Source organism: Vombatus ursinus, unplaced genomic scaffold (genome assembly GCF_900497805.2).
Source record: "Vombatus ursinus unplaced genomic scaffold, bare-nosed wombat genome assembly UNPS02011613.1, whole genome shotgun sequence".
In the NCBI taxonomy this organism is placed as follows: Eukaryota; Metazoa; Chordata; class Mammalia; order Diprotodontia; family Vombatidae; genus Vombatus; species Vombatus ursinus.
The window spans coordinates 2,207,425-2,351,603 of NW_020951391.1; the positions used below are offsets into that span (position 1 = coordinate 2,207,425).

At 41.3% G+C, this 144,179-nt stretch overlaps 3 protein-coding genes across 3 annotated transcripts; 1 reads left to right on the top strand and 2 right to left on the bottom strand.

Annotated features, from left to right (window-relative positions):
* The first annotated feature begins 7,050 nt into the window (after positions 1 to 7,050).
* GNAT2 (G protein subunit alpha transducin 2) lies at positions 7,051 to 18,520 on the top strand. Its single transcript, XM_027856762.1, has 8 exons — positions 7,051 to 7,168; positions 8,952 to 8,994; positions 9,300 to 9,441; positions 10,673 to 10,830; positions 14,272 to 14,400; positions 14,608 to 14,737; positions 17,687 to 17,840; positions 18,158 to 18,520. Exons 1-8 carry the CDS (start codon positions 7,051 to 7,053, stop codon positions 18,346 to 18,348), a joined length of 1,065 nt encoding a protein of 354 aa, XP_027712563.1. The 3' UTR covers positions 18,349 to 18,520.
* Positions 18,521 to 29,490: 10,970 nt separating this feature from the next.
* On the bottom strand, positions 29,491 to 82,624 carry GNAI3 (G protein subunit alpha i3). Its single transcript, XM_027856725.1, has 9 exons — positions 82,449 to 82,624; positions 48,703 to 48,745; positions 48,437 to 48,578; positions 41,858 to 42,015; positions 40,976 to 41,104; positions 36,821 to 36,950; positions 35,458 to 35,611; positions 30,839 to 31,044; positions 29,491 to 30,740 (listed from the first exon to the last, which is right to left on the bottom strand). The coding sequence occupies exons 1-8, from the start codon at positions 82,564 to 82,566 to the stop codon at positions 30,854 to 30,856; spliced, it is 1,065 nt and encodes a 354-aa protein (XP_027712526.1). The 5' UTR covers positions 82,567 to 82,624; the 3' UTR covers positions 29,491 to 30,740; positions 30,839 to 30,853.
* A 6,397-nt stretch (positions 82,625 to 89,021) lies between these two features.
* Positions 89,022 to 89,858, bottom strand: GPR61 (G protein-coupled receptor 61). Its single transcript, XM_027856717.1, has one exon. It carries the CDS (start codon positions 89,856 to 89,858, stop codon positions 89,022 to 89,024), a length of 837 nt encoding a protein of 278 aa, XP_027712518.1.
* Between the last annotated feature and the right edge of the window lie 54,321 nt (positions 89,859 to 144,179).

Genomic DNA, 144,179 nt, shown 5'->3' on the forward strand with positions numbered 1-144,179 from the left:
GTAATGCTTTCATGCTTAAAACAATCTCCTCACGATAATATTGGGAATTAGGATAATAATCATATCCTCATTTTACTTATGAAGAAGCAGTGGCTCAAAGAAATTAAGGACTTTGCCCATGGTCACATAGCTAGCATCAGAATCAGAATTCAAGTCTGTCTCCTGAATCTCATTCCAAATGCTCTTGCCATACACTACCCAGCTCATTCTGCATGTTAGTGTTTCCAACATTTTTGGGATGTATATTGCTCTTTTGGGTCTACTTGGTATATATGTACTGTTTTTCCTCAAAACGATATAAGCTCCTTGACCGAAGGAACTGATTTGTTTTTGTATTGATAATTCCAGTGCTCAGCACAGTGCATGACAGGTAGTGGGCATCTAAATTCTTGTTGAATTGAATTGAATGCTCCATTATCTATTCTTGCTTCCACCGTCTGTATATCTATTAAAACTCTAAGGAAATGAATAAATTGCCTGTGCACCTACCTCATTTGTGTTTAGATAATCAGTATCTGAGTTGGATCACAAAGAATCATGGAGTTCACAGATAACTCAGAAGATGATCTGCCCTCTATAGCATCCTTAACAAGTGGTCATCTATCTTGATGAAAGGATATGGAATTTATCGCCTCAAATGAAGGTCTCTAGTTTATTGTAGCATTCATGCACTGCACCTTTGCATGCAGTTGCTTGAGACCATTGTTATTATTACTGTTCCTAGGACTTCCTGGCTATTGTTTCTTCTGTATTACTGGCAATCTCCACTGATAATTTTCTTTTGTCACACCCACACCTCTCTGTGGTATTCTGTTTAGCAGATGTATGTGGGAAGTGTTGTATTATCTCGAAGGCCATAAAAGGCCATCAAAGGTTTTCCAGCAGAAAAGTGACAAATCCGTCAATTATGGAAGATTATTTTGGTTTAAAGCCCTCTTGATTAGATCCACAAGGAGGCCCCAGGCAAATATATTCTTCCCTGACCTCATCAGAAGCACAGCATCCCTTCGAGAGTCCATCATTACTAAAAAGTTACAACTTGATTGAATAGTACTCAAATGGATCTGTGATCACATCATTTTGGGAGTTCCTTCCTATGATGCAGATCACAACCCACCCTATGTGACTCTTGTCTACATTCTCCCAAAAGTTCACCAGGGAGATTTACATTCAGTGTGCTAGAGGCCTTCCTTACTTTCTCCCAACAATTCTTAAGCATCCCAGTGAAGCTGTCATCCCTGTTCTTCTCATGTAACAACTGATCTTTTCTTCTGTCATACAATTCCGTGATGGCATTCTTTACTCCTGTTCTTCTTTGGAGTTGTATCTTGCAGTGTGCACCCACATCCATCTCACTCTCCCACTCATACTCCTTCCATCTTCTGGCCCTCCTCACTGAAACCTGGCTCCCTCCTGATAACATAGCCTACCTGGCCTCCCTTTCCAGGACTGGCTGCACTTTCACTCATCTCCCCCTTCTCCTACTCACTAGTGGAGGTGAGAGAGTTGGAATACCCTTTCCAGCCTCTCCCTCTACCATCATGGCTCAGCAACCTTTCCTTTTTGAGGTTCACTCAATCATCTTGACTTTGTCTTGCCTCTGGACTCTAATGACTGAAGAAGAAAATGGGACTGATGACTGTACAACTCTGCTTCACTTAAATCCAATTCAAAGGCAAGTCAAGACACCACTCTTGTGATGTCATTGGTCCTCTGAGAACAAGTCCCTTCCCATTCTAGTCCATCCGTGGCTTAACTGCCGAAGTCACCTTCCAAAAGAGAGGTCTGACTAGGTTATATCCCTATTCAAGAAGCTCCAGTTGCTCCCTATCATCTCTAAGATCAAATATAAAATCCTCCGTTGTTTAAAGTCCTTCATAAAATGTCACCCCCGACTACCTTGCCAGTCTTCTTACACCTGACCTGCCACTCCCCTTAACCTGAGATACAATAACATTGGCCTCCTTACTGCTCTTCGGATAAGATGCTCTAACTCATAACTGTAAGGGTCTTCACTGGCTGTGCCTCACACCTAGAATTCTCTCCCTCCTCATCTCTCCTCCTGACTTCCCTGACTTCCTTCAAGTCCCAGCTAAAACCCCACCTTATCCAAGAAGTTTCTCCTGGTCCTCTGTAATTTAATGCCTTCCCTCTGTTGATTATCTACCTGATTATTTATCCTGTGTATAGCTATCTGTGTATAGTTGTTTTCATATTGTCTCCTGAATTAGACCATCAGCTCCTCGAAAGCAGGGACTGTCTTTTGCCTTTCTTTGTATTTCCAGTGCTCAGCACAGTGCCTGGCACGTAGCAAGTGCTTAATAATGACTGAATGACCCATCACAGACTTCTCTGTTGCTCTTTGTGTGAAACTCATCTCAATTCCTTTGGAGGCAGGTAGTGTTCAAGTCTTACTGCCACACAGCAACACTGGTAAATTATTAGAATTTGAAAGATGAGCTTTTACTTTCTTTCTTTCTTTTTTTTTTTAGGGGCTTTTAGGGGCTTTTTCATGGGAAGCTTTGCAATTTCCTGAAAGTAAACCAACTCTCTCCTCTCCCTTTTCAATTCTGGGCTCAGCTCATCGTCCATCTGTCCTAGGTATACAAACTAGTGTTGAAGTTCTATCGGGTACTCTTCAAATCATCTGTTGAAATTGCAAAAATATGCATTCTTCATCTGCTTTGTCTTTTCTGTGCAGATGGACAGGCCAAACTCCTTTGAATGGTTACAGATTTCTTCCAGGGTGTTTACCCTTGATCAAATAAGCACAATTTTATCCATGAACAGGAGCCTCTGAAGCACTTCACCATCCACAAGGAATCTCTCCTCAACCTGGATTCTGCACTGGATCTCCTCCATTACAATGCAAACAAACAGCTTTATGCTTCACTTGATGTTTATTATCAGTAAAAAAAAAAAATCAAAATAACCATTCCTGCTTTTTCAGTTTCCAGGGAATCCTGTATGATCTTGGTGTATGAATGACAAGCCACACCTTGCTGTCAAAGAGCCCAGAAGATGGCATTTCAATCTAATTAAAATAATAATTTGAGGCAGGGGTGTTGTAGTGGGAGAGAGAGCTGGCTACCAGGAGAACCTGGGATCAAGTCTTTCCTTTAACACAGACTGGCTGTGTGATTCTGAGTAAGTCACTTAACCTCTCGATGCCTCAGAAACTTCTCTGAGACCATAATTTAGAGATAAGGTGCTGATCTTCATTGGCAGAGAGAGTTTTGTTACCTGGAAATTCTTGATACCAGTGAAATTACAGGGTGTAGTCTCTATCCCTAAAATAATATGCCAATCAAATATAACATTGCCATGAGAGTCTAACCCAGTTTGAACAAGAAGGATCTTGGTTTAGATGAGGGAGGAGAAGCAAAGGACATTCTTTTCTTTCTTTCTTTTTTTTTGTTTTAGGCAATTGGGGTTAAGTAATTTGGCCAGGGTCACACAGCTAGTAAGTGTCAAGTGTTTGGTCTGAAGCTTGATTTGAACTCAGGTCCTCCTGACTTCAGGGCTGGTGCTCTATCCACTGTGCCACCTACATTCTTGATTAGGGTCTGAGACGTCTCAAGTATCCCCTACACCCTCAAACTTCATGGTAGTTTGTTTCCTTGACTCCACTCAGGGAAACCTGTGTACTATCCCTTCCTTGATCCAACTCAGTGTAAGGAAATGCTGTATTGGTTAAGCTTTTCCCGCTTCTCACCTCCAACGTACCTACCACCCATACAATTCTCTTTTTTTCTCCAGCCAAAATGGCATCACATTTAAGACATATACCCCCTTTACTGCCAAGTCTCTCCAGCACCAACTCTCCCCTACACACACATTCATACACACACACACACACACACACACAGTCATAGCACACATCTTAAGATGAGGCAGCTAGATAGCATAGTGAATCAACCTCTGGATTTGGCATTAGGGTAGACCCAGAATTGAATTCTGCCTCAGACACTGCGCAAATCATTTGACCTCTCCCAGCCTCACAGTCTCCATATCTGAAAAGTGAGAATAATAACAGCATCTACTTCATCAGGTTGTTGTTAAGACGAAATGAGATAATATATATAAAGTGCTTTATAAACCTTAAGTATATGTAAAGCATTTTATAAAACTGTAAATATGTTAGTTATGACTGTGATCTTGATATGAATTTCATTCTCTTGATGTGTATAGAAATTGATAAATGGATTTATCAGTTTGTTTCCTTCCTTTAATCTACTGATCCCCTGTAGCCATCATCCTCTTACTCTCTCTTCCCTTTCATGGGTAAACTCCTTGGAAAAGCCATCTACTATCGATGTCTCCACTTCTTTTCCCCCTATTCTTCTAAACTTTCATCACTCTGGCTTCTCATCTCATCATTCAACTAAAACTGCTCTCTCCCAAGTTACTAATGATCTCACAATTGCCAAACTTAATGACCTTTGTTCAGTCCCCCTTGATCTCTCTGTACCCTTTGACATGGTCCATCACTCTCCTATCCTTAATGCTCTCTAGGTTTCCATGACACTGCTCTCACCTAGTTCTCCTACCTATCTGACTGTTCTTTCTCAGTCTCCTTTGGTGAATCTTCATCCAGGTCATACCCACTAACCATGGGTATCCCCCAAGGATCTGTCCAGAGCCTTCTTCTCCCTTTATTCTATCTCACTTGGTGATCACATCAGCTCCTATGGATTCAATTACCATCTCCATGCAGATAATTATCTGATCTATTTATCTGATCCTAACCTCTCTCTTTTGCATTTCAAACTCAAAAAGATGTCCTAGAGAAGTCTTAAACTAAGCATGTCCAAAACAGAACTCATTATCTTTTCCTACCTCCCCTCCCAGCCAAAAAAACTCCACCCCTTCTTTAAAACTCCTAATTATTGTCAAGGGTACCACCATCCTCCCCATCACCCAGGCTCACAACTTTCCTTCTGCAGGAGATTTTCCTGGTCTTCGTCATTGCTTCCCCAAATGCTTCCTCCAATTTATCCTGTTTATATCTTGCGGGTATATAGCTGTTTGCATGTGGTCTCCTCTATTAGAGTGTGAGCTCCTTGAGAGGAGGGACTGTTTCTGCCTTTCTTTGTATCCTCAGCACTCAGCAGATGGCTCTTAATAAATAAATGCTCATTGACTTGATTTGATTGGACTTCATGTGAAGACCTGGATGCTTACTCTAAGCCTCCAGGATCTTCTATAATCACCATCCTTCACCCTCTGGGTCTACTACTTTAGTTACTTTATTGAGGCTTCCAGCCAGCCAAGCCTCCTCCCTTGACCTGGAGGATTGGATTTGGAGTCTGGGAAACCTGGTTTTGAATCCAGTGCAGTTATTTACTCAATGAACTTGACCACTACAAGCCTGTTTCCTCATGTACCAAATGGATTAGATGATCTCTGGGGTCAATTCCAAGAGTTCTAAATATTTGCTCCTACGGAAAAGCAACCTCTCCTTTCCCTCCCTTCTGACTATCAACTCCTTTGTCAGCTTGACTCTTCTCTGCAGATGCTGGATCCAACAGGGAGAGCGTCTGTGTAACTGTTAAGAAAGATAATTGGTTGGGGGCAATTTCCCAGGCCTCACCCAGTGCCTAGAATATCTCCTTGCCTCAGCTTTCTGAACTCTGCCTCAGGTCATTCCTCCCTCGGAAACCCTCCCACCTTCCCACCCTCCCACCCATCCACGCATCCACCCATTCACCCACCACGGCCCTATTGCCTATCCATCATTACCTGCTCCTCCCCAACCTGATAAGGCTTACTTCCTCCAAGAAGTTATAGTCACAAATCTCACCCTCTGGCATATACCAGTATACTTGTTAATAATATACCGGTTTCCTGTGTGTTTATTACATCTCCCATGTTAGTCCCAGAACATAAAAACTTCTCCTGAGTTCAAATCTGGCCTCAGACCACACGCTTGACACTTACTAGTTGAGTGACCCTGGGCAAGTCACTTAACCCCAATTGCCTTAACCAAAAAAAAAAACCAGGCTCCCAAACAGATATTGCTAAAAGCTAGGTTCGACCATGTCACCCTCCCTGCTCAACAAAGTTCAGTGGCTTTAGGATCATTTAAAGTCCTTTACAATCTGGCTTCAGGCTGGTTTCCTATTACCCTCTCTTTTTTTTCTTTTCTTTGTTTTTGGTGAGGCAATGGAGGTAAGTGACTTGCCCAAGGTCACACAACTAGCAAGTGTTGAGTGTCCGACACCAGATTTGAACTCAGGTCTTCCTGACTACAGGGCTGGAGCTCTATCCACTGTGCCACCCAGTTGCTCGTCCTATTACTCCCTATCATGGGCTATATAGTTTAGCTCAACTGGTCTATTTCTTGTTCCCACTATACTGACATTCCATCTCCTGCCTCCTATGCCTTAGCAGAGGTTCTTTCCCATCCCTAGAATGTTCTCCCTTCCCCACCTCTCCCTCTTGGAAGTCCTAGTTGGCTTCAAGGCTCAGCTCAGGTATTGCTACCTTTAAGGGCCTTTTCTGATTCTTCCAGGAAGGAAGTTCTGGGTTCAAGTCCTACTTCTGAAAGATATTCATGGGCAAGACACAACTGAGTGGCCTCGGGTATCTTTCTAATACTTGAAGTCAAAGAAGAGATGTTCATCTGCATTGGTAGAAGGAGTTTTAATATAGGGAGTTCCCCACACTGATATAATTAAAAGTCCAGACCAAGAAAATCCCCCTAAATCTTCCACATTCTACCTTCCCCTCCCTGCTGGTCCCTCTCCCCAGCCTTCTAGTCTTTGCCATTTGTCATCTCAAGCTTCTTAATTGGCTTTCCCTATCACATGGGTGGACATAAAGCTTCCAATCCCTGGGATAAGAAAAGAGGCTCCTAGGAGGGAAACAGAGAAGAAATTCCCTATCCAGAGCCTGCAGTCTGCCCTCTCACCTAGACCCAGCTCTACCTCCAGCGTTCCAGAGTGGGGTTGAGAACTATCCTTCTATCCTCTACTTACTTCTCTTTCCCACCCCACTTGAGGAAACCCCAAAGGAGAACATTGTTGGAGAGCAAGGAGGTGGCTGAAGATGGGGAGCGGTGCCAGTGCCGAGGACAAAGAACTGGCCAAGAGGTCCAAGGAGCTGGAGAAGAAGCTTCAGGAGGATGCGGACAAAGAGGCAAAGACTGTCAAGCTATTATTATTGGGTGAGGTACCAGTGGTTGGCAGGGAGGGAATGGGGAAGGGGATCATATCTTTGGCTGGCATCATTCATCCCTCCCTTCTCTGCTACTTAGCCTTCATGCCTCAGCTCTCCTGACTCTACCTCCATGGGCCCCTTCTTCCATTGATGAGTTCTCCTTGGAACCTCCATTTTTGAGAAGGGTCAGAGATCTTATTTTCTGGACTTAGCCATCATGCCCCTTTTCCCTGACCCAGATTTTCAGCATCCCTTTTATGTTTTGTGTTCCCCTACTAAAACATAAGTTCCTGGAGAGCAGAGATTTTTCTTTTTGCCTGAATTCACATCCCCAGCATTTAGTGCAGTGCCTGACACATAGCAGATACTTAATACATGCTTGTTGATGGACTGACTGCTATCCCAAGATTGTTAATTGATTCTTGCCTATTCCTGGAGAGAGGAGTTCTCTCATTCTCTCACTCTCAGGCTCTTGGCAGACAGGGATGAGAGTGGAAGAATTGGAAAACATACGAGGCCACTTGCTTAAATTCAGCACTCTTATTGGATAGAGCAGGTATCCAGCATTGAAAACTCTGACTGTGGCACCTCCCTTTTTTGGAGGAGGGATAGTTCAGGTAAAGGGACTAGACCAAAATAATCTGAATTAGAAAGGGATTCAGAATCATCTATTCCAAGCCCAATGGATGAACAGCATTTCCAACAAGTGGCCATTCAGCCTTTGCTCAAATCCTTCCAGAGATGGGAAACTTACTAACTAATCAGAAAGTTCATCCTCAGTGCTCCAAATAATGCCATGTTGAAACCAAGGATTTCAAGGTCCCAAAACCAATCTTTATCTGGCATTGATCTTGCCAAGTTGCTACAACAGAAGAAAAAAACTGGGGAGCAACAGAAATAAGAGCTCTTGGGTGGGCCCAGAAAATTGGAGTAATGGTAAGGATAGTCTTCACCTATGGTAGCCTTCACATAAAGGGGGGATTGAGGGTGCTCACCACTTGATGAATTTCCTAAGTAGGCTTGTTGTCTGAGCTACAGAAAGTCTCCCAATCTGTCTGACCACAATTACACCTGGAGTAGCTTAGCTAAGGATGGGGATAGTGGGCACAGGAGGCTGAGTCAAACTACAATGTGTTGAATCCAGGTGGAAAGCTCAGATAGGCCACAGGAACCTCAGGGTTAATTGGCTCCAGACATCACCCCTCACCCAGCCGGTGGAAAGGAGATGTTCGAGTCACTAAATGATCTTTTCTTAAGCCCAAGCAGCTTTCGGTCAGTTCAGAATAAGCTGCTTAGAGGAAAGAGGTATAATGTGGTGATGAAGGGGAGGAACAATGCAGTGAAGAAAACAGAGAATTGGAAGCAGGTGGAGGAGTAAGAAGATGGAGGCTACCTCTGAGTCTGCATCACAGAGGCCAGATTAAGGAAAAGAGCTGGAGAGAGCTCAGTGAAGAGTCATGGGTACAGAGACATGGGGACGAAAAGGGGAGCCCTGATCTACAGCCAACCATCTGAGTCAGAAAAGGAAAGCAGAGAAAGGAAGTGTAGGACATAACTTTCTCCAAACCCATCCTACCAATCTAGGTCTATGGGAGTCAAGCACAAGGAAGAAAGGGAAGAAGGAGGCAGGCATCTGGTAGGAAAAGTCCCTTCCTCCTCCTTGGGTCTGAACCCAAGGACAGCAGGGATTTTTTTTTCCAAGGGGGAGACAAAATTTTCATACAGATCCCTCTCTATGGACTGAAAAATTTACAGGGTAGGGCTCAAGGCAAACTGTTCTCTCCTTCCAGGCGCTGGGGAATCAGGAAAGAGTACCATCGTCAAACAGATGAAGTGAGTAGGAATCTAGACTTGGGAGAAGTAAGGGCATCAGGGCAGTGGGGAAGGGGGGAGAAGGGCCCAAGACATCCATGATGCAGCAGAGGGATAGTCTATCCCATTCTTCCAGACCTATAGAGGTTAACCCCAAATGGCCCCATGTGGGCCAGAGAGGGTACCAGGTATAGGTTTCCAGTCACTTGGTGTTAAGGAGTCCCTCTCTTTCTTACCCCATGTGGAAAAGCAAAAAATAGATTGAATTAGGAACTCTTTGGCTTCCCAGGCCCCCCTGAGGATTATGGTTTTGCTCTCTCTTCTAGAATCATACACCAGGATGGCTACACACCAGAGGAGTGTTTGGAGTTCAAAACCATTATCTATGGCAATGTGCTGCAGTCCATTCTGGCCATCATCCGTGCCATGTCCACCCTCAGCATTGACTATGCAGAATCATCCCACGTGGTATGTGTCCATCCAGGGTGCTGGGCATGAGTCCTACTAATGGGAAGGGGGTAAGGTGGGAAACAGGATCACTCATAAGGAAACCTCAGGATGAAGTCATCCAGGTGTGAAGGAAGCTGGCTTTGGAGTCAGAGAATCTGGGTTCAAATCTTCTCTATTACCTGTCTGTCCTTGGACAAGCCTTGGACAGACCTCAGTTTCCTCATCTACCTCATCGAAATGTTGAACCAGATGGCCTCTGAGTCCCTTCTGGCTCAAAAATCTATGATCTTATGATCTTAAGTAAAGAAAGAAAATAAAACAAAAAAAGCAACCATTTTCTTTGCATCTTGCTGAAATCCACAAAACAAGAGCCAGAAAGAACCTTAGGCCTAAATGTCTTATTTTACAGATGAAGAAACAGAGGCCCAGTGAAATGAAAAGACTTGCCTTAAGCCACACAATGGCAAATCACAAACTGGAACCTACATCTCATGACTCACAGGCCACTGCTTTGTTTTTCTTTGTGAGTCCCCACCCACCCATTACACCACACTCCCTTCTCTTGCAGTCTAAGCCCAGTATGTCTTGTTCGGTCACAGAGAAGAGCGGGTAGTCGGTCCCTTCCCTAATAACCCTTTACAAACCTAGAGGTGGTTATGAAACGTCTCCTCAGTCCTTTATGCTCTAGACAATGTATGTCTATCAATCATAATTCTTATGTATTCAAAATCTTATCTTAGTGACTCTTTTAAGATGTCCTGACCAGGAACTCAACAGGAGCTAAATCCAGGTTTCCAGAATGAAATTCTTTTGAGTTCGGGTACAATGAGAAGTTATACCCTTGTACCCTTAGCCCTTCTAGAAGGAATAAAGCCTTTAGATCCTGGTTGGCTATTACAGGGATCCCATTTTTCCCTCTCTTGGCTACCATCTTTAGACCCATCAAGGAGGGAAGCAGCACCAGGGAGTGGGCAGGAAGCTTCTACTAGCTATCAAACATATAGCTTGCAGGATCTGTTGCCACCTTCTGACTTGAGAGAGGTCATTTTAGAAGCGTCACTGAGAAAGCATTCTGAATACAAGCCCCAGCTAGAACTTAAACAGAGACTACATTGGCATTACCAACATAGACCCTTGACCTGGAAGAACTATTTCCATCTCAGAGGTTGGGAAAACTTCAAAGTCAGCAGCACCATCCTTCTGGAAGGTCCTCCTCATTAAGCACTTTCCCTGGTTCTCTCACTGGTAGGGTGATGGACAACAGCTTAACAACATGGCTGATTCTATGGAGGAAGGAACCATGTCTCCTGAACTGGTGGCCATCATTAAAAGACTATGGAAAGATGGAGGTGTGCAGGCCTGCTTTGAACGTGCTTCGGAGTACCAACTCAATGACTCTGCCTCTTAGTAAGTCTCTGATGCCAGGTCAGAACTTACCCTGGAAGGTGCCAATCACAGGACTTCACCCTTGCATCACCAATTCAACATGAATTTAGTCTTATTTTGGGTCGAAAAAATGTAGTCTAAATTTAATATTAATATGAGCCCATAGAATAATGTTACGGTCAAAAAAAGCTAATAGGCTCTTCGGCTAAATTGGGGGGCATAGCTTCCAGGAATAAGGAGGCAAAAGACCCTTTGTATTCTGCCTTGGTCAGGCCTCATTTGGACTATTATGTTTAGTTCTGGGTGCTAAGATTTAAAAAGACCCCGTGTCCTGAAGAGAGCAAATACGATGGCGAAGGGACTTGTATTCATGTCACATAAGAATTGGTCAAGGAACTGGAGAGATGGCTAAAGCCTGGAGAAGATTTGGGGTAGATATAAGCATGGTCTTCAAATATCTGAAAGACTGTCATGTGGAAGAAGGATTAGGCATGCCCTGTTTGACCAGGCCACAGTGGGTGGAAGTTGCTAAGAAGCGAATTTGGGCTGGCTATCAGGAAACACTTGGACACAATCAGAGTTGTCCCAACATGGAATGGATGGCCTTGGGAGACAGGAGGGTCCTCCTCCTTGGAAGGCTGTAAACAGAGGCTAGATGTCAACTTGTCTAGTGTGTTATAGTGGGGACTCCTTTCAGGTACGGATTAGACCACAAGGCTGTTAGAGTTCCTTCCAACTTCAAAGTGCTGTGATTCAGAAATTCTACAATGGCACATCAGGGTAGGAGTAAGAACAGAAACCCAAAGCTAAGGTCACAGAGTCATACATTCAGAGCCGGAAGGAGTCTTCAGGGTCGACGGGTCCGACCCTCCTTGCTCTATAAATGAGGAAACTGAAGCCCAGAAAGTTTAGTGTAACTTTCCCAAGGTCACAGCAGCAGAGACAGGCACTGACCCTAAATCTTCTAACTCTAGAGCTGATACTCTGTCCCAATAAAAGCTTCCGTCTGGCCCACGCCACCTTTTTTCTGCTCTCCCAGGCTCTACGTGTTAGGGAAGCAGAGTGGGCCCAGAAGTCAGAAGGCCTGGGTTCAAATTCCCTTTCTGTCGTTTACTACCTGTGTGGTATTGGACAAGGTATTTGACCTTCCTGACCTCCGTATGTTTATCCGTAAAATGGGGGAGTCGTACTAGATGGCTTCTGAGGTCCCTCCCAACTCTAAGTCTAGGTTCATGTTCTTCTACCATGCCCACACTTGGGAAGCATGTAATGGAGAGTGCCCCGCAATGGCTTGTGCAACAGTTTGCCGCATAGCACCGATTGGTGCTAAATACCAATTTATTGGTATTGGTTCCCAAGAGCCAGGAGATCTGGGGTTCAAGTTTCTGTTGTTGTTCAGTCATGTCCAACTCTGTGACCCCATTTGGGATTTTCTTGGCAAAATACTAGTCTGCCATTTCCTTCTCCTGCTCATTTTACAGATGAGGAAACTGAGGCAAACAGGGTGAAGTGACTTGCCCAGGATCATACGGCTAGTAAGTATCTGAGGCTGGTTTTGAATTCGGGTCTTCCTGACTGCAGGCTCTTCACTTTATTCACTGAGTCATCCAGCTGCCTTATTCTGCTAATTACTATTCCTACTCTACTAATTACTATTGGTGTGACCACAGACAATTCTCAATTCCCCAGTCTCAATTTCCTCTTTTGCAATTACTTGTAAATCAATTAGGGGGAAGAGAGGTACAGAAGGAGACATTCAGCAATGTCAACAAAGCAGCACATAGAAAGTAAAATATAATGACACCAAATAAATGTAGGACACGATGGAATCAGTTATGGTGTCAAAATCTACTTTTTGACTCTCTTGTAATGCCTTTCTTCCACCCATCTCCTCACTGCTGCCTGTTGAAATCCCATCTCCCAAGGCCCAACTCAGGTGTCACTCATTTGAAGATTTCCCTGAGTTAGAAGGGATCTCTCTCTCCTTGAATTTCTCATAGCACTTTGTTTGAACTTCGTGAACTCAGATTAGACAGATAAATAAAGCATTTATTATGCCCTTGCCAAGCAAGGGCAGCTAGGTGGTGCAGTGGATAGGATATTGGGCCTGGAGACAGGAAGACTCATCTTCCTGAGTTTAAATCTGACCTCAGACATTTATCAACTGTGTGAACCTGGGCAAGTCACTTAATCCTGTTTGCCTCAGTTTCTTTATCTGTAAAATGAACTGGAGAAGGAAATGGGAAACCACTCCAGTATCTTTGCCAAGACTACACAGTTGGACACACCTGAAACCACTGAACAACGTAAGCTAAGCATGGTGCTGTGTTGGGATAAAAATACAAGACAGTCCCTGCCTTCAGAGAGCTTACATTCTAATGGGGCATAACTCATAAACAGCAGCTGGAAGGGAATGGGGAGCAGAGGTCTGAATCCAGGCAAAATAAGGCAAAAGCTCACCAATCAGAGCCCAGCTGGGGTAGTTCCAGAGTTGGAGTCCAAGGTTCCATGGGGGAGGTAGAGATGAGGAACTGGAGAAGACCTGGTTTGGAGATGGCCAGGAGTATACATGTCCTTTCTTCCCTTTTAGAGCATAAGCTCCTTGAAGGCAAAGTTTGTGTCTTATTTTTGTATTTGTATCTTCAGTGCCTAGCACAGTGTCTTACACATAATAGATACTTAATAAACATTTGTTGAACTGAACTCCCTTCTCAGTGCCATCTCGTAGTCCTTTGTCCTGTTTCAAATGCCTAGAAAACCACGGAAAGAAGAAAAGTTCCAAGCCTAGCCAACCCTACTGAAATGAGGTCAGCCTTGATTTTAAGAGGCCAACGGCTAAGAGCAAAGGAGGTCCTGCCCCTCAGTTCAGCCCTTAACCTCCACCTGCTTGGGTGGAGGGAATAGCATGGAAAAGAAGAATGTCTGAAGGACTCCTTAACCTGGTATTCAGGGCTCTCCACGATTTGGGCCCAGCCTATGTGTAAGTAGTGGGTGTTAGGCCAGAGGAATAAAACTGTGGTTGCACAATAAAGAGGTCTTTCAGGGGCTCTCCAGTACAAGGTTTGTGGAAGAGAGGATATATCACAGGAGACAGAACTGGAAGGCACTTAGGGACATCTACAGCAATTCCCTCCTTTTGTAGACAAGAAAATTGAGGCTCAGGGAGCTCGAGCCATGACTTGTCTAGCATCACAGGATTAGAACCCAGGTGTTTCAAATGCTTTTTTCTATAGTACCATGCTTCTCCTTCTGTTAGTTCTGACCCTGGACAAGTTACCACCTCTCAGGCCCTTGGAAGAGGCACTGTTAAAACTGGAAATTAGGTCTGCTCTACTGCACGGGGGTGGGGGGGAGGGCTGAAATGAAAAAATGAAAGCATTTTGGAAATAAAAACTCTAGAAACGAAAGCAGCTCTTCTTGATCACTGGGTGACATTGGCACCAATTATGATCTCTTGTCTAGCTATCTCAATCAGCTGGATCGAATAACCGCTCCTGACTACCTTCCCAATGAGCAGGATGTTCTACGGTCTCGGGTCAAAACTACAGGCATCATTGAGACCAAGTTTTCTGTCAAAGACCTGAACTTCAGGTGGGTGTGCATTTCCCTACCCCCTTAGGCACACAAACTAGTTCCACACATAGGCGGGTCCACTGCCCCCTCTGGCAGCCCTAGTCCCTGACGTGGTGGAGGGCTGCCATGCTCTTCTCTAGGGGTGGCCGTATCTCCATGATGACCACGTGGGGTTTCAGGTCACAGGCAAGCAGCGTCTATGAGATAAGTGGCTTCTTTCCGCAGGATGTTTGACGTGGGAGGGCAGAGGTCAGAACGCAAGAAATGGATTCACTGTTTTGAAGGTGTTACCTGCATCATTTTCTGTGGAGCCCTAAGTGCCTATGACATGGTACTGGTGGAAGATGATGAAGTGGTGAGTATAATTTGTGCCAAGAGGCTCTAGGGCAGCCAGTTCAACTAACCCCTTGGTGACTTTTGCTTTAAGCTCTCATTCCATAATTTTCCAACTTGTGTGATTTCAACCAGTGTTCATTTTCAGAATCGCATTCTTCGGCATATTCACAAAAACAGACAGATACCCTGCTCTTGCTACTTAGACTCTAGTATCGTGCCCCTGGGCTTTAGAATTTGAGAAAGACAGTCATCTCTTTTTTAGCTCATTTTGTACCACAGGAATATAAAGGCTATAATCTCAGAGTGTTCAAGGACTGAGAACGTCACCAGGTCACTAGCAGAACCTTTCTTTTCTGCTTTTGTGTATGGGGGCAGGCAAGGGAGTTGGGGGAGGATGAAGGAATAAGGCAGAGAAGATAAAAATGATAACCAGAAAAAAAGGAAGTAAAGCTTGCATCTTTGTTCAACCTTACTAGCAGAGGTTACATAGTCCCACTTGAAGTCCAATAGAACTACCCAGGGTGAACAGAGCTAAAGGGGCTAGGAGGATATAAGCTCTTTGTTTTTATCTTTGTAGCCTCAGTATCTAACACACAGTAGGTTCTCAATAACTGTGTGTTGGATTTAATTAAATGCTTCCTGGATAGCAAACAAAATGGTAGAGTGACTTCTCAGGGTTAATTCCTATTGAACTTTAGGAATTCTGCTCAATAGGAGTGGAAGAAGGTGTCACAGTCAGGCCAGGCCCTTGCACTGAGCAATTTCAAATTCAAAAACACTGAGAAGTGTTGATTTCCCATAAGTGTATGCTCCAGAAACAGAAGAGCCATCTCCTAAACCCATTCCTTCTCTTTGTTCTCCATGGCCTCAGCCTACAAATCAGTCATCCATGAAACAGCATCTTTATTTTGAATTTATCAGTTCTAGTCCAAGATTCTCATGGGCTTTGAAGCAGTGTTAGACATCGTCTGGCTGCAGTAGATGAGCACTGACCCACTACGTACACCAAAAGCATGTGAAACTATAACTAATACAGCCTTGGACACAAGATGGTTTGTAATAGGCTGAGGTGACAATGTATATACGCATGGAACTCAGATCACAGGATCATTCTATTTAGAACCAGAAGTGAAGGGGTTCCATCTCCCACCTCATGAATCTGCCTCTCAGAAGCCCTGTCTTCATCACCCTCTCCCTTCCTCTTTTTCGGTGCATTCACCCTCTTCAGATTATCTCGTATTACACTTACGTATACAATGTATTCCGTTAGGAGAGTGTAAGTTCCTTGAGGGCAGGAACTCTTGTCTTTCTATCTTTATTGCCTAGCCCAGTGCCTGGCCCATGGTAGGTATTTAATTCTTGTTAAATCGAATTCCATATTATTTAAATCAATTTGAGCATGGAAGAGGGTTTTGGCCCTAGTGCTGAGCTAAGGTGGGTAAAGTCAACAGTGGCCTCTACCCTGAAAGACCTGCCAAGGAGTCCCATGCTCCAAAGGTAAACATACAAACACCTCTATGGGAAGTGTATCCTTTTTTTTTGTAGCATAGGGAGGGAAAGAGTTGCTTCTGGATTGCCACAGGATAAATCCACTGCCTCCTCCATTGCTGTAGTATTAGAGGTCTCCAAAGTCATCTTCTGCTATTGAGGTTTGGGAGAATTTGCCTAGAATCTGACAAATATCCAAGACCCCAGCAAGGCACCCACTAACTGGAGCCAAGTCTCAACCCCACCTATATCTGGGTTTAGTGTGTATACACTGTCACCTAAGCACAGTGCCTGGCACACAGTAAGCACTTAATAAATACTTTTTGACTTGTTGACCCAATTAACATTCAATACTTAGGGGTGGGGTTGGGATCTGAGCCCACAGCTGTGCCCACAACCCCTGCTCTAAACAATGCACAGAGGAAGGAGGGAAAGCAGAAATAGTAACACAATCATGTTTATCAGCATCTTTTCTCCTCCCCAACCATCAAATTGAGCTGGGTTCCCAGGGAGAGAAATTCCTTAACCACTCAGCAACCTGTAATACCACTGTTGACTGCTGAGCTGACCTCCTCCCTACAGCTGAAGCAACAGCATCTGTGCTTTCCCCAATAATAATCCCTGTAGGAGACAGAGATGGAGCTACTGATAACACAGCAAGGGAACACCTCCCCCCACCCCACCCCCATTTATACGAAACATTTTTTTGTTGTTCAAAACAGCTGGTTAAAGTCCAGCCTGTTCTGTAAATCCACAATTATATAGTAACTGAAACTCGGCAACAAGTTTATATGTAGCTAGATGAGATAAGAATGTCCTTGTTCCCCTCCCATTTGGAGAATTCAAGATCAAAGGATTATAGATTTTGATCTGGGAAGGTCCTCAGGGGCTATTTAATTGAACTAGGTTATTTTACTGACAAAGAAACTGAGTACCAGAGAGGATAAGTAATGTGTCCAAAGTCGCAGAGCCAGGATTCAAACCCAGATGACTCCAAATCTTTCTACCTTATCATATGCTGCCTCTCTGAAGGGAGACGCGGTAGATATCTTCAAGTAGCTGAAGGGTTATCATGATTATCATGAGGGATTAGATTTATTCTGCTTGGTCCCAAAGGCAAGAAGAGAAACCGGTGGAAGCTGAAGGCAGCCAGATTTCAGTGGTAGAGCTATCCCCCAGTGGAATGGGTTGCCTAAGGAGATGGGTTCCTTCTCACCCCAGGCTTTTTAAGCAAAGGCAGAGAGATGACCAGGTGTTGGCAATGCCGCTGGGAGTTCCTGCTCAGTTACAGGTTGGCCTAGATGGGACTGCTAAAGTTTCTCTCCATTTTGAGATTGTGAGCCTTTAAAGAAAGACAAGATCTCAGTTTCAGCTGCTTCTCTGCATGTTTTGTTCTTTCTCTAAGGGGGGGGGGGGGGGGGTGGCCAGGGACCAGGTGTGAAAGGTGCTTCTCTTCTTCTCTGACTTTTTCTTCCACCAGAACCGCATGCATGAGTCTCTGCACCTGTTCAACAGCATATGTAACCACAAGTTTTTTGCTGCCACGTCCATCGTTCTCTTTCTCAACAAGAAGGACCTCTTTGAGGAGAAGATCAAGAAGGTTCACCTCAGCATTTGCTTTCCTGAGTATGATGGTACATATCAAAGGCAGTAGCAGTGATGCTGAGAACCCTTGGCTAGCAGTGGGGGGGGGGGGGGGGGCTTCTGGGGGTTTCTTATGCAAAAGGCTAAGATTCCCAACTTGGGGCACAAAGAACTTGGATGAAAGTGAGAGGCACAAAGGTGCTAATCAGTTGCTTCTGAAAGAGGTGCAGATGTTAGATGTTCTCACTATTTTTTGCAGATGGGATTATCTGTCCAACTATTATGTGACCAAAGAGGCAGATAAACCATATTGTGCAAGCCCTAATTCATCCCTTCCCTGTTTCCCCCCCCTCCCCCGGAAAACCAGGTAACAACTCATATGAGGATGCAGGAAATTACATAAAGAACCAGTTCCTTGACCTAAACATGCGAAAAGACGTCAAAGAAATCTACAGTCACATGACTTGTGCAACAGACACACAGAATGTCAAATTTGTGTTTGATGCGGTTACAGATATCATCATCAAAGAAAACCTCAAGGATTGTGGGCTTTTCTAGTTCTCATCAATCAGCAGGTACACATCGGAAAAAAACAGACTGGGCTGGACTACTGTTTGGGAAATTTGGATAATTTGAAGCGATGGGTTGGGGAATCAGAAATCACAGGCCACTGTATGATGGGTGTATTGCTTGCCTTCTCAGTGGGTGGGGGAGGGCCTGGAGGGAGGAACAGAATTTGGAACTCAAAAAAAATTAATTTTTTTAAAAAGATTAAAGGCTAAGCTTTAACATGTTTACAAAAAAAGAAGAGAAATGATAGGCCAGTCAGTACTCAGGGACAAGTACAGTGCAGCCATTCTCCATCAGAGGTGGAGCGTGCCTAATTGCTTCCTCCACAGCATTCTGTGGCAACATCTTGGCATTATCTGCTGAGGGCGAGGGTTATTAGAAACTAACGGACTTTCGGGGCTTCCTCTAAGTTTTCTCTTATGATTTCACAGTGGAAGAACACAGACAAATGGTGCCATTTTTAAAATTCACCACTCAGTTTTGCGGGACGAGGCATTCCAAAAAACATCCTCCAATCAAAACAGCCTACACAATGCCCACCACTCTGCATGTTTTCACATACTACATTCTTTGGAGACCAAGCCCTCAGTCAAGTTTTGCAAATCTATTAGCTTTCAAGGCATCCACTAAGAAATTATGTGATTTTTTTTTTTTAAGTCACACTTGGGAAAGTGTGATGTGAAGCTGTGGTTCCCATTTTTTTTTTTTTAATAAAACACTAAGGCAAGCACACCAACTAGTCCAAAAGTTACATTCATTCTAAATGGGCTGAGGAAATGGAAATGACTACATCAGCAGCCAAGAACCTTGGCATTTTCTATACTTTTTGGGGGGCAAGGAAGAGTGGGTTCAGACATGTAAGAAGGAAGCTTTGGGTATGTGAATTCTTTCCAGTACACAGCAACAACTTACAGTCAGTTATCTGGAACAATGAGAGGATGATTTGCTCATGGTTGCAGAATCAGAATGTTAAGAGGTGGGACCAGAATCCAGATCCTCTATCCACTACATAACACTGGTTTTTTAGGTACATAATGGTTGTTTAAATATTGTTGTTGAATATTGTAGTGAAAACAATGAAAGGAGACTCATCCAAAGAGCCATATAGCAAGCAAAAGGTTAGATAGTACCCTAGGAAAGGTCTAGAACCACAAAGATCAAAGCTACCCATAGACGATACCCTTTACCTCTCACACACGTCTCGTATATTCAGTGGCTTTGAACTCTTGACCATTATTTTTCCAGTTATGCAAAATACATGAGCATTCGAGAGAAGCTGATTTTGGTTTCAGCAGAAATGAAACCAGAGAATTATATGTGTTAGAGCTAAAAGGGACCTTAGAGCTCATCTAAGTGCAACCTTCCTTATTTTACAAATGAGAAAAACTAGGCAAAGAATCTAAGTAGCTTGCCCATTGCTGGCAAATGACAGAGCTGATACTCAAACCCGGGTCTTTTTGTCACTCTGTAGAACAATGGATAGTTTCTGGGGTTTCCCACTCTACATTCCCAGCTCTCTTCAGAACTTGAGAAGAAAGTGTACCTTTATGTTCTAGCTTTTCATATACCAATCACGAAAAACTTTCATTTCAACTACTGCATGTTCCTAGAGAACAAAAAGGCAGAAAGTGCTGATTTAGGCAACAGAAATCTCTGTAATAATGCCCACATAATGTTGATTGCAAACAAGTCATATCCCCAGTCAGGTCAAGGAAACTGCTCCCTTGAACTCCATGGGGGGGATGGAGGAGGAGAAGAAACCTTGGAAATAACACGACAGGAGGTGTTTAAGTACCATCCAGATTTAGCAACTGCAAATACCAGTAAGGAATGTTCTTGGCAGCCAAGATTTAGGATATAAAGGAAAGCGTTGATTAAGATGAAAACCTGCCCCTCGCCAGAAACACACATTCACACTTTGTCTGCTACTACCAATACGGATACTATGGAGTCATATGAGCCTAAGATTCACTGAAAAATAAATTTATAGTTGTTAAAATTTTTGTATATTTAATGGTCTTTTCCTTTTTCCATTTCCCAAAAAAGATATTTGTGAGCAGAATCACCACAGAATTAAGTGAAAAAAATGCTCAGACTTTTTTACAACCTTTGAGACACCCATACTTGTACAGACCTCCAACCCAAACTCACTCAAAGTAAGCTCTTAGTTTTCCCAATTTCCATGAAATTCTAGCTTATTTTTTGATTACTGTGACTTTTAAACACACACACATGCACACTTTCACATACACGCTGGAAGTTTAACACAGCTGTTCTGAGACCCTTCCTGATCAAATCTCAAAAAGGAGTATGCAATTTAAAGTATAAAAATATTTAGGTTTCTTTGTGTCCTTAACAACTCGTATCACTACTGATGTGGCAGCAGGCTGGGGTAGTAGAAAACAGTCAAATTTGGAAAAAAGACCAGAGTTCAAATCCAAGTTCTGCCATTAACCACCTATATGACCCTGGACAGGTCACTTACCTTTCTCATACCTATTTTCTCATCAAAAAATGAGAGGATTGAACTGGATGACCTCTGAGGTCCCTTCCACTTCAATCTATGCTCCATTCATATTACATCATGACACTCTCTTAAGTGCAAGAATCATAACTAAGCTAACCTTTAGAGTACCAAGCACAGAGACGTTTAATGCTTTTGAGAACAATAAACTATATGTAAGCAAAACTGAAGCTTAAATCTTTATACCAAAGTGTCTCAAAATATCAGAAATACTACTCTGTGGTTTTCTGGTTAAGAGAGCAGGAAATGAAAATCAAGAATCTTAAACAACAGACAAGAAACTCTTGACCTGTAATAATCCTTACTCTTGACGTGAAATCCACCAAAACCCCGGAATCAGTTTTCCTTACTAGATACTGTGGACAGAATAGACACGACTGAGAACACTGGGGGTGTGCTGCAGTTCAAAGTGTGCTAATCGTGGTGGATGAAGTACTAACAGGGCAAGGATGAGCTCCTGCCTTACCTTTCCTGCTCTACTTGCCTCACTGCCAGAGCTGATCACAGCATTGCTTCAGTGTTGGACCTTGAATCTCCAGCATGTCTAAATCTGCATTCTTGTAGTCCAGCCTGGTTGAGAGGGCAAAGAGGTTTTCTGGGTAGACAAATAAACAGGAGGCCGGGGAGAGAGATTTACTGGCCCCTTAAGCCAATTGAAGATAAGCAAGAATTGGATTTAAATCTAAAACAACTTTCTCTGTCCCACTTAAGTCAAAAAAGTAGAATAACAATGCACAAGCAGAATTCCATTTTAGTCTTCTACTTGTGGTATGATAAGAGGAGAAAAAAGGCCCTACAACTTGACATATTTTAATTATTTGGACTGATCAGAAACAGATTAACTCTTGGACTAAGGAGAGGTCTCAGGAGCTTGGTGGAGTAGTGGATAGAGTGCTAGAGTTGGAGTCAGGAAGACCTAAATTCAAATCCTGCTTCAGAGAGTTACTTGCTATATGACTCTGGGCAAGTCACTTACCCTCTATCTGCCTTGGTTTACTGACCTGTAAACAAGAGGTCTGAACTCGAAGGTCCTCTAAGGCCTCTTCAAGACCTAAGTCTGTGATCCTGATTCTAAGACTCCGTAACTATGAAAGGCTGAAAAGGTCAGAGGGCGGCATGGAGATCTCCCCAGTACTCAAGGTGATCAAGTATTTGGCCCTAATAAAGGATGAACAAGAGAACTGAAGATCACTGGGATGAGAAACTAAAATGTACCTGCCAAACCAACGAGACTCCTTCCAGTTTAGGAGCCTTCTAAATTACAGAAATGACCTGCCCCAAGCATTGGGGTGAGCTGTATCTAAGAAATACATGTCAGATGTAAGAAACAGCACAGATGCCACTTAAATTCAAATTCAGCACTGGCATTGGCTAGCTATATGACCGTGGGCAAGTCATAACTTCTCTAACCCTGTCTTTCTGTAAAATGGGGACAATAAGAAATGTCCTATCTATCACAGGACAATCACAAGATTGTTATGAGCTTCAAGTGATAGTGTATGGAAAGTATTACATAATTGAGTTATTTTTATCCCTTTTGCTGATCCCACTAGTTTTCAGAAAGACAAAAAAAAAGTAAACATCAGGATTTGCAAAGTCCTTTATAACCAGTTCCCCTCCCTCATCCATACCATCCCCTTCTACTGAAGACAAAAATAAAGGAACGGCAGACAGAACATGGAAGCAACATTGCCAGAGGACAGCAACCCCCCTTTATCTTCTCAGTGATTCTGCGGATTTTCTTTGATCTTTTCAGTTTATCATGATATTGGCTTTTACTCTCATATAGCTTCTACTGAATAGCACATTAATCCAAAAAAAAAAATTAGTAACACTGAGTTTTTTTAAGTTTCTTGTTTATTTTTCTTTTTAAGTAGTATTATTCTAAAATAAAAATAATAGCTAACATTTGCATAGTGCTTACTTACTACGTGCCAGGCACTGTGCTAAGCTTTACAATTACTGTTTCATTTGATATTCACAATGACCCTGGGAGGTAGGTGGTATTATCATGCCACTTTATAGATGAGGAAATTGAGGTAAACAGGAGTTAAGTGACTTGGGCCAGGGTCACACAGCTAATAAGCCTCTGGGCCAATATGTTAACTCAAGTCTAGGTGGTACAGCGGAAAGAGCACTGGGCCTGAAGTCAGGGAAGCTCCCAGTTCACATCCAGCCTCAGACAATTACTAGCTGTGTGACCCTGGGCAAGTCATTTAACCCGTTTGTCTCAGTTCCTCACCTGTAAAATAGGGACACACTGGAGAAGGAAACAGCAAACCATTCCAGTATCTTTGCTAAGAAGACCCCAAATGGGGTCACAAAGAGATGGACAAGACTGAAAAACAACTTCCTAATTCCAGGTTCCGCACCGTATCCACTCCACCACCTACCTGCTCTAAGTATGGAAGAATGCTGCATTTTAGAAAGAAAAAAGCAGGCACTTTTCACTAACTGGTTCCACATTAATTTTTTTGGTGGGAGAAAAGCATCAAGCATATATCTCTACAAACCGGAAGCAGGAGCTTATTTGTTAGTGAATTCTGAGGGAATTAGTTGCCTTATAAAGTTCTTTTTGATGCCCTCCTAGCTACCCTTTAGTTACTGGCATATTTCATTGGCCTCTAGTGATCTCCTTTAATAACTCTTACACAGCCAGTGTAAGGACAGAGAGAATTAATTGCTCTCCAAGAGAAAACAGATTGGGAATAAACTTGAAAAGGATAAAAGTCTGAGCAAACTACATTTTAGAAAGAAAACGTAGGTGTCTGAATTTTGTTTTATGTGACTGTACAGGATTCTACTCCACAAGCATCTGTCAAGCGCCTATGTACTGTTACGTGCTTATGGATATAGTAACAAAACTGAAAATAGCTCATCATCTCAAGGAGCTTCCAGTCTATATGCTAAGTCACAAATATGCCTATACTATGATGCCTTACATGCAATGAATGTCCAAAAACATTTATTGATTCAAGAGTTGATAGACCTGGGCTAGGCAATCATAACTCATTCATGGAAATAAGCAATCCCATTGTATTCTGTGCTGGTCATACTATATCAGTCAAAGCAGTTCTGGAGGCCACAATTTTAAGAGACATCAACAAGCTATAAGGGCAAATTAGGACAACCAAGATGGTCAACAGACTCAAAACCACGTCACCTGAGGAGCTGGGCATATCTAGTTTGGGGAAGAGATCGTAGGGAATGTGATTGGTGCGTTCAGTTTATTCAGTGTGGCTCGAGGGGGCAGAACTAGAACCAATGGGTCAAAATTGCTGAGAAGCATATTTTGACAACAAACAAGAATGGATACACTAACACAACTAGAGTAACTTCCAAAGAACTCTACTTGTTCAAAAATAGGATGAGCTGCCTCAAGAGGCAGTAGGTTACCCATAAAAGGAAACAGAGGTTTTTAAATAGATGCTGACCACTCACAGGGGATGCTGTAGAAGGGGATTCTTGTTCTGGTATGGACTGGATTAAATGACCTTTGAGATCCTTTTTAAGTCTAAGTAATTTTTAATTATTAAATAGTTAACCCTCTTGTGTCCAGGAATGCTTGAACCAGGCTGGCCCCACTCCTGTAAGAAGTACTATCCCTACTTATTCTGAAGCCTGCTAACCTTTGGCTGAAGACAAATTTATCAGGTAAATAAACTGAAATAAACAAGAAAACACAAAGTCCCTGTTGTTGGACTATATTGGAATCTAGTGTGGATTAAGGTCCTAGTAACAGGGCAGTGGGGGAGGTACAGTCTGGGGAGAGGACAGGGAGGGAAAGTCTATCCCTGGAAGGCCATGGCACTCCCTTCTGTCACATACATAAACACACTCTCTGTGGACAAATTTACTCCACCATGTATCCGGCCGGGGGGTCAAGTCAGCCAGTAAACTCTTAATCTAACAGACTTTGTGCTTTGTGAAGGGTTCCGGCCTTTTGCCATCCCATGCTGGGGGCTTCGCTTTACCTACCATTGGCAGGTATAGGGGAGAGGACTTCCAGTGGGTTGTCCTTACTGGCCAATAGGGATGGTTAAAGGAAGAGGAGGGTGGGGAAGGGTGTCAGATCTGTCACCCTGGACCCCATGGCCAAGCTAGTCTAGTTGGCAGGAATAATTAAAACAGCTCTCCTGTTCACATCCAAATTCCTAGAAAAAGCTGTCTGGACTTCATGTGTTTACTTCCTCTTCTCCAATTCACTTCCCATTCCCTAGCAATCTGGCTTCCGACCTCACTACTTAATTGAAACTGCTCCTTCCTAGCTAGATGATAATAATAACTAGCATTTATATATCACTTTAAGTTTAAAAGCACTTTACATACATTTCATTTGATCCTCACCACCACCCTGGGAGGTAGGTGCTATTATCATACCCATTCTACAGCTGAGCAGAGGCAAACAGCAGCTATGAAGCTCACTCAAGATCACACCACTAGTGTCTAATCTGAACTCGGGTCTTCCTGCCTCCACGTCCAGTGCTCTATCCACTGCACCACCTAGCTGCCAATGGTTTTTCAAACTGCTCTGATCGCTTTTTTTCTCATTTACCTTTCTTGACCTATTTACAGGGTGTTTTGATACTGTTCACCAATCTCACCTTTCTACCATCTTTTCCCTTGGCTTTCCTATGAAATTGCTCTCACTTGGTTCCCCTGACTGACCACTTTTCCTCATTCTTCTTTGTCGGCTCAGTCTATGTCCTTCCTTATTAGCTATGACCTTTTTTCTTCTTCTGAGGTCATCCCACACCACCAATTGTCTGCTGGACATCTCCAACTGGATGTCTCATAGGGATCTCAAACTCCACATTTAAATAGAATTCATTATCTCTCCCCCCAAACCCAACCCTCCAAACTTCCCTATTTCTCCCTCTTCCTCATTGACCCCTCCCACAAATATCAAATCCTCTAAGTTTTACCAGCACAGTATCTCTCACCATCTGTACCCTTCTTTCCACTCACCACAGCCACCACCCTATTATTTCATGCCCTCATTGCCTTTTTTTTTTTTTGGCAGTTGGGGTTAAGTGACTTGCCCAGGGTCACACAGCTAAGTGTCAAGTGTTTGGTCTGAGGCCACATTTGAACTCAGGTCCATCTGACTTCAGGGCCAGTGCTCTATCCACTGCGCCACCTAACTGACCCCTCACTGCCTCTTGCCTGGACTTCTGCAACCAACAGATTCCAGGCTTTTCTTTCTCTAAGCTCTCCTCTACACAATCATCCTAAAGCACAAGTCACACCATGTCACACCTCTACTTAAGAAGTGTTAGGATAAAATAAAAACTCCTTTGTCTGGCCTTTAAAGCCCTCCACAATCTGTCTCTAGACTACCTTTCCATCATTAAACTGTTAATTCTCTTCTCTAAGTTTCTGGGAAGGCTTGAACCAGTCTGCCTCAATCTCTAATACCATCCACCCAGAAGTAAATCCCTGCTTATTCTGAAGCCTGCTAAACCTTTTATCAAGGAGATAGGCATGCTGAAATAAAACAAGAAAACATTTCTTATGACTTTCCTTTATATACTTCATATTCCAGTCAATCTGGCTTATTTGTCCTTTGAACTTGATCTGACACTCCCTCATCTGTCTTGACACCCTTGTCCTCTGCATTTGGAACGTAACTTCTTTCTCATCTTCTCCTCTCAGGATGATTGTCTTCCTTCACAGCTCAGCTCATGTGCTATCTCCTTTGGGAAGCCTCTCCTCATTTCCCTGTCAGGACATTTTCCTCCTATGCATGTATTTTAACTGTCTACACCAGCAGAACCAAAGTTCCTTGTGGGCAGGGACTGCTTTTCATTCTCCTACACAGCAGGTACAGAATATTATCGCTAGATTGGATTCGAAGCTAACTGATGATCTGCAGAGGGTCTCATGCCTGTATCCTAAGGTATCTGTCCATGGTCAGTCCTTCTTCACCAACATCAACCCTCCACTTCTGCCTCTTGCTCCAGGTGCAAAAATTTCTAGTTATAGTTCTGCCCAAAGCTTTTGTTTTGACAGTGTGGGGAGTGGGAGATGGGATCAAAAATGCTGTGGACGTCTGCCAACGACAAAATTATTGAAGTTGTTCCTGTAACGGCATATAGAAAAAGTTCCTGATTTAATGAACACTCATTTTCCTAACTTCTATGGTTAACTTATTAGGCACTTGAACCTAACTGCTCTAATACCAAGATCATCCTTGCTAAATCTTCAGATTCTCTCCGGAAACCTAGGTAGCCTACTTTATTTTAGGATATCACTTCCATTATGAGTTATCCCTCTGAAATTCATCCATTTTAGTAGGCAGGAAATTCCTTCCACATATTCTGGCTAGGACCTGAAGAAAGCACTTTTAATCCTAATCACTTAAAATTACTTCTCTTTACCCTGAAGGAGTATGTGCAAAAAGCCTTCCTACAAAAGGCACACCCCCAGAATATCAAAGAGCCACAATCAAATGAAAATACAAAAAAAACAGGTATTTTTGGTTACCGGTCATTTTAGCGATGTACATTACGATTACAAGTAGAATAACTGAAGGTATTCTGTTAGTTCCTATGTTTTACAATACGGTAAGGGAAACTCTCTTCTTTCATTTTGGCTAAACTCCTCAAGGCCGCCTACAGATGATGTCTCCACTTACTCTCCTCTCACTCTCTTCCTACCTCTCTGCAGTCTGGCTTCCCGATAATTCCATTCAAGCGGCCCTCTCCAGAGTCAGCAGCGACCTCTTAGTTGCCAAACCGGGCGGCCTTTTCCCAGTCCTCAGGTCTTGACAGTTCCGCAGTCTTCAGCACTGTCAATCCCTTACCTCCAGTTGCTGATCTTCATCCAGTTCATGCTGCTAAGGTGGGTGTCCCCTTGAGGTTGCCCAAGGCCTCTTCTCTTCTCCCTCTCTACTGTTTCACTTGATGATCGCATCAGCTCTCGTGGATTCAATTATCATCTCTATGCAAATGATTCTTGGGTCTACCTACCCAGTTCCCCTAACCTCCAGCCTCACATCTCAAACTGGATATACCATAGACATTTTAAACTCAACGTGTTTGATCAAAACTTCCTTCATCATCTTTTCCCTCAAGCCCTTTCCTCCCAACTTCCTTATTACCATCAAGGGGACCACCATCTTCCCAGTCCCTCACACTAGAAACCTTGGTGTCATCTTGGAATCCACCCTCTCTCACCCTCCACATCCAATCTTCTGCCAAGGCCTATTGATTCTACCTTTGCCGTATCTCTCATATACACCCTCTTTTCTCCTCTGTCACTGCCACTATGTTGGTGCAGGCCCCTCATCACCTCGCATCTGGAGTATTGTGATGATTACTTTCTGAATGCTCTCCCTGCTTCCAGTCTCTCTCCACTCTAGTCCACCCCCCAACTCAACCATCAAAGTAATCTTCCTAAAGCACAGGTCTGACCATATGTCTCCCCCCACCCCCAATAAGCTCTACTGGCTCCATTAGCACCTCCAGGATCAAATATAAAATCCTCCGTTTGGCTCATGGTCTTTCGCCACTTAACAGCTTCCTACCTTTCTTAGTTCTGTTTGCTTCCACATTCTCCAGGATCCCGTGACACTAGCATCCACCTCCTAACTCCAGTGCCTCTTCCCTGGCCATCCTTGAGGCCTAGAATTCTCTCCACCTCCTGGATTCCCTGGCTTTCTGTCTCAGCTGAAACCCCACCTTTTATAAGATGTCTTCTTGATCTCCCTAGTATCAGTGCCTTTCACCAGAGAGCATCCCCAATTTCTTTTACGTGTATTTTGTTTGTGTGTTGTCTCTCATTAGACTGTGAGCTCCCAAAGTTTAGTACACAGCCTGTTGGCTTGATAGGTCCAGCACTGACAAGGGCCTATTTACTGAGGAGACCAGTCACCTGCTGTAGCTACAAATCTTATTTTTAAGAGACCATTACTAAATAATATCATTTGATACCAACCATAGTTAAATTTTTCAACCTGAAAAATATAAGGCTACATAACCAAGTGCTAAAGTGCCAAGAATATGCTGTTGTAGGTTTTTATCTCCAAAGCACTGTTATATGACCACCATCCCCTTTTACTACAGGAAAGCTATGTGGCTAATGGATACAAAGGAATCTGACCCTAAAAGGCACTGCTGTTTTAACTACTGATTTGCAATCAGTCATAACCATGGAGACCAGTTTTCTTTTTCTTCTAGAGTATTTAATAACAACTGCCACATAAGTAATACAGAAGAACCTGTCGTTAGGCAGTGGAAAGAGTGCTAGATTTGGAGTCAGAAGACCTGGGTTCAAATCCAGCTTCTGTCACTTACTACCTGTATGACTTTGGGCAAGTCACTCAGACTCTCTGGGCCTCTGCCAGTTTGGCTGAACTCTATCAATTCTAGTCTTTTTCACCTATAACTCTGTTACCCTGTGATAATAAAACATAGTAGTGATTCGGCATACAGCCAGAATGTGAATCTGAAAAATGGCACATGATTATCATTTGTATCATTATGGCATGAGCTCAGTAGTTGGAAAGGGGGGTTCCTCCTGTACCTAAATTAAGCCCCTCTCAGACATTGGCCAAGTCAGAGCTGGCAAGGACAAAATAAACAGAAAGAGATATTCCCAGGAAGGACGTGTGTACATCAGGAGCAAAGTTGGACTCTTTACTCACCATTTTAATACTGCTGACAACTATAACAGATGAAAATCTATATAGACTGACAAAATAGAGGTGGGGATGGAGGGGAATCCCAAATTGCAAGTTTTGGCAAAAGAAGATACTGACTCAAGTTTACTAGAGTTAACATTACTACAATAAAAACAATGGCAAACAGGGATTTGGCACCAATTGACAAAGCAAAGGCATGCATTGTTAACACAGACTGAATGTCTCTCAACAGAAAAAAGGCCATGGTAGATGGAAAACAAGGTGCACCTTTTACAAAACTCCCCCACTGACTTAAGACAAACACACAAGAATCAAAGTGGTCAATTTAGTAGATGTGTAGCAACAGAGTCTTTCATCCAGTTTGGAATTTAGCAATTTGTCTCTCTAATGGGCAGCTGTCCAGGGTGTGTCTATGCCCAAGAAGCTGGTTTTTGCATACTACAACAGTCTCAATATGAAAAGTAGTAATTTGGTAATCAGCATAAACCAGGTCAACCCTCAACCACAAGCTTAAAAAAAAAAAAAAGAACTATAATCCTACTGCAGAAATCTTCAATATCATTTCCTTTTAGAAATTATTGTGGTCCTTGGAAATAGGATGGAAACACAAGCTTCATTCAAAAAAGCCATCGTAGTCACAAGAACTCAAAACAACCTTCAGTTGTGGTCATATCAAATTCTGACCATCCCAAGAGTTAAAAACAAAGAGTTCCTACTAAGAGGAATACTTTCAAAATGATCTGGTCATATCATGTGCATAGTTAAGTGTTTGGTTTTTTTTTTTCGTTATTACTATTTTTCTTAATAAAGTTTCTTTTGCAAACAAGGAAATAAAATTTAGTAAAGTTATACTTTTTAGATGGAAAAACTTTAAAAACGGACTAGTGGTGGTATGTTAAAAGAAAAAGAAACAAGAATAAGCTACATATTGAAGTTGTGGAATGCAGCACCTCAAATTTACACCAGCTGTACGTGCCTGAGATTGTGAAACCCTCATGCTGTGATGATTAAGTCACACTTTAGAGCTGCTCCATTTCCAATGTCCAACTTTAAAATGTTATGTCAATTAAGAGATCCCTATTACAGAAGACTGTGCTAGAGAATGTGAAGATTCTGCATGTTGCTGTCATTCCCCTGGTCCCGTTCATGCTTGCACAGCTGCCCCATGGGGCAGCAAAAGAAGTCTGGTTCTTACAGTCCACACCATAATCCCTGGGGAAAAAGAATATTTTTTAGACAGTGAAGGTTTATCAGAGCAGGCCAAAATATTATTCTAGTATGGATATGAAGAACATACACTCGAGTTTTACCTTTATGAATTCCACTTAATAAAGCCCACATTCCTTTAAGTTGTTTTTAATGATGACATCTGTAACAGCATCAAAAACAAACTGCACATTTTTGGTGTCGGTGGCACAGGTGAAGTGGGTATAGATCTCCTTGGTGTCTTTTCTTCGGTTTAGATCTTCAAACTGACACTGAATGTATGCAGCTGCCTCCTCGTATGTGTTAGAACCTGAAAAAGTAGGAGATACTTGATAAGCTCAACTAAATAAAACAAAACTTCTAAATATTATTACCATATATTTGTAATACAGGACACATTACCAAGATGGTAGTCAAGTATCTTTCTTTTTGTGAAAGTACTATGTGAACCTGAATAAAACGTCTACATCATTAAGTTTTTTGCAGCTATCTATTAAATTCCGTTTATTCAACACTCTGTTAGACGTCAATGATTTTCTCACTGATCTTTTTTTTTTAATTTGTCATACTGTGATAGTGGAATACTGAAAATCATGTATCACTATTTTCTATATGTTCTTAAACTACTGCAACCTATTCCTTTACAAATTTATCTGATATTATTTGGTATGTGTTTATTTAAAATTGGTCAGCTCATTTTGAAAAAACCTTCAAATACATTATGATTTCCTTTTTTCTCTTTCTTGTACATTTTTTTTTTGCATTAAATTAAATGTTTCACGTAGACAATATTGTTGGGATTCAGATTTTTTTTATTCTATTCCGTAATCCTCTTCTTTTTATTGAGGAATTAAATTCATTTACATTTAGAGTTAGAACTGTTAGTTTAAATCCTCTACTATTCTTTTAAAAAAAAAAACCACTTTATGGATACTCAATTTTTAACGTTAAGTATCATTCTTCTTTAAATTATTTGTTTTGTCAGAATGAAAAATAAAAATCCCTTCTTTCATTTCTACCAGTAAATCAAATTTGGTAAGACTTTTTGAGGCTATTTTAATCTACTTCATGGATCACCATAACCAAAGAACTGATCACCTACTGGCCAATCTCCTAGAGACGTGTGTCTCTGTATTTGGCTGAACCAGACAACAGTCAGTAGATACAATCTATTTCCAAGATTAAACAAAAATTCTCATATTCTATGTTAAACTCTGCAAGTCTCTTTAACATCTGGATGCCTATTCCTTAGTCAAAAATAGGAGTTTCCCCTTGAAACAGTTGTTACCTGATATTAGCTACCCCCCCATCTTTTCCCCCTTTTGTTTATCTGGAATGTCTCAGTCTATATTTTTTAATCAATAGGTCTGATGAAATTAAAAAAAAAAACAAATGAAGAATTCTACTAGAATAGTAACACACTAGAATAGACATGAAGACTTTAAACTACTAACACTTACTACAACCCTACACAGTCTCTATAAAGTGAGGAAAAACCCTTGGGTAGCAACCAAAAAGGAGCGAAAAAAAGAGGGAGCGGGTGGAACTGCTTCAGACTTAGGGGGAAAAAAAAAGAAACCAGGAGATTAGAAGATGGTATTTCTTGAGTACCAATTTACCCACAATCAGAAAAAGTCAGTGCTGTGAACTTTAGGCTCATACTAATTTCTTTTCTTAGTATTCAGAACAAGTGAATCAAAACTGGTTTACAAGTCATGCACTCTACCCCCACCTTCAAAGGTCACTTTAGTTTTAAGGGCAGTTAGTATTGCAGCCTTATATTAATTGGGGAGAAGTCTGATAATTCCTTATTTCAGCCACACTTCCAAGTCCTACACGTAATGCCTCTGTTGTATGTTCACTACTTGTGGAGCCATGACTACAGCCTGAAAGTCAATGAAGATCAACCTAAGTATCGAAATGATATTTGACTATAATACTTATCACAAATGGCGTGACAAAACAGATAAATAATTTTATAAATGGGATCTCTATCAAAGTTAGAGAAGTAAGCCACAATGTGGAAAGGAAGGTGCAGTACTCTTAAGAGGTTTATGAAAGCTGAATTCAAGTTCTCTTTAAGACAGAAAAAGTTTAAAGAAATGGAGAAGTTTTCATCAGAACAAGGGTTTCAAGAATAGAAGGAAAAAACCCTGCTAAGCATTAACTAGGGAAGAGATTTTTCAAGGTATGAAAAGAGCTTGATAATGATTGGAGGGAGGCAGTTGAGCACACTGTGCCTGACAGAGGTGCTGGCAGGGGCCAAAGAGTCAGAACAGGGAGTATCCACATACAAGATGCAAGCAATATTTAATAGACGCTAAAGTCCATAGACAAGAATTTGGATTTAATACTATAGGTGACTTCTTTGACATATTTGTAGGAGAGAAGTGACATGGTCAGAGTGGTGTCTGAAGAAAATGATTTTGGCAGCAGTGTTTTGGATGCCTGGAGCTAGAAGGAGCCAGGCTTTGATCTGGGATAAGACTAAAGTTGCTTTTTAAAAGAATATGAACTAAAGCATCTAAGAGAGTTTCCTGAAGTTTCTGATCATTCGTACTGATGGATATCCAAAATTATATAAACTCTATGATCAGTTCTGAGCTAGTTTTGTCTGACATGCTGTGTTTGGCCTGACACGCATATGGGAGCTTGTTCAAAATACAACTAATGCAGAGTTCAGTAAATTTTTTATTACCTAAAATGTTAAGAAAGCATTAGATGTATATTCTGAAATAACAACAACAGAAACTCTTGAAGAGAAAATGGGAGATTTTTTGGCAAGAGTAACTGAACTATGTGATGACAAATATCTTCATATCCCTCATCTTAATCTTACCATGTTTTCTGGAGAGCAGATATGTTGAAAAAGGTGGGCCAGTTCAAAAATCTAGATCTAATGGAAGAAAGGGATTGTAGCCAGCTGGAAAATGACCCCACCATTTGACCAAACTTTTCCTCTCCACAATCACCATAAAATTTTAATCTAATAATCCAATATGGTCTCACCTCAGAATTTCCTCATTGTTTCTGATACAGCTGACCACTACCTCCTCTTGGACACCCTTCCCTTCCCTTCCATGACCTTTATTTCTCTTGGTCTTTCTCCTATCCTTCCTATCCTCTCCTCCTATCTGATCATTCCTTCTCAGTCTTCTTTATGGGATTATTGCTCACACCTTTCTCCTAAATTTCAAGGCTCTGTCCTGGGTTCCCTTCTTTACACTCTCTACATCCTTTGTATCCATCCTGTCTTTGTATGCAACTGTCTGTTGCATATCTTTTCCAGGATGTCCTGCAGGCATCTTAAACTTATTTAGATCTAAAATGGAACTCATCATCTTTTTCCACTAACCGTTCTCCTTCTTCAAACTTTTCTATTTCTACTGAGGTCACCACCACCTCCCCAGGCTTCTAACCTTGGAATCAGGCTTGATCTTTTTCTCTCCAACCCTCACAGCCAATTATTTGACAAACCTGTAAGACCTGCAGCATCCATCCCCTTTTTCCTATTCAGCTGTACTCACACCTCTCACCTAGACTGCTGACATAGACTCTCAACTAATCTTCCTGTTGCAGTCTCTCTCCTCTATAATATGTCTTCCACATTGCTGTCAAAAACAATTTTTTCCTAAGTTATAGATCTTACCCTGACATCAGGTCCCCACTGCTTGAAGGAAAAAAACAATTCTTTGCCCTAGCATTTAAGGCCTTCACAATCTTGTAGCTACCTACCACTCGTCTTACTTCAGTCTTCTTCTACGTCAACTCTAGATTCCAGTCAAACTGAAATACTAGTCATTCCCCAAATTCAATACTCCATTTTCTACCTCAGTATATTCCACACATGCCATCCCCACACCTGAAATGCATTCCCTTCTTATGTTTACTTCTCAGAACCTCAGGTGCAACCTCTTCCACAAAGTTTTTTCTGAAATCCCAGTTGTTAATATTTTCTCCTCCCTCCATTTTCGTTTTTACCCTATGCTTGTTTATATATATTATATATCCTGGCCCCAGGGTATGTAGGCTGCTTGAGAACAAGGAATGTTTCATTTCTGTCTTTGTATTCTCAGTGTCTAACACAAAACTTTGAACATAGCATATTTTTAACAAATGTTCAATTGAATTGAATTACTGAAGAGACCATTTACCAACTGGAATATATGAACATACAGAGTTATTTGTATACAGGAAACAATCAAATAAGGTAACATTTATAAAGCACTCTGAAAACCATAAAGCACTAAATGTTAACTATTATCAGTAGTAGTAAAAATTCCCAATCAGGATTATATTTACATTTATCAAATAAAAATGTCTGAAGTAAAGTCTACTTAGTTTATTAGCATCAGTATGCTTCTTATTAAGTGATAATGAATTTTAATTTTATAAGTGTGTATCTTACATCTGTGACAGGTAATCTATATCCATACTTAAACTGTGTCTATAAAATCAATGGCCATTCACCTCAAGATGGCAAATTCGCTGAAAGTAAAGATTATGTAAAAATTAAACCAGTAAACTCTACCATGCCTAGAATAACACCTTAAGGGGTACTTAATAAGTGCTTGGTGCTTTTAATCACACCAAGCGCTGCCCCCTAGACCAGGGGACTTTATATGAAAGGCACATATATAGTTCACAATGAGATGTGGTTCATATGATCAGAAATGCCCACCTAAAACTACTATTCTGAAGGAAGTCTTTTACTGATCTTTACCTGTATACTCTGGGTAACAGATAGTTAGTGGGCTCCTTCTTATCTTTTCCTCAAAAAGGTCTTTCTTGTTAAGAAAGAGAATGATCGATGTGTCTGTAAACCATTTGTTGTTACAAATGCTGTCAAACAGTTTCATGCTTTCATGCATTCGGTTCTGGAAAATTAAACACAGGATAACATATCACTAGCAAAACAGGCAAAAAGTTGATCACTTAGCAACTTAAAAATAGTATCAAGTTTTAAGAACACAGACTATCAGAGAATAAAATTCAAAGGAACTCAAGTCAAGTAACAAGTTACACAAAAGATCATTCCCCCAGTACAGAAATTATTCTGCACTTTTGCAATGAAAATAGGATTTAATCCTGTCTACATGCTGAATGCTATTAAATATCTCATTAAATATTACATCTAGACATAGGCAAAACTAATCAACTTTGGACTAGATAACTTGTAAGATTGCTTCTAACTGTAAATTATGGTTCATATTTAAAACAATCTCACTAAGCAAGAAAGAAAGTGTTGGAATATGTTATTGGCAGTAGTGAACAATAGTGCTTTCTGAGCAGTTAACACTATGAACTCTATGAGGATAAGAAGCAGGAGGCCCAGGCACAAAATTACCAATGATGAAAGGGAAGAAATTAAGAAGCAAAGCCCACAGAAGTACAAAAAAAGAACAGTAAGAGAGCCTAAACAGATATCAAGACCTTGCTGATCAGAGTATGCTGTAGATGGAAGAGAAACATAAAGAAAACATGGGTATCATTCACTCAATGGTAATTCAGGGAAAGGTTAAAGAAACTCTGGTGGTCACTGCCAAAATAACTACAATTAGAAGAATTTACAGTACTATACATACAGACTATTTACCTGTTAATAATTAATAAAGGCCTGTAATTGGTAGGGCACAGCCAATTAAAGCTAAAGAGAAAGCCTGATTCCATCTGTTACATCTGTATGTAGAACGTGTAGTGCAGAATGGTAATGTGAAAAGGATGCTTCAAAGGGCAGTATCAACATCACACTCAAGGGACAGATGTAAATAAAGCATCATTATCTACATTTGTTCAAAGAGATCCTTGCATAGCACTGAAGCTCAGATGGAGCAGATTATTGAATGTGTCCATTCACAAGGAGAGGAAGCAGTAAATGTATAATCATACAGCCTGGTCTCCTGCTCTTGGAAGTTTAACATAAGGGCATTAGTTTTCAGTTCAGTGAGAAATTTATACACATGAAATAACAAAGGTTCTACATAAGAGAAGACTTTTTAAAATATTATTTTCCTCCTCTACTCCTCATTCCTCATATTTTTTGGCTCTACTTAGAAGCCTATTCACTGTAATTTTCTGCAACATACCATCTCTTCATCTTCAGCTAAGACAAGGTCATAATCGCTGAGGGCCACACAGAAGATGATTGCTGTCACACCTTCAAAGCAGTGAATCCACTTTTTTCGTTCTGATCGCTGACCCCCCACATCAAACATCCTGAGAGAGGATAAAGAAGAATTCAGTAGAATTACACACCCATAGTTACACACCCACCCTTGCCTACATTCAAATTGTTAGAAAATTTCCCACTGAAATTTTCAAAAACCTTATTTAAAGGAAAGGAAGACCAAACAATGAGCTAATGAAATACAGTCAATCCCAATTATCTAAGATTATGTGCATAAGAAAATGAAATGCAAAAAAATAATTCCCATGCCTAAAATGGCGCTTTTGCTCATCTACCTACTGCTCTTGATTTACTCCTCTGGATTCAAACAACATAAATCTAATTTCTCCTTCACATGACAGCCCTTCAAAGAATTAAACACGACTATCACATTCCACCAACTCTTTTCTCTAGATTAAAATTTTCTGGTTCCTCTGACCTGATCCTCTAATGTTATGAACTCAAGGCCTTTCACCATTCTAGTTGCCAGCCTCTGGATATTCTAAAACTTAAAAATGTTCTTCTAAAACTGTACTGCCCAGAATTAAACACAATACTCCACATGAGATCTGACAAGGGCAAAGTACAGTGGAATTATCACTTCCCTATTCCTGGAAGCCATGCTCCTCTTAATGCAGCTCAAAATTTCATTAGCTTTTTTGGATGTCACATCATATTGCTGATTCATGATGAGCGTGCTGTCAATTACAAACTAGATCTTTTTCAGAACAGCTACTGTCTATCCATGCCTCAATCTTATATTTGTGGCATTGATTTTTTATATCCAAGCGAAAGACTTTACAACTACCACTATCAAATTTCATCTATTAGATTTAACCCAGTGCTCTAACCTATCAAGATCCTTTGGATTCCAACTATCCATTACGTTAACTATCCCTCCCAGTTCTGTGTTATTTGCATATTTGATCAGCATACCATCTATATCTTTATCCAAGTCATTAATAAAAATGTTAAAACAGTGTAGGGTCAGACACTTGGACTCCAATGCAGAACTCCTGCCACACTGACACTGATTCCTTAACAACTATTCTTTGAGTCTGGAGACTCAAATAGTTCTGAATCTATCTAATTATATTCTTTTTTTCCCCCTTTTTATGCAATTGGGGTTAAGTGACTTGCCCAGGGTCACACAGTTAGTAAGTGCCAAGTGTTTGGTCTGAGGCTGGATTTGAACTCAGGTTGGTTAGTCTGGCACAGGAAAGTCATGAAGGCTCTTTATAATCACCATTTTGCTTTCTGGATATTCACAATCCATCTCTTTGAATATCTTTTCTATAATTTTCCCAGGAATCAAAGTTTACTGGTCTGTAGTATGCAGATTCTATTCCCTTTTAAAATTTGGAAATCAGGACATCTGCCCTTGTCCAATCTTGTTTTTCCTTTCCTATTTTTCAACTATCACTGCCAGTGGCCCACCAATCACATCAGTCAGTTCCTTCAGGACCCAAAGACAGCTTGATCTGGTCCCAGGTGACTTGAATTCCTCAAGGGCAGCGAGGTGCTCTCTTCCTACTTTCTAACTTGTCTTGAGAATCAACTGCCCATTGGTCATTTTTGTTCTGTCATTTACAGTGAAAAGGTACAGAGAAAGTAGAACCAAAAAAGACTTGAGCAGGCCAGCTTTATTGTCTGTTATTATCATCCCCTCTACTACTGTTTAATTCTACATGGAGGGGTAGTCCTTTCCCCAGAAAGCTCACAAATCTATTGCAGCAACATACTTTGTTATGCTTTGTTAATCAAAACCAGGAGAAAATCGGCCTTGCTCATTCCAAAAATGTTCAAACAAGTCACAATCTTACCAGCAGGACCTTTCTAGATTTTATATATTTCAAAACCACAACTGATGGCTAACACAGTACCAAAAAGCCTTCTGTAAACTCTAAATTCTACAAAGGAACAAAACAGCCTTAGTTATAATGATGACAGAACTGCACTCTCTTAGAGTGAGACCACAGTGGCCACTGAATTCAGCCTATACCTGAAAAGGGAGCCCTACGATAAATACTCAGCAAGCAGTTATTTAGCCTCGAGACCTCCAGCATGGGAGAATCCATTCCCTCCCAAAGCAGCACATCTCACTCCGGGATAGACATAATTTGGAGAAGTTTTTCCTGACTTCAAGCTTAAATTTGCATCTCTGTGACTTCCACGCACTGCTCTTGGTTCTGTCTGTTGGAGCCAACAGACCAAGTCTAAACCTCTTCTACATAAACAGCCTTCAGATACTCAATAAAGGTATATAAACTCGTCCCACTAAGTCTTTTCTTCTCCAGGCAAAATATGCCCAGTTCCTTCAACTTATCCTCATCTGACATGGACTCAAGGTCTTTCATTTAGGTTGAACTCTCAGACTCCCTAGTTTAAATGACAGCCTTCTTAAACTGTGAAACTCAGAATCGAGCACAATACAGGACTCTCACCTCCTTCTTCCCAGAAGCTCTATCTCTCTCTCCCTTTCCCTTTCCCTCTCTCTGTCTCTCTTTAAAATGGCAGGGGAAGAGTGGTGCCGTAGGGGAGGAGAGTGATTACAAAATGACTAGAGAGATAGAGAGAAAACAGAGACAGAGAAGACAGCTTTAGTCCTTTAAAAAAAATTATATTAATTATTTTTGGCATTCTTTTCTTTTTAAAACTTGAGTTCAATGTTCTCTCCTTCCCTTCCAGAGCTCTGTCTCTTTAATGCAGATAACTTTCTTGGCTGCCACATCATGTTGTTGCTTCCTATAGAGCTTGTGGGCTTTTTTCTTTGTGGGCTTGTGTGTCTTTTTCAGACAAATACTGCTGTCTAACCATGCCCCCCCCCCAGTCTATTCTTGTTAAGTTCATTTTTTTGGACCCAAGAGTAAGACTTTACATTTATCCTTACTGAATTTCATTTTATTAGTAGATTCAGCCTAACACTCTAGTCTGTCGAGATCTTTCTGGATCCTGACTTTGTAATACAGTGTGTTAGCCTTGTATCATATGAAAATCTAATGAGTATGCTATCAATAACAATCTAAGAGTGCAAGGGAAATTATTTTATGAGGTGTTAAAAATTAGCAATTGGATATAGTAAGCACTAATAAATGTTTTTTTCATTCATTCGTTATTGAACAAAAAGAATTCTACCAATAGACTACAGCTTAACCAAAACCTGCATATTAGAACAAGAAACTGATTTAGGAGTGGCGTAAGAACTGGATTTAGGGTGAAAAGAAAGGGCATAGAAAAAGTGACCCCCAACCTTAGAAATAAAGAATGCAGAACAAAAAAGGAACCAAAAGTCAGTTTTGACACACATAAAAGTTACATAAAAGATAATGGTAAAGTGTCTAAATCTAAAGTACCTAAACTGTTTGCACTAAACTACTTTATGCAAAACTGCTGTATTAGAGTAAAAAAATTTTCTCCATCAATATTTCTCCTTTCCCAAAAATAACTCCACTCTTAAGCTATCTCAACATATTGTTTGAGAACTTTGCCACACATGATGCCGTGCACAATATCAGTCCAAGGGCCAAGACAGTATCAGCTCCATTATAAGTAAAGGAAAAAATGCCAAGCAAACAGGAAAAGGATAAAACAACTGGCAAGAAAAAGCACTGATCTTACAAAAGCAAAAAGGCAGGACAACGAGAGCTAAATAGTTAAACCAGAGAATTGGTAATAAAAAGTTCTCTTTAATATTTTTACCCTGTTAAACAGCAAACCATTCAATACCTGTATTGATGATTCCAATGAAAAAGCAGCTGAAAAGATTAAAATTAAAATAAAATAAACTAGTATTCACCAGAATGTCTACTTATAGGCAAATTTAAATTTCATTTACAACCTAAATCCAAAGAATGAAGTTATCTGAAGTTACTTGGAGGTAGAATGAGTAATGAAGGCTTGCTTCATTCGGCAACATGAATAGAGTAAGAAGCAAATTACTGATCGATAATTACGAAAGTAATATTCAAACTAGGTGAGAATATTCCCTGGAGAATTTTGCCCCAAATAAAAACTACTCAACAGGAAAATACAGTTCTGGGTTCAGCACACTCAGTAAAACAAAGAAGTCACTTACTTGAAGTACAGGTCTTTGAAAGTGAAATGAGTCTCTACTATGCCTGTGGTTTTCACTCTTGTCCGTAGGACATCTTGTTGAGTTGGAATATAGCTGGTTTGGGATATTCTATCCAAGTCATTTAGGTAACTAAATTAAAATACAATATACTTTATTTTTAATCTGTGACACCAACCACATACCAAGGAAATTAACAGAAAATGCTAGCAAACCTGTCAACAAGACAAAAGCATTCTTTCTTTATACTTCACTAAGGCAGAAATACAATATGATGATCTTTAACGACTCAGAATTAAAATAAGGGAGGAAGAAGCATGGCTAAAGCTCAACTGGGGGCTCATCTGCAATCTTTCATTAATTTTAATCTCAAAAGTGAATCAAAAGCATGATGCCTCAACTTCACTCTAACATCCACTACCTCTCTCCATCTCATAGTCATCCACCTGTGAACAGGATTAGGGATGAGATTTATTTACAAGCAACCAGTACAAGAAGGTTCTACACAGAAGCCTATTACAAGTGCCAGTCACAGAGAATGGGCTATGAGAGAAAAAGAAAACAATGATAATTTCAGTCCATAGTTGGCTAGCGGTGTGAAACACTGATATGCAGCAGTCTTTAGTGAGCTGGAAGAACCCAGCTGCAAGGGGTTTTCCCCTCCTCCATTTGTTCACATATTTCCACTATGCCAACAAGCTTTCCTTCAAGTTCGTGGAAGGGTTCTACAACACTAAAATGAAACAATTTTCAGGAAGGATGCTATATGGCTTTTCTAAAAGATGTCTGTTATGCAGATTCTCTTCAAAGATGAATGCTAGAACTTTTCCAGGGTTCAGAGACATAGTTATTTCCTGCTATGTCATCACCAAGAAAATTACTTACTATGAGGCAGAGTCATTGAGCTGATATTCCCTTGATCTGCTAAAGCAGGCTTGCACTCCACCATCTCGCCACAACCGTTTAATTACTCCTGCCAGTTCTGGAGTCATGACCCCCTCTTCAGCACTACCAGCTAAAACAAACAGCTGCCGAGCATCATCCTAAGGAAAAGGGTTTAAGGCAGAGAGAGAAATAAAAGTTAGGTGAGTCTTTTATTTCCTGAAACACTTCAAAGACAGGTTCAAGTTCTACATGGAACAAGATTTGTCTCACTGAATCAGAGAGGCATGAAAAAGACCATTTGCCTCTTCTTCCCTAGGAGGGCAGTTTGAGAGAACTTAAATCCACTCACCTTTCTTCCCTTGTACCAAAGGTACCATTTCTACCTAGAAGATATATTGTCATAGGGAAAAATCTTGTGCTGAGTGGAGAAATGGTGATCTCACTAAAAGGGAACCCCTTGTGACTGGCCCACGGATTCCCCTGTAGCCATTCAGGGTTACTAATATAGTATAGAACAAAAAGACCAAAAGAATGAAGGCTCAATGTGCAGGGGCCCCTCTTCTGTTCTGCTGGTGGGGGGCAACAGGGTTTTTTTGCAACAGGTCTCTATGCAGAAAACCAAAATAGAATCTCTAGGGCTTATGAAAGGGTTAAGTAAATTTCTAATAAGAAAATGGGAATAGGTCATGGCTTTCAGGTAGTTCTTATTCTTAAATAATTGTTAAATTCTTAAATAATAATTCTTAATTTACTTAATAATTCTTAAATTACTTCTCAATCTATTTTCCAAGGCAACTGGTTTTCCTATGAGATATTTCATATTTTCTTCTATTTTTTCAGTCTTTTGACTGTTTTATTGCTTCTTGATGTCTCATGGAGTCACTGGCTTCCACTTGACCAATTCTAATTTTTAAGAAATTATTTTCCTCAGTGAGGTTCTGTACCTCCTTTACCATCGGGTCAATTCTGATTTTTAAGGAATTGTTTTCTTCAATCTTGTGTGTGTACATAAGCACAAACTCTTTTACCAAGCTATTATTTTTTTCCACAATTTTCTTGCATTTAAAAATTTCTTTAGCTCTTTTAGAAATTCTTGTTGGGCTTGTGTTCAATCTGCATTTTTCCTTTGGGGCTTTGCTTGTAGATGTTTTCAAGTTCCTGTCTTCTGAGTTTGTCTTGAGCTTCCCCGTCACCATAGCAACTTTTTATGATTAGCTTCTTTTTTCAGACTATGTCTTCACTGTTCAACTGGGGGGTGGGGGTGGGGAAAAGGAGATTAACGTTTGGTCTGAGCTTCTATTACATCTTTCTGCTTTCACAGCTCAATCTGGTGGTCGGTAGGTTTTTGGTGACTCCAAAATGGTATAATCTGGGGAGCAGTCTGCTCAGTGCTCTCTTGGTCTGCATTTTAGTCCTTATCCAAGTAGGGCCTCTGCTCCCATTCCTCTCTGCCCTGGAATTGTGACACAGAACTGTGTAACGGCCAAACGAAATGCCAAACAACACCTGATCCTACCCACAGTTCTAATACAGGGGTCCCATAGAAACTCTTTCTGACCAAGTATTTGGTGAGAATATCCCTTAAAATCCCTGGGTCCTGGGGTTGTGTCTCCCTGCCGATGCTACCTCACCTATTGTGCTCAAGACTAACCTCAATCGCAGTGTCTATAGCTCTCTCTTTCTGTCTTCCTAAGCTTCCCTGGGCTGGAAAAATAACTCACTGTGACTTTTACTTGGCTTTTTCGCTCAGAATTCTGTTCAGTGTTTTCTTTATGTAGTTGTTTTGTAGGAGAGATTTTGGAAGAGGTTTGGCTGTGTAACCTCTTATTCCACCACATTGACTCCACTCTCCCATAGGAGAAAATTTTAAAAGAAATAAAACATTGTAACATGACAACAGATCTATGTAAAACAGTTAATTCCCCTTTAATAATTGAAGTCTAGAACACTTAAAAGTAATGAGGCCAGAAAGAGAATACTGCTATGATAGTTTTAATCTTACTGCTTTGTTCCTTTTCTAAATAAACAGACTTTCAGGAGTTATTTCCCTAGCTAATATCTAAGGTTTCCCTCTATCATAAAGAATAGTGTCGAATCTTAAAAGTGTATACAGGATACTCAGAAGAAATATTATGCACTAGGAAGAATCAGTATGAGAAGGAAGGCTGATTACATATATATATACATATACATATATATAGATATATATATATATTTTTTTTGCTTTTTGGTGAGGCGATCAGGGTTAAGTGACTTGCCCAAGGTCACACAGCCAGTAAGTGTCTGAGGATGGATTTGAACTCTGGTCCACCTGACTCCAAGACCAGAGCTCTATTCACTGCACCATCTAGCTGCCTCGACTTATATTTCTTATATATAATTCTAAGAGAAACAGGCCAAGTAAGAAGTAAAAAAAGAAAAGGTAAAATCAAGATTAGGAGTTAATTTGACTTGTTTCTTGCAAGAGTTCATCAAAATGAACTTCTAGCATCACCCTTCCCTTCTCTTTCCATCAATATATTCTAGTCAACACTGCCAAACTCAATAATTTCTTGCCTTGATGTTTTTTATCTAGTATACCCTCCTTTCTCTATGTGTAAGGTTCCTCTTCCTTCTTTCAAATATTACTTCAAAGCCCTTCTCTTTCAAAAAAACCAACAACAACAAAAAAAAACCAACCAAAAAAAACTTCTCTGACACTTGTGATACACTCTCCTCTTTATGTTGATAGGGAAAAGTTGGAATAAAAGTATTAATCATTAGAAATGTAAAAAAATCAACTTACATTCTCAAAACACTGCATTTACTGTTTTCTTCTATGGGTAATGGTGTGGTATCTACAACGTGAGGCTTTGAGGGCAAAGCCCCCCCCCCTTTTAAGTTTGAGCCATTCCCAAAACAGTTCAAAATATGTTACAAATAAATCTTACAATCATAGTATTTTATTTTAGAAACTGACTGCTAACGCTTCTCCTTTATTGTCCAACCAGCTCCCTTCTGGCTTAGTAAGCCTTCTACCTACAAACAGCCCCCTTCCAGTGCAATAAACTCCCTACCTGTAAGTAGATAAGCAAGAACAGCCCCATTCTGCAGCTGGCTTCTCTCCTGGCCTTCTCTCTTCCAAACCAATCATAAAACAGCCTAACTTCTGACCTCTTTTAGGCAGAGTTGGGCAGCCAACCCCGGAGGAACAAAGAAGGGATAGAATAACACTGTGTGCATGTATAAAAGAGAGAAACATTAAAAATAAATTACAAATGACAGCAGGGAGTACTCTGTGTGTGCTAGAGAGCTCAAGGGACATACAAAGTCAAGGACGGATTAATGGTTTCAGCAGTGTTTGGTGAAAAGAGTGGCCCACAGATTAATAAAAAGTAATCTGATCAAGCTGAGAAGAGTGAGAAAGAGAAGGGGGTGAAAGAGATAAAGGAAGAAAAGAGATACTGGATTGGTTTGCCATTTTCTTCTCCAGCTCATTTTACGGATGAGGAAACTAAGGCAAATAGGGTTAAGTGACTTTCCCACGGTCACACAGCTAACAAGTGTCTGAGGTCACATTTGAACTCAGGTCTTCCTGACTCCAGGTCCAGGAGAGAGAGATAACAAAAGGTAAATACAGAAGAGAAAAAGGGAGAGGACAAAAAGGGGGGTGGGGTGGGGGTGATGAATCTACTTAAGTTTCTCTGATCATAGAAATTTTTTTCTTCTTGCATAAGCTTAGAAAATGGGGTGTCTCTTAATGTGGTGCCTGCCTCCTGCAAAAATGGGTATTCTAATAAGGGGGAAGGGAGAAGGAAAGAGAACATGGATTTATATAGCAACTATTATGTGCTCGGCACTGTGCTAAGCACTTTGCAAATATTATCTCATAAGATCTTCCCAACAACCCTGGGAGGCAGTAATAACTAATAGCTAACAGGGCCTGGAGTCAGGAAGACTCATCTTCATGAGTTCAAATCTGGCCTCAGATACTTACTAGCTGGGTGACCCTGGGCAAGTCACTTAATCCTGTTTGCTTCAGGTTCTTCATCTGAAAAAATGAACTGGAGAAGGAATAGCAAACCACTTCAGTATCTTTTCCAAGAAAATCTCAAATGGGGTCACAAAGAGTCGGACAGGACTGAAACAACTAAACAACATTTATATAGTGCCCACTACCTGTGCCAACTTCTGTGCTAAACACTTTACAAATATTACCTCATTTGATTCTCACAACAATCCTGAGAGGTAGGTGTTATTATCCCCATTTTACAGATGAGGAAACTGGGGCAAACAGAGGTTATGTGACTTGCCCAGGGTCGCAGAGTTAGTAACTGAGGCCAGATCTGAACTCAAGGTCTTCTGATTCCAGGTCCAGTGCTCTATCCATTGTGCCACCAGCTACCACCGAATGCTTAAGAGCACAAATGTGATTTTTTTCCTTCCATTTATTAAACCTGCCTCTGCTCATACTTCTTTCTAGTACTTTAGATTCTCTGGTTCTCTTTTCTCCTCTTCCCACCTATCAAAAGCCTGCCTTGACCATTTGGTTAAAATGCTTTTCACAAGCGGGCCCCAGCTCACGCTCTCTGTTGGCTGCACTTGTAACTCGTTTACCAAATCTATACTTCATTCACACTGCCACACTTGCTTTCTCCACACACGGCCTTCTCACATCCATCTCTCAGAGTCCCTGGCTTCCTTAAAGGTGAAGTTCAGGCGCCATTTCCTCTTGTCTATTCCCCCAGCAATTACTTTGTATTGACTTTTCTACATTTTGTACATGTGGTTTCCTCCTAATACAGAGATCCTTAATCTGCAGGCCATGAACATATTTAAAAAAATATTTTGATAGCTGTATTTAAATATAATTTAGATTCCTGTGTGATCCTATGTATTATCTTCTATGCATTTAAAAACACTATCCCAAGAAAGGGTCCAGAGGCTTCACTAGGCTGCCTGAGGGGGCTATGGCACCCAAAAGGTAAAGAATCCCTGTCCTAATTAACAGAATGTAGGATCTTTAGGGGCAGGAAAGGTTTTGTTTTCTGCCTTTGTACTCCCAGAGCCTGGCATTGTGCCTGGCACACAGAAAGTACTGAATAAATTCTTGCTGAATGAATGACTCCTAACCCAACCTGACTCAAACAACTTCTTTAATTTTACCTCCCTTCAGCAATTACATACTCAATGTGTAACTAAATTAAACTGTATTTTTTGATGCAGTGCTTTGCAGGGTACATATCCTTAAGTCGTTTCATGTATACAAGCTATGCTTCAACTAGATTCAAGGTTAGGACAGCACCTCAAATAATGCTGACTGACCATCAATTACAAGAGGCTACTCCAACTCATCCCTATCCCCCTGAAGAACTGTTTCTAGCCATCACAATTACTGATGATGTCAACAAAGCCCCATACCGGAATGAGAACATTTTGATTAGAGACTCAGATTGCAAAATCATAGAGCTGGAGTCAGAGGTCACAGAGTCTAACCTATGAAAGTCTAATCCATGGTCTGATTCCTAAACAGGAATCTTTCCCATACAACATCCCTAGCAAGTGTTAATCCAGTTAATGCTTTAAGATCTTTAGGGACAGAGACCTATCACCTCTTAAGGTTAGATTGCTCCATTTTTCAATGACTCTAATTCTTAGGAAGTTTTTCCTTACATGGAACTGAAATCTGTCTCTGCATCTTTCCCTTAGTTCTAATTCTACACTCTTGCATCATACCAAACAAGTAATCTCTCTCTTACACGACAGACCTTGAAATATCTCAAAATAACCTATTGTAGTCCCATAAGTCTTCTCTTTTCCAGGCTCAATGTCGCCAGTTCTTTCAATGGATTCTCACACGACATTTTTTCAATTTTTATCTACATAGCTGCTCTTTAGAGTTCCAGCTTAATATACTTCTTAAAATATGACATGGCCCCTCTCCTCCCAGAATTGAACACAATGCTTTATGTGTACTTTGACTAGTAAAAAGAATAGAGGGACTCTCACCCACTGGTGTAGTACAACACTGCTTTAAGTCCTAGAGCTCATTAAGTCAATCAACAGATTATGAATGCCTAATAAAGTCTAAAACATAACACAGCACAAGATTCTTAAAGTCCAAAATTTTCCACTAAAATTTAGTTTATTTACTTTTCAAATTTAGTTCCAATATGTCTATTCCTGGAGACCAATTTTTACCTTCATTGTCTCCACTCAGAAGAATGAGTGGCAATACTTCCTCAGATGACAAAATTATTGAAGGGGGTCCCTTCAAAGAAAATGAAGCTTGACCATGAAATGAGAGGAATGGTTGAAAGAACTGGTTAATTCAGGGTGTTCAGAGAGTCTTGGTGCCATTCTAAGCAATAGGGACACCTTGCACTGAAACATCCATTTGTACTTTTCAGTCTCCTCTTTGTAGCTGGAGTGCAGCACCTACTACGGCAGGCTGCTAACGCTTCTCGGGTTGCCACATACTCACCATAGGGCCTATGCTATTGCTTCAATTCGTTTTCCTGACAGATGAAGTAAGTTCTGCCTCTCTATGAACAGCACCTACTGAACAGGAGGAAGCTAAAAGAAGTGAGAAACACTCACAGCTCTGGCAGCTTCCCCAAAGTCAATCTTTAGTCGTCCCATGGCTCTTATAATTGCAATGATGGACTGGATGGTGTTGCTGTAAACAACTACTTTATACTGTTTGCATTCTTCCTCAGAATATCCATCTTCATGGATGATTCTTAAAAATAAAAAAAAAAACCAAAACCCATTATTACCGCTAAAACGAAAAAAGAAAATACTATAGATTTTTAAAATACTAAGTGAGAAAATTTAGCTTTACAAAAGGTCACATTCTAACTTACTTCATTTGTTTCACAATAGTGCTTTTACCAGATTCACCAGCACCTGAAATATACAGAAGATATACTTTAAGTTTTTCAATTATCAAACATTTTAGGTATGAAAATCTTATTCAAATTATCTGTCACAAAATAATATTTATTAGACTTCAGTATGCGTGGCTCAGTCACAAAATTCAACTTACCACACGTCTTAGGGCTTGTTTCTTGGCATTACTAGCAAAATATATATACTTCCACAGAAAAGTGTTACTACAGATAAATAATAATGGTTCACATTTGCATTAGCATTTGAAGCTTTAAAAAACACCTCACACCAACTTTCTGAGATAGGTACTCTGTGTCATTATTTTCATTTTACAGATGGGAAAACTGAGACCCAGTAAAATTCAGTGATTTGCCAATGACAACAGCTAAATAAATGTCAGAACTGGCATTTGAATGCATGCCCTCTGACTCTAATCCAATGGTCTTTCTACTACACCTGAAAATACTACTTTCTATGCTGGTCACCACCTTTGCCATAGTCAAGTCTGCTATTACTCTATGACCTAAAATTGAGGCATTCCTAACCACCCAAGCACACCTGTTACTTATAAGCAGACAACAAGTCCACAAAAAGAGTGACCCAATTTGGGGTAAGATTCTACCAATTACTCACTCACTACACATTTAACACCACTGCCCCAAGTCAAGGCAATGCAATCACTAATGCTGATGCTAGTTATAGGTATTTGCCTCAGTTTACCCAAAAGAATGGACAACAACTCAAGAGATTCTCTTTTGTCTGTCAGTACACATAAATCTATCTCGCCCTGTTCTTGGTACTCACAGTTCTGGAGTTCAGAAATTAGGAATTAAATGACAAGGCAGAATCAAAAATATGCAGCACAACATTTTTAAGTAAGTTAGTATGACAGCAGAATTTAGAGCTGAATGGGACCACCCAGTTCAACCCCTTCATTTTACAGATAAGGAGATTCGGGTTCAGAGATGTACAAAGACTTGACCATGTGGCAAAACTAGTATTTGAATCCAGGTTGTGTAAGATCAGACCCAGTCCTCTTTGCACCGTCTGTAACACAGGGCCTCCTTGCTCACACACTCTCATCTACTTTTCTCCCCGACGATCACTAAAAGTGAAACTTAGATAACAAACTGTTTTGTCCTCTGATATCCAAAAATTGGATATTAAGAGTGAAAGGGTTTGCTCTAATATAGACAAAGCACCATGATAGGCTTTTGTACAAATATGTCACTGTTATAAATTATGTCTTTTCCCCCCTAGTCATAACTATAAGAACAATATCTCTGAAACAAAAAAAAATGAGCTCATTACATTGCGTTTTCTTATCTTTTGACAAAGCTAGTTACCTCCTGTATATACGGCTCCAAGACCAAAATCAGTGAATCTGATTGAAGGGCTACACAATACCCAAGCTGTTGATTACCTATTGCTTTCCAGAACCGCTTGGACCACTTCACAGGTCCAACCGTGTGCCTGTCTTCCTAACAGTCCCTCCAACAGTTTGTCATCTTTGCCAATTTGATGAGTGTGAGGCAGAACCTCAGAGTTGTTTTAATTTGCTTATCTCTTATTAGTGATGTGGAACACTTTTTCATATGACTGTTGATAGTTCACACGTCTCCTTTTGAGAAATGCCTACTCATACCCTTTAATCATTTATCTGAGAAATGGCTCTTGTTCTTATAAATTTTAATCAGTTTCTTCTATACCCTGCATATGAAATCTTTATCAAAAAACCTGCAAAAGTTCCTTTGCGGGCTCCCCCATCCCAAATTAACTGCTTCCCTTTTGTTTCTAACTTCATTGATTTGTTTGTGCAAAAAGTTGTTTCAATTTTACTTAATCAAAGGTATCCATTTTATTTCTCTGTGATCCTCTCTATCCCTTGTTTGGTCAAGAACTGTTCCCCTGTCAATAGTTGCAAAAGGTATCTCCTTCCCCAACACTCTACTCTGTTTATGAGGGGACCTTCTATATCTAGGTTGTGTGTCCATTTGGAGTTCTCCGTGATATATGGTGTGAGATGTTGGACTAAGCCTCATTTCTCCCAGACTGCTTTTCAATTTTCCCAGCAATTTCTGACTGACAGTGAGCCCTTACACCAGGAATTGGTCTCACTATGTTTATCAAACAGTTATGATGCTCAGTAGCTTCTGGGTCAGGATCTCTGACTCCATAGTCATTTTACTTTTTATTATGCTATACTACATTTCCTCTGTTTACAAATGCATCTTTCTTCTCTCTCCAGGACAAACTTCTTGAAAAAGCTTTCTACAGAAGATGCCTCCACTTTCTCATCCACCTGCTCACTTTCTTTTTTTTTTTTAAATGCACTTTTTTTTGGGGGGTGAGGCGATCGGAGTTAAGTGACTGTTAGACCTACGGAGTGTGAGAGTTGATGGCATTCAGGTGGCAGAGGCAGCACGGTGGTGCATTGGAAAGAAAGTTGGGCTTGGCGTCAGGAAGACTGGAGTTCCAGTCCCACTCCAGATGCTAGCTGTGTGATCGTGGGCTTAATTCTTCCAGACTCAGTTTCCTTTCCAGTCAGATGGGAATAATTCTAGCACCTACCTCATAAGGTTGTTGTAAGGCTTCAATGAAAGAATATGTTTAAACCTTTGCAGACCTCAAAGCACTATATAATTCCTCATTTTTTTTATTATAGATAAGAACTGGGGACATTCAGTGTGGAGAAGAGGAAGCTTGGGGGAAGGGCTCATGGTTAGCTGTCTTCAGGTATTTAAAGGTCCTCATGTTGAGAGGGATTGCACTTTAGTTTGTAAGTCTTTAGCATACAGAACTAGGAATATTGGGAGCAAGTTGCAGAGAGGAAGATTTAGGAATGATTTAAGTAAAAACTTAATTATTATTATTTTTAGGCAATTGGGGTTAAGTGACTTGCCCAGGGTCACACTGCTAGTAAGTGTTAAGTGTCTGAGGCTGGATTTGAACTCAGGTCCTCCTGACTCCAAGGCCACAGCTCTGTCCACTGCGCCACCTAGCTGCCCCGACCTGCTCACTTCCTACTAAACATTTTACAACCTATTGTTCACTTCCACCATTCAACTTAAATTGCTTTTTTAAAGGTTACCAACGACTTCTTCACTATAAATGTAACAGTCTTTTTTTTTTTTTCAGTCTTTATCCCCCTGGACTCCTTGGTAATATAGGACAGTGAAGGCCACTACCTACCTTGGCTTCAGACACCACATTCCTAGATTCTCTTTCTAGCTCTCCATTCCTCCTGCAGCTCCCTGACTTATTCCCAGTCCTTACAAATGGGGGTTCCACAGGGTCTGCCTTTAGACATCGCCTCATTTTTCTCTACACCTTTTCCTTCGGCAATCTCCATTACCACTGCTTCCAAGTCCACTTCTAATTAGATGCCTCCCAAATCTGTATCTCCAGCCATACGCTCTAGACTTAAATCACAAAATATAAGAGTGGAAAAGGATTGTACGGGCCATCCGGTACAACCCATGAATATCTGGTTGTCCAGTCTTTGCCTGAAGACTTTTAGTGAGAGAGAGCCCATTAACTTCTCAAAATGTCCATTACACTTTTGGATAATTTTAATAATTAAGTTTTTACACGGCAGCTGGGTGGCGCAGTGGATGAAGCACCGCCCCTGAAGTCAGGAGGTCCTGAGTTCAAATCCGGCCTCAGCGCAAAAACTTGACACTTACTAGCTATGTGACCCTGGGCAAGTCACTTAACCCCAAATGCGTAAAAATAATAATAATTAAAAAATAATTAAGTTTTTACTTAAATCATTCCTAAATCTTCCTCTCTGCAACTTGCTCCCAATATTCCTAGTTCTGTATGCTAAAGACTTACAAACTAAAGTGCAATCCCTCTCAACATGAGGACCTTTAAATACCTGAAGACAGCTAACCCATGAGCCCTTCCCCCAAGCTTCCTCTTCTCCACACTGAATGTCCCCAGTTCTTATCTATAATAAAAAAAATGAGGAATTATATAGCGCTTTGAGGTCTGCAAAGGTTTAAACATATTCTTTCATTGAAGCCTTACAACAACCTTATGAGGTAGGTGCTAGAATTATTCCCATCTGACTGGAAAGGAAACTGAGTCTGGAAGAATTAAGCCCACGATCACACAGCTAGCATCTGGAGTGGGACTGGAACTCCAGTCTTCCTGACGCCAAGCCCAACTTTCTTTCCAATGCACCACCGTGCTGCCTCTGCCACCTGAATGCCATCAACTCTCACACTCCGTAGGTCTAACAGTGAGCTTATTATTCCCCATAAGCCTGGTTCTTCTTCTGACTTCACTATCTCTGACTATGGCACAGCCATTCACCTAGACTCCTACATTCCCAATTTCAGTGTTATCTCTGACTCTCCATCCACATCACGTTTCATGTGTTTGCTACTTTGTCCCATTAATCCTACTATTCCAACACCACTGCCCCACCCCACATCATCTCTTTTTATTTCCAAGTGTACCACCCTATCACAGCCCTCATTATCACCCACCTGCACTACTGCAATAACTTCCTAACAAGTCTCTATCTCCACTCTCGTCACCTTCCAACCCACTCACTCTTCTAGGCTATGTCACTAATGGACTAACTTTCCTTCTGCACAGATTAGTCATTTTATAGGGCAGCTAGGTGGTACAGTAGACAGAAGGCCAGACATGGAGTCAGGAAGACCTGAGTTCAAATCCAACCTCAGGCACTTACTGCCTCTGACCCTTGGTAAGTCACTTAATCCTGTTTGCCTTGGTTTCCTCATCTGCAAAACGAGCTGGAGAAGGAGATGACAAATCATTCCAGTATCTCTGCCAAGAAAACTCCAAATGGGGTCATGAAGAATCAGACACAACTGAAATGACTGAACAACAGCAACAGAGTCATATTATTCTTCTGATCAATGATATTCAGTGGCTTTCTAGTGTCTGTCAAGTAAAGTGAAAACTTCCTTGCCTGATATTCAAGGTTCTTTGGTATCTCCTTACCTTTCCAACTGATTTTATACTATTTTTCTCCCATACAGTCTATATTTCAGTTATGCCAGACTATAATGTGGCCTATGTTATTTATGCCAAGTGTACCACCACCCTTCCAGTCACCCAGGTTTATAACTTTAATGTCATCCTAGACTCCTCACCCTCCTTCACCCCACATCTTGTCACTTCTGTATCTAATTCTGTTGCATCTACCACTTTGTCTCCAATCACCCAGTCATCACCCTAAATCCAGGACCTCATGAACTCTCCCTGGGCCTACTGCAATAGCTTCCTACTTGGTTTCTCTGCCTCTAGTCCTTCTCCACTCTACTCTTTAATACATGACACTGTGATCTCATTATCAATGTGCACTTGCACTGGCTGTCCCCTAAGGCTGGAATGCACTCACTCTAAAATCTCTAGCCTCCTCAGCTCAAGCATCTTCTTCTCCATGAACTCTTCTCTAGTCCTCTCCGCTGACAGTAGCTCCCCTGTACCCCCTGGATTACCCTGAATTTATTTTGTATACCTGTATATGAACATGTCGCCTCTAACAGAATATAAGCTATTTGAGGGCAGGGACTAACTCACTCTTGTTTTTATATTACCAACGTCTAGCACAATGCCTGGTACGTAGTAGGCACTTAATAAATGTTTGTTAATTGATTTTGCTCTCCCGCCTTTGCTCATGCTGCTCCATACACCTAGTATGTCTTTCCTCTCCTGTGTCTGTTGAAACATCACCTATCCTCAAATGCCACATTTCCATGAAACGTTCCCAGTTACGTTTCCCCCCGGCCTTGAATACTACTTTGTTTTGTACTTCTCCAATACATTCATCATGTATTATTGCATATTTTTATCTGTGCACATGTCTTATTCCCTCAACTAGAATGTAAACACCATTAAGGCAGGAACCATAGCTTATCTGCACTCTGTATCTTCCCCAGCACCTAGGACAGCACTCTACACAGAATAAGCACTTAATAAATGCCTAAACAAATTTCTTTATCCCTTTATTAGCTGTTCATTTCCATCATTCATTAAGTCAACATCTCAGGCTACCTGAAGGATTTATTTTCAAAGTACCTCCCATGACAATTTAATAAATTACGCCTTTTCCTTTATTCCAAAAACCCTTACCTTCCCAGCCTCTTTCTTGATCACTACAGGAAATGCCTCCATCAAATTCCTTGTCTTTCAAGCATGAAACTAGTAGTCATCTGTGACTCCTCACTTCTCTTCTTTCCTTACACCAAACTGTAGCAAAATTCTGCCTCTTATGTGCACTTCTCTTATCAATACCCTCTTTTCCATCACTCTGCCAAGTCTCTGAGCCAGGTGTTGGCTATACTGTACCTTGTACTACTGTAACCTTTTAAATCTCCCAGCCTTAAGTCTCCCTCATCACTTCAATAATGTCACTATTAAATGAGTTAAGAACTATTTTATTTAAATAAACATTCTCTAAATTCTGCAATGGCCCCCCCCAAAATCCTTTGCATTAGATACAGGCTCAATTTTTATTTTATAGAATTCCACTATTTTAAACAAAATATTAGCAAACAGATTACAGCAACTTAGCACACGAATAATACACTATGACCAGGTAGGATTCATACCAGGAATGCAGGGCTGGTTCAATATAAGGAAAACTATCAGCATAATCCATCATATCAACACCAAAACTAACAGAAACCACATGATCATCTTAATAGATGCAGAAAAAGCTTTTGACAAAATACAACACTCATTCCTACTAAAAACACTAGAGAACATAGGTATAAACGGAGTCTTCCTTAAAATAATAAATAGCATCTATCTAAAACCTTCAGCATGCATAATATGTAATGAGGACAAGCTAGAAGCATTTCCAATAAGATCGGGGGTGAAACAAGGATGTCCATTATCACCACTGTTATTCGACATCATACTGGAAATGTTAGCTTTAGCAATAAGAGAAGAAAAAGACATTGAAGGCATTAGAATAGGCAAAGAAGAAACAAAGCTATCACTCTTTGCAGATGACACGATGCTATACTTAGAGAATCCCAGAGAATGAAGTAAAAAACTACTTGTAATAATAAACAACTTTAGCAAAGTTGCAGGCTATAAAATAAACCCACATAAATCATCAGCATTTCTATATATTACCAACAAAGCCCAACAGCAAGAGATAGAAAGAGAAATTCCATTTAAACTTACTGTGGACATTATAAAATATTTAGGAGTCTACCTCCTGAAACAAACCCAGGAACTCTATGAACACAATTACAAAACACTTTTCATGCAAATACAATCAGATCTAAATAACTGGAAAAACATCAGTTGCTCATGGGTAGGCCGAGCTAATATAATAAAAATGACAATTCTACCTAAGCTAATTTACTTATTCAGTGCCATACCAATCAAACTACCAAAAAATTATTTTATACAGTCAGAAAAAATAATAACAAGATTCATTTGGAAGAACAAAAGGTCCAGAATATCAAGAAAACTAATGAAAAGAAATGCAGGGGAAGGTGGTCTAGCCATTCCAGATCTTAAATTGTATTATAAAGCAGCAATCATCAAAACTGCTTGGTACTGGCTAAGAAATAGAGTGGTGGATCAGTGGAATAGGTTAAGTGTGCAAGACACAGTAGTCAATGACTATAGTAATATATTATTTGATAAATCCAAACACCCCAGCTTCTTGGATAAGAACCCACTCTTCGAAAAAAACTACTGGGAAAACTGTTAAAGAGTATGGCAGAAACTAGGCATAGACCAAAATCTCACACCATATACCAAAATAAAGTCAAAATGGGTACATGATTTAGATATAAAGGCTGATACTATAAGCAAACTGAGAGAGCAAGGAATAGTACCTGTCAGATCTATGGAGAACAGAAGAATTCATGCCCAAACAGGAGATAGAGAACATTACAAAAAGCAAAACAGATTATTCTGATTACATTAAATTGAAAAGTTTTTGCACAAACAAAGCCAATGCAACTAAGATTAGAAGGAAGGTAGAAAATTGGGAAAGAATTTTTACAACCAGTCTCTCTGATAAGGGCCTCATTTCTAAAATATATAGAGAAAACAAAAGAATTCCACTGCTTCTCTCTTATTTCCCAGTTTGATTTGCTCCCTATGTTCACTTCCAAACTCAAGTCTTTGCCCAGGCCACCTGCCCTATGTCTATTTTGTATTGCACATTTATTTATCTCTCCTTCAGAATTTACTACAACACCAGAACATCCTCCTATTTTATGGCTTCTCCTATTCCTTAGCCTCTAATCTATTTCTCAAGTGTTTAGTGATCTCTTTAATTACTTAGCGAATTCCCTCCTCTTAGTCTTTACTCAGTGTATATTATCTTCCTGCTTTCTATTTGACATATTATTTCAAGCAGCTCTAAGACTTTTATCTCCTTCAGGATATTTTCTTAAACACATCCGAGGAAATGTATTTTTCCCCATCCCTCTAGCCTGTCTTATAAAAAGTTATTGAACTTATAACCTCATTCCTTACCCCTTACATATAATTACTCTTGCCTTGCATTAAGTATAAATTTTTATGCCTACTTACAAGGTTCAATTATTTAATTCCTTATCTATTTCACTTGGTTCATTTAGGAATGGATCTTGGAAATGAGACTTTTATCAGAGAAACCTGAGGAAAAAATCCCACCTCCATCTGCTTCCCTTCTGATTTTTACTACATGAAACTATGTAACAACTTTTTAATTTTATGTAATCAGAATCATACATTTTATCTTATGTGATCCTTTTTCTAGAAGTATACCATAGTATCATCTATAAAAAAGAGATAATTTTGCTTTTTCTTTGCTTATGTTAATTTTCTCAATTTTCTTGTTTTGTTTCGATAGCAAGCATTTCTAGCACTGTATTAAATAATAGTGATAATAGGCATCCTTGCTTTTACCCCTGATCTTACTGGAAACACCTCAAACTTTTCTCCACTTACACGAAAGGTTTGTTCTTGGATTTAGATAAATACCATTTACTATAATTTGGGAAATGTCCCTTTATTCTTTATTTCTAGTTTTTAATTGAAATGAGTGTTGGGATTTCTGTCAAAAGTCCTTCCAACCTTTATTGATATAATCATGTTTTTTGTTATTTATAGTTAAAACGATTTATTACATCTATAGTCTTATGTTGAACCAATCCTGCATTTCTGGCAAACACACAATTCTGGCAAACACACACAAGATTATAATCTTTTTAATGCATTGTTGTAGCCTTCTTCTTAATATTTTAACAATTTTGCATCAATGTTCATTGGGAATATTGGTCTGTAGTTTTCTTTTTCTTCTTTGGATTTTCTTGGTTTAAGTATCAAGATTATATTAATATCACAGAAAGAGATTAGAAGGGTTCCTTCTTTTTACAACCAGTGTCTCTGATAAAGGTCTCATTTCTAAAATATATAGAGACCTAAGTCTAATTTATAAGAATCCAAGTCATTCCCCAATTGATAAACGGTCAAAGGATATGTATGAACAGGCAGTTCTCAGATGAAGACATTAAAGCCATCTATAGCCATATTAAAAAAAAATGCTCTGAATCACTACTGATAGAGAATTGCAAATCAGAACAACTCTGAGGTATCTCATCACACCTATCAAATTGGCCAACATGACAAAACAGGTAAATGATAAATGTTGGAGATGATGTGGGAAAACTGGAACACTAATGCATTGTTGGTGGAGTTATGAAATGATCCAACCATTTTGGAGAGCAATTTGGAACTATGCCCAAAGGGCTATAAAAATGTGTACACCTTTTGACTCAGCAATAGCACTTCTAGAGCTGTATCCCAAAAAGAGCATAAAAATGGGGAAAGGATCTACATGTACAAATACATTGATAGCAGCTCTTTTTGTGGTGGCAAAGAATTGGAAATTGAGGGGATGTCCATCAACTGGGGAATGGCTGAACAAGTTGTGGTATATGAATGTGACGGAATACTATTGTGCTATAAGAAATGATGAGCAGGTGGTCTTTAGAAAAACCTGGAAAGACTTACATGAACTGATGCTGAGTGAAGTGAGCAGAACCAGTGGAACACTGTACACGGGGCCATGTTGTGCAATGACTAACTTTGATAGACTTAGTCCTTCTCAGCAATGCAAGGATCTAAAACATCTCCAAAAGTCTCATCATGGAAAACGCTATCCACATCCAAAGAAAAAAACTATGGAGTTTGAATGCAGATTGAAAGCACACTATTTGCTATTTTTTTTTCTTCTGTTTTGTTTCTTCTTTCTTGTGGTTCCTCCTATTGGTTCTAATTCTTCCTTACAACATGACTAATGTGAAAATATGTTTAATAGGAATGTCTATGTATAGCCTATATCAGATTGCACGCCATCTTGGGGAAGGAGTGGGAGAAAAATTTAAAACTCAAAAGCTTATTGAAGTGATTGTTGATAAATCAAAATAAATTAATAAAAAAGGAGTCCTTCTTTTCTTATTAGTGCAAACAGTTAAGATAGTATTGTAATTAATTTTTCTTTGAATGTTTGATAGATTCACTTACGGACTCCATCAGGTCCTGGGGTTTCTGCACCTCTCTTTCTCCCCTGTTGGAGTTCATTTATGACCTGTTCAATTTTATTTTTCTGATATTGAGCTATTTAAATAGTCTATTTCTTTTTTAATCTTGTTTATATTTTAAGTACTCATCTATTTCCTCTAAGTCATCAGTTTTGATGGCATATAATTTCGCAAAAATTCCTAATTTATTTTATTTCCTTTTCATTTTGATAAAATTTGATTTTCCTCTCTTTTAAATCAGGTTGGTTATGTATCTACTTTATTAGTTTTTTAAAAGCTCTAATTTTATTTATCAGTTCAATGTGATTTTTTCCCCTTTCAATTTAATTAATCTCTTATTTAATTTTCAGAATTCCTACTTTTTTTATTCAAGATTTTTTTAATGGTATGACCAATTAACTGATTTATTCTTTCTCTCTTTTGTTGACAAAAATATTTAGAGATATAAATTTCCCCCTAGGAACTGCTTTAGTTGTATCTCCTAACTTTTGGTAGTTGTCTAATTATTGTCATTTTCTTTGATGAAATTTTTTATTGTTTTATGCAATATTTTTAAATGTGTAAAATAAAATGCATAGGATTATAAAGGACATCAACTAATCTGAAAGACAAAATCTTATAAACAACAATACAAGCTCTCAGATCCCAGGTTAAGAACCCCTGCTGTATTTGTTATACCAGGCTTCCTCTAAGATCTGATAGTAATGAGATCAAAGTCAATCAATCAATAAACATTAAGCACCTATGTGCCAGACACTATGCTAAGCACTGGGGATATAAAAGGAGGTAAAAGACAGTACATAGCTTTAAGGAGCTCACATAAAACTTCTAAGACCACTAAACCTTTGACTGACAATTTCTTAAGTGAAAGAAGAGTGTTTGTATGTAGCTTAGCCAAACTTAATATATGCCTATAAAAACAAACCTAAGTACATGTTGGGGATCCAGTGATAAATCATTCATAGATAAAGGAATATAAAAATGAATGATCTAGACATACTCTCTGCCTTGGTATAAGTCAGTGTTGTCTTACTTTGTAAGCATTATAAATGTTAGAGATTATTTAAATAACTCTTAAAAGACCTCATTCCTTCACAAGTTCTTTTTTTTGGTGGGGAGGGGAGAGCTGGATGTTCCTATTTTGTCCAGGTGTAAGTGCAGCAGCCATTCATCAAACTCAGGCCAATACTGACTGGCACAGAAGCTCTGACCTGCTCTGTTTCTGACTGGGATGGTTTATACTCCTTAAACAGCCTGGTTTACTCCTCATTCCCCACCTCCCTTAATTCCCATTCTAATTCCCAGGGGCTTGCCATACTAAGTCTAGACTTGACTTAAGACACCCAGATTAGCTTTAGCCCTACTGTATCTTAGAACTCTTGAGCTCAACTGATCCACCAGTTTCAGCCTCCCAACGGAAACATTAGGTAAGCTCTAGTTCAGCACTGGTTTGTGAGCAACACCAAACCAGTTCTCTCTCGAACAGAGATGCACACCTGGGACACATACACATTCTCTCCAGGCAACAGAGTTGTATGACTGACAATTTCTCACACTTACAGGATTATTATTTGTAGAGGGTCTTTAAAGTTATTTATCTTTATCATTAAAGTTATTAATGGAAAGAGCACTAAACCTGGTATAGCCGGGGCTCTGACAGTAACTTGTTGACCAAAGGTAGAACATTTAGCTAACCTGTACCCAGGTTGTTCTTGACTCCAAGTCCAATATTCTTTCCACTACATACCACTCTGCCATTCACACAATGAGGGGTTAGACTAGACAACTTCTAAGGTGCTTTTACTATGAAATTCTATTGTTTAAACAATAATTCAATAAACATTTATTAAATGCCTATTATGTGCAGGTACTATGGTAGGCAGGGTTACAATGATAAAAACAAAAAAGTCCCTGCCTTCAAGTAGCTTATGGTCTACACAGCAGAGGTGTCAGGTGGCCTGCAAAACTGCTGAATGAAGGCAAACCAGGTTAAGATATAATTGGGAAATAATTTACAAAAATAAATAAAAATACAATTCAACATAGTAACATGAATATGTGGTTTTCTAAGTCAATAAATGGCCCACAGAGATTTATTTCTATTGGAATTTGACACCATCATCCTAGTACACAGATGAGTAAATACAAGGAAAGAGGGCACTAAAAACTGAGAGGATCAGGGAAACTTTGAAAAGAATGTGGAGCCTGAGCTAAGTCTCTATGGAAGTCAAGTTGTGGAAATAAGAGATGGGAGATGGAATATAGAGTTTGGGGGACAACTAATAGTTAGGTTTGACCAAAATGCAGTGTCCATGAAGGAAGGGGATTAACACAAAACAAGGCTGGAAAGGTAGGACAGAACTAGACTATGGAAAGTCTCAAATATCTAGTCAGTGTTTGGCAGAGATTCTAACTTTTTGTGTGTCATGGACTCCTCTGACAGTCTGGTAAATTCTAAAGGCACCTTTCCAGAAGAATGTTTTTAATTAATGAAAGGAAATGCAAAGATACAATATTTCTCCCACCCAAGTGAGCGAACCTCCTGTTATCTCTCCATGGATGTCCATGAACTGCAGGTTAAGAATGTCTGCTCCAGGAAGTAAAAGGAGACTGGGGACATGTCAGAGGGATCCTTGCTCAAGGGTGGACTTCCAACTCAGATTCTTTTGAGTGAGGGTTTTTGAGCTAGGGATTGACAAGGTAAGACTTATGCTTTAGGCAAACTGTCCTGGTACCTAATCAGTGGATGGATTAGAAGAAGGTAGAAACTAAGACCAATTAAGAAGTTACTATAACAATCCAGGAGAACACTGATGAGGGCTTGAATAAAGGTTGTAGCAATGTAAGCAGACAGAAGGGAAAGGATGAGAGACATATTACAGCAGGAGAATCAACGAGAATTAGACATCTTAAAAGAACTACTTCTTCAACTTCCTCCCCAAATCCTTACGTTTACTCAAGGATTCAGCTGCCAACTCCTTGTGAACTCTTTCCTGATGCCAGTACTGTTAGGGTTCATTTCCTTTTCAAATTATCTTGAATTTACTTCTCTATCTATAAATTTATTCACCATCTTTGGTCCCCTCCCCCCCTTCCCCAGTAGAACCTGAGGCTCCTTGAGGTGAGGATCTTCACTTTTGTCTGTAAATTCCCAGCATTTAGCACATAATAGCTGACAAATGGTAGCTGAATTAGACAATGGCAAAACTACAGCGACTTCACTGGTTCTTTCATTCAACGGAATAAAGTGTACAAAGCAAGAATTTAGATTAAGGGGAAAAGCTATTCACTCACCAAGCATTTAAAGGCCACCTGCTTTACACTGACTAAGGTACAAGGTGCTACACTTGATACAAAAGGATAACTACCTAATCAACAAAAGAGAAGAAACTGAATAAACTACAGAGCAGAAGTTTTTTTTACTATAGTCACACATAACAAGTACCAATTAAGCTTCCTAAGCAGACAAACATTATATGTTTTTAAAATGTGAATTAAACAAATTATTTGCAACTAGAAAACTTAAATTAATGAGTAGTCTTCAATAAGCTCTTCTTTATGTAATCTAATAACATTTTATAAAAAGCCAATAAAATAGAATTCTTAGAAGTTGGATAATTGAAAGAGAAACAAAAATTCCATTCATCTGCCTCCAGCTATTGCTGAACTCCTTGATCTCAACCTGACCCTACTTTGATTCTAAAATATTAGCATTCCTTCACACCTCGGTTCTGAGCTCCACTTGTAACCCCTTGCTCTAATTATCAAATAATTTTCTGACCCCCAAAGCTACCTTTATCTCTTTAAAACTTTAAGGAGTATTCAGTGCCATATCAACTGAATTACCAAAAGATTACCTTAGGGAGTTAGAAAAAATAATAAAAATTTGTCTGGAGGAAAAAAGATCAAGAATCACAAGAAAAATAATGGAAAAAAAAAAGTAGGAAAGAAGGGGAATTAGCAGTGCCAGATATCAAACTATATTACAAAACACTAATCATCAAAATGATTTCATACTGGTTAAGAAATGGACAGTTCCACTAGTGGAGTATATTAGATACAAAACCTATAGAAAGAAGTGAACACAATATTTGATAATTCCAAAGATCCCAGCTATTGGGGTAAGTAATCATTTCTGACAAAAACCACTGGGAAGAGTGGAAAGAAAAGAGTCTGGCAGAAGCCAGTTACAGAGCAACATCTCATATTGTGTACCACCCAAGTTTCAAATGGATAAATATCAAATATATTGAGAGACATCTCTTTTTTGTTTTGTTTTTATTTTACTTTTCCAATTAGCAAAAATTTATTTTTTGTCCCTTTCCTCATCCCAGTGAAGAAAAAAAAAAAGAAAAGAAAATCTTCAATCATGCATACATAGTCAAGCAAAAGAAATTTCCATATTGGCTATGTCCAAAAAATATGTCTCTAACTGTACCATAAAAAATGATATATTAGAGGAACAAGGAAGAAATTGCCTTTTGGATATATGGATAAGGGGTTTATGATCATGACATGATGGAGAGGGAGGAGCACAGAGTATTTTTAAAAGCTTTTTACAGCTAAAATTAGAAGGGAAGGTGGTTATTGTGAAAATACCTGATACCAAATTTCTCTGACAAAAGTCTCGTTTCCAAGATATATGAAGAACTAATTCATATTTATAAGGATAAGAGTCATTTCCTAATTGATAAATGGTAAAAAGTTAGGAACAGGCAATAATATTCTAAGAGGAAAATCTATGCTATCAGTTATCTATATAAAAAAATGAACCCAGGCAATAATTAGAAAAATGCAAATTAAAGCAATTCTAAGGCTCTATTTCACACCCATCAGATTGGCAAAACTGATTAAAAAAAAAAAAAAGGAAAATTACTCTTGCTTCAGGGGCTATAGTAATATAGGCACACTGATATACTGTTAGTAGAGCTATGAATTGGTCCAGCCATGTTGGAAAGCAATTTGGAACTATATCCAAAAAGTCACCAAGTTGTACAAACTATGCCTACACCCTAAAGAGATCAAAGAAACAGGGAAAAGTCCTATATGTACGCTGTTTTTGTTATTGCAAAGAACTGTAAACTAAGGGAGTGCCTGCCCGTTAATTACGGAATGGCTAAACAAAGTACAGTACATGAATGTTATGGAATAGTGTAAGAGATAACTAAAGAGAAACTTGAGAAAACTTTTATGAACTGATGAAGGTAAAGTTAGAAAAAAAAACCCAGGAAAATAATTTATTCAATAATATTATAAAGACAAATATTTTGATAGACTTATAAATACTCAGATAAACTAAATGGCCCAACATGACTACAAGAGGACCTATGAAGCATTCTACCCACCTCATGATAGAGGTAACTGTCTCAAAGTGCAGAAGACATTTTTTGAACATGCAGGAAATGATTTTGATTGACTATGCATTTGTTACAAGAAAAATACTTCTAAGGATTAAAATAACTAACATTCATATATCTAAAGTTTGTAAAGCACTTTCTGCACATTACCTTGCAAGGTAGACATAACAGCTCCATGAGACAAGTGTAGTAGATATTATATCCATTTTACAGGATCCAACTAAAATCTGCCTCTTGCTCAAGGTCATACAGCTAATATCAGAGGCAACTCTTTTGAGCACCCTTTGGAGCCACTGTTCACTAAGTACCATGCAAACCAATAACACTGATACCCTTCCTCATCAATGCCCCACTCCCCCTATGTACTCAAAAGGCCCTCTGGAGTAAAACTGACACTGGCCACTTTCTGCACAGCTCAGCAGCTAGTGGACAGCCCTAGATATGAAGACCCTGGGCAAATCACTGTCTGCCTCAGTTTCCTCAAATGTAAAGTGAAGATAATAACACCACCTACCATCATGGCAGATAAAAAATTAAGCCCCTAGTTCTAAAACCTGTTCTAAAAGCTGTAAAGGATAATATTTTTTCAAAATCTTGCTTCATTTAGCCAGGGTGCTCAGAATCCCATTAAGTCAATCCAAAAAGGCAGGTTATTCATTTTTACATTTATAAATCATCTGAAGAAAATATTATTTGATGAACATTTAGCTGCTTAGAGTCAAACTTGAACTAGGATTTAAGGGCTGAAGTGAAATAGCGAAAAAGGAGGCAGCCAAAGAAGAAAAGCTAGGGGGATCAGGATAATTAACCACAGAGTAAGAAACAGGATATAAACATGGCTACTTGGAAAAGGTCTAAAATGTTACCCAAATTACTATAATACTATTGTCAGGTGTATGCCCATAGCATAGAAGTGACATTAATTTCCTTAAAGCAGTCACTGACCAAAGGTTACTTTCTTCCAGACAACAAAAGTCCATAGTAACTGAAGGTCATACAGATTCAATTTTTGCTTGGAAAAATGCTGTCATAATGCAATCAAGTTGGAAAAAAACTTCCTCAAACTTATCATAACATCACATCCCCTAAAAAAGCCACCATGGTAGCCACAAGGCTACCTTCCTACTCCCAGTCAAGAAGTAAAAAGCCCACACCCAACACCACGTCCTGATACATACTTCTTAGAGTCACCGTTCTAGATAGTCATTTCTATGGTAGTTTAAAAAAGAAAAAAAAAGTCCTATTCCACTTTTACAGAGGTTCTTAACAGTTTTGGGTCATGGACACCCTTGGCAGTTTGGTGAAACCTATGTATCCTACTCAAAGTAATGCTTTTAAGTGTATAAAAGATACATAGAATTATAAAGCAATCATATTTAAACATTATCAAAAGTTCAAAAAAAAGAAGTTTACAAGCCCCAGGGTAAGAACTCCTGGTTTAAGGAAAGATTCTGAAACCTCAGAAGTCTCCCAGGAATACTCTAAAACCAAATTCTGGGACCTGGGACGTGGTATCAGCTGTGTGCAGCTCCTCTTTTGACTGGCATAGTGAAATTAAGCCAAAATTGTGCCTCCTGAAAAGTAATCAGAATGGATATTAACAGGAAAAGATACTTTTAAAAAAAAAGCATGAAAATTATAAGGATCTTCAGAAGAAGTTTTGTGGATTTTCAAAGCAATGAAAATAGGAGAACAAGAAGTCTAAGTATTAGGGTGGGGGAAAGGAGATGATTTCAGCATCACAGAATAAACCAAAACATGGTGAGGAAGTGGTTTGAGACTTAATTATATGACACTTTTAACAAAGGCAAAAAGCATTTTATTTCCATTGAAAATTCTTCCCACTTAAGAAGAATTTGTTTGACTTTTAGCACTGTTACTACTTCAATATTTAAATGACTTCAAGAAAAATAATTCTTATAACATAACTAATATGTAGTATAAGAAGAAGAATTTCTGTTTTGACTTTTAGGACTATTACTATTTTCAATATTTTGAGACATAACTACTTTCTGAACCTGATGCGGAGACTGGCCTTGATCTAAGTTAACTCCACTGAACAGAGGAAGAATTCAGGTCTAAAGGCTGAATCTTCCTGAAACATATGAGAAGAGAACTGGGCCATAATTCAAGAACAAGCCCAATATAACTAAATTCTTTTGAAATCCTTTACTTAGTTCACATCAGATATATTAACTCCTGTTACAGCACAACATGTCATGGAAAATAGGACATTTCACTTACATAGGGCACTGTACCAAAACTAGAACAGTTCAACAGTGATCCTAACACAATGTTATTCAGTTCAAACAGCTTGAATTACAGAAATGATATGATTGGTCACTAAGCAGGTAACAGGATAGCCTGGGATAGATACAAGGGTTTAAAGATGACTAAGTTGCTGAGCACCAAAATAAGATTACACAAACTGAAAATAGAAGGAAAAATGAGAGAATAATCATATAATATTTTTCCTATAAGCACAAAGTTGACAAGAGAAACTATCTCCCCAAAAGGCATTCCTCTTATGAACTTATGTCTTAATCTCTTTGTTAAAATAGCATCAGGTTTTAGAAACAATGCTTAATAAGAAACTTTATAAGGAAATTACTACTGACAAAGAGTCAGTGAGGCTTGACGTCAGGAGAACCTCAGTTTAAATCTAGTTCCTGAATCCTAGTTCCTCCCTTTGTTGATTATCTCCAATTTATCTTGTCTATATCTTGTTTGTACATAGTTTTTGAATGTTGTCTCTCCCATCAGACTGTGAGTTCCTTGAGACAAAAGACTCGTCCTTTGGCTTTTTTTGATATTCTCAGTGCTAAGCACAAAGCAGATACTTAAAAAATGCTGGCTGAATGACTGATACTTGACACGATGTTTAGCCATGGGCAAATCACAACCTATCTTTCTCTTTTCCTGATCTATAAAATGGACATAATTTTCTAGAATCTATTTAACAAAATTATGACGTTCAAATGTGATATTTATTATACAGTACAATATAATACATTATATTATGCTTTGCAAACTAAGGGGCCTATGTAAATATCAGTTATTACTATTACAGACCAAATTCAAGCAAAATTTTCAGAATCAAAACATCACAAAACAGGTTTCAATACTAGTTAAATCATTCCATCTAGTTATAAATATTAGATTTATAAAAATCACAGAATTTTATCAGTGAAAGGGGCCTTAGAGATGTACTTCAATTCCTTCCCTTTACATATGGAAACTATGAGCCACAAGGTTAAATAACTTGTTCAGAGTCTTATAGCTAGTTAATAGCTGAGGCTTAAGAAAGAATGCAATCGGGGCAGCTAGGTGGCGCAGTGGATAGATCGCAGGCCCTGAAGTCAGGAGGACCTGAGTTCAAATTCAGCCTCAGACCAAACACTTGACACTTACAAGCTGTGTGACCCTGAGCAAGTCACTTAACCCCAATTGCCTAAAAAAAAAAAAAGGAAGAAAGAATGCAATCTCCTGACTGGCAGGTCAGTTAACGTCACTACAGCATGACATATCACCTATTTAGAGGACAACACAGATTCCAAGAGATGTTCAGTCTCTGAGTTCGAACAGACTGCCTTTACGCAATCTACTAGATTTTATTTGATTTGGCAGAAAGAAAAAAGTTTGAAAAACAAACGAGTGTACCCTCAGAAAGTCAGTATCTCTATTGCTTTGAATATAATTAGCATTACAGCTATAATGCTCTATGAGCACTTTCTTTTAGTTCTCTACTGCTATTTTACTCTGTATATATTCCTTGACTACTTAAAACCTCCTAGGGAAAGAGATGAAAGGGAGTCTGGACAATTAATATTTACAGGTAATAAGAAATAAACTCTACTCTTGAAAAACAATTCAAACTATTCCTCCATAAAATTTTTTTCACTAAGGCCAACAAGCAAAATTGAGAGTTTTGGGATTTACTATTTCTTTAGCCCCGTTCCCTCTTCTTGATAACAAGCAATGAAATCGAAAAAAGTGGGCATTGAAGGAGTATAACAAAGGACTTAATCTCTGTGCAAGCTGAAAACTCAACTTCTACCACTTCTGTGCTGGCTATTCTGACACAATCAGTAAATACCTCTACAGCCTGACTCAAATTTAGTCACATGTATGCAATATAACAATATAATACTCACAATTTACTGGATACTGTTTTTATTACCTGAGAGAAACTAGAGCTGTGCTGCAATATACAACTCCATAATATCTCCATCTTATCAGTGGAAAACTGAACTTCTTAAACTTACAAGTGAAATTTGATATTTCAAGAGGAAGTAGTTCCCCTCCAGGCACATGATGGATCATCACATCCCATGTTTGCCAGGATATACGTGTCTATGTGTTTATCCATCTCTTGTCAGTATCACTTTCCCTAGTCAAAGATAGAGGAGTTTGGGGGTTAGAGGGCAGAAGATTAAATGAGATAGGTACATAATCAAGGGAAAGAGAATCAAAGTGAAGGAAAGAGAAGAATATGGAAACCCTATTTCTCTCTTTTTCATTCACAAGCAGGTAGAGGAGAAACAGCTGAGCTGAAGACCGGGAAAGTAGAAATTACTATCACAGGTGCCTATCTATCTAGAAAGCACCTTTTTGGAGAAAAATATGAACAATCTTTAGGTCAAGGTTAATATGTTAAATCTCTCTTTGGTATAGCTGTTAATTTCCTAACTTTGCAATAAAGTGAAACTAAGAAATGCCATTCAAGAAAATAAGTTGCAGCCCTGATCACTACTTATTAAATATATTTGGTTCTTCTGTAATTTAAATATCTATTGAGCAACTACTATTTGTTTATCATCCCTTAAGTCTTCTGGAAGATGAGAGGTCCTCTATCTCCCCTCAGGGAATTTAACATTCTAGTTGAAAAGATAAGACAAAGACATTAAACAGTTAAGAGCACAATATGGGGGGCAGCTAGGTGGTGCAGTGGATAGAGCACCGGCCCTGAAGTCAGGAGGACCTGAGTTCAAATCCGAACTCAAAACAAACACCTGACACTTACTAGCTGTGTAACACTGGGCAAGTCACTTACCCCCAATTACCTTTAAAAAAAAAAAAAAGAGCACAATATGATTAAATGTTAATGTAAGTGGCACAAACGATATGTTACAGGCACTCAGAGAAATCAATGCGTTACAGTACATTGTGAAGGCCTCAGTCTTCTAATTCTCCAAATGAGACTTACTTATAAAATACAGAAGTACTGACTGAACTAACTAGATGAGACCCTCAGGGACCATAGAGTCTGACCCCCTCATTTTACAAATGAGAAAACTGAAACCCAGGGATGTTAAGTGATTTATTCAAGATCACAGAAGTAATACATATCAGTGGTGGGATGGACTTTAAGGACTAATAGGAATATAAGACACCAATACACAATATTACAGCAGTGCTTTAGATTGTTAGAAAACAAAGTGTGATATGAAGTTGAAGGGGGAAGGCTTTTACCAACCAGGGAGATCAGGAAAGGTTTCATGGAGGAGGTATCTTTTGAGTTTGACTCTAAAGGATGAGTAGTAATGTAGGATATTCTAGAGCAAACAGCACACAAAAAAGACAGCGATATAAGAACACAGAGTATATTCATAGGCCAATTTGGAAAGTACAGAAAATATGTATGCAAATATAAAATCAGACTAGATTGAGAAGATGGTATTAGATTATAAAGGGCCTTGAATGCCAGGCAAATGAGTATACCCTTAACTTGCCTGGCAAGCAGTAGTGAGTCACCAAACATCATGGGGCAACCTTCTCACTCTGGAGATGTCTCCGCCCCTACAGCTTTCTCCTCCAATTGGTGAGTTCCTGCCTGGGATACCTATTTCAGGAAGTTCCAGGCCAACCAGGCTCATTTGTCTCCTAGGTTTGATCTAGACTCTCTAAATTGCTGAGGAACTCATCTTCCCCATCCTCTCCAGTCTTCTTTTCTGTCATTTTTCCTTTGTTAAAACATAAGCTCCTAGAGGGTAAAGACTGCCTTTTTCACTTCCATTTGTATACCCAGAGTTTAGTACACTGTGTTGCCCTTAGTAAATTCTCTATCTAGAAGAATGACATGCTCAAATTTATGCATAAGAAAAACTATTCAGAGCTTAAGCATATGGGGGATGAACTGAAGGGGAGAAAGAGGAAGACACATTAGGGAGCAACAATGCAGGTATGGGATCCCTCTGAGGGTGGATGGTGGCAATGGAAACAGAAAAGAAAGGACAAATGTGAGAAATGTAACCATCCCACAAACATTTACTAAGCACCTACATGTGAGATACAAGGATAGGCATTAGACATACAAAGACAAAACAAATATAGTCCCTACCATCAAGGAATCTATGTTATAAACTGACAGCACTCTATAACTGATTGGATCTAAGAGGTAAGAGAAAGAAAAGTCAAGGGCAAAGAGAACAATTTGAACAAGGAGACAACATCAAAGCTCATGCCATATAAAGGGGGAAAGAAAATAAATTCAATTTTTGATATGATGAATTTAGAACCTTAAAAATTTCCTCCCGTTAGAGTTATTCAAAAGTGAAACGGGCTGCCTCAGAAGGTGCTGGGTTTCCCTTCAACAAGAAATTCTCAATCAGCTGGATTTGTCAACTATTTTGTATGCTGGGTTGGAATGTCCTTTTTTTGTCATAGATCCCTTCAATAGTCTGGTGAAATCTGTGGACCCTATTTTCAGAATAATAGTTTTAAATTCATAAAATAAAGTACAAAGGATTACAAAGGAAACCAATCATAATGAAATGAAGATGTAAATCTATTCATGTTCCAGGACCTCTAGAGCTTAAGAACCTCTAGACTAAAGGGTCCCTAAGATCTCTTCCAACTTAAAGAAACTTTAGATATTCATCTAAAGAAATGTCAATCTATAGAACAAAAGGTGACATCATTTTTAGGAAATTATAAAATTATTTCCCTTAATAATGTGTAGACCAGAAAGCATAACTGGCCATTAAGTTCTGCAAATTTAAATATGCATAACCAGTTTTACAATACAAGGGTGAGTCAGATTCAGATTCTCTGTATATTACTTTACTTTGCCAAACTAGTCTAACAACAAAATCCCACACAACTATTCATTAATTATATGATTCCCACACAGTAATGTCTTCCCAGAGAGACAAAAGGTAGAGGAAAAAAAAGAAAAAGAATTTAAGATGGACCCAAGAGCTGAGTATTTAGCAGATGCAACTACCAGATAATTGTTATCTGGGGAAAAAAAAAATCTACCAACCAATCAACAAACATTTCTTAAGCACCTACTATGTGCCCAGGCACATAAGCCCCGGGGAGTAGGAAGGTAAAATAAATAATCCTTGCCCTCAAGGGGCTTCCATTCTTTTTTTTTAAGTGGACGTTTCCATTCTAATGGAGGAAGAAATCTTCTGAAAATAAACAAAAATAATATATTTATAAAATGAATACTGTATGAGGTAGGTTTTTTTTTAAAGTGAGGTAGGTTTTTTTTGGGGGGGGGGGCAATTGGTGTTAAGTGACTTGCCCAGGGTCACACAGCTAGTAAGTGTCAAGTGCTTGGTCTGAGGCTGAATTTGAACTCAGGTCCTCCTGACTTCAGGGCTGGTGCTCTATCCACTGCACTGTATGAGGTAGTTTTAGGTGGGAATGTGTTAGCAGCTAGAAGGAATCAAGAAAAGATTCACAGAAACTGGTGCTTGAGTTGAGTCTTGAAGGAAACTGGAATTCCAAGAGATGAAGTTAAGGAGGAATTCCATGCATTACAGGCATGGAGGACAGGCATGTCCTTAAGGCATTAAGATGGGAGATGGGCTGCTGTGTGCAGAAAAAGCTAGTAGAAGAGTATAGCCAGATCACAGTGTGTGCAGGGAAATACTGAGTTACAAATAGTGAGGTAGAAATTAAAATGCAGAATAATGCCAAAGATAAACAGAAAATCAGGTTCCGGAAATACAAATTTTCTAGAAGTAAAGGCTCATCCAAAAGTGCCTTACTTACATTTGACTAAAAGAACAAAACGGCGAAGTGCAAACATCTGAGCAATATTTTATTGATACTGATGACAACCAAGTTAATTATCCCATCTTGTATTTCCTGAGTTTGAAATATTGTCATTTTACTTAATTTTCTGAAATGAAGCAGTCTTCACAGAGCTAACATTCATTGGCTTCCAAGACAACAGAGGATTCTTGATATCAGAAGAAATTAATTTCAAAGTACATTCATTTAAAATGCTAATGAAACTGGTTTTGCCTTAAATTCAATACCGGCAACATTGAATACTTTAAAACTTCAAGGATCTGTAATTTAATCGAACCATTGTGGTGGAATGGAGGGATTGCTCCACTTCAAGTCAGGAGAGGCCTGGGTTGGACTTCAGCCTGTTAACATGAGGTGTGTGGCTTTGAGCAAGTCATTTAACCTCTGTGGGCCATGATTTCCTAATTTTGAAATAAAGATAATAATACCTGTAATTCCTACATCACAGGGTTACTGTAATGAGCAAATAAGATAAAACAAAGCACTATGTATATGTGAGCTCTTGTTATTATTTCCTCCACTAACAACCCCTATATAACTTTGTAGATGGCCTTGGTTGCAGTGCCCCCCCTTTCGATCCTCCCACCCTCGAAAAGAAAAGAAAAAAAAAAAATCATCATTCTGCAGCCAACCCTCTTAGGATCAGGTTGGTTCTCCGGAACAAGAATACAATTAGTCCAGCACAGGAACACACTCACTCTAAGCTTTCCAGTTTGGCAGTACCTGCCAAGGATAGTGCTCTACTGGCATGGCCTTTAAAAATCACCTGTACACCATAATGAGGCATCATCTAGTGTAATGGAAAAACTGAATACTAAACAGTATACTTTCTCTTTTAAAAACACTAAATTACTAATGACACATCCATGATTTTCTAGCAAATGACTTCAGGGCTGCTAACCAGCTTAGTGAATTATTTACTTAAATGCACCCTGCTTTCTAACGTGGCTAACAGCTATTAACCATTTTTTACTAGCCTAAGACTATAAATTTTAAACTAAGTTACCTTTTTGTGAGTCTGCTGATTCACTGTTTAATACCTTTTTTGTTGAACTGAATTCTCTTTATCCCCAGACTGACTGCATCTACAATACCCAGATCAGTGCAGAATAACCACAGGCTTCTCCACAATACAGATCTATCATGTTTGCAGGATTTAATGTGCTTCAGTATATCCAAGACCACTTTTACCCAACACAGTGCTAACTATCAACACGATTCTACTCAGCTTGGTTGGTATCACTATTTCCAAAGCATACACTTATCAAATAAAATCTGTGATCTGTGAAGTTAATTCAGAGTGGAGATGAATTCAGGTATCTATGGGCGTGAATATTAGTCAAATTTAAAAGATGTGATGTTTTAGTGTCTGATTTAGGGGGCCCCAGAATTCTATATATTTCTCTTAAATACTCTGATTTTTTATTTGAATTGAATACATCAATTAATAGTACCAACCACAAAGACAGTGCTGAACACTGGTGTAGCCCAATGAGAAAAAGGGGCTCCCCAGCACAGCCTTCTGACCCACATCACCCTCTCCACACCAATAAATTAACTAACCACCTATCTACCTGTGAAGTATTTCCTTTATAACTACCCTAAGTATTTAGCACAATGCAGAGCAGGCTCACTCCTGATTTTGCTTATAGACAGAGCAAAGAAATCCATTTTGACTTTATGTATGTATACTAATAAGAACACTGGAGAATCTGACTGGTCTATCTGCAATCTAACTAAGTGAACTTGTTCAAGAAGCAACAAATTTTAAGAGTTTCAAAATGATGCAGTAAACATTTTTAAATAAAGTAAAACAATTTTCATTTTAAAAAATATGAACTCAAAAAAAACTTGAGTCAGAGGTTTTTATTAACTTCACCTGATTTTAGAAGCACATAGTATATTTTACCTTTACAAAGGTGCTTTCCCCATGACTGCCCTGAGAAGAAAGTAGTACAAGTAGTATATGCATTTTACAGCTAAGGACACTAAGACTCAGAGAGGTTGGAGACTTGCCCAAGATCTCTGAGATGAACTTTGATTTGAATCCATGTCTCTGGACTCCACATACGCCCATTTCCACTTAAAAATATTGCATCCTTTTGAACGAGGGTACACTGTATTCCAAAGGAACAGATCAGATGGAGTGGAAGGCAGTAAGGTACAGCCAGTACAGTGAAACACAGCAAGGCAAACCTGAAGGCAAAGAGGCATGCTGGGAAACATTTGGGTAAAGATTAAAGGAGGATAAAACATTAGTGAAATAGTGGCAGCTATTGGGAAATGGCTAAATAAACTGTGGTAAACAAATTTATGTTCATTTATTATTGTGTCATAAACAATAATAATGGCTAACATTTATATAGCATTTTAAAGTTTGCAAAGCATTTAAAAAACGTCTCATTTGATACAACAATCCTGGAAGGTGTTTGCTTTTATCATCCCTGTTTTACAGATGAGGAAACTGAGGCAGACAGTTTCAGTCCAGGCTCATACAGCTAGTGTCATACAGAAGGACTTGAACTCAGGTTTTCCTGACTTCAGGTCCACCACTCCTATCCATTAGCTATAGAAGACACTGAAAAGACTTTCATGAACTGACGCAGAGTAAAGTGAACAGCACTAAGAGAATAATTTACATAGTAACATTACAGAGAAAAACAACTCTGAAAGGATTTAAAACTCTAGCACGGCCACGATAAACTATGAGTTTAAAAGAATGATGAAACACTGCTCGCTTCCTGAGAAGGAAGTGGTGAACTTAAAATCCAGAGTCAAACATTTTCAGATGCGGCTAATGTGGGGATTTGTGTTGCTGGACCTATGTACTGAGGAATTGGGGGTGGGGAGACACTCTGTTTTTTAATTTGCTCAAAGAAGAGTGGAACAGATTGAATTTTTTTAAATGTCTGTTACTTGAAAAATAAAAATAATAAACTATTTTTAAAAAGATCTGATGGTGAGAATATATTACAGACCATCCAACCTAGAGGAAATGATTGCATGATGAATGTCTGACTTAGCTCATAAAGTTGGTATAATAGTTGTGATAGGGGACACATCAGTCATCCTAATGGAGGTCTCTCTGCTAAAAAGATGATAAATGCTCTACTTTCCTTAATGATCTTTCAAAATAAGAAATGAGAGGTGGTGCTACTATGATGGACCTAATTAATAACAATAAGAAGGTAAAGAATGACCAGAACCTTGGAAGTTGGTGACCATTCCATCTTAAGAGTTCATGGTAAATAAGGAGGTGATTATCAGCAGCCTCACAACCTAGATTTTTAAAGCATTCAGAAATAGAATAGGTGGGAATCTATGGTTTAAGACTGTAGAATAAAATTCTATTAATATAGTCAAAATTGATCCGGATGAGAAAGAAAATAAGGAATGGCTCCAATAGGGAGCTAATTTTAAACTCTGATTTCAAAAAAGCACGCACAATAATCAGCACAAACCCCACCTGCTGCAGGAGGCCTGTCTTAGTCTCCGTGGCTTTCAGTGCCTTCCGCTGGGAAGCTATTGTGATTATTCCTTTCATGTATATAGCTGTTTTTATGTTGTCTCACCATGAGAATGTGAGCTCCTTGAGGGCAGGGACCATGTTGTTTCTTTTTCTTTGTATCTCTAGGCACAGTGCCTAGCACATATTGTTTAACAAATGTTTGTGAACTGACTGACTCAAGAGACAGAAGCAACAGGTAACTGAGGGGGAAAAAAAAGAGTGGTAAGATTCTATAAAAATATAATAAAGCCTTAAACTTAGTATGAGATACCCGTATCTCTACTCAATTTGCTTTTTTCTTTTATTTTCTCTCCCATGGAAAATGATCTTCTGATTGAGAAGTACAATACAAAAATGATTAACAGAGACTGAAACTCAAAATAAGTGAAAGTAAGGGTACACTGCACGTTAAGCAATGTGGTCCACATAACCCAGAGGGTTAGGTGACTCAAATTAATTAAATCCCAGTATACTCAAAGAACTGTTGGGAGTGACTGCCTACTATCAGTGATCAATTAACTAAAAAGCATCTTTTAAGCCTTTACTATGTGTCAGACACTGTGCTAAGCACTAAAGACACAAAGACAAAAGTGAAATAAATATAATCCTTCCAAGTGCTTACATTCTAACACGGGAAAGAACATGGATGTGTGTGCCTCCATATGTACATACTGGCACACAGAGACAAAATTAATACAACACAATAGCAACTGGGGGGAATCAGTAAAGGCTTCATGTAAAAGGCAGTGCATGAGTCAAATATTGAACCAGGGCTTTCAAGAAGTGGAGGTTGGGAAGGAAGGAGGATATTCCAGGTATGGGAACTAGCTATGAGAAGGTACTGAGAAAGGAGATGGATGAGCAGGCCGATGATCTCTGAATAACTGTGACAAATAGGAGAGGTACCAGGGGACTGATAGCCATATGCTATCCCAGTTCCCAAAAAGAGGAAGAACTCATCAATGCCTGAAATTATAACTTGTGACCCTAAAGTTGATTCCAGACAAAATTCTTAAGTAGATTATCAATGAGACAACCTGTGAACACTTAGAAGAAAAGAGATGACTCTAGAATCATAAGACTTGGAGCTGGAAGAGATATCATCTAGTTCAACTCCATCATTTTATAGATCAGAAAACAGAGAACCAGGGAAGCAACGTATCTTGCTTAAGGTCACAGAAGTAGTAAACAGAAGGTCCAGGATTTGAACCTACATCATCTGACTTCAAATCCAATAAGCTTTCCATTATAGAATGCTGCTTCCCAACTTAATTAATTAATTAATTAATTTATTCGTTTATTTATTTATTTGTTCATTTATTTATTTATTAAGAACAAGTCAAGCCAGCCTAACCTAATTTCTTTTTTTTAACAGTGATACCAGATTAATGAATTAGAGGAATGATGTAGCTACAAAACATGTAGACTTCAATAACGCGAACAGTTTTTATTGTTATTCTTCCTGATAAAATGGAAAAGTGTAGGGTCAATGTTAACATGGAGGGTCACAGGATTTGTTCTGGGACCTGTTTTATTCAATATTTTCTTAATCACCACTCTAAATGAAGGTATATATAAGGCTTATAAAATGTGCAGAAGATACAAAACTGGGATACTGCATGGCTAAATTAGGATTCAAAAAGAATTTGACAGGTTCAAATGCTGGGGTGGAGCCAATAATATGAAATATAATACAGATAAATGTAAACTCCAACACCTGGGTTAATTAAAAAAAAACAAAAACAAAAAACAACCAAACAAGTAGAGAAAGGGAAGGAGATGTTATGAGAACATAACATTACATAACGTATGCAAAAAATATGTAGAGATTTAATGGGCTTAATATAAGTTAGTAGTGTGTTATGGTAGCCCACAAAGTTAAAATTGATCAGACCAAGTCTAGGGTGCTGTTTTAGAGTAGGGTGACCAGGATGATTAGGGGACTCAATGAGAATCAGTTGTAGGAAATAGAAATGTTCAACCTAAAGAAAAAAAAAGATTTAGAGTAACAAAATAACAATCTCCAAACATCTAAAAGACTGCCATGTTTAAGAATTATATTTGTTCTGCTAGGCCCCCAAAGGCAGAATTAGGAACAATGAGCAGAAGTTAGAAGGAAGATTTCAGTTCAACGTAAGGAAAAATATCCTAATAATTACAGACACTAAAAAAACTGGAATGGACTTCCTTAGGGCACATTTAGTGTTCTATCACTAGAAATCTTCCAGCAGAGGTGGTGGAAAGGTAGCATGGCATAGTAGACAGAACACTGGCCCTCTTGTCAAGACCTGAGTTCCAAGTTTATGTCCAGTACTAACTGCATAGCCATGGGCAGTTCTTTTAACCTTTCTCAGCCTCATTTTCTGATCTGTAAAATAGAGATAATAGTAGTTGTATGTAACAGTAGAGCTTCCCTCAGAAGGGTTTTAGGAGGCTCAAATGAGATAATATATGTAAAACACTCTACTTTAAAATGTTATATTAGTCAATTATTACTACTATCATCATCATCATCATCATCAGGCATGTTATAGAGGGATTCATGACTTCAGTAAGAATTGAACTGAGGTCCAGTTTCTAGGATTCGATGATTAGACTGGTGAATTAAATTGCTTACATCTCAAATGGGGATCTATAAACACTAAAAATTAGACTGTGAGGTTAATGTCCAACATCAGCTGGTAATGTTAAACTATATAGTTTACTACCAAACAGTTGTTTAAAAAAAGAGGGGGGGCGAATGGGAGTGAGGAATACTTAAAAAATAGTTTTAGGATTAAATCTGAGATTTATATAGTCAAACTTTAAGATTAGGATCCAATAATTATTTTTAGCACTACATTTGAAAAAAGCTTTTACCAAAACAGTGTAGAAGGTGAGAACAAGAGTAAATTTAGACAATACAACAATGTTAAAGGATAAAGTCTTGAGATTTTAATAGATGTGAACATTCCCCACAGACACCTCACTTCAGACAGGTTTTTACATTTGGTCTGGGTAACCGTTAATACTTCATTGAGACTAAATAACTGCATGATGGAATGGGGAAGAGGGAAAGATATGTTTTAACTGGATTAGGGCTTACATAAATTCGTAGATCTGATCCACACACAGTCTAAGAGATAGGCTTATAAAAAGAAGCAAACGGATCTATAATGGGAGATAAAACTGAGCCAGGACAGGGAATAAGGAATGAACTTGAGTCCCTGGGGAAAAAGTTTATTCATGAAGTCCATCCCAGGGATAGCAGATGCATTAAGAGGAACCACATGAACCTCATGGCAAAAGAGATGGCAATAGCCAAAGCAACAGTAAAACAACAAAAACTCCTTGACCTAGCCTTCTGGAGCGCAGAAGAGGATTTCCACTGGAGTTCCTGAACCAAGACTCTTGGAAAAGAAGAGTAGCAACCATGTGGCCCTAGCAACTACCAGAACAGCAAGAGATAGGGCTATGATGTGATAGAGCAACTTACACCTTTTCCTCTACTACTGAGCAAGTGCAATGGGAAAGAGGGTTGATTTGATTCGATTTGACTTTCTTTTCTTTTTTTTTTGAGGGAGGAGGGAAAAAGGTGGAAGTTAGGGAAGGCATGACTGGGCCGAGACCATCAATGGGTCCAACTCCACTATGGACAGGCACAAGAAGTTTGACCTGCTCTGTTACCAGTGGGGGGTCAGTTCTTCCCCACATCCCTAGCTCCATCCCACTGCCCTCCCTGGGATACACCATATTGATGCCAGACTTCTTGCAAACAACAGAATAGTTTTAGCCCTACTGCAGGTCAGGACTCCTGAGCTCAAGTGATCCACCAGCTATAGCCTCCCCAGTAGCAGAGATTAAAGTCATATGCTACTATTCTAGGCAGGGGCTGGCTTGAAGGGTAACCTCAAGTATAATATTCTCTTTTGGGGCTAGGGTAGCATTCCAAGTCAGGAAATCTGTAAAAGTTCCCTGGGAACAAAGGGATAAATAAGTCTTTTTCCAGGGTGTTTACCATAGGGTTATGATTAGAAACCCTACAGGAAGACAGGATTCACCAAAGAAAAGGAGGAATGTATCTTGTATGTGTGTGGATTTCTAGAAATCTTTTGTGTTTTTTAAGTTTTTCTGGAGGACAAAATAAAGGCTGTTCTATATTTAATATATATTGTTTTCTTTAGTAATTGCGTCGGAGTTGACGGCACTTTTATTCACACGTATAGAGACCGTAACACGAGCTATATTCTGATATAACTCCTGGGGACGAAGCTGAGTAGCGAGAGAAAAATAGTCAAATTCTGAGGTTCCCAAGAGAATCTCAGAATGAGTATGTGAACCAAAAGGTGATTTATGAGAACCTCCAGATTGAATCCAATTATGTAAATCCAGAATGTGGAGTAGTATACCCTAGGTTTCATCTGTAACCTTAAAATTATTCAGACCATGAAAATAAGACAGTTGGGCTATCTGGCAAATCCTTGAAGGTCTCATACAACTATGGCTATGACCTATACTGAGTTCTCTAAAGTTATTTTACAACATATGAGATTTATGTAATTTCCCTTGAAGAGATTATTCCATTGTTAGGAGTAATTAAATTTCAAAACCTTCATTAATGTGATCTGATTTACTAGAACCCTAAATGCCAATATACTCTGGATGATTTTTAGAATTTTTGATACCAAAACACTTCAAAAATTCAAAGACAATCTTGCTGAGTGAAAAATATATCTGACTTCAAAGAAATATCACTAAAATCAAATTTCAGGTATCAGGATCACTGATGTGAGGCCATTTTAAGGTTATCAGAAAAGATAAAAGAAATAGTCTTCTAAAAGTCTGTCACTCTTTAAAGAAAAAAAAATCCATCACTTTATAGTTTACTTCAAAGTTTATATCAGCTTAGATGGCTGATTTATGTAAATCATCCCTTTCCTTCAGTTCAAACCACTTTTACAGGAAAACTATTTTTTCTCTTCACAATCTCATAATCAACCCCAACCACTCCTTGAAGCTTACTCAGCTATCTTCCCATCTATAATACAAAAAGGGAAAAAAAAAAAAGAATATGCTTGACGGAAAGTTAGACTACTGATACTTCGGCAGCAACTGTATCAGACACAGAAGCAGTCTTATACCAAGACACTGCCTCCAAGCTGCAGAGAGTCTTACCATTTACCCAAGCTGGTATTAATCTTTCATTCCCAAGCAGATACTTATCTCTGTTTTTCTTATATTCCTCTCCATCTTGCTAACTATCCCAAATGCCTATTTTCTACACCACTAAGCAAGGGAGAGAAAGAGAGCTGCACTTGAAGTCGGAAATGAGTTGAGTTTAAATCTAACTCCTACCTCTAACACTAGCTAAATGATCACAAGCAAGTTACTTAACTTTCTTGGACTTGTTTCCTCCTCTGCAAAAGGTAGATAGTACCCACCTCACAAGGTTGTGGTGAAGCTCAAATGGGATTTTTTTTGGCCACACACAACAAAAAGACCACAACCCTCCTTTACCTTTTGGTCCCCAGAGGAGATAAAAAAAAAAAACCCAAAAAACTTTTCTTCTGTCCTGTCAGAGCATCCCTTATATGTCTGTAAAGTATTTTGCAAATTTTAGAGCAGTCAATCAAAAAGCATATATCCAGCTCCTACTAGGCGACAGACACTGTGCTAAGTGCTGGGGATACAAAAAAATAAAAAGGCAAAAAATAGTGTTGCTGCTCTCAGGGAGCTGATGGAGGAAACAGTATGCAAGAACCTTGGAGACCATCAACAGAAGGAAGGCGCTAGCAAAACTTAGATGCCAGCTACTGTTAACCACTATTATTATTCACGAGGCTGCCCTGGTGGGACAGTCCAAAGCCCCGCGTACACCTTAGCCCTTGTCAGGAGCTCCTGACATCCGAACACGGACCTCAGGGGCCACTGTCCCAGCTAGCCCCCTCACCTGGCCCATCTCACCCCCTCCGCTCTCCTCTCTCACCTTGGAGGCCCCATCTTGGTCTCCAGCTCCCCAACCCCAGGCTACTCCTTGCCCCCAGGCTCAGGGCTAACTTCGGGCCCGGCCCCACAGCCGGAATTTTTCTCCTTCAACCCCAGTCACGCCCTCCCGGGCGTCCCCCCCCCCCACATACACCGACAGATATCCGCACGCCCCGGCCACGCCCTCCCCGGTGTATACACACACACACGCACACTCACACACTCACGCACACACGCACACACACGCCCACAGTCCCGTGTCCGTCCCCCCCCTCCCAGCCCGGCCCCCCGCGGAGCCTCCTCACCGAGCAGCAGCAGTTTCACCTCCTTGGCCGCCTTCTCGCCGTCCTCCCGCAAATTGCGGTCGATCATCTTGCTCCGCTCCACCGCCGCCTTATCCTCGGCGCTCAGCGTGCACCCCATGGCGGCGGTGGGAGAGGGGACCGGGCCCGGGCTCACTCACAAAGCGCGGAGGCTCGGCACCGGCTCCGGCGGCTGCTCTCGCGGGGGCTGCCGCGGCGGTTGCTCCTGCTGGGCGGAGGCCCCGTCCTTCCCCTTCCGTAGCTCCCGGGGAACCGGATATCCTGTGGTGACGACACTTCCGGCGACGCCCCGCGGCCGTTAGCGTTCGAACTGGGCTCGCGGAGGGAGGCAAGGGAGGGACATGCGGGCCGGTGGCCGGGGAGGGGAGCGGCTCGCCCAAACCTGTCGGGGTCTCCTGAGGGGGAGCACGGTAGCGAACCCCAAGCTCTTCGGGCGTCGTCCGCTCAGCCAGGCCGCCCGAGACAGGGAAACGTGAAAGAACCGGGGACTCCCCGTCCGCCGGTGTGGCTGAGCGTCTTCTCGGAGCCTGGCCTTCCATTCCCTCGCTTTACCGACGAGCAAACCGAGGCCCGCAGAGGTTAAGTCACTTCCCCAAGCAGAGCTGGGACTCGAACCCAGGGCCTTTGACTCCTACACAGCAAAAAGACCAAAACTGTCCTCTACCCATTCATTCCTCCCCTGGGGAAAAACCGTTTGTCTGGCCACTTACCTGTCAGCGCATCCCTGAGTGTCCGAACCGGAAAGCATCTTAGGGACCGTCTATTCCCAGCCTCTTGTTTTATGAGTGAGAACCAGAGAGGTAAGTTCGTGTAGAAACAAGGCTGGATTTGAAGTCAGAGACCCTGGATTCAAATCCTGGCGTTGTGACTTCGGGAAAGTCACTCTACCTTTGCAAACCCATCTCCGACAACACTCATGGACCGAGAACTGGAAGACACATTTGAGTTCAAATCCCTCATTTTAAGGGTGAGGAAACTGAGAGGTGAATTAACTTGCTCAGGGACACACAGATAAGCAAGCAGCAGATGTGGGGTTTGAAGCTTGGTCCTCTGAGCCTACATCCAGCGCTCCTTTCACTTTACCAGATTCTGTGACCATGAGCAAGTCGCTTCACCTGAGCCTCAGTGTACTCATCTGTAAAATGAGAATAATGATCCTCATAGGGTTCTTAGGAGGATCAGATGAAAGCATGTATGTATATATAAAGCACCATATAAATAGCAGTTATTATAAGACATGTAAAGTGTTTTGCAAACCTTAACGCACTATGTTACAGATAATAGTTCTTATTATCCTTACTTGCCCAAGGTCACATGTCTAGGGGTTCTTGCCATTATACCATACATCATTCCAAGCCTGACTCAGCTCTGCCATAAAATCTTTCTTTCCCTCAGCCAGTGAGGAGCCTGGTGCTTTGCCCAGTCGGAGGGACTGCTTTGGAAGTCCGTCAGATCACCAGAGTGGGGGCTAAGTCCAAGTCCCTGCCCCTTAGCTCACATCTTGCCCCAGTTCACACTTCTCATTAGTGACAGGCAGCACCAGAACTCAGTAGCCTTTGGACCTCAAGTCCAGTGCTATTTTTGTTACTGGATGCTATCTTACCATCCTCATTTATTGAACTTGTGTGCTTTGTACTATGAGCAATTCCAGTGAAGTAATATGATAGCCTCTATGCTAAAGTTCTATACTTCATTAACACAGTCATATTACTTGTAGTGCAGTTAATGCTACAAACTTCTGGTGTACTGGCAGAATGTTGGAAAGAGACCCTACACACCTGTTTCTGAAATAGTCCAGGCTGAAGGAGTGGGGAACCTGTGGTCTTGAGGCCACATGTGGACCTCTAGGTCCTCAAATGCAGCCCTTTTACTGAATCCAAACTTCACAGAACAAATCCCCATAATAAAAGGATTTTTTCTGTAAAACTTGGATTCAGTCAAAAGGCTGCACCCCAGGACCTAGAAGGCTGCATGTGGACTCGAGGCCACAGGTTCCCCACCCCTGACCCAGAGGATGAAAATAAAAGGGTACTTTCATGGATACCCAAATACTTCAGGGCAGTACAATCCATTATGACTATGATCCATTTATTTTGCTGTTAGCAGCGCATTACTTGTTAAGTCATATCAATTTCAATTCCCCAACAATATTGTAAATTTAAAGATATTAACCACGTTGGCTAACACAGAAGATTGATTCCTTCAGAAATATTGTAGGACAGCCAAAGAGACATGGCCTTGTTTACTCTAATTGTAACCCAGCAAAGACAATTCTACCAACTTCTCCACATTCAAACAAATTTCCTTTCATTCCTAAATGCTGGGAAGGGCTGGTCCAGGTAGATAAATAAAAAAAAAGAGACCTGATCATAAGGCATTTGCATTGGTTGGAGAGTTGTCATTTTTGGTTGAGTGTAACTACAACACTGTGGAAGTAGGAAAGAAGTCATGCAGTAAGAGTTGCCCTTCTTGGTCACTTCTTTGGCAAGCTATTGGGATGAGATGTTGAGGGATTGAGGCAAGAATCGCTTTCAGAATATAGGATGAAAACAATCCCTCTTCATTAATTGATCATGTTGGTGACAGGAAAATATAACAATATTGACATTTATTAAGCACATACTATATGCAAGGCACTGAGACACGGCAGGACAGCTGAGAGGGCATCTCAAGACAATAAACTGGTCTTCAATTTCCTTCATGGTCCACGCAGACAGGGACAAGCTAAATAGCGAACTCATCCATGCTTCCCTGGCAGTGTGATACGTGTCCACTGGAAAGAGCCCTGGCCCTAGAATCAGAGGACCTGGGTTCATATGCAGTTGCTACTTGTGTGACCTCGGAGAAATCTCTGAGCTTCATTTTCTTCAACTGTAAGAAAACGAGAGAACTGGGCTAGAAGGTCTCTGAGGTCCCTTTCAGCCCTCGATCTTTGATCCTATGTGCTTTTCTTATAGCACCAATAATAATGCCTCATATTGGTCTTTTTAGTTTACAAAGCATTTTCATATACTTTGTCACTTTTGACTCATAATAAATCTGTAAGATAGGGTAGGTATTATCATCTCCATTTTTTGCAGATGAAAATACTGAGGTTTGGAGCAATTAAAGAAATAACCTGAGGTCACATGACTAATAAATGGCAGAGCCTAGACTAGAACCCAAGTGCTGAACCTAGTCTAGTGTTGTTTTTACAAAACTACACTGCCTTCCCACACCATTGGGACTGTGGTGTAAGAAAACTTGAGGTTTCTTAGCACTGAAAGATTAGAGAAACCGTCACACTTGATAAGTTCCTGGTAAATGTGAAAGCCAAAGGTTGGGTGAAATAGCCCAAATGAGTGGGCAAAATTAGTTAACAAAATGGCTGACAGGCATTGGGGGCAAGGGCGGTGGCCACTCTTCCTATTTCTGTGTCTTACAGTGCCACCTGCTGGCTCTTTGTGGGAGCTGCAAGCTAGCTGCTGTAGAAGCTGCAATTGTTCCACATTGAGTAGGAAGGGTATCACCATTCTTGACATAGGAGGGAAGAAAGGGCAATGGACCTCTGTTTTCCAAAACATGGACTACCTCCCTCACTGGCTCTGCCTTCTTCTGAGTGGAAGAGGCTAGACATGGAGTAAGTGCTTAATAAATAGCCTGGAGGGCCTGCTACTTTCTGGGGGAGTCATCCCCCAGATTTCTTTTCTGCCCTGCCTGTCTTTTGCACATTTACCTTTACCCACAACCCCTTAGAGCTCCTTATGTGAATGCCTTAAGGGATCTGTAAGCTCAGAATTCTGGATAAAAGAATCCAGGCCATTCCTGACAAGTGGTCATTTAGCCTCTGCTTGAATGTCTGGTGAAGGGGGAACCCACCACGCTGGGAGGCAGGACATGCACCTTTTAGACAGCACCAATCATTTAGAAAGTTTTTTCTAACATTCAGTCCAAATCTTCCCTGAAACTTCTACTCCTTGTTCCTGATGCTGCCTTCTGGGGCCAAGCAGAACAAGTTAATCACAGCCCTCCAGATATACCCTCCCCAGCCCATTTTCTCTCCCGAGTAAAGGCCCTCATTTACTTCATCTGAATCTTGTGGCATGTTCTCCAGCCATTTCACCACCTTTGATCTATAACACTATGAACAGCTTTAGTTCTTTTGCCTCCATGTTACACTATTGACTGATATTGAGCATGCAGTCAACAAACCCCCCCAGAACTTCTTCACGTAGACTGTTGCCTAGCCAATACTCATTAAAAAATCGTTTTTTTTTAACCTGACTGTAAAACTTTGCATTTATCTCTATTTGATTTTATCTTAAGTTTGGCCCATTGTTCTAGCCTGTTGAAATGGTTTGGATCCTAACCATCATTCAGCTTGTTAGCCATTCTTAGCTTTATATCATGAAAATTTGACAAGCATAACTTCTGTGGATTCATTCAAGTAATTGACAGAGATGTTGAACAGTATAGGGCCCAGGACAGTTTCCTTGGGCACTCCACTAGAAATCTCCCTCTAATTTGGCATGGAGTGATTGGTTAATCTTTGCATATGATCATTCAATCAAGTCTGAATCTACCTAGCTACAGTCTCATTTAGCCCACATAGCTCTATCTTCTCCACAAGAAAAGCTTGAGACTAACAAATGCTTGGTTGAAATATCATGTATACAGCGTTCTCTGATGTAGTTATCCTTTAAAAAAAATTTGGGTCATTCAGCACCTTGAGGGCAAGGACTTTATCTGTTCATTAATATGTCTCCCAAATGCTTTCTATACTGCTACCTAATTTGTGAGTAAAACTGCTTGCTGACTGATAGATTAAATTGAACTTCAATTTCTTAGGGGCAGGAATTAACACAAGCTATACCCCCTGCCCAGAAATACTCTGTGGGTATTCAATAGGTATGCGTTATATTGAATTGATGGAATCATTGGTGGTTGCAACATAAATTTTTTAAAAGAAAACATTTATTGGCTGCTCAAAGGTAAGAATGAGCTCATTTTCCCATTTTGCTGAATGAGCCAGAAATTTGGTCAGTACTGGCCACCCTCTAGACCTGACAGGGCCCTGTGACCATGTTGGGATCCTGTGGGCTCACCCCATCCACCAGTTAAACCAGGAAGAATGGAGTGCACAGGAGGCTATAGATAGTTTTTCCTGCTTACACTTGTTATCCCTCCTTCTAAGATTTGGCAGGTCCATGCTCCGGCCACCAGTAGAGACCACCAAACACACTATTATTCAAGTCCCAGTTGGTTAACATCTGAGCCCCGTGTCCTTCCCCTGCCCAGAGCTCTTGGTAGGAGAGACACTTAATTCTTTGTCACTGAAGATGGTTCTGAGATTGATGGGCAGGAGTAGAGAACTAACTGGCAATGCCAATGTCTGGAAACCCCATTCTCCCCATGCCCCACCTTTGTCTCTGGTACCAGATTGTCCAGGGGGCTGGAGGTGGGTCACTGCCATGAGGAGGGAGATCAGAGAGGCCCGTCCTAGAAGGGAAAGATCATCAATGTTACTGGTCAGGGTGACCACCTGGCTACTATCCCTGCAATTATTCCCTCAAATATTTGTCCCCATTTGCTCCAGTATCTCGTTCCCAGCCTCCCAATACCCCTACCTTCTAACTCATCGGATTCCCAGTCTCCCCACCTAAAAGTTAAGGGTTAAGGCCATGCTGTGTTCTTTTAGTTGGATAAACACCCAAGCTTTCTGCCCTCTTGGTAAAAGGAAGACAGGGACAACAAAATGGTTGTTTTGGTGGGATAGAAGAGAAGGGAGCCAAGGGATTAGGAGGAAGCAGACAGGACCGGGGGAGAGTATCTGTCCTGTTTGGGAGCCTCTTTTATTCAGGAGGTTTAGGTTTTTCCTGTCTCCTTCAGTACCTTCCTTACAAACCTAAGAATGGGGTCTAGGATCCACTTTTCCCTGTGTTCTACTCCTTACTCCCTCCTACTCCCAGCCAACTTGGCTCAGCTAGATTTAGTCTTGGAGGGGATAGCTCCAGCTAGTCCTCTGAAGGGGAAAGTCTTAGATATTAAGCTAAAAGAAGTTAAAAACTGAAACAGGAACACATAGTTACAATTGTTTTTGACTTAATATGGAAATGAAAGGAGGCCAGGGGCCATTCTTTCCCTCCCTTGGTACAGTTCTTGCTCTAGAAAATGCCACTAAAAATGAAATACCTCAGCTGAGCCCAGAGTAACTCTGGAAGTCATCTGGTATGTATACTATAACATACCCTTCAAGCCTGAATGCTCGAGTTTCCCCAGTCCTAAGGCAGAAAGGGGAATTCACTAACAGAGGGGTTTTCCCTTTATGTCTCCTCTTTTCACACACTATAACCACACCTAAGCACCTTCCTTTAGAGATCCCTAGCTTATTCACACTGAAGCCGAAGACTGCCCTCTCTTAGCTCTATGTCCTCTCTGCTCCACAAAGCTGTAGGCATAAGCCATGTCCAGGACCCCCTTACTGGCCACAGCTGGCTAAAAGAATATCCAGCAAAGCAGTCCTTGCTCTCATCCCCTACCCCCAGCCCCATCTCCCTCCAGGTGCTCTGGAGTGCATCATGGTTCAGGCTGGGGTGAGAGAGTCGGATGGAGGTAGCCATCTGACACAGTGATGTCACTAGGAAGCTGCTGCTCCAAGAACTCAGAAGTCTCTTCGGCAATCTGGCCTGGGATTCGGAAGTCCACAGCTGGTGGTTCCTGCTTTGGACTGATTGGGGTTTGAGGAGCCCAGGGCTCAGTGGCACCAGTCCCCTGAAGGAACTGCAGGAAGTTCTCCTCTATGGAGCCCTCCCGGCTTGGCAGCCTCAACTCTTCCTCTGGGGACGGCTTGAAGAAGCAAACAAACTGCTTGCTGAGCTCCCCCCTGATCTGTCGATTGAGGCAGCCATAGAAGAAAGGATTGGAAGTGAAACAGAAGTAGCCAATCCAGGTCACCACACTTTCTACCTGCTGTGTAGGAAGGGGCTGGGCACTCAGAGCAACATAAAGATGGAAGGAGAAATAGGGTAGCCAGCAAAGTAGGAACTGGCCCCCAACAGCCAGCAGGACCACAGCTGCCTTCCCCCCACCAAACGTCCTATGAGGGGTGGTCCGCGGGGGCCCTGAGCTGGTCACCATAGTAGAACGGCTGCTGAGTGACTCAGATCGCCGGCGTGGAGTCTCCATCCATGTTGGCAAGGGCCCATGCTGCATGGCAGCCACCCGGGCCACACGGAACATACTGCAGTAGACCACTAGAATGAGCAGCAGGGGCAGCAGAAAATAAAGCACAGCAAAGACCACCACAAAGAGTTGGCAATAGGCACTGTGGCTCCACTGGAGGGAGCAGCCAGGAGGGAAGTCAGGGGGCCCACGCTCTGGTGAGGCCCTCCCCAACACTGGCACAGAGGCCATGGCTACTGCTTTCACCCACACACACACCAACACGGAAGCCACCAGACCTAGGGTCATGCGCACCTCATAGCGCATGGGGTGCACTACGTAGTAGTAGCGCTCCACATTGATGGCAGAGACCGAAAGGATGGCCAAGCTGACGAAACAGACACTCAGGAATAGGTAGAGGCGGCAGGCGGTCTCCCCAAAGAGGGCATGGTCAAAGAGAGCTGAGCTGGAGAGCATGGCCAATGGCATGAGGGTCAGGGCAGCCAGCAGGTCCACCAGGCAGAGGTGGAAAACAAAGACAAATTTGCGGAGGGCAGGTGTCTTGGCAATGACTGTCATCACAGCTGCATTACCTGCCACAGCTGTCAGATCCAACAGGAGCATGAAGAAGAGGGCCACAGACTCCGAGGCCACATCCCGATGCCCTGTCTCTGGGCTACCGTTGACCCTTGGGGGGCCCTGGGGTAGAGGGAGCAAACCCAAAGTAGAGGAGTTCCCTGATGGCTGAGGGATAGGGGAGGACTCCATGGGGCCAGAAGGGGATGACTGGGGCACCTCTTGTCATAAGCCCATCAGCCATCCTAGTCCAGTGCCCCCTGGGGACCCAGGAAGGACAGACAGTTGGAATGGCATGCCCAGATTTCAGCCTTCTTAGCTCCGTGATGGGTCACTTCACCAGTGGTCTTTCCCACAATGCTTTTATCACCAGCCTTCTTGCTAAATGGCACTGGAGTGACAGAAGGTCTCTTGGTCCAGGTCAGCCATGAGTTACAGGCAGTACCAGACCAGTCAACTGAGGGCTCAGGGGAATATGTACTTCCACCTTAGCAGGTATAGTAGCTTCAAGGTCTGACTCAGAGCCTACAAAGAAACATAAGATATGAGTGACTGTGGGCCCTCTCAATTGACTGCCCATCCCCACTCTATGCCACTACACAAACACAACCATCCTTCGTCTTTTCATCCATTCCCTTGTACTCTCTCTAAACATTGGTTCATAGTGATCATAAATCCTTTCTCTTTTTTTTTTTCACAAGGGCACTGAAAGCTTTGAGGGAGGACTGCCATTGTTAGGACTGCAGAAAAATGGGATTATCTCCTCTATTTCTAAGGACAACCCATGTCAGTACTGTATGTTCATGAGCGCATATGTCCCTAATAAGCCAGCCTTCCACCCCAAGGGCATTACTGGGAACATACAACCTAAAATTTTTTACCTCAGGAAGGGAGGGGGGTACAGTAGGGGTTGTCTTTCTGCTTCCTCAAAACTTCACTGTCATACAATTAGCATGGTATGGACTGCTAAAGGCAATTCATAGTTCTTCCTAGGAGTTCTTCAGCTTTAAAAAACTATTGCAGCCCTTGCAGGCAGGACAAAAACTGAACTTCCAGATCCCTCTGTCCCCTGCTTCTGAAGTCCTCTTCATTGTAAGGGGCAGAGGGAAAGGAAGCTGTTCTTTGGTGTTGCCAATTATGTTGTTGGTCCCAATGTCCCTGGGGGTAACACAAGAAGGAGCATAGGTCAGTCTATAAAGAAAGGCATGACTGTGAACATGGGCAAATGATTGTAATCTTCAAAGTATGTGGGTGAGTATAAATCATAGAGGAAAATATGGGGAGACTGAGAGAGAAGAAAGTTTCTGTCTTGGTTTCCATGTTTCCTGTTCCAAGATGGGAAAAGCAAATTGATAAAATATTTGATCTGTTTTTATGTCTTTATCCCTCCTATGCAATAGTCCTATTTTATATAATTATTTGTGTACTTGTCATCTCCCAAATTAGACTAAAAAGTCATTGAAGACAGGGACTGTGTCTGTCTTCCTTTTTTTTTTTTTTAAAATACGTTAGCATCTAGCACAGAGCCTAGTATGCACTTATTTGGTAGTGGTTCAACGTGTCACTACTGGATTTTTATGCAATTACAATAGATAATTTCAGTAATTTATTTTGCTTTACATGTACTACTCCTTAAGTCAGGGTCTTGTAAGTTCAATGTATAAATTTAGGCAACTTAATATGCAAACTGAGGACATGCATGCAGTCTGCTCACCTTTCTGCTCAGTTGCCAGTTTACAAAGGTTCTAGTCTAACATCCTACTGGTTATCATTTCATTGAAAGTAGTAGCTTATGCCACCATAATTCTTTGCTTTCTTCATTTCCCCTTCATACTAATATGCCCTCCACCTACCCTAGAAAAAATGGTAGGATGCCAAAGTTTAGGGACACAAGGAAAAATGAGCAGAGTTCTTCCATTGAGGATTTCCTTGCTCCCAATCCAATGTGAACAATTAAAACCTTTTGCCACCTAAAAATACATAGTTATGTGTCAGGAGTGTTCCACAGAAAATGTGGATCCTGAACCCCAGAATGTATTGACCACAAAATTCACATCTCAGCTAAAATAGACACTTGAATTCAGCCTCTGCAAAGATAATAATTGAAGGTGATGAGACCAAGGGAAGTATGGTGGGTAGGCCAGCCCCCTAACCTAAAACAAACTAATCACAGTGGCTTAATGAGAAGCACAGGATAGGGGAAAAGGTTGGGTATTTTGGGCCCTTCATACTAGTCAGCATACATAACCACTTAGAATTGGGAGTTGAGGCACAGTAGAATTGGCAGCAACCATCCTGATAGCTGTTACCACCAACATTATTCAACTTGATAATACACATGACCCTGTTTGAACAAATACCCTTGGAATGTTAAGGCCCCAGCCAGAGAGTTGGCTACTCTAGTGCAGCAGGGTTCAGGCTAAGGGGGAGCAGACAACGATCCCCAGAAGTCTTGTAATAGCAATGATAAAGGGAACAGGCAATGAGGAGAGCTCAAAAGATAGCCTGAGAGGCCTCACTCATGCATATCTCTTTCTTTCACTGTTCTCATCAGCATTGCACTGACTTCTAAGTCTCAATGATTCCTATTCACATTCACAGTGAACCAAGAGACACCCCTTGGTTTTCTGCACCTTCCTTTTACTTCTTTCTTCTGAGTACAGAGTGGTTCCCTGATGGACTATGGTAGTAAAGGGAATGACCATGACTTAAAGGTTTAATAAAGTGAACTATAGGGAACCTTGCTCCCACAATGTCTTGTAGAGTTCTGACCATCCATGTTTTCCCTTGGCTTCTCCCATCCCCCTCCCTGCAGATATGTGGACTCTTGAGCCTCTGGAGACAGCTGCCACCTTAGGGAATAGGACCTGAGCCTTTCCCCAAGTTCCTGGTTACCCTACAGTTGTGTTTGTCCTAAGAATATAGACGTGCATATTGCTGAGATACAAGTATACTCAGCTCCATAATACAAATGTGCCATTGGCATTTATATGCCTATATATCTATATATATATCTCTATATATCTATATACCTGTTTCCAGGTTGAAGATGTTTATCTCAAGGACTCTAGTGGTGCCTACCCCTAGGCTGGAGAGTTGCCTGTGGTCTCTCCAAGGGAGAGATTTCTATTCCTGGGACAGAGGCAGCTATGCCCAAACAGAGTTGCCCATTCAATCAGGCTTCTAAAGGGCCCACTCTAGGATACAGACAGATTAATTTCTGGCATATAGGAAGATCTTACTGCAGAATAAACAGATTTCTGCTAGAAAGAAACCAGAATTTCATCCCTCGGATGCATATGTCTTATCACTAGGAAAGATTTGCCAACTGACAAGCTATGGAAGTGCCCTATATATAAAATATCCATCTTTGGGATACCTGGGTACCCATCCCTTAGAAATGAAATACCACCACAGGACACTCAGGTACAAAGATGCCCATCTCCAGAGTACCTCAGTGTCCATTCCCAGGCCCCAGGTTTGGCCCTGGGTCCTGGCCTAGTCATCGCCTCCTACCTTTCCCAAGAAGCTTTCCGGTTCCCTGGTACCAGCCCCACTCAGCTGATGCTCCTCTATGCCTGCTGAAGCTCAGAACCACTGCAGTGAAGGGTGAGAGGCAGCAGGCAGTGGAGGAAGCATAGAAGGCTTCTGGGTCCTAATGACCTCCTGCTTCCTTCCCCAGCCCTTTGGATCAGTTGTCAGAACTATGAGGAACTATACCATGAGCCAGGCCAGCACTCCAAGCAAGACCCCTGAGGTGGGTCCAAACACTTTCCACAGTTCCCTGGAATGATCATCTAAGAGCCTGATGAGGGCTAATGATAAGGGAAGGTCTTTTTCCCCTTTCTTCCTTGGGAATGAAGCTAACACCACAGAGCATAGAGCAGCCATATAGCTAAATAAGACTGTCCCCTGAGATTAGGTGTGCATGGGGTTGAGGACTCCAGTGCCTTTTCCAAGACTTTGTTTCTAGGGGGTGAAGTAGAAGCCAGGTCCTTGATAAAGAATAGAATTGAAAAGGTCACTCATATAGCCCTAAAGAGGATACCCCAATTCCAAATAATGGATGACCTCTACAAACCAAACTACTAGACAGTCTCCAGGGCCCAGAGGGGGCTTCTCTGGGCATAGTTACTCCCCTCTACCCCACCTCCTCACATTTGGAAAAGAACAAAAAGTGCGTGTAACAGACCCAAGAGAGAAATGATTATTATCTGATAGATTCTATCCTGCTGACACCCTCAGAAAAAGGTAGATGCTAGAGGTTGTGATGCCCACCCCAGAGCACACTACCTCAGGATCTGCCTAACCAAAGGTCCTCCCTCCTCTTCTACTCCCCTTCCACACATGGCTTCTTTGGAGGCTATGCCCCTATTGTCAGGAGAAAGAAAACATTTCTAGTCAGTTTAGCAGCAGCAAACCAGGTACCCTTGCCCCAGATGAAGCTGAACTAAGCCTCTGAGCAGACTAACAAAATTATTGTCATCAGCCACTGTTGGTGTTGTCTTTGCCACCACCATCACCATCACCAGGCTTTATAGGAAACTTCACCTGGTTGGGAAGCAAGAGAACTGAGTTTAATCCTGGCTCTGCCACTAATTAACTCTGTGACTTCGGGCAAAGCACTTCATCTCTCTGGGCCTGCGATGTCTAAAGGTCCTCTGGCCTTCTGACTCTCTCTAAGATCTCTAGGGTTATGTGGCCAGCAGGCTACCTCTTCTCTGAACCGACCCCCTTCCTCCTACCTAGTACTGTTCCCCCCCCTTCCCTTTTCTAGAAATGTCTATAACCAGCTCTTTGCTTGTATAGTTAGGGCCTCAAAGATCAAATCTCCTAGCATCTTCCCGTCAGTTACATCAGAGACGGGAAACCAGTGAGATGCTTCGAATAGAGAAAATGCCCCTCCCATAAACTCATGACTTTCTGCAACCTTGCCAAGCTATCCTAGTATGGAGGAAAGCAAAGCACACAGGGGTCCCAAGAGAAATAAAGAACTTGGTGAAACTTCCATGTAGCAAATCTAAAGGCAGCCTTTTAGAAGGACCATCACTGCCCCCCCAGCAAGAACAGTGTTGCTGTGACCTAAAAATCCTTTTACCTGAGGCCTCCAAACCCTAGGACTAAGACTCAGAAATATCATTTGCATTGAAGTTCACTTAACTTGCCTCTGTTTTCCTAGGCCAAAGGACTGGCTTGTCTCAGGTTAGGCCTTGGGCATTCCTTCACATGAATTAAAATGTAAAATGATAAAGGCCTGCTGTTTTAAAAATTACTAGCCTGACACTTTAGTGAAAATCCCTCCAAAGTACCCATACCACTGTTATAGACAGAGGGGTCTCATGTTCTAATCTGGAAAATAATAAGATTGGATCAGATGATCTCTTAAGTCCCTTTCCTCTATAAAATGCTTATGATTCCTTAGCCTGACCTATGATTACATATTACTACACTGTGTATAAGGGGAATTCCATAGACCTATTTTTTGTCCTCTGGGAATTTACAGTTTTAAACAGACCCATTGATATAGACCTACATATGTATCTGTGAGAAGATAGAAACAAAATAAAAATGTTAAACCAAGAACAAATGCATAGGATGCTTATTTTATTATCGTGTCCCCAAAGTCTTAGTTCAACTTTAGGTTTTTACTAGCTTAAAAGCTTTACTAAGACTTTGGACATATCCTTTATATTGTAGAGATCAAAGGTTAATGGGTAGATTAGAAAACATATTAGCCAATTTTAGCTAAATTCTTAGCATTCATATGGGAGCATATCTTACCTCCGATTATATGGAAGTTTGGGAGGAAGGGATGGTCATGGAACCCAATTCATCAGAGAATTAATCCTCATCCAAGCAATTTGGTAAATGAGCCCTGGGAAGCATCAAAGGGGGATCTCTGTGATGATTTCTGTCAACAAGTAAGTACCAGACCCTATGTTAAGCACTGGGGAAATGAAGGTAAAATCACAGGTTCTGTCCTCAAAGAGTTCCCATTCTAATGAAGGAAACAACATGTAAATACAAAATATGTACAGAGCAGATGTAAAGTAACCTCAGAGAGGATTGGGAAAGGCCTCCTGCTGAAGGTGGGATTTCAGCTGAGTTTTCAGAGAGCCAAGAGAAAGAGAAAGGGAAGGAAGGGCAGCTATTCTAAGGTACCAAGTTGGGAGATGAGTGTCATGTGTGAAGACCATTCAAGAAGGCCAATATGGCTGGATTGGAGAGAGGGTGAAGGGGAGTAAAGAGTAAGAAACCTGGAAAGGTAGGGAGAGGCCAGGTTCTGAAGTGTCTTCAGTATCTAACAGAGGATTTTATATTTGGTCCAAGAAGTAATGGGAAACTACTAAAGTTTATTGAGTAGGAAGGTGACATAGTCAAGCCTGTGCTTTAGGAAAATCACTTTGGCAGCTGAGTGGACTACGTATTAGAGCAGGAAGAGGCAAGACAAAGAGACCACAGAAAACTATTGCATTCATTCTGGTAAGAGGTGATAAGAACTTGAAGTAGGGTGGTGGCTATGTGAGTGAAGATTAGGGGAGTCACATGAGAGATGTTATTAGACACATATGTATTAGTGGGAATTAATCAGATTCTTCTCTGAGAATGGTTCTGGAAGGGAGAAAGGTAAAGAATGGCATGGCACTGGGCGTCAGGGCAGAAGGAGATGCCACCAAGAGGAGAGAAGAAAGTGTGCAGGAAGAGAAGGTTAAAATGGCAAGACTTAGTAGCAGTTTGGGGAGAACGCAAGTTAGGAGCTGAAGATGATACTAAACTGGTTGACCTGGGTGACTGGGAGGATGGTGGTTCCCTCACAAAAATAGAGAAGTTCAGAAGAGGCTGGGGTGAGGGGGAGAGGGGGAGATGCATGCCTGTGGGACATCTAGTTCAAGGTAAGACAAGGGAATTCTAGATCAAGTTCCAAAGGCAGTTAGGCAGGACTAGAGCTCAGGAGACAGACTAGAGCCAGATACATAGCTCTCAGAATCATCTAGATAGAGATAATAGTTGAACCCATGGGAGCTGATGAAATCACCAAGTGAGATAAGTGGAGAGGGAGAAGAGAAAAGGGTCCAGGACCTAGCTTTGCAGACACCAACAGGTAGTGGGAGTGACCTGGATGTAAGTTCAGCAAAAGAAACTGAGGAGGAGAACCAGGAGAGTAGAATGCCTTGAAAACCTAGAAAGGAAAGTGAATCCAGGAAGAGAAGGTGATCCACAGCATCTTCCAGAGTGTTACTGTGGAAGGCACACTGGACTAGAGCCCTAAATTCTAATCCTTGCCTTACCACGTACTGGTTGTATAACCTATGGCAAGTTACTTAAACTTTCTGTCTCAGATTCCTTGTCTGTGAAATAGAGGTAGTAATTATGGTCCTGCCCTGCTTATGTCATGGGGTTGGCATAAGGATTAAATGAGATAATGAATGTGAAAATCTTTTTTAAAAAAAAACCATAAAACACCTTAAACATGTAAGAAGTTGTTATTTCACAACAACTTCAAGGGCGTTGACACAGGATTCTAGAAAACAGGCCAATTGGTAAAGGACTCAGCCTACCAAGGTCTCCATCCCATCTCAGAATGGTTGAGATTACTCTGGTCTGAGGGAAAGTTCATCTTGCCAATGTGATCAAATGTTGATTCCCAGCTTCTGGAGGTTATCCATAGTCTGCAGAGGGGGAGAAGTAGGTTCCAGTAACTGGTGTAATGAAACAGTCCTCACAGAGAGAGAACTTGTATGCCTCATTAAGATCAAGAGACACTATGATTCAGTCTCTGACATCCCAGTCTCTCCCAGGACTGGGGACCCAGAACAGAGAGCTTTTGGGTGCTGTGCATCCAACATAGAGAACCAGAGGAATCTGCACACACCTGGATCAAAGGTGGGGAACTGGGGGGCGCCATGCAGACAACCAATCCAGGGAACCAGCCATACATCCAGGACAAAGAGCCCAGGAATGCCATGCACATTCCCATGAAGGAACCCTGGGAAGCTATATACACACTCAGGAGCCTTGTGCATCTAAGACAAAAGAAACCACTCATCCTCCTGTTTCTACCAGAAACAGCTTGTTCTGTGGTTTCATCATTTGACTTAGGAGGTTTGGGCTATAGTTTGGTGATCTGGTGACTTCTCTTCTCCATCCCAGGTTTGCTTGTTGGTGCAGCCCATGACGCTGCCCACCAGTGCCTCCTGGGATGGTCAAGCAGCAGAAAAGTCAGTCTTTATTGCCCCTGGCTTCATGCTTTCATCTCTCAGTGATATCCTTGTCTACCCTGCCTTCCAATGCTATTTCATTCTTTCTCCTTTCTTCCTAGCAGGACCACTTTCAAGAAAGAATATCATTAACTCCCACTAAAATGCTGGTAACTAATAATACTTCAGTGTATTGCCTGTCTGATGGGTATTTGCATTTTTAAAAAGGGCAAAAATCTTAAGGTAAAGGCATAAAGCTATGATCATAGAATCACAGGGGGAGAGGGGAAAGAAGGGAAGGGATATTTTGAGGGAGTTATGAGGGAGTCCCTTCTCAATGTCCCTAAAACCATACCTCATGGGCAGCCCTCTCCTAGAGCCTTTTGGTATGTCAGTAGCCTGTATCTTCCCTCCTAGACTAACCTCCTGTAAACAGTGTGGCTTGTTCCCAACTAAGCTTTCCCCATGATAGACCAGCTACCAGCTATCCAGGTCCGTCTCAGGGTGATACCAGCTGAGCCTCCTACCCAGCCAACCTCCCCCCAACCCTGGCTAACACAATTAGAGGATGCTAGGCTGAGAAGGGGGAGCCCTTTGCTTCCCCTGCAGTCTTAGCCCACACCCCCCCTAGCTGGAGCCAGGACCAAATGGTATATTCAAGCTGCAGCTGCTACTGGTCATGTGAGCCCATTGCTAGGTTACAAGGACCCAAAAATAAATCCTTCTCAACCAGATTAGAAACTGGGGGCCTCCCATGAACTGGGCTCCAAAGAGTGTCAGGAACACCCACAGTGCAGATACCAGACCTGGGCTGAAGAGGGGACAAGGAGATCCTTCCCACTCTTGCTTCCATGGACCTGTGGTTAAATTTTAAGCTCTCATGTCAAAAATTCACAAAAAGGGATTTCTTGTTCTTTATTAATTACAAAACAAACAGCTATCCAGGACAGAAGAGCCCTACTCCCACTGCATTTCACAGGTGGCTTTTATAGCATTCATACCCATGTGCCCATTTTTTCCCACTCTATATCTTTGTTCCCCCTTTCCCTAAAGAGTAAGATGCCCCCTACCCCAGGCAAACAGACTGTGAGATAATCTTCATTTTGGGGGTAATTTTAGGGAAGGGAGAAAACAGTAAGCATAGAGATGAAGTGGGGACAGCCAAAAATTCTTCCTAGTGGCCTGTATTACAGGGATCGATCTACCTGGCCTATGGTGGGCAGGTAAGCCCCGCCCAGCATCCAAAGGGCTTTGCTCTCCAGAAGCAGCTTCGTCAGGTAGACCGGGCATTTAATTTGGATTCAAAGGCCCTTGATTCAAATCAAGCCTCTATTTTTGCCAGGATGAATCTGGAACGAGGCACTTCACCAGACTCCCCCTCTGTAAAATGAACTTGGACAAGATAACTTCCAAGTAGGAAGGCCTGCTTTAAGATTTTGAACCCATGAACTACAATCTTCTCTACTAGAGTCACCCCTCCTCAAGCTTGTCTGATTCTTATCTGATGACCTTGCATTTGACAGGAGAATCATGCTAAACCATGCGCCTTGCTTCTGGCCTTAACTTATTAGGAAAAAAACCATGTTCTTCCCAAACTATGATGGTAGCCCTAACCCCCAAAGGAATAACATACATAGGTAGCACTTTATAAAATGCCACACACCCAAAATCTCATCAGATTCTCACAACAATTTTGTGAGGTAGGTAGTATAGATATTACCCTCCATTTTACAGATGAAAAAACTAAGGCATGGAGAGTAAACTCCCTTGCCAAGGGTGACTTGCCAAAGGTCACTTACAAATGGCAGAGCAGAAGTACAAACCCAAGTCTTCCAACTCCAGATTCCAATAGAATATAAACTCCTCGAGGGAGCATCATTTTGTCTTTGCTCCATTTTGGTCCTTTAGCTGGTATTTAGAAGAATGCCTGGTACATGGTAAGCACTGTATGCTTGCTGAATTGAAGCTCAATGCCTTTTCCACAACAGCATCTTCCTCAATCAATCAATATTTATTAAGCACCTACCATGTGCCAGACACTGTGCTAAGCACAAAAAGAGGGAAAAGATAGTCCCTGCCCTCAAGGAGCTTATAGTCTAATGAGGGAGACAATAAGCAAACAAATATATACAAAGTAAGCTATATACAGGATAAGCAGAAAAGAATTAATGGAGGAAAGACACTGGAATTAAGAGCGGTTGGGGCAGGTGGGATTTTAGTTGGGACTTAAACGAAGTCTTTTTTCATAAGAATCTAGACCTGTTGGGGCAGCTAGGTGGTGCAGTGGTTAGAGCTCTGGCCTTGGAGTCAGGATGACCTGAGTTCAAATCCAGCCTCTTTGACACTAGCTGTGTGACCCTGGGCAAGTCACTTAACCCCATTGCCTATCAAAAAAAAAAAAAAAAGAATCTAGCCCTGTCCCAAGTTGGTAGCAATTTATTCTGTGAGTATGAGCCCCACAAGAGACCCTTAACCTAGCGTGGGGAACCTGCAGTCACAGGTGGCCCTTTGACTGAATTCAAACTTCACAGAACAAATCCCCTTAATAAAAGGACTTTCAAAAATTTTATTTTTAAATACATTTTAAAGGGCCACACTTGAGGACCTAGAGGGCCACGTGTGGCCTCAAAGTCACAGGTTCCTAACCCCTGACCTAGGCTTTGGGCCCTGCTACTGACTTCAAGTTCAAGAGCATCTTTATCAGGGTATCCTGGCTTCAGCACCCAAACCTCCCCCTTTCCCTTACATTCCAGACCACTGGTGATTGTTTTTCAATGAATATTTATTTACAAGGGGAAAGAGCACTCAAATAAATATTAATAGTAAGCTATACGTAATAAAAAGGGTATATAAAAAAAGTCTGCCCAGCACAGACTGGATGGCTCCCAAATTTCCTAAACTATTCCATCTAGCTAACATTTCCTTCAGCTGAATCAGCCTGCCCTGATTTCTCAAAATGTTCTACCAAAAATAAAGATAGTGGCTTTTCCCCCCAGAATACCCTACCACTGAGTTTCCTCATCTGTAAACTGTTAACTGGGTAATCTCTAAGGTTTCCTGCAGCTCCACATCCTCTGATCCTACGACTTGGAATCAGCCTAGCCAGACTCTGAAATGAGGTTCATTCATCCTGGTTGCAGTCCCAGGCTTTTAGCCAACCAGGAAGCCTCCTGATGATGGTGGGCTTTTGGTGAGCCAACCACACTTTCCCACTTAACCACTAAGAAACCCCGAGGGAGAGCATCATGTGAGCCATGATGCGGCATTACAGCAACCGACAGAACAGAATTCCAAAGGTACAAAGACTCCACCTCCCACCTCCCCAACAGTTCTGCCACTCTTAACAGTTCTCTCCAGAGCCCGGGGAACAGCATGTTCTCTGAGGCTCAGTTGAGCCCACTGGGTCCCCACTGGGACCTCTGTTGACTAAGTCCCATCAGTCTGACCCCCCCCACTCCAACCCAAAGGTCCCATGATAGGCCAGGTGATTTTCCCAGGAACATTAGTCCCTCAAGGGCCAAGGCTAGGCCATCTTTATCCAGATTCATACACATAATCATCCTCTTCCCTAGTCCTGGGGGTCTTGGTTTTTTCCATCTCTTCTTCCTTCCAAACTCCTGGTCGACAGACCCTCTCCCCTTCTTACGTAAACAATCCCCTTATTTTCTCTGGAAACCTAAACTTAGTGTCTCTAATCACAAGATCCCTAATCATATTCCTTCCCCCACTAAAGTAGTTCCAAGGAGCCAGGAGTGGCTGAATTCCCCAACCCCTCATTTCCCAACCTATTTTTTTCCTGCCCCACTTTCAACTTGTGAGGATGCGATGGACCCACAAATTCCAGAGTTGGGTACTGGGTATTGGGGCGCCCATAATCATAGGTAATATTCATATCTCCTTTTAGGTTTTGCCTTATATAGATGATCTCACTTGATCTTCAAATCAACCATGTGAGGTGAGTACTACAATGAGTATTACGCCCATTTTATTTCAGAGGAAACTGAGGCCGAGTTTAAGTAATTTGCCCCAGGTTGCATAGCAAGTTGGTGTCAGGGGTAGGATTCAAACCCAGGACCAAAGTTTTTCCCACTTGTACCACATTGCCTCTTCACCACAGGAAAACAAGTCCTCAGTAGCTCTCTTCTTGTGCCAGCCCCAGCTCCAGTGACAATCTAATAGAGGGGAAACAGGACAGATAAACAGCTAAGCAACCAAAGCACTAGACAGGGGATAAAATCATCACAGAAGTGGGTAGGAAATGAGGGAAACTTCAAAACCATGTTGTTCAGACCCTTATTTTACGAAGAAGGAAACTGAGCTGCCAGGTCACACAAGGAGTAAATAGCAGAATCAGGATTGCAATCTGGGTCCCCTCTGCCTCCAGATCCAGACTTCTTTCCATTGCTCCAACTGGCTTCCGTGGCTGCCCAAATTCCCCTTCCAGCCAGGCAGGACAATGACATGTTCTAAGACCTCTCCTTCTCCAACTCTTCTGGAGAGTTGGGAGGGAGAGCCTTCCTGCTATGAGAAGTTACCCGGTCTGACATGAGTGGGGCTCCCAACGATGCCCCTTTCCCATGGATCCTTCTTTCCAAGTGTCTCAAGAACCCAGATGAGGTCCCTTGTGCTCAACCCGGCTTCCTCAACTCCTGCAGTCTGGTGGGTCCCGGGAAGTCAGAGATGTGAAGAGGCCACGCTTTCTCTCGGCTCCTTCCAGGCTCGTGGAGTCTGGGCTCTGGACTCCAGGGGGAGCTCCTGCTCCATTCTCTCCTGGACCAATCTGCCTTGGCAGCATCTCCAGCCCCTACCAGTCCTCTTTGGCGCTGGTCCAATAAAGAAGCCCTAGGGAAAGCACTGAATGTGGCGATAGAGGACCTGGGTTCAAATGCTGATCCTGCCATCTACCACCTGTGTGACCTGAACTGTGAAGCAGGCTTGAGGCTCTTTGGACACCTGGGTGCTCGTTTCTAAAAGGAGGCGTTGAACTCTTCAGTTAATTCCAGCACTCAGTTGTAGGGTCCCAGGGCTGCCTCTTCCCCTGCAGGGAGGGGCTCCAAGGTCATCGCTCCTGCTTGACCTTTCATCCAGCCTCCTCCACAGCTCTGCTGTGAGCTGGGCAGAAGAGCCCTAGCCTCAGAAAGAGCTCTGATGGAGTCAGGGTTGTAGCTGGGAAGGGGGGGGGTCCCACTCCTAAGGGGTGGGGAGATGGAAGACCCCAAGAATGCCAAGAAATCCTTGAGGGGAACCCTCAGTAACTCAGAGGTGAAGGAGTGGTCCTGGAGGCTGACAATGGGCCCCAGGATTCAGAAGAGCCTTCCAGGGGGGCAGGGGTCACAGGGTGTGCGCATTCAGTTGTGGAAAAGCCCGGTTCACCAGGCACCTGCTTGAGTCAAGGTCCGGGTAGGTGCCCCAGGCTGCACTTGCGGCTCATAGCCACAGGGAGGCAGTGTTGGCCGCAGAGTTGGGAAGCGGGCTGGCACTGCAATCCCAGGGGAGGGATGTTTGCCTTTCCTTTGCAGGCAGCATATGCCTGATATTACCAGGCTCACCGTCCGGGGTGGAGAGAGAGAGGTCTGGGAGGCAGGGATGAAAGTGGGACGGTGCGGCCCTGGGACCTCTCCTCCAGGTCGCTACATCCCTCTCTCTCTCTGTCATTTACTAATGGTATAAAAGTCCCTCTTGACATATTAATAGCCGCTAACATTGCCAAAGGGCTTTTTATACATGATGACATGACTGTTGCAACAACCTTATGAGACAAGGGTTATGGCCACCATGACCATTACAGATGAGGAAACTGAGGCTTGGTAAGGTTAAGTGACATCTAGTTTAATTGTCTGAAGTAGGACAGAATCCAGATCTTCCAGAAGGCAAGTCTACTGCTTTAGCCACTAAGCCATGATGCCTCTTTAGAAAAGGAAGAACAAATAAAATAAAAATAAAAAAGCAAAGAAAAGAAAGAGCACTCTGAGCTAGGGCTCTCTGGGTATCCAGGGCCTCTAATGGCAGAGGCATCATCAGCTGGAGCTCAGGGGCCTCTCCCCTACCTCAACCCAGACGATTGGGTGAAAGGGGCCCTTGGCCTTAGGGCTGACCGAGTCATTGCTGGCTGGCCTATGGGGCCTCCGAGGTGGAATGAGTGCCTAGAGAGAGTCACTGTCTGACCTCAGCAGATTCAGTGGCCCCTGTGGGCATCACGAGCTCAACAAAGGAAGAGATGGGGAGATAGAGGGATGCAAGAGAACCAGAATTCCCAGGTCCCCTTCCCAACCTCAATCCTTCCTTGGGTCAGTCCTGGCTCCAAGAAGAGCATCAGTTGCTCCATCAGAAATGCTAAACTGGGCATCACTGGAGAACCAGCTGAATAAAGTGAGAGATGAAGAAAAAGAGGGAGGAGAGGTAATTAGTTGTATACTAACCCAGTATTCAGAACACAACACATTAAACAAATAATCAAAAAACAAAGTATGGTAGCTATCTTGGTCTTTGTTCTAAGGACCAAATTTTACTGTGGTTAGGGGGAAGGGTATGAGGAGGAAAAGGGAATAAAGATTTACTAAGTGCCTACTATGTGCTGAGCACTTTGCTACAAGCTTTGATAAATTTCTCATTTGATCCTCACAAGCCTGTGAAGTAGGTGCTGTTATGGAGGAAAACAAAGCAGACAGAGGTGTAAGTGATTTGCCCAGGGTCTCACATCTAGTAGGCGTCTGAGGTCACATTTGAACTCAGATCCAGGGCTGGTGCACTGTCCACTTCACCACTTAGCTGTTGAGCTGTACAGAAGGTGTGGCCAGTGTCAACTTCATCTTACAGAGCACTTTGGATACACAGGGATAGTGGGACATTGGTGAGAAGGGGAATCAGTGTTAATGGCTTGCATGGTGCCCCTCTTGCAAGGGGGGGGGTGGCTAAGAGAGCATCTCTCGAAAGCTCAAGATGCTCAAACACAGCCTGGAGTCCAAGGGAACTGGGCTCAGCTGAACTGGGCTGACTGGGTAAACTAGATAGAATCCTAACATTCGTATTGCCTCTCACGGTTTACTGTGAACTTTTATACCCATTATCTCATCTGAAACTCAAAACAGCCATGGGAGGCATGTAGAAAGGCAGGGCAGCTGTAAGTTTTGTCATCTTGAAGATGAAGATACAGAGATCCTAAGACAGTCAAGATTTAACAGTAACACAAGTACTAAGTCTCAGAGCCAGGGCCAGAACCCAGAACTGCCCATTCCCTCTTGGGAGCTTTCCTCTCATATATACTCTAGGACCTCTCAGATGGTTCTCCTAGGACTCCCACCCCCATGTCTTTAGTCTCTTATCCCCTTTCACTTTCTTAGTCTCTCTCAGACTCAGTTCCAGTTTGCTACTCAAACCATCTCCGCTCAGAGGTCCTTGCCTTTCTTTCCTACAGGGTCCTAGGAGAGTGGATTCTGTCTCCTTCTAAATAAGTAGTATCTTACCTAGAAGATAAGTTAAGATAAGTTCTTATCTCAGGCCACCTTCTCACTCTCATCTTCCCTTTCCCCCTACCAAAGACTTAAATACATATATGTGTGTTCATACTCACAAATACATACACACATATACAATATGTATATGTGTGTATAAATATGTGTATGTGTGTGTGTGTATATATATACACACACAAATATATGTTAGACATAATAGACGTATACACACAAACTCACTGTTCTGTCTCCTCTCTCTGCTCCTGGCCACCCTAACCACCAGCAGACATTCTCCTCACTCTTGTAATTTCATACCAACCCCTGGGCCCATCCTATCCAGTACTTTGGATTTCCCTACTAGAGTAGCTAATGTTTTGCCTGGAGCCAGGACTGGACCAAAGGACCACAATGGTTAGAGTCCCAGATTTCTTGTATTCCCTTTCTTCCCTCTGTCCCTCCATCTCTCATTTTGTGTGTATGTATGTGTGTATATACACACATACATACACACACATATATACATCTATACATATATATATATATATACACACATATATAGTTTCTGTTTTTCTTTTTTGGTCTTTCTCCAAGATCTGTGTCTCTTGTTCTGTGTTTCTGTATGTTTTTGTCTCTTATTTTTTTTTCTCTTTACTGCCATATTCTTACCATTTACCTCCATTTGCCTCTCTGTCTCTCACTGCGTTTCTGCATGCTCTCTCTCTTTCTTCCCTCTCTTTCCTCTTTCCCCATCTCTCTTTCCTCTCTCCTCTTTCTTCTCTCTCTCTCTCTCTCTCTCTCTCTCTCTCTCTCTCTCTCTCCCTCCCTTCCTCCCTCTCTCTCATTTTTCTTTGTCTCTGGATCTCTCCACTCTCACTTCCTCTGCAGATTCCTGTTAGTACATTAAGAATCTGATCCAGCCCATCCCTGGTCTCAGGGTATAAATAGCAGGAAAAAAGCTGGGCTTGGAGCCAGACTATTTGCCAGCATCTCTCTTGCAGTCCCAGGGCCTTGAGCAATCAAGATTAGGAGTAGGAAAGGGGCATATAAAACAGGAACTTCAAGGGACTGAGAATTGTACCTTAGAGACCCCAGGACTCCCAAGAGAATCAACAAGGGGTTAAGAGTTATTCCCTGAATTAGGAACGGGGAGAGTGAGGGGGAGGAACACTGAGGCAATGAGGACAGAACACAACTAGGGGTAGTGCTGGAAATGGGACCAAGAAGTTCGAATACCAAGGTGAGCGTCCTCAACACCAAGCAGTACAAAGACATTCTCTATCCGATCCAAATCTGGAATTCCCAGTTTTACCAGTAACAGGATTTGGAAGATCATTTGACCCCTGCCAATAAACCAAAAGGAATCCTAGAGATCCCTGTTTGAGACCCTCCCAAAGGATCCAGGAGAGAACCCCTGACCTTCTCCCTACCCCCTCAGCACCCCCACCAGGACCCTTGAGCCAGCTGCCAGAGCCCAGGTGGCTGCCAAAAGCAGCTGAGGGTTGGCGTGGGGAAAGCTGTGCCTTTAGGAAAGAGACTCCATTCCCAACAGAGTCTCACCCAAGCCACCTCCCCAGCTTAATTAGATACTGGAACTGGCATTGATCTGTCCCTGAGCTCATTATGTCACAGCTGGAGAACATCTGGCCAGTATTTTTCCAGGCCATTAGCTGTTTTCCGGGGTGGAGGGAGGGAGTGGGGTGTGGGAGAGCACAGGAATCAATATTGTGTCTGGCTGAGCTGGCCCAGGAAAGGAGCTGCTGAGGCTGCCTCCTTCAGCACTTCTGGGCTTTGCAGTTCTCCCGAAGCCCAGTTACAGGAGCTGGGATCCTTCAGCTCAGACACAGAAGCTCATTTCCATCCCTGCCTGGGAGACTGGGAGTCAAAAATCCTGGCTTCCCTTGGCCTTGACTTAGGTTTCCTCTGAGATTTCTCTCCATATGTAGCAGGAGAGGCCACGGGTCACTTGCGTTCATCCTGGAATCTTCAAGCAGAAAGAACCTTAAGGATTCAACTCACTGCCTCCCAGACAGATGACACCTCGGGCAATCGTCACTCCTGGCTTTTAGCTCCCCTTTCTCCAGCCCCTGGGACCAAGCTAGGTTTTGTATTCTGTGAGGGTAGAGGGGACAGTGAGAACTGCTTGGGGGGAAAGACACTGGGAATGATGGAGTCAGTAAACAAGAGGGTTTTCTGTACACCAGCAAGAACCCATACTTGCAGACAACCAAACAACCCCCTGGAGGGAATGCTGCTGATCAGGAGCTGTCCAAGGCTGTGATCCTCGAGAGGTGGCTGAGGGTCGTTTGATTGAAGGAGGGGTTTTGTCTTTGTTTTTGTTTTTTAGTTCCTATTCAGCTTTAGAGCCCCCTGGCCTAACGCCCTATTTATCTATCTATCTACATATCTATATCTATATCTATATATCCATATCTATATCTATATCTATCTATACATATATATACACACATATATATATTATATATATGTATATATATCAATCCCTGATTCCCTCTTCTTCAGCTATTGTACATATGAAATTCTAATCTAACCAAGAGGTTTTCTGAGGGAGAGACTGTATTTTTTGGAAGAGCAGACTTGCTGAATTCTACCTCTACCCTACCTCCCAAGCCCTACCTGAGTCTCCCCTAGGGGTATCACAAATAACAACGATTCCCAAAAAAGTCCTGGTCCCACCAAATTTGCTCATCCTGCTAAGCAAGTCATCCATTCTACCACCATCACTCTCCTTCTCCTCCATCCCTAACTGCTCCAAGAACTTTGCGTAATGACTTGAGCTCAGAATGGCAATCTGCCCAACTTGTTTGCAGTATTTTGAGCTTCCAAATAATACAGCACTTGACTTCAACCCTCACTATCCACTCTGAGTATTTTGGAAGCATCGAATGGAACCCACCCAGTGGAAATTCCCTTTGCTGCTGCCCAAGTTGGTCCAATTCCAACTGAATACCTTGGGTAGGGTTGATCTGGCCAGGACTCCCCCAGAAATTGTTCTCATTAATAGTAACAGGGTTGGGGTGGGATAGGTATAGGCAGGGAAAGGGAGATCAGTTTTGATTTGCCACAATTCAAATTACCTCAGTAGATTTAGCTATAGGTCTCAGGAATATCATTCACTGTCCAAGATCTAGTTGAGTCTGGATCTATCCCAGGCCCATTAAATAATGATCAATCAACAAGCATTTATTAAGCATCTATTCTGTTCCAGATACTATGCCAGATGCTGGGGACAGAAATATAAGAGTGTGACAGTCCCTGGTCTCAAAGAGTTTACATTCTACTGGGTGGGGTGGGAAGGGGGAGAAGATATAACACACATTGGAGATTGGTGGTCAAGAAAGGAAGCTTAGGTCTACATAGTCACAGGGCCTATGAATAGATCTTAGATTGTCACACATTTTCAAGCAGTAGTGGTAACACTTATTTGATCATTATTCTCTGAGCAAAAGGTGAAGAAGGGGAGTGGTATCAGGCAGATGGCACTACAGCTGGATAGGATGTCATAATCTGACTCTCTCTCCCATATCCCAAGACCTCAGAATGGATTCTGTCCTTCAGGTTCTCCGGGACAATGGGTCCCCTGGGACTGACTCTGAACCAAGTGCCCTCTCCTCTCTGCCTATCTACCTCCACCATTGTTGATAGAAGTGAACCTGGCTGAGTCTCTACCAGTGCTAGTTAAGGTTCATTCCCAGACCTCTGCATATTGACATAGGAAGTTCTTAATATATGTCTGATGAAGGAAATTAATAAATGCAGCAAGCCGAACTTCATTGGTTTTGATACACCTAGTACTATGTCAGTCACAGGAGACTGAATGAGGTGGCCTAGGTCAGGCCTAGCAATGACTTTGGGATTACTGGGTCTTCCAGCCAGACTTTCTTCTCTATGCTCAACATGCTAAACAAAAGTTGCTGAAAAAGCTTTTTGAGAGGAGGGACTCTGTCATTTTTGAATCTCTATATCAAATAATGGGATAATAGATAGCCTAGGTGATATCTTCATAACCCTGAGCTGCTAAAAAAAAAAAAAACACGAACCATAAAATTGATGAAGAAATGGAGTGAGAATGACATACAGTTAGAAGATGTAGACAGGTTCCAACCTATACTGGCATAAGGCAGAAGTTTTCAAAAATTTTGGTCGCAGGACTCCTTTACACTCTTTTATTTTTTTGGAAATTAAAAAATGTATATTTTTAAAATTACATGTAAAAATAATTTTTAACATTCATTTTTTAAAATTCTGAGTTCCTAATTCTCTCCCTCCTTCCTTCCCCTTTCCCCTCTTGGAGAGGGCAAACAATTTAATATAGATTATATACCTTTACACTCTTAAAAATTATTGAGGGCCCTACAGGGCTTTTATTTATGTGGGTCATATCTATTTATATTTATTTGCATTAGAAATTACAACTGCTAAATTTTAAAAATATTTATTAATTTAAAAATAACAGTAAAGTCATTATACATTAACAAAAATATTTTCATAAAAACAACTCTTTTCTAAAATAAAAACAATCTCACCATACTCCCCCCATCTTATTTGTGTGAAGCTGATTTTTGAACCCGTGTAAGATTGTACATTTATTTCTATTCAATCCCATTTCGTTAGATTGAGTCTCACGTCACAGCCTGTTTTTTGGATCGTGACTCAGACATCCAACAAGTTAGCTATCCCTTTCAGATTTGTGTCCTCCGCAAAACTGACTAGCATGCTAGCTATGCCTTTATCCAAGCTATTGGGGAAAAATATGTCAAAAAGCACAAGGCCAAGTACAGATCCTTGTGGCAATAGATATACTTCCAATTCAAAATCAAGCCATAATCAAATGCTCTTTCAGTCCAGCTATTAAACTAGTTTTGACTCCACCTAACTGTACCATCATCTGGCCTACAGATAGCCATCTTTTCCACAATAATGACATAAAAGACTTTGTCCAACGCTTTGCTAAGACTCTAGGTAAACTATAGCAACAACATTCCTTTGATCTACCAGTCTTGTCAGAAGGGAAATGAGGAAAAGGAAAATTATGTCACGACCTATTCATGACAAAGCTATTCTGATGCTTGGTAATCACTACTTTCTTTCCTAGATGTTCACCATCCATCCCTTTAATAATACATTCTAGAATTTTGCCAGAAATCAAACTATTAACCTATTGTTTACAGACTGACTAGCTTATTATTTGCAGACTCCATTTTTCTCCCTTTTGGGGAAATTGGGTCATTTGTCTTCCCCCCCACTCCCCACCCCCGTTCCTACAGCACCTCCTTGCCCCCCTTCATGATCTTTCAGAGATCACTAATAATGTCACAGCAACCCTGATCCACCAGTTTTTTAAATCCCCTAAGATTAAGTAGTTCCTCTGGGCTTGGTCTTCTTTCCTGCCTTGTCCTCAGTTTTCTTATCTTTACAAAGAGGAGTTTAGGCCACATGATCTCTAAGGTCCCCTCCAGTCCTAACCATCCCTTGAGTCTGTAAATTACACTAAATCCTAATAATAGGTTATTTGAATGTCATTACTAATAGGACTAGTGCTATTATGATGTGCATCGAGATTTATCTGAGCAAATTAAAATAGTAACCATTTGTATTCATGTAACACTTTAACATACCTGCTTTCTCATTTTCTCTTCATATCATTCTTGTCAAGTAGGTGGAATAGGGGCCAGTCTGTTCGTTTGATAGTTAAGAATAGCTAGCACTGATATAGCACCTTGAAAGAGCTTTACAGGTTATTTCCTCACAATAACCCTGAGAGGTAGGTACTATTATTATCCCCATTTTACAGATGAGAAAACTGAGGCTAATGATTTGCCCAGGGTCACAGAGCTAAAGAGTATCAAATGCAGGATTTGGACTTGGATCTTCCTGACCCGAGGTCCAACTCTCTATCCATTGTACCATCTAGCTGCCACCTACATGGGGAAACCAATGCCTAGAGAGAACGGGAGACTTACCCAAGACCATACAGTAAACCAGAGGTAGAGCAAGAATTAGAACCTCAAGCAGAGAGCTGTTTTCCCTCAGTCGGGTCTTGGAAATCTCTTTATGTGTGATACCAGATTACTAAGTCTCATATCTCAAAGCCTGTTCTAAAAGTTGTGGTTTTCCAAGTGTCATTTTGCCCATTGCTAATTCTACCTTTCAAACTTTTCTTTTCCTTGACGAATTTGTGACCCAAGCTTTCTCTGTTGTGTCAGGATTAATGGTCCTGAGAATAGAAATGTCTAGAATGATTTATGCCTTAGCCTCCTCAGTGACTCACCTGCCTAGAGGCAACTAGGTGGCACAGTAGATAGAGCTCTGGACCTGGAGTCTGGAAGACCTGGATTTGAATCCAGCCTTGGACATTCACTAGCTGTTTGAAGTTTGACCCTGGGCAAGTTACTTAGCCTCTGTCTGTCTCAGTTTCCTCATCTGTAAAATGGGGATAATAAAAGCACCCATCTCCCAGCGTTGTTGTGAGGATCAAATGAGATGATAATTGTAACGTGCTTAGCACAGTGCCTGGCACATAGTGAATACTTTTTCTCCCCTTCCCACCACTCTCTCTTCTATGGATTGAACCTCTTCTACACTACCATGCTGGTGAAGCAGATCGATAATGCCACAGAGGAGCAAGGAAACAGACCTCATTTTCCTATCATAGGTTTGCATATGGGCTATGGCCTGTAGAGGGATAGAGCAGAGCAATCCATACACATATCTATCATACCACCATTTCCCCCCCTTCAATTTCTCTTACCCTCCTGCCAATTCCCTAACTGACAGCTACTCTTTCAGGATCTCACCAGGGCTCAGACTCCTTGAAATCTTTCTGAGTCAGAGAGGGAGTTCCTAACGTTCTCTGCTTTCCAGGCAAGTGATATGTCATCATGACTGAAGGAGCTGGAGCAGGGAATCTTTGGTAATAGGAAAAGACTGTCATATGGGGATTAGGACTAGCTCAGCGTGAACACATGAACAAGAGATGAGTTTGGAATGTCACAAACCAAAGATCTCAGGATTGAGAAGAATGAAAGCCCTTCGGCCTGAATAGCAGGGATAGAGTCATAAAATGTTAGAGCTACAAGAAACCCTCCAGGACTTCTTGCCTATCCACCTCATTTTCCATTTGAAGCTACAGAAGACTGAACAGAATACCCATGGTCACACAGCTAGGTTAATGGTAAAGCCTAAAGTGAAACCTAGGTCTCATGACTCCTAGACCATTTCTCCTTTCATGACGCCATGCTGCTTCCCAGTTCAATGGTAATGTCATAACATAGGCTGAAGATACAGATGTAAACACTACAGCATTCTACAGCCCCAGCTCCTCAAAGCCCTGTCTCACAGTCCCTTTAATCATAACCAGGCCTTCCTAAAAGCGTTATCCAGGATAGAAATGGGTCCCTGTCACTATCATGATGAAGGTTCTCTTGGACCAACTGAGAATATCTGAAATGAATGGCATGGGATGGAAAGCAGACAGTCTCAGGAATCCCAGGGCTTCAGGAAAAGAGGGTGTTCACCTCCATGAGATACCCAAGAAAGGGAGATTGAAAAGGGATGGAAATTTCCCCATCCTCAGAAGCATGCTTGGAATAGTATCAGCCTGCTGCACCACCACTCTAGCCCAATCTCGTTAGTAAAGGCAAGCAGCAATCAGGGAGATAATTAGCTCGCTGTTATTTATTCCCTGCACTAATCAGCGGCCCACTGCTAGCAGAGCAGAGAGGGCTCCCGCCCCCAAAGCAGTAGGGGTTCTTGGGGACCTTTAGTAACCAGCCAGGAGACAACAGGCAGAAGACAAAGGGGGTTGGAGGCAGGGAGAGGGAGAGGGAGAGAGGAGGAGGAGGCAGAGGCCAGGACCCAGGGAGTGAGGGTGTCTACACAGTCAGTGCTATGCTGGGAAGGGTTCGCACACCCCTTGTCTGTATGGAGCTGAGCTCAAGTCAATACACGAAGGCTGGTCCTTGGCTCCCTGTTCTGCTTCACTGCAGTCAAATCTCCTCTTTCCAAAGTGGCTTTCAAAAAAAAAAAAGATGACATTTATCAAAGCCTGCTGAGTGGTGACCTTGGAGGCAGGGAGAGACGTAGAAAAGGAGGGAGGTGGCAGAGTCTGCAGTAGCAGGAATGAGAAAAGAGATGAGAAAGAAGGGAATGGTGAAGGGAGAGAAAAGCACAGGGTTTTTGTTTTTGTTTTTGTTTTTTTAATTAAGAGGGGTGCTGGTAGGGAGAGAAGTATTTTTTAAACCCTAAGGTGATTGGAAAAATTAAGAGTAAAGACCATGGTTTGTGATGATTCCTATTTCCATCCCCTCGCCATGCAACTGCCTTCATCTTTTTCCCAGTATGTATGCGCCCTCAGCCAGCTAGCATCCAGTCTAAATGAGCTGACCAAAGATCAGGCGAACAGGAGGTCTGGGGCATGCACATGTACCTGTGAGGAGCTCTGGAAGTTTATAGGTTCAGTTCAGCTCAAATTTAATAAATGTTTATTAGTACAAGGGAAACATGTCTGGGTCCCCCAGTCCCCTCTGCTGGGATTATGCTCTAGTGGGCTCACCCTGTTATTACTGTTCTCATTAGGTCAGTGGAACATGCGATTGAAACCTCCACACCATTCTCCTCAGTCTCCTACTATGTGATTCAATTCAACAGACACAGACTAAGCACCTACTATGGGCAGACTACTTACTGTCTTTCTTCCCACGCCTGCCCATCTACCAAACTTCCCTGTTTCTGTCCAGGGAATTACTACCATTCTAGTCGCCTAGATTTGCAAGCCGGAATCTTCCTCAGCTCCACTCTCACCTTCCTTTCAGCCCAGACCAATTAACTGTACATCTCTCGAATCTGTCCTCTTCTTTGCATGTCCACAGCCACCCACCTAGTTCAGAACCTCATCACCTCATCCTTGCACTATTGCAATCATTTCCTACTTGGGTTCCCTGCTTCAAGTCTCTCCCTGCTCCAATCCATCTTTCACACAGCCACCAAAAAACTTTCCTAAAGTGCGGGTGTTATGTCACTCCCCTACCCAATAAAACTTGGTGGCACCATATTACCTCTAGAGACAAATAGAAACTTTTTCTTTTGGCTCCAGAAAGTAATTTGTAGCCTGTCCCTACTTTCCTAGCCTTATTGCACATCACTTCCCTTCATGTTTCTCATATTTGGCACCCCATCTCCTGATCCTCATTCTGATCCCCTTGCTCTGGCTGTCACCATGCCTGGAATACACTCCCCCCTAATCTCTACCTCTTAGAATACTTGGTTTCCTTCAAAGTTCAGCTCAATTGCCAACTTCTAAGTGAAGCCTTTCCTGACCACCCACCACCACTGCTCCCAACTGCCAATGCCTCCTTCTCAAAATTATCTTGTTTCTATTTTGTATGTTATGTATATGTTGCCCTCCTTGGCTAGACTGTAAACTCCTTGAGGGCAGGGTTTGTTTCATTTTTGCCTCAGTATCCCAAGTACTATTACCCGGTGCCTGGCACATAGCAGGCACTTAATAAACATGTTTTGATTGATTGCAGGGCACTGCCCCTTCAAATTATCTCTCTTACAAAGCCTCTGTATAGGTCTTGATTACCTCACAATTTCTGGCACCAAAGGTACTGACCAGGTCAAATCGTGAATGACTCCAAGGTAACGGAGAGAGTTGAGTTGGCAAGAGGGTGGGACCCTTGGGAAAGGGAGTTGAGAGGCAGAATTACCCCCTTCACCCCACCCACACACACACTCATCATCCTATATCCCCACTTCCCAGAATGAGCCCCCCCCTTGCCTCTTCAATCCAGTCATCAGCCCAAATGCTAGTGTCACCATGGCAACTAGGCTGAGACACATTCTGGTCACCCCAAACACCTGACCTGGACAAGGAGCAGATTAGTGTCTGGTTGGGAGGAAGAGGAGGAGAGATATTGAAGAGCACAGATCCAGAGATACAGATTCATATCCTGGATCCTGGGGATTAATGCTCCATCAGCATTTAGAGTGACAGATTAGGTAAAAGTATCCAAGGGAACATCAGCCAGGAGAGCCCCTGTGAGCTGAGTAGGGTCCCTCACACAGTCCCTCAGGTCTTTTAGGATAAGCCTAAGCAGGAAGATCTGAGTTCAAATCCAGCCTCAGACACTTACTAGCTGTGTGACTCTGGACTAGTCATATAACCCTGTTTGCCTCAATTTCCTCATCTGAAAAAAATATTAAAAAAAATATGCTGGAGAAGGAAATGGCAAACCACTCCAGTATCTTTGCCAAGAAAATCCCAAATGGGGTCATGAATAGTTGAACACAGTTGAAACAACCGAACAACAAAGCAGGAAAAAGGAACCACTGCCTGTCTCCAGACTAATGAAGTGTATTATCCCAATGATCTTGGGAAAGAGAGGTAGAGAGTAAAGGTTGGGGGATGGGGGAGAGGAGTTCAGAGGCAGAGCCACCTCTTCGTCACACACAGGCATGAGCATTCCCTCTTTCTCTATGACACTGATGTAACCACTTTCCCAGTCACTTGCCCATGACAAAGAGCGCCGATGGTGCATAAAGAGTGAGGAACATCTTCAGGCCAGGCTTGGGTCCTATCATCTCCTCAAGTCATTCTCCAATATCTCTCCTAACTTTCCCAGCCAAACTGGCAAACTGTCTACACTGGTTTCTACTTTTCTCACCTCCTACTCCCTCCTCATCTCCATGCATTCTGGCTTCCTTCTCCACCACTTAACTGAATCTGCTCTCTCCAAGGCAACCAATGAGATTTTTATTACTAGAGGCAACGTCCTTTTCTTTGCCTTCATCCTTTACTTGCTACTAGTGACCACACCCTCCTGGAGAGTCCCTCCTCCCTGGCTCTCCCTACATGTTGGATGATGCTTCTCAATACCTTTGCTTGCTATGCATGAATAGAGCCCCAGGGCTCTGTCCAGGGCTCTCTTCTCTCTCTACATCCTCTGTCTTGGTGAACTCATCAGCTTTTCAGGGGTCCATCTATCATCTCTTTGCCAGTGACTTCCTGAATCAGTGTCATTGTACATTTGCAGGGATAATGCAAAGGAAAAGTGATCAGTCTGTTCTGTCCATATTTCCCTACCAGCTAGAAGCAGATGATGTTTTAAATGAATGATGTTGTGGTAGGTCAACATCCACAAAACAAAAGGAAAAATCCCAGGTGTAAAACTTATGCATCCAAATGAGATTTATTAGAGGAATAGTCTCTATGGCTCCCTGAGGCCTCAGAAAAGCTTATGGGGTTTGCACATCTTCAAGCCTGCCTGCACCAGTCAGTCAAAAGCAACTACTATGTGCCAGGCACAAGCTCTGGGGGTACAAAAAAGGCAAAAGAGTCCCTGCCCTCAAGGAGCTCACAATCTAAGGGGGGGACATTCAAATAACTATGTACAATCAATTAACATTTATTAAGCATCTATTATGTGTCAGGCACTGTACTAATTGCTGGGGTTACAGAGAAAGGCAAAAGACAGTCCCTGCCCTCAAGGAGCTCACAGTCTAATGGGGAAGATAACATTCAACCATGTACAAACAAGATATACTCAGGATAAATTGGCCATAATCAACAGAGGGAAGGCACATGTATTAAGGGGGAATCAGGAAAGGCTTCTTTTAGAAGATGGGATTTTAGCTGGAACTTGAAAGTAAGCCAGGAAAGCCAGACTGAAGCTATTTCCTGTGGTCTCAGATCAGCTCATGGGGGTATAGCAACAAAGACAGCTCCCCAGCATTCCCTTTTTTATGCACAAAATATCCCAGCTCTGATGTAGGTCAGTGATCTTTCACCACTTCTCTTCCATGGGAGGGGGGAGGGGATTCTCAAGCAGGGATTGGTGGGAAAGAAAGGGGTTTTGGGTTACCTCTGTTCCCAGTTCTATGCCTTGGGATCTTTGAGCATTGAGTAATTTATGGAAAGGACAAAGTAGGGTGAAAAGGGGGTAAGGGAATCCAGTATATGCCGCTGCTAACTTTACAGATTTATTGAGCCCATTTTCATAGATACAGGCCTGATCTCATGGCCTTGGCTAGACTCTGAAAAATAATCTGTAAATTTCCCAGAACCCAGGGGCTCATCCCTGCCCACAAGTGGTTATTAGCTCATAAAGAGTTTCTTGGCAAAACAAAGAACAAGGATGCCACTGTTGGTTCATGGCCTGAATGTCTGATTTAACAATGAACTCTTCTCTAGACCCTAAAGCAGTTCTTAACCTTGTGTCTGTGAACTTTTTTAATATATATTTTGATAACTATTTCAATATAATTGACTTTCTTTGGGATCCTATATATTTTATTTTATGTATTTAAAAGTGTTCTTCTGAGAAGGGGTTCATAGGCCCCACCAGACTGCTCATGGGGTCCATGACACAAAATATGGTTAAGACCCCATGGCCTAAAGCTTGCTACATATGCAATAAAAAGGTAAACATCTACTCAGGCCTTTTGGGCAAAACTTCAGGTGGCATAGTAAATAGATTATTGCACTTGGGGACTGGAAGTCCTGAGTCTGAATCTTGCCTCAGACACTTAGCAGCTGTGTGACCCTAGGCAAGGCACTTAACCTCTTTGCACCTCAGTTTTTCTATTTGTAAAATGAGGATAATAATAGCACCTACCTCACAGGGTTGTTGTAAGGATCAAGCCAGATAATATACATAAAGCTATTTACAAACCTTAAAGTGCTTTATAAATGTTAGCTATTATTATTATATATTGGGGCATTTTACATGGGTGAGTGGCCAGCAGGCAATTACTCGGGGGGGGGGGGTGGCGGGTGGTAGCATAGGCCTTATAATACTCCTAAATCTAAATGCTTGTTGACTTGACTTTACTTGACATTTCCACCTTGAAGGATTTCAAAGTCTACATGTCCAAAACTGAAACCATCTTTCTCACTATTTCTGTCAAGGGTACCACCATCCTTTCATTCAGTTAGGTTTGTAACCTAAGAGTCATATAGGAAAAAGCATTTACTAAAGCCTTGCTATGTTCCACGCACTGTGCTGAAAGTGCTAGGGACACAGCTTCAACAGAGTGTCCTTGGATATTGAACAGGAATATCTAGAGCTGTCCTTTCTGATGCTGGCTCACCACATATGTGTTAACTCAGTGCTGAAATTCTTAGGCACTTTGGGGATGACAAACCTCTGGCTGCTTCCAGTCATGTGACTGGCACATCAAGATGGTGAAGCAACCCTCTTATTGGCCATTGAGCAGGACAGTCAATGACTCGGTGGACTTTTTAAAAGGGAAAGACTCCAACTTTTCTCATCTCTTCCTGGCTTCCTGTGAGAGTAGCTTGCCCTGGCCCCAACCATAGCCATCAAGCAGCCATGAGCACAAGGTAGCTACCCACGTACCACCCAGGAGAAGCTGATCCTAGTGTGGGGGGCTCTCTTCTTCACCTATTTTTTCTTGATCTTAGGTGAATGACTATCAATCTCAAGATGCATGTGTCCAGGCTTACAGGCAACCTTCTAAGTTTAAAAGGTTCAAAGGTACTGGGTCCACTGGGTGATGAGGGAAGGAGTCTCTGGCAACTACTTCAGCCCTTTTGAAGCAGACAGCCATCAGTAATAGGATGAACCCAATTCTGGGCCTGGCTTGCCCAAAGACATCAGCCATGAGGGGGACAGTGTAGAACCCAGATGAAATATAGATGAAATACAGAATGACTCCTCAGTCGTCCTGAGAATTACTTTATGTTCTGATGAGGTTTAAGAATCAATCTTCTGTCAGAGTATAACAGTATTATTACTTTGTTTTACTCTGTTTCTGTCAAAAGAACTTTTGTTTTGTATGTAGGGAATTAATTTGAGTACCTTTCTACTCCTCCTCTTCTGAGGAGACCCTAGACATGAGCCAAAAGTGAAACTTTAAGTAAATAGTTCCTGGAATGCTGAGAAGGGGTTTAAGGAATTGGAGTGAGAGAAAGGGAAATCTAATCTCTATCATTAGAGACCAACCTCCCCCAAGATTGAATCTGGGTTAGACCATGTGCATGGGTGGAAAGGGAATAGACAGAGCATCTCGGCACTCTGGCTCATAACTGGTTCTTTATTGTTAGAAGAGACAGTCTCTGCCCTCAAGTAGCTTACATGCTAATAGGGAAAACAGCACAACACACACTGGGAATAGGTAGTTAAGTAAGGGTGAAGTCACCGGGATGATGAGTAGGGAAGCTGAGCAGTGGAATAACGGGTCTTTTCAGAAGCAACAGTAGTTTTCATTTTATTGGTGTTCTCAGAATAAGAGGTGTGAAGCGATTATCTCTGCCTCTCTCATGTATCCCTGTCTCCCTTCAAGGTTAAACTTAAGTGCCATCTCCTTCAATAGGCCTTTCTTGATTCCCCTAGTGGTCCTTAGTACTCTACTCCCAAAATAACTTTTTATTTGTTTAGTAGAGGTGATAGGGTTGACCATGATTTCTGGTCCTTCTTAAAGGTCCTCATGCTTGGCACCTTTGTTGAAGGACATGTATTGCCAACAGCTCCTGGTTGGTCTCCAGGGTATACTGGAGTGTCAAAAATAATTGGTAATACATCCAGGAAGCACCATCTTCTCGGTAGTAGATAAGAGCTGTGGAAAAACTCTGAATCCCTCTAGATGGACCACAGCTTTTGGGGGATATATCTTCCCTTTGGACTTCCAGCAAGGTGAGAGAAGGGGCTATCTCTCCCTCCTTCTCTCCCTCTTCTATCCCACACCCAACAGCTATGGCAGCCCACAATGGACACAACACACCGGGTGAGTTTGCCTAGGTGAGTTCGCAATGGGAACTCAAGTCCTTGGCTGCCTCTTCCACTTTGTATTATTTTCCCAGAGCATAGATCACTGAGTAACGATCTTGAGAACTGGAGATTTCTAGCCTCAGTAGCTACCTCTGTGTTTGAGGTGTCTCATGTTTCTACGTTAGGGCTAGTTGCCCAGTAGAATTTGCTTCTTGCACTATTTCATTGTTAAAAGAGAAGACAACCACTACCAGGAGGATGCTACAGCTGAAAGGACTAAGAAATTCCAAACCATACCTAGCTGGTCAGAAGAGCAGGACTTTGTAAGTTACTGAGACAGCACAGATCCCAGGTGAATATGAAACTTCAGCACCCCACAAGTCTCCCTTCCGGGAATCTTCACCTCCCAGGAATGTATAATAATCACTAGCTATGTGACCTTAGGCAAGTCACTTAACCTCTGTCTGCCTCAGTTTCCTCAACTGTAAAATGTGGATAATAATAGCACCTACCTCCCAGGGTGGCTGTATCAAATGAGATAATATTTGTAAAGCCTTACCACAGTACCTGACACATAGTAGGCTCTTAATGAATGAATATTCCCTTCCCTTATTCCCCCTATAACAGAAGTGATGAGTTATTTCATATTTTAAATATTTGTTAATGAACTTGTATGAATCATTTGTGCTTCAAGCATTTACTTCATGGTGGAAGAATAAATAGCCATCCCATAACTATCTGCCACCTTGTACAATTGTACAATTGATGTACAATCACTTTTCAGGAAGTGATCTTATTCATCCCTTTTAGGGGAGACCCTAAACATGAGGCTTACCTAAGCTTTATTTAAGAGATTGTCCCCAGAGTTCTGGAGCCACAGGGTAACAGTTCAGAGAGTTCAAGAACAAGCCTGGCTCCCCTTTTTAGGGTTCAGGCTACCCCAGGATGAGACCCAATCCATTTGAGTCCAGAGCTAGAGACCTTTGTGAGTAGTACCCCCACACACTCAGATAGAAATGGCAAATAGATAGACACACACACATACATACATACATACATACATATATATACATATATAGTGTTTATCTGTGAACGTGCTTTATCTCCTCAATAGAATGTGAGTTCCTTAAGAAGCATAGACTGTCTAACTTTTTTATTTCTATCCCCAATACCTAGTCTGAGTTGTTGATTGATTGATTCATAAACAGAGGCCTTCCCCTAAAAGCCAGTCTTCATGTCTAGTTATCACCCTTTGGACCACCAGCCTGAATTTTCTCAGATAATTATATCTGAGTGTTGGTCAGAGAGAAAAATTTTAGGACTGTGTTTTATAAATAGAATGCCACTCTCAGCTATGGGTAAGCTATCTTTTCTTTGATGCAATAAGTAGTATGTGTACCATTCTACGTTTGAAGGCTGATTACTGGCTAGGGATATAATTGTCTTGACTTTTGTGTGACCTATAGAATACCTGGCCAGGCCAGAGGCCCAGAGGGCCCATAACCCAGGACGGCTAGGTGGACTAGATAGATGGGGGGAGTAGGGGTGGGGTAGAGACCTTCTCATTGAACCATCCCCTGGGTCCAAAACCAGATAAATGATGATGGTTCAGGAACAAAGGTGTTCTAGGTATCTTGCAGAAGTCAGAAACGGGTTAACCAAAATAGACTCTGAATGGACCAAAGGCATAAGTCTTTTCTTTATACCTCAATGGATCTGTGATTTCATAGATATAGATACTCTACCCAAGGATAACAAACACAACCCACCCGTGCCTTCTCATCTTGTGAAACTCTCATCCAGGTCCTGCCATAAATCTATTCCAGAGGGTCCGTTCAACTTGTCTTAATCTCTTGACATTGCATAGGTCCTAGGACAGCATTCTTACTATCCATCTGTCATGTCACTCTTGCTAAATTATCTGCCCGCCTTCTTTTCTGATGATTATCATTTACACCACATTTCACTGTTCATAATATGCTGCAGCCTATTTATGCCCACCATGCATCTCTCCATCGTCCTTTGGATGACCTATAATTTTGATTCCTCAGAGATAGTTATATTGCACAATTCACAGTCAGAAGAACACTAATGTTAAAAAGACAAGATTTTATTTCAGGGAGAAGTGTGAGACCATTGAAAACTCTACCAGATATGATCTGTCTCTCTGTGACGCAGCAAAAGACACATTGTCACTAGGGTGATGGGGTAAAGATTGAAGCAAAGAGGAGGGCCAAAGCAAGAAGACATTGAATTGGAAAACAAAAAAGATGGAAAATAAAGGACCAAGGCAGGAGTTCTTAACCTGTTTACTTATTTAACCTGTGAACTTATTTTTAAAAAATACTTTGATAATTGTCTTTTAATATAATCGGTTTCCTTTTCCAATCTTATGTGTTTTATTTTATACATTTTAAAACATGCTAAGAAAGAATCCATAGATTCACCAAATTAGCAAAGCCATCTGAAACCCACAAACAAGATTAAGGACTCGCGGTCCAGAGACTTATCAGAGATGCTAATATAATTTGTTTCCCTCAGTTGGGTTGCTGCTCCTGCTGACTTTTAAGCTAGAGTGCTGGAAACTAGCCCTGTCTAGAACTACTTGATTGGCAACAGCGGCAAGTGGGGCTGCTTCTTTTCATTCTTCCAAGGGGAAGCCCTCTGTGTTAGGGACAGCAGCAGGCAGTCCTACTGTGAGGCCACTCTAATTTGCCTGTGCTATTGGAGGGTTGATGTTCCCAGGTGTTGGAGCTGTACAGGTGCAGACGACAGGGGTAGGGGCTGGGGAAGAGTGGTGCTTGTGCATAAGAACTACAAAAACTTGGGGATGCAAGGCCATTTCATCAGCAGTAAGAGTATATATCATGATCCTCACTGTTATTGAATCTGCAGTGCCTAGCCTCTGGCTTCATCAGCTTTATTTCCCCAAATCCCTGAACTGGTGTCCTTTTCACCCTTCGGATGACTCTCTTTGGTCGAATGATAGAGGAAGCCCAGTACAGTGAAAGAGTTCGTCAGTAAGTTAATCCATCAATAAGCATTTTAGGAAGACAAGGCAGGCAGAGACACCAGCAGGTTGCAACAATCTAGGAGTGAGGCGATAAGGGCCTACATCAGAGTGGTGGCAGTGTCAGAGGAAAGAAGGGGGCATACTGGAAAGATATTGCAAAGGCAGAATCAACAGGACTTAGCAACAGATTGGATATTTGGGGTGGGGAGGATTGAGTTGAGGTTGATGCCTAAGGTGTAAGCCTAGGTGACAGGGAAGATGGTGCTGCTCTGGCCAGTGAAAAGGAAGTTAGGAGGAGCCAGGTGGCACAATGGATAGAGCACCTGGCCTGGAGTCAGGAAGACTCATCTTCATGAGTTCAAATCCGGCCTCTGATACTTAACAAGCTGTGTGACTCCGGGCAAGTCACTTAACCCTGTTTGCCTCAGTTTCCTCATCTGTAAAATGAGCTGGAGAAGGAAATGGCAAACTACTCCAGTAGCTTTGTCAAATAAAAAAAAAACCCAAATGGGGTCACAAAGAGTTGGACAGGACTGAAACAACTGAACAACAAGGGTTCAAGGAAAAAGACAATGCACTCAATTTTGGACCTATCGAATTTAGGATATCTATGGAACACCCAGTTTGAAATGTCCAATAGGCAGTTGGAGATGCAAGATTGGAGGTCAGAAGAGAGACTATGACTGGATAAACAGATCGGAGAACCATCTTAATAGTGACAATAATTAACATCCATGAAAGCTTATGAGATCACCAAGTAAAATACCATAGAAGGAAAAGAGAAGAGGAACCAGGACAGAGTCTTAGGGAACACTCATAGTTAGGAGGGGTGACCTAGATCAAGATCCAGAAAAGGCAACTGAGAAGGAGCCATTAGAAAAGCAGAAGAGTGCAGTGTCACAAAAGTCTAAAGAGGACAGGGTATCCAGGAGAAAAACATGACAGTATAGACATTCCCCAATAGATAAATGTCAAAGGATATGAATAGTTTTCAAAAGAAGAACTGCAAAATATTCACAACCACATGAAAAAAATCACTAATAAGAGAAATGCAAATCAAAACAACCCTGAGGTTTTACCTCACACCCTTCAAATTGGCAAAAATGACAGAAAAATGGCAACAGTTAATGTTGGAGGGGCCATAGAAAGACAGACACACTAATACACTTTTTGTAGAGCTGTGAAGTGGTACAAACATTTTGGAAAACAATTTGGAATTACGCAAATGAAGTGACTAATATCTCCACATCCTTTGAACCAGACCGGGCTCGTACTCCAAGGAAGCCATTGATAAGAAAAAAGTCCTCATATACTGCAAAGTATTTATAGCAGCACTTTTTGTGATAGCTAAGATTTAGAAACAAAGATGATGTCCATCAAGTGGGGAGTGGCTAAACAAACTGTGTTACAGGAATGTCATGGAATATTACTGTGCCGTAAGAAATGCTGTGTGATAAATACAAAGAAGCATGGAAAGATCTACATGAACTAATGCAGAGTGAAGTCAGCAGATCTGAGAAAACCACATACACAATAACAACAACAAATGTAAATGGAAAGAACAACCCCATACCAAAAAAAAAAAAATCCAAAGTAAATGAAACAAAGTGATAAAGATCAAATGAGATTCGAAGGAAGAGATACGATGACACACTCCCAACCCACCCCTTCATGGAGGGGGAAGATCCACAGGTGGTGCACATTATACATGTTTTCAGGCTTTTTCAATGTATGGATCAGTTGTGCTTACTTTTTTTCTTCAATAAAAAATATGGTTTGTCACATGGGATGGTTTTCAGGGAGGAAGGATACATGGGATACTATGGTAACATAAGAAAATTTCAATAAAAACTTATTTTAAAAGAAAAGCCTGACAGTGTCAAAAGCATCAGAGAGGTCAACAAGGATGAGGACTGAGAAAAGGCTGTTAGATTTGGCAGTTAAGAGATCATCACGAACTGCCTGTTGGATAACTCTAACTCTATGATTCCTAAGCATCTCAAACTTAACATATCTAAAACAGAGCTTGTTATCTTTCCTTTGAAACCCATCCCTGTTCCTGACTTCTTTACTTCTGCTGAGGGCACCATTATCCTTCTTATTAACCTAGACTGCTGCAATACTTCACCAATCAGCCTCCAGACCTCTAGTCCTTCACCTATTCAACCTTTCACCCAGCTGCCAAATTGACATTTCTTTTTTTTTTGTTTTTTGTTTTTTTGTTTTTGTTTTTTTTGGGCTAGGCAATGGGGTTAAGTGACTTGCCCAGGGTCACACAGCTAGTAAGTGTTATGTGTTTGAGGCCGGATTTGAACTCAGGTCCTCCTGACTTCAGGGCTGGGTGCTCTATCCACTGTGCCACCTAGCTGCCCCCAAATTGACATTTCTAAAACACAGTTCTGACCTTGTAACTCTTCTGACAAGAATCTTCAGGGGCTCCCTACTGTCTCTACGATTTAAAAAAATAAAATACAGGCATGGGCAGAGCCAAGATGGCAGAGTAAAAGCAGTGACTTGCTTGAGCTCTCCCCCAAACCCCTCCAAATACCTGTAAAAAATGGCTCTAAACAAATTCTAAAGCAGCAGAACCCACAAAAAGACAGAGTGAAACAAATTTCCAGCCCAAGACAACCTGGATGGTTAATGGGAAAGGTGTATCACACCAGGCGGGGAGAGGAGCGTCGCCATGGACGCACAGGCCTCAGCGAACCTGGAGAGGCCTTAGAGGACTGAATTTTGGGCAGCTGTGGCGGTTTCCAGACTTCTCAACCCATGAACGCCAAAGACAACTTAGAAGGTCAGTAGGAAAAGTCTGTGTCTGCAGTGAAAGAGAAGCACTGGGTCCCAGCCCCATTCCCCGAGCTTGGCCCGGGGTGGCGGCTGCGTCCTGACTTTCTGGCCCACAGACTGAGGGGCAATCGAGTGACTGATCAGAGAGGGATTGCAGGGATCTCTCTGCTGGTGCAGGATTCTCTTGCTTTGCCCATGCTTAGATCTGGGTCACAGTTCTGAGTGAAGGTCCTGGGGGGGAGGAGGAGCGCTGGCATGGTGGAGCTTGTAGTGGTGGTGGAGAGGAAATCCTCCTCATAGTTCCAAGACAGAAAAGAGTGCTTGTGGTCACTCATAAACCAGAGCACAGGCCAGGAAAGGAGTAAACACCTCGCCCTTGATCATAGTACCTTGGAAGAACTGAAAATTTTCAGGTCCCTAGAAGTATCTCTGAAAACAGCTGCACAAAACCCCCAAAGCTTGGGGCAGTACATTCTCCACACTGGAAACAGACTCCTACCTTAACAAAGAGTTTATAACTCAAGTAATTGACTGGGATCATGAGCAAGCAGCGCAAAAAGAGTCAGACCACAGAATCTTTCTTTGGTAACAAAGACGATCAAAACATATAACCAGAAGAAGACAACACAGTCAAAGCTCCTACATCCAAAGCCTCTAAGAAAAATATAAATTGGTCCCAGGCCATGGAAGAGCTCAAAAAGGATTTTGAGAAGCAAGTAAGAGATATAGAGGAAAAACTGAGAGTGATGCAAGAAAATCATGAAAAACAAGTCAACAGTTTGCTAAAGGAGACCCCAAAAAATACTGAAGAAAATAACACCTTAAAAAATAGTCTAACCCAAATGGCAAAAGAGGTCCAAAAAGCCAATGAGGAGAAGAATGCCTTAAAAAGCAAAATTGGCCAAATGGAAAAGGAAGTCCAAAAGCTTACTGAAGAAAATACTTGCTTAAAAATTAGAATGGAGCAATTGGAAGCTAGTGACTTAATGAGAAATCAAGACACTGTAAAACAAATTCAGAAGAATGAAAAAATAAAAAATAAAATACAACCTCCTCTTTTGACATTTAAAACCCTTCACAATTTGGTTCCTTCCTACCTTTCTATACCAATTTCTCATTACTGCCCCTTCTCCCTCCACTAACTACATTACATTCCAGGGAAACTGGATTATTTACTTTTCTTCATCTAGGACATTTGATCTCCTGTTTCCATGCCTTTTCAGAGGCTGTCCATGCTTTGAATACTCTTCCTCCTTATTTCCATTTCTTCGAACCCCTAACTCTCTCCATGGATCACTTCAAGTACTACTTCCTACAGGAGGCCCCTCCTGGTCATCCTCTTAAATTTGTTTTATATTTACTTTGTATAGGGATGCAGATAAGGGGTTACCTGATAGGATGAGAAAACTCCCTTTACCTATGCATGTCACTGCCTTCTCCATAACTTAGGGAGTTGCATCTACCAGTGGTCTCTAAAGTGGAGGGCCAGGGTCTATTGGGAAGGTAGGGTCTTATTCCAAGGGGACTGTGGACTGACCCTAAGGGGGGGGTGATCAATCTTTTGTGGAGATATTGGTAGCATCTTACTGTTTGTTGTCAACATAACCACACTTACCTTTATCCACCAGCACTCCTCCATTTTGCTCCTTCTTCTGTCATGCAAAGTCTCAACCTGCCAGATTCTGAGTCCTTCAGGGTTCCCAGGCACTCATAGCAACTGCTGCACAGGTGGCATTAAGAGAATTTTGCTTCCATCGCCTGTACGCCAGATCACCTTGTAGCTGAAGCAGGTACCATGTAGAGAAAGCCACAGTGACAGGTGCATAAGAGTCTTGCCTCCCTCCCCTCTTTTCAAATTGAGTAGGGAAGAACAAGTCACTCAGAATGAACAGGCGTGGATGGATTATGATTTGAAAAATATCATTCCATCATCTGTCCCCCCCAAGCCGACACGTCTTCCAAATTCCCCGACTATTGCCAAGGGAACTATTCTTCTTCTAGTCCCTTGGGTTGGTTCTCACAAATTCAGTGTTCTCTTTACTCATTACTTTCCCTCACTCCACATAGCCAATCAGTTGCTAAATCTTGTTGATTCTCCCTCCACATCATTGATATCTGTCCTCTTGTTTCTTTATTCACACGACCACCCCCTCCAGCCTCTTTTCTCTCCAATCTGTTCTCTATACAGCTGCCAAAGTGATTTTCCAAAGGAAGGAAGGACACAAATGTTTATCAAGCACTTACTATGTGCCAGGCAAAAATAAAAACAATCCTTGCCCTCAAAGGGCTTATATTCTAATGGAAGACAACGCAGGAAAGGAAACTGAAAAGCAGACAGAGGTGGGGAAATGAAGGTACCCAGGGTAGGGGCAGGATTTTGAAATCCAGAAAGTAAGGAACAAGGCCAGGAGGAAAATGAAGGCAAGTTGACCTATCTCATTCCACAAAATGGAGGCTCCAGGAGGAACTCACCAATGGGAAAAAGGACAGTAGAGGTTGTATTTCAGGATGAACTGGCCACAAGGACAGAAGATTGTACAAGGTCAGGGAGATCCCAATTGCTGAGAGAATTTCCAGGTTGAACCAAGAGTAGAAGGGGCATGGTCTAAACTTAATAGACAGATCTGACCACATCACTTCCCTAAGCAATAAATTCCAATGTCTCCTGATTGACTCTAGAATAAAATGCTCTTTATTTCATATTTTGTTAATTTATATTATTATATAAATGATGTAATGTACATAAGTATTAGCACAATAGTAGATGTTCACAAATAAATATACACAAATTGAGGGTGTTTGCTCAAAAATTTTTTTTACTGGTAGGAGGCTATGATCAAAAAAGTTTGGAGACCACTGAGAGGTTAAGTGCTTTGTACAGCGTCACAGAACTAGTATGTATTAGAGGCAGGGCCTGAACCCAGATTTTAATGGCTCCAAGACTAGATATCTATTCACTTTGCCATACTGCCTTTCATTCACTTTTTATATTTTTTACATTTATCTGTATTTATGTTATTTCTCCCCAAAGGAATGTAAGCTTTTTAAAGGTTGTTTTCCTTTTTGTCTTTGTGTAGCACAGTACTTGAACACTTTGTAAGTATTTAATAAATCCTTATTGAATTTAATTGATTTGACACATATTCCAGAGTAATGGAACCACCTTCCTTCTAGGTCCTGGGCTTAGCCAAGTGTTTACTCCTTCCAGTGGAGTTCAAACTCTCCATTCATGAATCCTATCAGACACTGGTCAATTCAGGAGCCCCTTTCAATTTTTTAGACCTGAAATTTGTCCAATGAGTTCTAAATCAACCCTGGATCCCTTCCATAGTAATAGAAACAACTGACGGGCTTTTTCACTTAGTCCTGTCATTCAAAAGGTCTGCCAGCTATAAGCTTAAGTAGTCAGCCATCAGTATACCCTGTCCCTTACAGCCCATAGGCTACAGGTCACTACTTCCTTGCTGGGGATTCAATAGTGGACCAGAAATGATCCACAAATTTCCTGGAGTGCTCAAAATATTACTTCAAACTGGGATTATTATGCTCAGTCCTGTAGGGGTGCTATCCACATGGAGGCTAATCATCATCTATCACTATCAACTGAACTCATGATCCTTAGTTTCTCTTAGGTTAGGGCTTAACTGCCTATCAAAAGTAGATGATTAGATAACAATAAGGTAAGAAAAAGTAGGCTAGCATACCATAAATAAAATCTGGTCCCATTCTGCTCCTCTAACTCCCCAAGATCAAAATACTAAGGGAAGTGCAAGGAGTTATCTAGAATTCAGCAGGAAAGGAAAAACAAGGTGGATAATTCCATGTAATTAGGTAGATCTAATATAATCCCATGGGAACCAGGGAGTTTCTTCATTGGGATTTCCCCATGCCAGATCTTTTCTGATCATTGGATTTTGGTTTGATTCTCACATAGCTGGAGAAGCTTCTGTTTGTGCTAGGGTTTGGTATGAACTTGTTAGTTGTCAGTTGAACAGACAGAGAAAAAAACCAGAAACCAACACTTGATAAATCAAGCCTCATTCAAGAGCCTTTAGAACAGTAAAGAACCATAGCACACAGAAAGTTTGCCCCAGAAGTTAATCATATGGGTTAGACATTGGAGCAACCAACAACAACAACAAAAAAAAAAACCCCAAAGGATTGAGGCTCACTTCAAGCTAATATGGAAGGGAAAGGCTGTTTTTGAGTGAGATTGTTCAATGTCTCGATTTCTGCCAGAACCAAATAGCTTGGTACTGGCACAAAGTTTGGCCTTTACCATAGGGAAAAAGGGGTAAAGGTTATAGAAAATCACCTCTACTCTCAAGTGACTGAGGGAAAGGTTCTTTGAAAGAAGAAGTACTTCAGGAAAGAAACAAATAAAAGGGATGAAGGGGAAAATAAAGCGGTGAAGGGGATCCTAACCTGTCAGGAAGTTGGCAAGTGGCAAGTCAACATGAACCCAAGAAGCAAGAGTACAAAATTCATTGAACTTTTGGAGCTATGGAATAGGTATGTAGCTACTCTCACATAGGGTGGAGCTCCTTTCTCTGAGGAATATGGAGCATCATGTACTGTAAGGAAAGAGGAGAAGAATATACAGATCTCATTAGACAGGAGACTGCCCAATAACCGTCATGGAAGAAGAGATGAATAGAAGTAATGGGTGACTCCTTGGTGATAACATTTATCTGTTGACTTAATTAATAAGCACTTAATAAATTCTCATTGAATTGAATTTGAGACATATTCTGGAGTAATGGAACCCCAGAGAAGTGTGCTATCTTCCTGAGGCATATGATACAGGCCTATTCTCCCAAAGAAAGGAGGGGTAACAGACAGCAATGCTAGTATAAAGACTCTTCAAAGCCCCACTCACACTGACATCCACTCTGGAGGTTAGCTTGAGAGGTTAGAGGGTCTTTCTAGTATTATAATTCATATTGTTTTTGACGTTCATTTGTTTTCGGTCATATCCAACTCTTCCTGATCCCATTTGGGGTTTTCTTGGCAAAGATACTAGAGTGGTTTGCCATTTCCTTCTCCAGCTCATTTAAAGATGAGTAAACTGATGCAAACAAGGTTAAGTGACTTGCCCAGGGTCACACAGCTAGTAAGTGTCTGAATTCAAGTCTTCTTGACTCCAAGTCTTATACTCTATCCACTGTGCCACATAACTGCCCATCATATATCTCATGAGCCCCTAACAATGAGGTCTGCCTCCAAAAACCAATAATTATCAGTTGAAATCATCAAGTTAATTAGCCTTAAGAAAGGAATATTTACTAAGATAGTATAGTAAGAACAATTGGTACAAAATATCCCCCTAAAAACGTATGTGACATACTCTCTCACCAATATATGCACAGTCCAGGGGAAAGTGAACTCAAGCTTAGATAGTGCATGTGACAAAGTAGTCTCTCATAGCTTCCAGTTGCTGGGAATTCTTTTCTTCTCTTTGTGGAGTTCTCAGAAGTTCCCCTTAGGCATGTCACACCTTTCTGCTAGATTCCCTGTCGAGCTCTGAAATTGCCTTTCCTCAGTGCATCTAATTTGTCCTCAGTTCCTGATGCAGACAGTGTCCAGTCTCTGCTATCTGAAGATGCTAATAGGATGCTGATGAAAAGTCCAAATCCTCCTGCCTTCTAACATTCACAAGGTCATCCTGTGATGAAGGAGCCAGGACAGTTTGTTTGGTTTGGTTTTCTTTCTTGTCTCACCATTGGAATCTTTGGCTTGCTATATTTCATAGAAGACCCATAGGCTGAGACCAAATCTTTTCAGCTAATACCAACTCAGCTAGCTAAAATGCCTTTGATCAATTTATTAATCCAATAAAAATATCTAGGCTTTTTTACACCTAGCTCTTACCTCCATTTGATTTGAGTCCACTAAGAAATCCCTGATGACTCCCACCTTTACACTACAATGAATGACAATTCCATGGGCACAACCCTTAATGCTAAAAGAATTCCACCAACCCCTGTGTTTATCCTTATTTAGCCTATTTATTTTGTATGTATTCAATGGCACCTAGGGTCTGCTTATCCTAGGTGCTATTATTCTTATATTTATAAAAGTCTCCAGCTTCCTTTATCCTCCTGATTATAGAACAGTGCTTAGCCAATTAGAATCAATCTGCCATCATGGCTCAGCTCTGAGTCAGAACTTCTAAGGGCAAGAAGATTGGGACCCACAAAGTAGCAAAGGAGAAGCGCAATGCCTTCCCTAATGCCCTCCTTCCAGTGTCTTTTTTGCATGTGAGAACACCACTAGTTGCTTATAGGCTATACTAATAAACCTTGTTAGATTAAAAGAGTGTGAGTCTGTTTCTCTGTTCCCTGAGATCCTGAACTAGATCTGTGCAGCTGAGGATGAAGATGGGATCCCAGAGAATAGCTTTGGTTGCCTCTTTTAAAACATGAACTTCTAAGGGCAAGGAGCATATTAAGCCATTGGTAGGAATCCCAGGTTGGAAGAACCCAGACCTATTATTTCCTTTTTTCATACAGTTTTTAAGCTGTCCCTTCAGATCAGATGGAATTTGAGATTAGAAGTTTCTGTGGTAAAAAGGGAATTATCAGGTAATAGCTCAGTAGACTTACAGGAAAACTTTATCAGTGTTAAAGATAGGGGTGATATTGACTATTTTTAACAGTGGCAGCAAAGTTATGAGCCTTATATCATAGTTATATATCTGGACTTGGAGGGTACCTCAGAGGGCATCATAGCCAACCCCCAGTCCCAAATTCTTTTATTGGCTTCCTAAGAATAGGTACCCAAAGTGTTATATTATGGTAGTAACAATGTTTAGCGAGATACATTATAAGTTTTGAATGCCACATATGCTCTATTCACTGAGTCACACTAATGCATTCAATATATTATTTAATAATGGCCTATGTGATTAATCCCTGGAAAAGGAAAAGGTTTCCATACAACACAATGGAATTACTTAATTATTCCAGGTTAGTAACTAGGGCTAAGCAGCTGGGTACTAACTATACCACCCAAGTGACTCCCCACCCCTGGGACAGCAAAATGACTAAAAGTCTGTTGTCTAAGAATATGAAAGGCTGAAAAGGTTCTAAGTAGTCAGGGCTTTAGCTGTGGGCAGTGATGGCCAGGTGCTGATGTGACCAGGTCCAGTCTATAATGCTGCTATCTGGCTGTGAGGTATAATACCTGCTTATCAGGCTCATACCTGTGTCAGTCATCCAGATACCATGGTTGGGTTGGAGATGTTGATCAATATTTCAACACCAAGGCAAACCATCTCCATCAGAGGAGGTGACCTGGGCCTGATATGGCCTAGTTCTTTGGCCTAGTTCAGCTCTGAGTCAGAACTTCTAAGGGCAAGGAGATTGGGACCCACAAAGTAGCAAAGGAGAAGCGCAATGCCCTCCCTAATGCCCTCCTTCCAGTGTCTTTTTTGCATGTGAGAACACCACTAGCTGCTTATAGGCTATACTAATAAACCTTGTTAGATTAAAAGAGTGTGAGTCTGTTTCTCTGTTCCCTGAGATCCTGAACTAGATCTGTGCAGCTGAGGATGAAGATGGGATCCCAGAGAATAGCTTTGGTTGCCTCTTAGTTTAGCCAAATGAATTGGATGAAGGATTAGATAATCAGTATTGGCTTAACGATTGGATCATCAATATTCAATCAGTACCCATGAGTGTTTGAGCCAATATACTAACACATTGATATAATACTCTGGGTTGTTATATATTTTGTCAATAGCTTGTAGAAATATCCTGGTTACCTTATTTTTAGGAAACAAATAGCTAAACACATCAGGCTGCCCTAACCAATATCCGGTTTTCATATCGCTATTTTGCATGCATTCTCAAAGTGCTCAGGGGTACCCATCCAAATTCAGGATGGAGTCATTCAATTCAATAGCGCTTTTATGCCACCACTAATTTTACAGATGAGAAAACTGAGGATCAAGGAGATTAATGATTTATCCAACATCACACGGGTTTTGAAACCAAGTTCTCTGACTTCAGAGCCAATGTTCTTTGCACTGTTCCCTCCACTGCTCAATTTGGCTATGAGGGAAAGGAAGAACTTTAGATCTGGAAAGAAATATATGAAATTAACGTAATGCCTCTCAGTGACACTAAAGGGATATAACAGTATCAAGGCTAAGATGAAAATTAAAGTCATGGCTAACAAGCTCATTGCATTTGAAAGAACTTGGTGCAAGAGGGAGAACCCTGAAACTATAATTCATCCCTTCCTCCCCCACTTCCACCCCTTCCTCCATGAGTGTGGAGCATGATATTAAAGCACAGGGTGAGATCAAACTCAGGAAACTTAGCAAACTTAGCAAATGCATGTTTTTAAAGTTTTTGTGTTTCACTATTAAATTGGTATCTTTTTAATATGTGTTTATGTTGCAATGCATGCTTTAATCTTCTGTCTGTTTGGATGTAGATACACTAGTGTACTGGATTACTTTATTTACATGGTCACTGTCACAAAGCCTGAAATATGAGCTAGAGATTTTATATAAGACGTTCCTTGTTATCCAAAGATAATTGGTCCTAGAAAAAGGCCACTTAAAGTGAATCCATTTAAGATAAGGACAAATATTTCAGAGTAAATAATAAACTAAAGGTTTTCATCTTAAAAAAATAAAGCTAAAATTATAAAAATGAGTTTGTTTATCTTACATTTAATGATTTGGGTTATAATTCAACTATAAGGTAATTCTTAGAAAGAATTAAGAATGAAAACAAGTGTTGGGTTTTTTGTCATAATTTTTTTTCTGACAAATTTATATGGTAATATTAGAAGGATGTTTCACACTTCCAAATCCCAATTAATGTAACTAACAACATGCTCAATAACCTGATATTTTTATCACGGGAAAAGGCCTCTTTGGGTTACAAGAGCAACTGATCATTCAGATGCATAAACTAAGTGTCGAAAAATTTGTAGACACCTTTACTGAATCAATCAATCAAAGGCATAAACTAGATGCAAACCATGAAGTCCTTTGGCTAGCTATCAGTTGAAATCAAATGATGAAATGTACTGGGAATGGAAGAATCAGACATACCTCTAAGGATATGTATTTCAGAGGAGATTACAGCAAGAGCATTCTAGTAACTGCTTTGAGTATTGAGCACTTTGAGAGACCAGATTCTTGTGCCTATAACCAGAGGTCAGGAAGAAAGAGGTACAGTGAGTCCAGAAAAAGGGTCCCACTCTCCTCTCCCCTCCTCATCTCTACCCCACTCCCACTGACTGAACCAGTAGCAAACAGTACATCCAGGAGGGAGCTAAGAGAGGACAAACTGGGCATGCTGAAGAAAAGCAGCTCAAAGAGAAGTGCAGTTTCAGGACTCCACATGGTCCCCAATCCCTGGAGCCCAGCAGAGAGCTACATACATCAAAGAAGATGGAGAAAAGGGCTTCCATCTAACCACAAGCCATAACTTACTCATTTGCCACATGCTATCTAAACTTAAACTCACTTTTCCCTGTACTCCATATATTCTTGTGGGAAAATGTGTCCTAGACTTTTGAGGGGAACTCTTTTTTTTTTTTACCAAATGCTCTCACTGTACCTTCTTAGTAAATACCCCTACCAGTCTGATTGACTGGTAATCAATAGGGAGAACACCAGATGGTAGCTTGTGATTAATAGTACTAGAGAATCATGTGACACCCTCCACCCCCTCTGGATTACCCCTATAAATCTTGGGGGAGAAGTAGCCAGCCACCCTCTTAGAAGTCAATCTGCCAGTCCAGTGGGGATTGGGGGAATAACCCCAGAGAAGGTGCTACCAGCAAGATACCTTTCACTTCATGTTTGATTTTCACAGAACTATCATGCTATTGAGTCATTTCAATCGTGTATGGCTCTTTGTGACCCCATTTGGGGTTTTCTTGGCAAATATTCTGAAGTGGTTGGCCATTTCCCCTCTCCAGCTCATTTTACAGATGACAAAACTGAGGCAAACAGGGTTAAGGGACTTGTCAGACCCAGCTAGTAAGTGTCTGAGGCCAGATTTGAAGTCAGGAAGAATTGTCTTCTTGACTCCAAGCCTAGCACTCTATCCACTGACACCACCTGGTACTTCATCAATTTTCCCAAGAGCTTCTCTTTATATCAATCTATTGAAATCATATAAAAGGGGGTGGAGGCTGGCCTTTCCTCTAGTAGCCACAAAGGCAATAAAACAACAGCATGGCCTGAATGCCTCAACTCTTCTGAGTTTGAAGAACCCTCAGTCTGATTAGATAATGTAACCTTGTTGACTACTAGCTCTGGCTTAAGAGATAATTAAAAAGGGGTATGGAAAATGGCAGATTTATCACATACACTGGCAACTCCTAGCTAATTTTCTAGCAGTGTATCTGGTAACAACTTTAAAAATTTACAGTGAATGAAGCCCCAGCTAGGACCATTTTACTTGAAAATCCCTCTGATATACTAGGTTGAATAACTACAATCTCAAAACTCTTTGGGGAACTTAATGATACAACTAGGAAACAAATTTGCATTGCAGTTTAAAAGGGTATTGTTTTGTTTTGTGTATGTATATAGGAGAGACCAGATTATGTTTGTAATTGATGGAGAAGGAACCTGTAATAGCTATAATAATAATAACAACAACATTTACATAATGCTTTACAGTTTGCAAAATGCTTTACAAATACTATATCACTTTTATCTTTACAACAACCCTGGGATGAAGATGCTATTATCATCATCAACATTTGACAGATGAGAAAACTGAGGCAGTTAGCAGTTAAATGACTTGTCCATGGTCACACAGCTGATAAGTATCTGAGATCACATTTGAATCAGGTCCACCTAACTCTTGGTCCAGTACTCTATCCACTGTGCCACCTAGCTGCCCCCATATAAAGACAGAGGCAACTGTAATATTGTGCCAAGAACCCTGAATTCTGAGTCAGAAGACCTGGGCTGGAGTCCCAATTCTTATTAGCTATGTGCCTTTGAATGGAACAAAGAATCTGCTGTTTGCCTTTCTGCTATTCATCTGTAAAACAAGGATAACACTGCCTGAGATACCTCTTCACATGATGGCTATTATGGGAACTGACTATAATACAAAATGTAATATACCTTTATAAACCTTGAAGCATTATGTTTATGCCAACTATTATTATTATACTTGTAGCATCTGAGGTCTCTTTTATACATGGGCCCCCCTGAACATTTTCTCAGGTTTGAGCCACACTGTGGGTATAGTTCAACATGAACTCTAGTGATACGTTTCTTTCACCAGCCAACCAAAGGATATAGCAGTTCAAAGCAAAAATTTCAATCGCATAGCAAGAGAAGTGACAAAGATTTCTCCCACACACATGGAGGTACACTCACCCACCAGTTACCAGGCCACTAGCCAGAGACAGGATGCAGGGAACACACTTGACCAGGAAAGTTGTATGCTGGGAAAGAGACAGGCGTGTCCAGAGCAACTCACACCTCCAATGTGGCCAAGCTACTGGGGTCCTCTGGTATCTGTAATGATGTCATTACACAGTGTTTTGTTTTTACTGCTGTGGGCCTTCTGCTGCTCTATTTCTTTCCCACATTTCTCCGGGCTGAGAGCTGGCACTATTGCTGAACATCCCCAATTATAGCTACTGAGGCTGTTAGGTGACCCAGTGGCTAGTGTGCCTAGAGTCTGGAAGACCTGAGATCAAATCCTGCCTCAGATACTTGCTAGCTATGTTTCCCTGGGCAAGTCACTTCACCTCCATCTGCCTCAATTTACTCAACTGTAAAATGGAGATAATAAATAGCACCTGCCTCGCAGGGTTGTCATGAGGATAAAACGATATTTGTAATGTGCTTGGTTGGTCAGTCAATACATATTTATTAAGAGCCTACTATATGCCAGGAGGCAGCCAGGTGGCCTAGAGGCTGGGCCTGGAGTAAGAAGGATCTGCATTTGAATCCGGCCTCTGATACTTACTAGCTGTGTAACCCTGGGCAAGTCATTCAACCTCTGTATGCCTTAATCCACTGCAGAAGGAAACGGCAAACCACTCCAGTATCTTTGCCAAGAAAACCCCAAAGATGGTATTGGTGCTATGGTCCACTGGGTCACAAAGAGTCAACCACCGCTGAACAACAACATGTACCAGGAACTGTGCTAAGTGCTAGGGATACAAAGCAAGGCAAAAGATAGTCCCTGCCCTGGAGGAGCTCACAATCTAATGGGGGACACATGTAACATAACGATGTACAAACCAGCTATCTAGAGAATAATGAGAAAATAATCAACAGAGGGAAGGCACTAGCATTAAGACTGGGAAAAGCTTCCTGTGGAAGGTGGGATTTTAGCTGGGACTCGAAGGAAGCCAGGAGAGCCAGGAGGCAGAGATGGGAAGGGAGAACATTCCATGCTTAGGGGATAGCCGGTGCTTTGGAAAACTTGAAGTGCTAAATAAATGATAGCTATTATTCTTGCTGCTGCTGCTGCTGTTGTTATTACTTCTATTTCATCTCTTCTGGGGCTGTGGCTCTCGGCTACCAATTGCTGGATTTAAGCTACCATGTTTCCTCAAAGGGAGCAGTCTTCAAGGACTTTCGTTTGATAGCCCCAGGGACTATTTTGAGCTCTTTTGTAATGCACACCTTGCCCCCCAGCCAGGTGAACCCAGTTAGATAGGTAAAGAAACTCTTAATATTTGTAAACTACTTTTTGCCTCTTAGAGTACCACAATCTAAACCCTTGTCCCAATTTGCTCCAAAATTCCTTTTAACTCGTATCATATCTCCGGGTCTCTCTATTTTGGGCCTCCTTAACAACATCCTATCACTCAGTTTTAATAAACTACAGAGGCACTAGGTGAAAGGAATCTTTCAACTCCATCAAGCTCCTGATTGCCCGCAAAAGACTAAAAAGGACCAGAGTTAGGGACCTTTGTTCTATATTCCTGCCTTTGTTACACATTTCTGCCAGCATCAAAACCTCTGATCTCCCTACACTATTCCTCATATCCTTTCCTCCTTGTTTAAAGAACTATTTTTGCAACTGTTATTGTGTTCTATACATTATAGTTAAGTCTAGAAGAACCAATTACCACTTAGGCAAATATAACAAGTAGCCATAAGTCAAAGGGTGGCAAGGGCCTCAATGTTGATTGACACCTGACTGACCGAAAATGAGTTCCCAGTGTGTCAGGTCTCCCACTAAAAATCTGTGGGATTTATTTTCAGAGCATGACTATCTTCTTGGCAGACTGCCTCTTCCCAGAGTCTTTTCCTTCAGCAACTTGAATTGGGGTTGGCTGCTTCCTTCTTTTCTCTCAAAGCTGAAAGCAACTCAATTGGTGAAGAAAATTTGAAACTTAACCAGTCGGAAAGCAGGTACTGCTGAGATCTGAAGTTCTGCCTCTCACGGGGGCAGGGTATTCATCTCCACCAATGGGCTTTGGGACAGGGCTTATACTTTTTAAAAGTTTGCATGGTTCCACCTCTATCCTTGAGGGCCTTGTACTGAAATTGATGTTTCTCTATAGAGTATCACAGAGGATACTTCCCATTTTCCAACCTACACGCTGCAAGATTAGACCCACAGCTTGGGCATTATTTGGGTATATCCCATTGGCTGTCAGCCAGTAACAGCAGATCTCATAAAAGGGTAGAATGAGTTTTTGAAGCAGCACTTACTTAACCCACCTGCCAAATTTTTTATGGCTTGAGCCTATCAGCAAGTTATGTGCTAAGGAAAAGTAGAGAAGAGAAAGGCAAACAGTGGAAGAAGTGGAAACAAAAATTCACCCAGTATTCTTGCCTGTCTCCTCAAAACAAAATGAGAACCGGATTCAGTTAATATCCCTTTTGAAATCCTTGCCTACTTTTCTGGGAAGAGACTGGGCAGCATGACTAGATTTCCCTTATAGGAAACAAGGACCTTTAAGACAGTATGAAGAGGTTTACACAGAACAAGCATAGATATGCCCTGCCTGCTTCTAGCCAATCACTTGTGACTCAATGCTGAGGGGGCTTGAGACTTTGAGGTGAGAAGACAAACCCATTATTGGCCACTGAGCAGAAAGAATCTATGACTCAGATGACCTTTTGGAAAGGGAGTGACTCTATCCTGGCCTCTTTTCCTTTGAACCTCCAGGAGTCATTATGTCATTAGGGGTGTATGAGTTGTTCAGGGAGGACGAGTACCTCTGCTGTGAGGCCTTCTCACCTACCTTTGGTGTCCACCTGATTCACCCAACTCTCACCTGTGACTCCAAGGAGCTGTAGCATGTTTAGCAGCTATACCCTGGATAAAGCTGTCTCAGCAGATGGGCTAAATCAGGTTGAGGGTAACCAAGAGGCCTCAAACCCCTCAGTGAGTTAGGGGGATGTCTACCCCAAGCATGTGAGACTTCTCCCAATGGAATAAGCGAATGAGAACAATCTTTAGCCATGAAGGTGGCTAAATCAGGTGCTGTGGAGCTCTTAGAGCCTGATCAGACGTCAAAGATGCCAACGTCACTCACTGCATTCTGGGCCATCACCGGTCATCTTGACTTGGGCCTTGCCACTGGATTTTGATGACTCTGGAAGAAGGAGTGTGGCTGCCAACTCTGTGCAACTCTGCCTCCCTTAAATCCAATTCACACACACGTCACCGGTCCTCTTCAAAAGTGAAAGATGAACAACAACCACCAGATAGTATGCAGAATGAATGAGCTCTCCCCCTGGAGTAAGCTGTCTTAGCTCACAAGCAAGAGAGAATCTCAGCTCTCACTTTCCCTGAGGGGAAATTTCCTGCAGTCTCTAATGTAGTAAACTGGGGATAAGGATGTGATTGACAAAAATTTTGTCAATCACTTGGATAAAGGCATAGATGGCAGTAGGGAGCTCTCACCTTGGATTTTCTAAAATTAGCCAGATGACTAATTAGGCACTTTGGTAACAACCTTGAAAAATCTTTGCCCTGATCCCATCCGTCAACTCAAATACACAAATGGATGTGTTATGTCGTCTATTCAAGATAGCCATGCAATGATGTAGATCGCAAACCATCCATGCTTTTCTGTCCATATCATTTCATAAGTTCCCCACAGGAGATCCACCCAGCATGTTTGAAGAACTTCCTCACTTTCTCCTTGCATAATGTGGGCACCAGGTGAGGACTCTGATCATCCCTCGTTTTCTTTTTTTTTTTGCTTTTTGGTGAGGCGGTCAGGGTTAAGTGACTTGCCAAGGGTCACACAGCTAGTAAGTGTCAAGTGTCTGAAGCTGGATTTGAACTCAGGTCCTCCTGATTCCAAGGCCTGAGTTCTATCCACTGTGACACCTAGCTGCCCCCATCCCTCATTCTTGTCATATGGGCAGCCAATCTTTTCTTTCTATCGCACAATTCCTTGATGACATCTTTTATTCCTATTCTTCTTTGGAATGCCTCATTGGTTATATATTGCAATTCTACTCACATCCACCATATGCCTTACCAGTGTCCTCTGTGTGATACTAATTTTTAATTTTTTGGAGGTATACCACGTCTCAGGCAGCTAGGTGGCATGGTGGATAGAGCACTGGCCCTGGTGTCAGAAGGGCAAATCTGAGTTCAAATCTGTCCTCAGACACTTATTAGCTGTGTGACCCTGAGCAAGTCACTTAACCCAGTTTGCCTCAGCTTCCTCATCTGTAAAATGAGCTGGAGAAGGGAATGCCAAACCACTCCAGTATCCTTGCCAAGAAAACCCCTAATGGGGTCATGAAGAGTCAGACACAATTGAAACAACTCAACAACAAAAATATCATGTCTCACTGCCATATAGCAATGAATTCTTCACACACTTGGTCTTTCCTGCGTAGAAAGACAGGTCGGATTACTCTGAGTGATTGCAGGTCACTTCCAGAATGCAATCAGCACAATGATGCACCAACAGGAACAACTGAAAAAAACCCTTACTATCCACAAGAAATCCCTTTTAGACTTGGACTCTGTGCTGAATTTCTTCCATCATAATGGCCAGTACCTCAGGTAGACATACATCTCCCAGTTTTAAGTCTTGACTAATGTTTATTATCAAAGGGTCATTGAAGAGGTTATTTCTATTGTTATAGCTTTCAAGAACTCTTAAAGGTAATGTGTGGATGCACGACACCTTGTTGTAAAAAGTCCATCATCAGATTTCTGTTCTACCAAATTAAATGTTGTTGTTTGTAATCAACAAACAATAAGTACAATGGGATCTTATGTTCTCTATATCTTTCAGTTAAGTATGTACTAGAGTACTACAGTTGTGAGTACAAAGAAACAACCCACTGAATATCACTTATGAAAGCCTATTTGTTCCCGGCTAATACCCTTATTGAGAGCTCCATTAGCTATAGATGACTGTCATAGAAGATTTTGTATCAAAGGTATATAGGTTGGTAGTTATTGATATTCTTACGGTCAACTTTTTTTCAGTATTATTAAGGTCCAAAGTTTTTTTTTTTCCATGCCTTTGTTAATTTTCCTTTCCTTGGGATACACTTAAGTATACAGATACAGTGCTGGAATAATAATAATTAGTATTTATATATCACTATAAGGTTTGCAAAGCACTTTACAAATATTATCTCATTTTATCTTCACATCAACCCAGGAAAGTAGATATTATTATGCCCATTTGTCACATAAGGAAATTGAAGCAGCCAGAGGTTGTGATTTGCTCAGGGTCACACAGCTAGTAAGTATTTGAGACAGGATTTCAAATACGGTCTTCTTAACTCCAGGTCTAACACTGTATCTGCATACTTAAGTATATCTGAAGGAATGGAAAACAGAAAAGGCATGAAAAAAAACTTCGGATCTTATTAATACTGAAAAAAAAAAATTGACCATAAGAACACTACATCCCCTAGCTACTCGAAGCCTAGAATTCAGGAAGCCCTGAGTTCAAATCCCACCTCAAATACTAATTTGCTATGTGACTATGAGCCAGTTATTTAATTTCTATCAGCCTCTGTTTTCTGCTCTATAAAACAAGGATAAAAATAGCCTCTAAATCACAGGGTTGTTTTGAAGATCAAATAATAATAACATACAGGGTGTCCCGAAAGTCAAGACTTTCGGGATACCCTGTATGCACAATGCTTTGCAAAATTGAAAGCACAATATAAATGCTAGTTATTATTAGTTGTCATATCATTTTAAGTTTTAATAACTCAAAACTGCACTAAAACTTTTAAAACAGACTGTATTTTATCTGTATGCATATGTACATGTATACACATATGTGTATGTGTGTGTCCCTCAATACACATAAATACACACACACACCAGTATTGCCTTACTATGGATCTCCTTGAAATATAATCGGTGCAATCCAGCTGCTTTTTCCGCCTATATTCTCTTTAGGGCCATTTCTATCTCCTCTATGAACACATTCAGGATTTTGATGTTAGGGTCCAAGTGTGAAGATTCCATTGTCCTTGAACGAGGAAACTTTTTAATCCACCATTCATTTTCATCCTTGAATGTCCCTTGAGAGGACTTTGCTTAATTGGATGCATTGCTAAGCTTTCTTTAAACTGGTTTTACCTTCCACTGCTTCTTTTTGCTTTATGGGTTGATACTGATAATTTTGGCCCATCATCTTTCTTCCTAAGATTTTACAAACAATTTTATACTCTAACCCACTGTAGACCTGGCTGCCATCTCTCTCCATTTGTTAGATAAGTTAGATGCTGGCTGACTGGTTCTTTTGGTAGCCTTTATTGTGGCAATTAATTTTCAATGGTTAAACTTCTGGATAAAAGTATTATGCTTGGTGTCATTTCTGTTGTCCACTTCCCA

Coding starts and splice junctions, on each gene's coding strand:
- GNAT2 (XM_027856762.1), top strand. CDS start 7,051: ATGGGGAGCGGTGCCAGTGCCGAGGACAAAGAACTGGCCAAGAGGTCC. Junction 14,401..14,607: donor GTCAAAGACCTGAACTTCAG/GTGGGTGTGCAT, acceptor TTCTTTCCGCAG/GATGTTTGACGTGGGAGGGC. Junction 14,738..17,686: donor TGGTGGAAGATGATGAAGTG/GTGAGTATAATT, acceptor TTCTTCCACCAG/AACCGCATGCATGAGTCTCT.
- GNAI3 (XM_027856725.1), bottom strand. CDS start 82,566: ATGGGGTGCACGCTGAGCGCCGAGGATAAGGCGGCGGTGGAGCGGAGC. Junction 48,746..82,448: donor GGTGAAACTGCTGCTGCTCG/GTGAGGAGGCTC, acceptor TGTATATTTCAG/GTGCTGGTGAATCTGGTAAA. Junction 31,045..35,457: donor CTGTTACCCAGAGTATACAG/GTAAAGATCAGT, acceptor CTACTTTTTCAG/GTTCTAACACATACGAGGAG.
- GPR61 (XM_027856717.1), bottom strand. CDS start 89,858: ATGGCCTCTGTGCCAGTGTTGGGGAGGGCCTCACCAGAGCGTGGGCCC.